This window comes from Polypterus senegalus, chromosome 11 (assembly GCF_016835505.1).
Source record: "Polypterus senegalus isolate Bchr_013 chromosome 11, ASM1683550v1, whole genome shotgun sequence".
NCBI lineage: Eukaryota > Metazoa > Chordata > Cladistia > Polypteriformes > Polypteridae > Polypterus > Polypterus senegalus.
This window is the reverse complement of record NC_053164.1, coordinates 30,612,053-30,756,231: the sequence shown is the minus strand read 5'-3', so window position 1 is coordinate 30,756,231 and position 144,179 is coordinate 30,612,053. Positions and strand designations below refer to the sequence as shown.

Sequence of the window (144,179 nt, the reverse complement as noted above, 5' to 3'; positions counted from 1 at the left end):
AACGTTAACGAACAGGCTCTCATTACAAGTCGTGAAAAGAAAAATGTGTTTGTGGTGTCTGAGCACAGAACCCCAGAATGCAAACATTCATTTTGTGATTGGGCTGAAAAGTGGGATGGGAACTTTGTTTTTTTTTTTGTTTTTTTTTTATGTACAAGGCATCCTGGGTGCTTATGGTAGAGAACAAAAGAGAAAGCATCTCTGAGGTCTGAGAGAAATAAAAGTTTGTTTGTTACCTGAATGGTCTTTGGCATAAAACCGTGACAGCCACAGCCCCCTCAGTGAGTGAAGAAGGACAGAAGAGTGTTCAACAAAACTGAATCAACAGGGGACACGGGTTTTTAGACAACGGCGCTTCAAATACCTTCATCTGCTTTAGCCCTACACGATTCTGCTTTCGTGACAGTCGCCGTTACAAAGGCTCCACCAGCACAGGATTTCCTTGGTCTTCCCCGAGTTTGTTTGCCCAGAGCAGAAGGAAGCCGGCGCATTCTCAAACCTTCTGCTCTCAAGATTCTGGAACGGCCCTTTGTTTCCCTGCCCGCTGTCTAAGCACCAGGGTGTGAAATAGGCCATTAGTAGCATTTGCCGGACTTTTGATAAGTTATTAGCCCATCGGTGGGAGATGTGATGCTTTCTGCGTGCAGCAGAGAAAATAAAAACAGAATTAGTCAGGAGTGTTTATTTGGGAGGTTTCAATGGGACGCTGTTATTAACTCGGGTCAAGCTATTGGACTTCGATAGTTCACATATGACCGCGTTGGCCGAACTTTCTTCGATCCTCGGGCCGAATTTTATAAACACAAGCCTTTTATCAAAGGAGCTGGCACGTTTCTTGACACGATTTTTGAGGTGGGGGGCTGTCTTATCAAAAAATAAATAAGTAGTAAGTGATGGTCGCAATCAGCTATATGGCACTTAAAGTCGTACGAGAATTTCTGTCGAGCCATACACGCTTAATAATCCTGGTTCTTTACTGGCACTTTACTGGGTTATGTGGTTCCTCATAGCCCCATTGCTTGACAAAGAACTGTTTTCATTCTGGGAATAGTTCTTGGGGTATGAACCTGGTACTTTGTAAAGCTCCCTGTGGACAGAAATCTTTAATGTATAGTAGGCTACATATTAGAATTTGAGCAAATGAAGGCAACCTGAACTGATCCTGTGTTGTTGTGCATCAGGAGTCCTTTACAAATCAGGAAGCCATTGGCATTTTACAAAAGTTATTATCTCCGATCCATCCACTAATCCAGGGCAGGCTCGCGCGAAAGTCTAACCCGAATGCAGGAAGAGTCCTTTTAAAATAAGGAGTCCATTGCTATCTGTTCATGGGGGAAGCCTGCAACACATCTAAATAAACGTTCTTTCTGGAAAATTCGTCTGGATGGTTGTTTTAAGAACCAAAAATGGTTCCCCTATGGCATCGCCCTGGAGAACCGCTTTGGCACCCTGATTTGAGTGATGGGCGGGCCACCCAGACGGGTGATGTATGATGAGCATAAATAGAACACATTTATTTAGAATAATGCAATAATGTAAGATAAACAAGGATTGGTGTATACGTAGAGGTGTTGTAAAACTCAAGAGCAGGTATAGTGCAAACAACATTACAGTAAGTGATTTCTCCGTCACGCTTCTCGTTATCTTTACGCCGTTATTACCTTTACTGCAGTGGTAGTCACTGCCAGTTAATACACTTCCTTGACTATCGAATATCCGTTTTCAGCATTTCTGTTCGAAACTATTCATATGAGCACAAAGTTGAATCTTGGCTAATTCTTATTTGTGATCTGTTTGAATGGAGGAATTTAGAGCGACCTCGTTAATCGCGCTTGTGTTTAGAATGGACTAACAGGCCAAAGAATTGACTTGCAACCTGATGACTGTCTCGTCACCGTCACGGTGTGCTGAGAAGCGACCACTGCGGTCAAAGAAGCGACCACAGGCAATGCAAACGCTTCCTCCCGATGTACTCTTTAAGTTCATTTTGAAATATCTGCACAGTATTTATTTATTTACTTTTATTCTATGTTAATGTGTTCTCTGATTTTAATTCTTACTTTGTCTTTTTTCTCTTTCTTCATCATGTAAAGCACTTTGAGCTACATTATTTGTATGAAAATGCGCTATAGAAATAAATGCTGTGGTTGTTGCTTATTTAATTATTTATTTATTTATTTATCGCTGTATGGGGCATTGGCTCCAGCAGACCCCCGTGACCCTGTAGTTAGGATATCGGGTTGGATAATGGATGGATGGATGTATGGGAGTTGATTTGATTGACTGACCCATTGGTTCTGTTATTTGTCCTGTGAGTGTATATCATGTTGTATATGCTCAGCTGCTGTATGCGTCTGAATTTCCCCCTTCTGATTAATAACTTTTGCCAAATGTAATGTCCAAGTTCAGTATTAAAGGGTTATTTTAAGTTATAAAGGTGAAGTGGCAGTGTTCAACGACACTTAAAAGTCCCGGTTACTATAATGGCACTTTTGTGGTCCCTCACTAAACCTTTGCTTGACAAAGAACCATTTCATTCTGGGCAAGATTCTTTGAAGGTGATAACTGTTGTTTGGATATGTGGACAAAACAGATACTTGCAATGTATAGTAGGCGCCCAATTAATTGATAATAACAGACTTGTGAAATATAGTTCCCGTTTTTAAAAGGACCCATTTCTGCAAATTATAACAATAAGCTTAGGTTTCATGATCTGATCCATTCTGTTAGGTTGCCACCCATAAATGAAAGGTTTTTTGCTTTGTCCACATATTAGGAACCTTGTCAAACTCTAAAGGACAATCATCATTGGAAAGAACCCTTCCCAGAATGAAGTGGCTCTTTGTCAAGCAAAGGGTCTTCAGGGAACCATACAACCCAGTAAAGTGGCCCAATGTTTTAATTATTATTATTATTATTATTATTATTATTATTATTATTATTATTAGGAAGAAGAAGAAGAAGAATCATAATACATTTTATTTATATTGCGCCTTTCCCATTAATGAACATAATGGAAGATTCTGAGTTATCTCTTGCAAGGTGACTTGTTAATGGAATACTCTTATTGCTCGGCTATATGTGATAAAAATGATTTTAAATTGTTAGACTAATCTGTTTGATAGATTAGCTTGAATGGTGTGGAGACTTGTGCTTTACTGGCCGCATGTCCTGCAGTAAGGCATTGTGTATCTGATAACATGCAGAAATTTCAAGAAACGTAACGAAGATATTTAAGCCTAAACAAAAACATCACAGACAACAAGTGTTTCTTCTTTTAACGTGTGCATTATCCAATTATCCATTATTTTTACTTAATCATTTACCTTTTTATTTGTTTATTTGGTACCTGTTTTACTTAACTTTCACTAACTCTTTTAAAACGTACATTTTGACTGTGGATTTTTACGCATCATCCCACTTAATAATCGGACCTTTCCAGCTGCTGTACTGTATTTGGAGACCGTCGACAAACGCAGCTACACTGAGATTAACGGGGGTATTTTTTCTTCCAATTTGAGTAAATAAGAGAAGTTGAAATAGAAATCTTGAAAACTTTCAAAACTTAGCTTAAGTAGATACTGGGAGAGCTTATAACTTTTAGTTAAACAAACGAACTGCAACTGGACTGAATGGTCTCCTCCCGGTTGTCAAATTTGTTATGTTGTTTTATAAATGCCATATTATATACATTTAATCTGTTATTTAAAATAACAGTCGGCTTTATTAGTTAGTTAGTTAGTTAGTTAGTTAGTTAGTTAGTTAGTTAGTTAGTTAGAATGTGCACCGCAAAATCTTCAGTGTGAAATTAACTCTTACAAGTAAAAGTAAACTAAACACTCTAAGAGTTAAACTTCACACTCGCGATTCTGGTGTGTGATATTACAATATTTATTAAATATCTGAACGTCGCAAAAAAATAGTGAAATCAGTATTTGAATTCACTTTAAATCTTCAGCTTCAAATTAAAAATGACCTGCTAAGATATAAAACATGACATTTTATAACACTTGGTGAATAAAATATTTAAAGGCATCTATTAAAAGCAGACAAGCCAACAAGACCGTGATTTAGGAAGTCTTGGCTAACGAGTTCCAAAGACTTTGAACTTTAAACGACGAAGTCTCCTTTACAGTCCTTGACAGTGACAGTGTGTGACCCTGAACGTGAAGTGTCACCTCTCCTAACGCTCCGTATTCGGATGGCCTTAACTGTCGGATGTGCGTTTATATGATTTATTCACGTGAAAACCGTTAAATACTCATAAAAATCATATCTTTAATGGCATTTATGGTAGAACTATTGCTTGACAATGCATCATTTCATTCTGGGAAGGGTTTTCTGAATATGAAGTTAGTTCTTTGTGTTCTTTGTGTTTGAAAAATCAGATAAAAAATTTAAAAAAATACATACTGTATGATAGACAAGCCAGCAAGCCACTAACAGATTAAGAAAACCTGGATTTGCATGTGTAATTGTATGCAGCGACAGTCCTTTTAAAATCCAAGACCCGTTAGTATTTTACCAGTGCCAGACGAAGCCCATTTGGGGCTCTAGGCAGGGTTGACAGATGTCGCCCCTCATTGTCCTAGCACCCATCAATAGCACAAACTGTGCCCCTTTATACATAGAAGACATACTTTTAAAGAGTGTGCACCCCTTACCTTTCAAAAATGCCTCACAGAATTGCATCTCTAACTCCTGGCCTCCTTATTAAGTTAAATGGTGTCTCTAAATTAGGTCAATCAGAATGATTGTGAGAGTCGCCCGAATGAATTCTCTTCCTTACGGGTCGGATGTTCAATTGTGTCCAATGACAACAGGGGTGTCAAATTCAGATCCTGGGGGCCTCAGTGCACTCTTAAAATCAAGGTGCCAGAGCGATGCCATAAGGAAATCATTTTTGATTACCAAAACAACTATCCATAAGAAAGTTCCTGAAGAACCTTATTCATTTAGATCAGTAAAGGCTCTATAATTAATCACAAATAGATAAGGACAGATTTATAAAAGACCAATGGGTTCCTTATATTAAATGATTCGTACTGCATATAAACACATGGGCTAAGTTCAAGTTTTATTGGTCTGTTCACATCCTGCTAGGGAAACCATTTTTGGACCCAAATGAACCACCAACAAGAACTTTCCAGAATTAACTTTTCTTTATTTAGATTAGTAAAGGCTGCTTTAACTAATCATGAATAGATGATTTATAAAAGAGCAAAGGTTTCCTGATTTTAAAAGATTCTTAGTGCATTCAAACACACAGACTGAATTCAGGTTTTCTCATATCTGGGCACCTATAATTGTACATTAAAAATGTCTGTTTTGTCCACAAATCAGAAACTTTTTACAAAGGCCAAACACCCAATAACTTATGCAAAGAACCCCTCCTAGAACAAAATGGTTACTTGGGGCTCCATTGCTTGACAAGGAATGATTTAATTCTAGGAGGTGTTCTTTGCGTATGAAGTTGGTTCTATAAACTTTAAAAAAGGCTCCAAATGTGGGGACAAAACACATCCTTATTATATAGATGATGACGCAGAAGGTTCAAACAAATCAAGGAAACCTGAACTGAGCCTGTGCTGAGCCTTTGAAAATCAGGAACCCACTTGTATTTCACAAATCTCCTATTTACGGAACCTGTTACAGGTCTAAGTACACTAAATGGACAAAAGCATTGGGACGCCTGACCATTATACCAACAGGGACTTTAATGACATTGCATTCAAATACTTAGACTTTATTATGGAGGTGTTCCCCCCTTTGCAGCTCAAGCAGCCTTCTTGAGAGACTTTCTACAAGATTTTGGAGTGTTTCTGTGGAATTTGTGGGAAGGCCTGGCTCATAATTTCCATTCCAGTTCATACAATAGGTGTTTGATGGGGTTGAGGTCAGGGTTCTGTGTGGGCCGGTGAAGTTCTTCACACTGAGCTCATCCAGCTTTGTCTTGATGGACCATGCTTTGTGCACTGCAGCAGAGTCATGCAGGAATAGAAAAGGGACTTCCCCATACTGTTTCCTCAAACTTGGAAGTATAGCATTGTCCAGAATGTCTTGGTATGTTGAAACATTAAGATTACCCTTCACTGGAAGTAAGGGGCCTAGCCCAAACCCTGAAAAACAGCTCCACACCATTATCCCTCCTCCACCAAACTTCACAGTTGGCACAATGCAGCCAGGCAGGTTACGTTCTCATGGCATCTGCCAAACCCACAGTCACCCACCTGACTTCCAAACAGAGAAGCATGATTCCGCACTCCATAGAACAAGTTTCCACCACTCCATCTTATTCTTGGCATTGGACTTGGTGGCTTGCATGCAGCTGGTCAACCATGGAAACCCATTTCTTGAAGCTCCCACCACACAGTTTTTTTTGCTGGCATTAATACCTGTGGAAGTTTGGAACTCTTCAGCTATTGAATCCACAGAGCGTTGGTGATGCACCATGCACCTTAGCAGTTATTGACCCTGTTTTGTGACTTTACATAGTCATCTCTTTTATGGCTGAGTTGCTCTTGTTCCTAAATGCTTCCACTTTGCAATAATACCACTTGCAGTATACCATGGAAAGTCCAGCAGGGATGACATTTCACAAACCATCTTATTGCAAAGGTGACATCATATCACAGCATTATGCTTGGAGTCACTGAGCACTTCAGAACGACCCATTTTGTTTCACAAATGTTTGTAAATGGAGACTGCATGGCTAGGTCCTTGATTCTATTCCCCTGTGGCAAAGGGTTTGATTGAAACACCTGAATTCAATAATTAAGAGGTGTGTCCCAATATGTTTGCCCATAGAGTATATATAAAGTCTCTTTCTGGAACCTTCATGTGGATGGTTCTTTTGAACATAAAAACAGTTCCTCTATGGCATCACTCTGAAGAACCTCTGATGGCACCTTGATTGTTAAGAGTGTTGGTGCCCTGTGCCTAATGTTAGTAGAGTTTCTCTCCCAGTATCCCTATTGGCCCCTCTTCCTCCCTTTTGGAACTCGTATGTTTTCCTAAGTTGATGGATGATTGTAACTGGTCTTTAGCAGCAGTGTATATGTTAGCATGTGTGCAAGGGGCATAACAAAACTGGTAGATGCTTTTTTAATTAGCAACCAATTACTCCTGCTAGTGACACAGACCTGTTGTGGCTTCATCTTAGTTGACCTATTTTTCAAGACTTCTTAATGGCTTCTTTTTTTCCTTAATTAGGATCCAAACAAAAACGAGATGTGAAGAGATCCAGCAGATGACCACCTAAGCCAGGAGACCCAAACTCAAACCAATATCTCAATGAGAAGCCAATTTTTGTTGTATGAATGAAGAACAATTACTGAATTCCATGGCTTGTTGGGGCTTCTATTCCGTCATACCAATTTCCAAACCTGTTAAGTTTCCTTATTTGTTTTTTTTTTCTGAGGGAACCATCAAAGTATTTTATGATTTGAGGGCAGATCACTGCTTCTTAGATCTCCAATCTTTTATTTCTTTTCCAATACATTACTGATGGACACAAATGTGAAAACCAGAACAGGTTATCTCATTACTGCATGTCTTGGCTTGCTTTGCATCTGACTGATAATTATGGAAAAATAAAACATCATTCTGGGGATTAAAAAGCAAATCAGTTATTTATAAAGCAAAGTAACTACGTTTCGTTAGCAGGGGTACTGGGGTCTGATGAAGAAAGTGGCTGGAAAAAGAACCTGCATTGACTGTGGGCCTACAGGAGCTAAAGTCGCTTTTCCACTGCATTGTACGGCACGACACGGTTCAGTTCAGCTCACTTTTGGGGGGTTTTCCACTGGGAACAGTACCTGGTACCTGGTCCTTTTTTTAGTACCACCTCAGCCGAGGTTCCAAGCGCCGAACCATTACCAAAACGTGACGTGTAAACTCTGCTGGTCACTGATTGGCCGGAGGAAATCGTCATTACTGCGTCACTGAACTTGCGATATGAGACACAACAGACCCGCTAGATTTTTAGCACAGCCAGTGAAGGTTCGGACGCACCATTTTGTTTTAAAAAAAATGGCTGTTTCGTGGTCTATTGAGGAAGTACAGACGTTCCTCTCGTTGGTAGCCGAGGAGCTGATCCAGCGAGTGCTGGATGGGGCGACACGGAATGAAAACGTTTTTCAGGAGGTCGCTAAGCTCTTGGGCGCACATGGCTACCATCGGACTTACAAACAGTGTAGGGACAAGTTAAAAAAAATGAAGAGCGAGCAGTAGAGGCGGCGCAACTATAACGACATGTAAATAATCCCGCCCACTCTAAAGCGGTACTAAACTGCAGTCGAAACGCAAACCGAGCCGAACTGAGCCGAACCAAGGTGAGCTGTACTGAACCGTGCTGTGCCGTACTATGCAGTGGAAAAGCGCCATTAGTGTGGCATTCAGGCTGTAGACAGGCTCTTAAGCAGGGGTCTTCATTCTTACCCTTTTCTTAATTAGTGACCTGTTTTTGCTGCTAATTAACTTCTTTTGAATTCATTTTATTTGACTTGCTCTTGAGCACTCAGACCCCTCAATTGTTTCTTTTTCGTTCCTTAGCAGCCAAACAAAAATGAGCCAAAACACGACCAGCAAACTATGTCCATCATATAATATCTGAAAATAAAGAAAGGCGAAGGACTCAGGAATGTTGATCTGCTCAGGTCCACAAAACATTTTAACAGTGCTTTTAAAAAAGAGAAAATTAACAATTTTGGAAATGAGAGCAGCAACAAGCCGTGGAATTAAAGAACTGGTTAAAATAACAAAAAGAATCAGAGCCAAATTAAGCAACTGGTTGGAGTTTGAGGCCTTGAGTTGGTTGGTCTTCTGTTGTGTTCTCATTCACTTCACACTGTAAAAAGCAATTCAAGGGACCTCTAACCATCACTTAATCAATGCTATTAGGTTAAAAATTCGATGATTTTATTAAATATTTTAATGTGAAAACATTATTTAATGTGTTGACGTGAAAGAATTATATTAGTACATACTTTAGCTTAGACTTGCAAGTAATCTAAACTCAAATTCCTTTTTTCATTTATTGAAAAACAAAATTTAAGTTCATCTAAGCTAATCTAACGCTATGGCTACTTCATTTCTCTGCTTCATGAGTGTCAAACTCCTCCCACTTAACATGCTGTGACGAGATCAGCACGCCATACTGCAAGTGAAAAAAACAACTACGGTGAGTGATAGAGCGGATATTTTAATGATAGAGGAGCAATTTCAAGCTAATAATTATTTACATTGCTCTATCATTTACTTATTTGGCATAACAGGTTGAATAGCTCTCGTGAAATTTAGCGCTGTCCATCTTACCATCTAATCTCAACATTACTTTTTTGTTCCTGCCGCTAATGATTTCTCACATGCGTTTGTATGTTGGTTAAGGATTTTAGATGCAATATTGCTTTACCTGATGTAAGCCTGATGGCATATTGAGAAGATACTTCATTAATTGTAATAATCTTTCTTTGACTTTACTTATTTTCCAGTTGTAAGGTTTAGAGTTTACTCCGAAGCTGTAATGTAAAATGTTTTTCATCTTGCAATAGAAGTCAAGTTTGACATATCTGGCAATTGAATATTACATTGAGGCCTATTGCTGCCGTAGTATGGCTATTTGTTAGACAAAGTTTTTGAAAGATGTTGAAAAATGTAAGTAAAAAAAGTAATTTTTTGTAGTTTTAATAATTTAATAAGTAATTAAACTTGATAAAGCTTAAAATTATAGGCAGAAAACACAAATTACACCAACTTCATTTTTTACATCATCACAACTTTAAAATATATTAATGATTAAGTATTTAGAACTTAAAAGTGTCTTTAAAAATGTAACATAAATTAGTTGGGACAACTTAATTTTTATGTGCAGTGAATTTAAAAAGTTGTGTGTACACTATGTTTTTTAAAGTAGATGGTACTTAAAAGTAATTTAAGATCTGAAGGAAAAACCTTTTTGCAGTTCGACGTAATTTTAACCAGAAGTTGTAGTAACTCAGAAAGCTTGATGCAGAGCGTCAATTGTTTTTAGAGTGCACATTTCATTTCAGTTTGGGTGCCATTTAAGGGAAGAAATGAAGCAACTCCGAGGAATGATGAAGAAATTCAGGGGAAGAAATCTTAAAAAGCAAGCAAATTAAAATGAAAGGAGAAGGAGTCAAAGGTCACAAATTAAGAAAAGGGTTAGAATGACAACGTGCAGCCACTGCAGTCCTTCAGGACTGGAGTTGGGGACCCCCGCTCTAAAGTCTACAGACTTTATTTCAAAATCATCAGACTTTATGTCACCTTTAGAGATCACAAAGAAGCATGAGATAAAGTAGAAGGTATACATTCAAAAAAAATGGTGCTGTAATGGCATGCTTCCTCATTGACCCATTGGTTGATGAAGAATGAATTTATTCTGGGAAGAGTTGTTTGCTGATGAAATAGGGTTTTCGTGCTTTGATAAAGTGTCTAATATATGAACAAAACAGAAATCTTTAATGCATAGTAGACTACCTATCAGAGCAAAGTTAGATCAAGAAAACCTGAACGTGGCCCTTATAATCAGTAAGCCATTGGTATTTCTCAAATCTGTTATCATCTCTTCATGGCTAATACGTTACATATCTAAATAAAAAGTTCTTTCTGGAGCCGTCAGAAATTTGTTCAATGAGCTTTGAAAAAGCACCTAATGTGTGGACAAAACAAATCTTTAATGCATAGCCTGACGACATGGTCGTGACTAATCTGTGCAACCTGACAGTCAATGGAGGTTCGTCTTACAGCACACGTATCCCATTCCATTCTCTTGAATGGCCTTAACGATGTTTTAATGTTCAGACTTTACAATTCATGGCCCAAAAACACGGTCTAATCTGCGTGTTTATTTGTGTCTTTTAAAGTGAGCAGGCGACGCTTGTCCATTTGTGACTCTCCCGCTGACGCTGTCATGTCTGCGCTTTCAGCTGCGGCTTTTTGTCATTGAGACCGAAGTCATTAAGAAGTCTTTAATGTTAATTAGCGACTTGTTGGCGCATTCATAAACAAGCAGAGAAAAGTGATTGCTCTTAAAGGACAGAGAAAAAAAAAAAAGTCCAGCTAAGGTGCTGATATTTCCCGACAGCGAGTCAATTTAAATAAACATTTTAAAGACCCAAAGTGCTTTTGAGACGCACACTTCTGTAAATGTCCATGTTAGAGTTTAATCGACAAGGAGGCACTAACGTCGATCCCCACTTTGTGTCGGGTATAGCAGAATAGCAATCCCGACGAGACGTAATAAGAGATTTGGATTTGTACACCAGATATTTATTTTATATGTTTGTGAATTTAAGGAAGGCAGTTTCCGCAAAAAACATATGGCATATATATGACTTATGATCTCATTATTATAATTTAGTATAGCAGAATTTCGAATTAGCATGTCATTATTACGAGCTTATCTCACAATCTGGGCTATGCGTAAACTCCATTATATCAAGGTGCGACGCTGAAGATCATCAATGATAATTGGTGCACTTTCTCCCGTAATATAAAAACGAAACTATACTTCTCAAAACTACTAGTCCGTTTATTTTATTCACTAAGAAAATTGGGCTTCTAGAAAAAGTGATCTTAAAATTGTCAAAAATAAAAATGTACAATTATTTAAAGTGCCTTCAGAAAATGTTCAGACCCCTTCACTTTCACACATTCTGTTATACTGCAGCCTTGTGCTACATTCATTTTCCCCCAACAAACAACACTAGATACCCCAGAAAGACAAAGTATAAACAGGATATTAGAATTTTCTTGCAAATTAAATAATCTAATAATCTATCCAATTAACACTAGTAGTAAGCCTGAAGCTTATTTAGCAGCCATTCCATCCTGGAGACTTCTTGAATCTGACACAACAAGCTTCACACACCAGTTTGAGGTCCACAGCTCTCTGAAGTATGGGTTTTATTAAGGATATCGCTTAACGGTTTTTACAAACTTGGTGAAAAAAAATTAATGAAATATCACATTGATAGAAGTTTTTAGAGCTTTTGTTAGAAATGACTGCGGTGGGCTGGCGCCCTGCCCGGGGTTTATTTCCTGCCTTGTGACCTGTGTTGGCTGGGATTGGCTCTAGCAGACCCCCGTGACCCTGTAGTTAGGATGTAGTGGGTTGGATAATGGATGGATTAGAAATGAGTACATTAGGGGGTCAGCTCAAGTTGGACGGTTGGAAGACAAAGTCAGAGAGGCGAGATTGCATTGGTTTGGACATGTGCAGAGGAGAGATGCTGGGTATATTGGGAGAAGGATGTTAAGGATAGAGCTGCCAGGGAAGAGAAAAAGAGGAAGGTCTAAGAGAAGGTTTATGGATGTGGTGAGAGAGGACATGCAGGTGATGGGTGTAACAGAACAAGATGCAGAGGACAGAAAGATATTGAAGAAGATGATCTGCTGTGGCGACCCCTAACTCCAAAAGAAGAAGAAGAAGAAGCTATGACATCCATTCTCATCCCATTCTATTGATCATCATTGCAATGTTTCTGCATCTTCATTGGGGTCCACCTGTGGTCAGTTCATTTGATGGCACACCTGTCTATAAAAGGCTGCAGAGTTGAGCTAAACCAAGCCACGAGGTCTTAAGAATTGCATACAGAGCTTAGGGATGGGATTGTGCTGTGGCACAGATCTAGGGAAGACTAGAAAAAAATATTCCTGCAGCATTGAAGGTTCCCAAAAGCACAATGGCCTCCATATTTCTTAAAAAAATAATAATTATCGGAACAAGTACAACACTACATAGAGCTGGTTGAACAGCCAAACAGCAATCATGGGAGAAGAGAAATGATTAAGAATCCAATGATCTCTGTGGATGATCTCCAGAGAACGTGTGTGGAGATAGGAGAAACTTCCAGAAAGACAATCAGCATTGCAAAACTCCACTAATCTGGGTTTTATGACAGAATGCCCAGAATATACATGAAGATCGCACAAAGGCACCTAAAGGACTCTTGGACTATAAAAAACAAGATTGACTGGTTTGATGAAACCAGCATTGGATATTTTCTTCTTCTTTTGGCTGCTCCTGTTAGGGGTTGCCACAGTGGATCATCTTGTTCCATATCTTGCTGTCCTCTGCATCTTGTTCTGTTACACCCATCGTCTGCATGTCCTCTCTCACCACATCCACAAACCTTCTCTTAGACCTTACTTACTATTTTCCTCTTACCTGGCAGCTCTATCCCTAACATCATTTTCCCAATTTTATCCTCTGCACTTGTCCAAACCAACACCTCACCTTTCTGACTTTGTCTCCAAACTGTCCAACCTGAGTCGACCCTCTAATGTCCTCATTTCTAATCCTGTCCATCCTCGTTACACCCAATGAAAATCTTAGCATCTTTAATTCTTCTACTTCTGGCTCTGTCTCCTGCTTTCTGGTCAGTGCCGCCATCTCCAACCCATATAACATAGCTGGTCTCACTACTGTTCTGTAGACCTTCCCTTTCACTGTTGCTGATATCCGTCTGTCACAAATCACTCCTGACACTCCTTTCCACCCATTCCACCCTGTCTGCACTCTCTTTTTCACCTCTCTTACACAATCCCCCATTACTCTGTACTGTTGATCCCAAGTATTTAAACTCATCCACCTTCTCCAGCTCTACTCCCTGCATCCTCACCATTCCACTGACCTCCATCTTATTTACACACATGTATTCTGTCTTGTTCCTACTGACCTTCAATCCTCTCTTCTCCAGAGCATATCTCCACCTCTCCAGGGTCTCCTCAATCTGCAACCTACTATTGCTACAGATCACAATGTCATCAGCAAACATCACAATCCACGGGGACTCCTGTCGAATCTCATCTGTCAACCTGTCCATCACCATTGCAAGTAAGAAAGGGCTCAGAGCCGATCCCTGATGTAATCCCACCTCCACCTTGAATGCATCCGTCATTCCTACCGCAGACCTCACCACTGTCATACTCCCCTCGTACATATCCTATACAACTCTTACGTACTTCTCATCCACTCCCGACTTCCTCATATAATACCATAACTCCTCTCAAGGCATCCTGTCATATGCTTTCTCCAGGTCCACAAAGACGTAATGCAACTCCTTCTGGCCTTCTCTAAACTTCTCCATCAACATCCTCAGAGCAAACATCGCATCTGTGGTGCTCTTTCTTGGCATGAAACCATACTGCTGCTCACTAATCATCACCTCACTTCTTAACTGAGCTTCCACTACTCTTCTTAGAACTTCATGCTGTGGCTCATCAATTTTATCCCCCTGTAGTTACTACAAATCTGCACATCCCCCTTATTCTTAAAAATCGGTACCAGTATACTGCTTCTCCACTCATCAGGTACCCTCTCACTTACCAACAATCTGGTTAAAAACTCCACTGCCATCTCTGCCGAACACCTCCATGCTTCTACAGGTATTTCATCTGGACCAACGGTCTTTTCATTCTTCATCCTCTTCACAGCTGTCCGTACTTACTCCTTGCTAATCCATTGCACTTCCTGGTTCACTATCACCACATCATCAATCTCTCCATTCATCAGCCTCTCATAAAGTACTCTTTCCATCTGCTCCACACACTCTCCTTTCTTTTGAGTACATTTCCATCTTTATCCTTCATCACCCTAACCTACTGCACATCTTTCCCAGTTCAGTCCCTCTGTTTGGCTTCAATTCTTAGTACCACGTCTGGAAGAAATTGTGTACCACCCGTCACATGCACAATACCATTTAAATGATAAACCATGGTGGTGGCAGCTTTGGGCTTACAGACAGGGAGACTAGACAGGGTTCAAGGAGCTGAGCAAAGTACAGAGGAGTCTTTAATGAAAACCTGCAAGATGTTAACAGATTTGTGAAATACCAGTGGGTCCTGATTTTAAGAGAAATCTTGCTGCATACAATAACTTTGGCCAAGTCCTGGTTTTCTCAGTCTATTAGTGTCCTGCTAGGTAGCCTACCATACATTAAAGATTTCAGCTTTGTTTCTACATATTAGGAAGTTTTTCAAAGAACAAAGAACCAACTTCACCTGCAAAAACCCTTCCCAGAATTTAAACAGTGCTTTGTCAAATAATAGTTCTACAAGGAACCACACAACCCAGTAAAGAATATAAAGTGCCATTAAAGAACCAGTATTTTTAACAGTGTAGTGCGACAGGATGCCGTGGTGCACTGGAGAGGCCAACAATTCGGTGGTGCACCAGGAAGGCTGGAGTAAGGTGGGAGATTTTTGACTTATCTATTTTATGACCTCTGAACTGTTTTGGTACTGAGGTCTGAAAGCTGGTATTGATACCAAAGACTAAATGTTAATACGATCCAAGAATATTCTATGAAACATCCTTATAAAAGATACATTGTGTAGCTCAAATTGCTAAGTTAAATAAAAACATTTCAACAAAATTAAATATAAAAAATAAAATGCATAAATACAAACTCACATAATACAACTGCATGTTTTGATTCTGGTAAACTTACATAATTATACTGCATCACTCTTTTCATTCAGTTTTAATGGTCTGTGTTAGTGGAATCAGGAACAGTTACAGTATGATTCAAAATGTTTACTCTAGAAGTCCACAAACAAATCTGTCCCACAGTGCTCAGTTAAGTATAGGATGGTACAGACCACCCTGTCACCTGGACCTGAGACAACCTGTTGCAAGGTTCCCGAGACTCAGCGCGGAAAGTCTTGGAGCAACATTAAGTATTTTTTGCATTGCTTTATTATCTACGGTAGCCTTTTTTGGTTAAAAAAACATTTGTTATACTGAGATTTATGTTTTATTAAAATGAGATTTTGTTGAACATGATGTTCTATAGATGTTTGTCTAAGCCCACAAAAAGTATTTGGTGTTCTGAAAATTTTGCTACTTTGGTATTCGCTATAGTAGGATTTAACCTGTAGTTAGGTAGATGTAAGTGGTGCTACGTAATAGATAGCCAGATGGATAGAAATGAACGACATTATGTCAAATAAGGAAAGACGGACAGTACGATAGCTGTGAAAGGCACTATAATAATAGGTAGACAGATATGAAAGGAACTATATAAGATAGACTTATATGAAAGGCAATATATATGATATTAATATGTAAATACAAATGTAAGGCAGGATAAGATAGATAGATAGATAGATAGATAGATAGATAGATAGATAGATAGATAGATAGATAGATAGATAGATAGATAGATAGATAAAGGAGAGGAACAACATAAGATAGCCATATATGAAAGGCAATATATATGATATTGATATGTAGATACAACTTTAAGGCAGAATAAGATAGATAAATAGATTAGTGTTTTGATATTCAAAATGAATTTGGACCACTTTGCAGAGATCTGTTTTTAATTTGACATTAATGAGACTTCCTGTTGATCAATGTCAAAAAACACCAAATTAAATTAACTGTGATTCAAGATCTGTCTATCTATCTATCTTACAATGGAGTGGTCTGTTACTTCGGTTCACCGTTAGGCTAATTTAATTCTCACTGTATTGTATTGTATTGTATTGCACACTCTAGAGCTGCCACCTTCTTCATGTAACTTTCTCATCAAATTCAAACCTCTAAAGAAATCAATAATCATTAGTTCCCCCACACATGGAGCCCACTGACATTTCGAAAACACAGCATCCAGCACCCCTCAAGATGACTGATTTGGCACTCAATTTGCGCCAGTGAGCAGTCAAAGTGACTCCTTCAGCTCTCTAGATTGCCATTTGCTCAGTATTTAGGATGGCAGGGTAGATGAGTGTGCCAATCAGCAGGTTGCCCATTGCTGTAGATACCCGCTAAATATTCTGATTTCTTAAGCCATGTTAAGGTCTACGTGCACAATTCACTCAAATTTTATGAAGTGTAGTAAATAGGAGCCTTTTCATATTAACAGTTTTTTTTTTTCATATTCAGTACTCTAATGAATGAAACTTTTATAACCAGGTTGATATTTTTATTGACAGTGGCACGTGCCTCCCTTTCCCCCAGGAAATTCTTTCTGTTACATATCTGATTGCAACTTGAAAAAGCTGCAAATACACTCGACTAAGTTAGTTACACTGGAAAAGATTCAAATCAAATATGGCATCCCCAGAGCTGCTCGGGGTTAAATGAGCAGCCACCATGAGGTCCAATTGTTTGTTTAGGCAACAGCATCTCCATTTCAATTAAAATGTTGGGTTACTTTTTTCACCTTTTTTTTGCTGCAGAGTGTGCTACAGCAGGGGCACTCAGACAGGCCACGAAGAGCCAACATGTCTGCAGGTTTAATTCAGCCCCCTCTTCTTTGTTCAATAATTACTCATTAGCATTTTAAATATACCAATTAACAGCTCTTCCTATTTGAGGTGCTTTCGGTCATTACTAGGAGACGTACGATAAAAACTTGAGGCATTGTGGCTCCTTAGTGACTGACTTGAGCACTGCTGCTCTAAACCACATTTTCACAAGGCTTATTTAACATCTTATGTACGAGTATGTAAAGGTTTTTAAATGATTTCTTGAGCAGAGGATAAACCAGGTATAAGCTATAAAAAACAACAAAACATCCGTTATATACAACACACATACCTAGAGTATGTACCGTAAGAGGGAATGTTTAAATAATGATTTAGCATCCTGGACTCTTAGGCTCAAAGGGATTTTCTAAGGGAGTTAAATATTTAAGCAATTTTTAAAGAGGTGCAACTGCATTAAACTTAATAAAGGTGTAAGTAATAAAGGAGCTTTACATCGACTTGCGTCTAACTGCTTTGAAGTATGCGGACACTTCTGTGGGAAGCAGCATCTGACCCCGAGTCTCGGCAATAAGAATATATTTCATTGTTCACGTTAGTTCATCCTTTTTTAACTTTGGAAACTTGCATGTTATCAAGTGTATGCTAAAGATGCTCACATATATTCATATCTATAAAAGCTTTGAGCACATCTATGATTCCAATGCAAGAATAATATCTTATGTGGTGTGCTCTAGAGGCGTCTTTGCTGTGTACTTGCTGGAGTCGAGAGCTTTTGTGTCCTACCAGCAAAGTGAACTGGGGATTAGGCAGAATTTGAGGTCAAGAATTGTTCCCTGTCAGTACATACTGTATGCCTTTGCTCATCTACTTGCACTAAGTACACCTGTATAATGGTGTGTTGTGCTTCAATTGGCTTTCAGGACAGCATGAATTTATCTGGGCATGGGTTCCACAAGCCGCTGGATACGTTGTCCTGGAATGTTCTACCATGCAGATTATACTGTGAGGTTGCTGCAAACTGAACAAACATCCTTTTCTACCTGATTTCAAAATCATTTGAAACTGTTGGGCTCATGTGATGAAGCAATGAAATCTCACAGTACCTGGAAAAATTTGATGACCATACATGTTTTATGACAGGGTGCTGTTTAATATTGGAGGTGTCCATCTGACTGTGGAAAAACTGTAGCCATGAACGAGTGAACTTGGTCAGCAATGATGTTCAGATTCTCAGTGACATTCAGACATTTTCCAAGGACTTTAATTTGTGCCGTGAACACATTCTTAACACCATCACACTGCTGCCACCGACCTGGACTGTTGACATCATGCAGAAAGAGTTTCTGCTTCTGTCACATTCAAATCCTTCTATCAGCATGCTAGAAAAGAAATTTGGTTTTGTCTGCTCAAGCAGGGTGTATCTAATAAACTGGTAACTCAATGTATTCAGCCATTTACTTACCTCGTAGGATTCAACTCATGACAGCACCAATCGCAGGCAATGCCAGGTCAGTTTAACTCAAGATACATCCTTGGGGTAAAAGAATCGGTGGCTTCTGAAGAGAACTGAACCTACCTGTCTATCTATGATATAGTGCCTTTCATATCTATCTATCAGAGAGTGCCTTTCATACAGTATCTATCTATCATAGAGTGCCTTTCATATCTATATGTGATATAGTGCCTTTCATATCTATCTATCATAGAGTGCCTTTCATACAGTATCTATCTATCATAGAGTGCCTTTCATATCTATATGTGATATAGTGCCTTTCATATCTATCTATGATATAGTGCCTTTCATATCTATCTATGATATAGTGCCTTTCATATCTATCTATCATAGAGTGCCTTTCATATCTATCTATCATATAGTGCCTTTCATATCTATTTATGATATAGTGCCTTTAATATCTATCTATCTATTATAGAGTGCCTTTCATATCTATTTATGATATAGTGCCTTTAATATCTATCTATCTATTATAGAGTGCCTTTCATATCTATCTATCATATAGTGCCTTTCATATCTATCTATGATATCTATCTATTATAGAGTGCCTTTCATATCTATCTATCATAGAGTGCCTTTCATATCTATGCCTTTCATATGATATAGTGCCTTTCATATCTATCTATCATAGAGTGCCTTTCATATCTATCTATCATATAGTGCCTTTCATATCTATCTATTATAGAGTGCCTTTCATATCTATCTATCATATAGTGCCTTTCATATCTATTTATGATATAGTGCCTTTAATATCTATCTATCTATTATAGAGTGCCTTTCATATCTATCTATGATATAGTGCCTTTCATATCTATCTATGATATAGTGCCTTTCATATCTATCTATCCTTTCATATCTATCTATGATATAGTGCCTTTCATATCTATCTATCATAGAGTGCCTTTCATATCTATCTATGATATAGTGCCTTTCATATCTATCTATGATATAGTGCCTTTCATATCTATCTATCATAGAGTGCCTTTCATATCTATCTATCATAGAGTGCCTTTCATATCTATCTATCATATAGTGCCTTTCATATCTATCTATCAATATAGTGCCTTTCATATCTATTTATGATATAGTGCCTTTAATATCTATCTATCTATTATAGAGTGCCTTTCATATCTATCTATCTGTCATAGAGTGCCTTTCATATCTATCTATCATATAGTGCCTTGATTTTCTTATTAATGTGCGGAGTAGGAGGAGTGTAAAGGGGGAGTAGTGGCGGTTTTTGTACTATAATGAACTGTCAATTTTTTTTGATTTTCTTATTAATGTGCGGAGTGGGAGGAGTGTAAAAGGGGATTACTGGTAGTTGTCTGATATATACCTTTTTGTTTATCTTGAATATTGGGATTGTTTGTCTTATGACTGTGTATATTGTTAATGTTCATAATTAAGGTCATTTAAAAAAAAATATCATATAGTGCCTTTTATATCTATCGTACTGTCTGTCTTTCCTTATTTGATATAATGTCATTCGTTTCTATCCATCTGACTATCTATTATATAGCACCCGTTACATTTAACTAACTACAAGTTAAATCCTGTTATAGCGAATACTAATAATTTCAAAATAACAAATACTTTTTGTGGGCTCAGACAAACGTTCCTAGTAAATCATGTTAAATGAATCTCGTTTTAACAAATTGTAAATCTCAGTATGATGAACGTTTTTTTGACCAGAAATGGCTACTGAAGATGGTAATGCAATGCAAAAAATACTTAATGTCGCTGCTACACTTTCTGTGCTGAGTCTCGGGAACCCTGCAACAGGTTGTCTCAGGTCTAGGTGACAGGGTGGTCTGCATCATTACATACAGCACAGATTTCTTTGTGGACTTCTAGAGAAAATGTTTTGAATCATACTGTAACTACTCCTGATTCCGCTAACACAGACCATTAAAACTGAATGAAAAGAGTGATGTAGTATAATTATTAAAGGTTACCGGAATCAAAACATGCACTTGCATCATGTGAGCTTGTATTTATGCATTTTATTTTTTATATTTAATTTTGTTTACATGTTTTTATTTAACTTCTTTCAAAGCAATTTGAACTACATGATGTATCTTGTATGAAGATGTATTCTAGAATATTCTTGGATCGGTATTAACATTTAGTCTTTGGTGTCAATACCAGCTTTCTGACCTCCGTACCAAAACAGTTCAGAGGTCAAATAAGAGATAAGTCCAAAACCTCCCACCTTACTCCAGCCTTCCTTGTGCACCACAGAATTGTTGGCCTCTCTGGTGCGCCATGGCATCCTGTTGCACTAATCTTTTAAAAACACTGGTCCTTTAATGGCACTTCATGATTCTTTACTGGGTTGTCTGTCTATCTACGCACTGTTTGCCCTTTTTCTTGTGCAATGTGAGACAGGAGCACAGAAGAAAGCACTACAAGGGTATAAGAGCTCTTGCGCTCTCAATGTCTATTCTGCTTTCCTTTTAGAAAAATGATGGAAGTGATGGCTACCAATAAGACTAAATGTTTTGGTCATATGTGTCCTAATAGGTATAAAAAATGTTGGGAGCAGCAAAGGGTTCGTTTGCCTCAGACCGCGCCAATCAGTTATTTCGGAATAAGGTTTTTCCCACTTTGTTAAGCAAGAACACTCTTTGTTCAAATAGGTGCATTAGGGGATGTTTATTACTGTAGCATTGTAAAGTTATCACTGGCTTTTAGGCGTCTAACTACTTAACAAGAGGGACTTGTCTTCTGTTAGGCATCAGAGAGATGGTTTTGTGAACAGAATGACTTTGATTAAAGGCTTCATAGAATCCTGATGTTCGTGTCGCTTGGTGCTCGGGGTTCCCCAGTGGTCAATGTTGTAACAGTCTGCACTGCACATGGAGCGAGGCTGACAGAATCTCTTCACAAGCCAAAAGTCACATCTGAACTGGACACTTTGCTTTCAAAGGTCAGAAGTTTGCATCCCAGTGATGATATTTCCAGGGGGACAGCAGCTGGGAGAGGCAAATTGCAAAAAGAAATGTTCTCCTGATTTTAGCTTCCTAAAAGCTTTGGCTTTAAATAGGCAGCGTGTGGGCTAAAAGGAAGTGATGTCAGGGTGGCCCCGCCTCTTATGGCTCCACCCACCACACATAAGGAATGGTAGCACAATTAAACAGACAATACACAATTAATAACAGAAAAAAAACATAAAAATGACAATAAAACTTACGGTAAAACATACAATACACATAAATACAGACCCTTACATGACAACTGTGAAGACAGAATGGAGGAAGGTGACATGTTTTTATTTAGTTGTGTGATGATAGATTCAAGTGCTTGTACAAGTTTCCTGATCTCTGTCTGTCATTTCCTGGGAATTTCTAAATGCCTGATTCTTTTGTTATGACTCTGGTCTGTTGGAGAATTATATTGGAATATAATTCCCCATTTTTGTTGAATTTTAACTTATCAAATTATTTTAAATTTATGTTCACAGGACAGTAATCACTTCTTCCCATTTGCTATCAGATATGGTGTCTCAGTGGATTAAGTGCCTTGACTAATTTCAGTCGTTTCATTACCTGTTGCCATTAGGAGATAACATTCCAAAATATATTTATTCTCACTCATTCCCATACATAAAGCTGTACGTCCTAATAAACCTTTGCATTATTTTAATGGTGTCATTAATTGTTTCAAAGCTATAAAATGATGGATAATGAAAAACTATTCATTCGTAAACTTAGACAGAATAAATGTTTTCTTAGTCTGCAGAAATTCTGGTATTAGGAATTAGACCATCTTTGCTCTGAATATGAACTTTAGCTTTGCTAAATCCACTCAGAATTGGGTTATAATTATGTTTTAGCCAAGTTTGTTCTTTATAATGTCATTTGTATTTTTTTTATTTATATTTCAGATGTTATTTGGCATTATGTAATTTCTGTTGACATTGTTATGTTGGTTTACTGTATTTAGTAATTACATATGTATTGTGTATTTATGTTTGTCTATATTCCTTGCACTCTTTGGGTTCAGCGCAGAAAGGCAGGTCACTTTTTAGGATCATAGTAGCCAGAACACACAGAACCCCTAGCAGAGATTCATTGATTTTTTCGGAAAGCAAATTATTTTTTGTAAGGACTGCTAGGATTATTTTTTTTAAATATGTATTCTTGTTTCAGTTTGGTGGATTTTGCCTTGTGTTTTGTACTTTTGTAGGTAAACCCTCTTTTTACCTTATTTTCCTTTTTTGTGCCATTTTTGCTATTGAGATTCTTCAATATGATTTGTTATTTGATACCAGAGGTTTATGGTTGTCCTCTCCTTTGAAAAGCATTTTTGTGCTATTTTGAGTATTTTGAGAGTTTGTGCTTTCAACAGCCTGAGTCTCATTTTGAGTGAAGCATGCCTTTAGAGTTTGGGTCCAGGCTGTCTGGGGTAAGGCCTCTTCCTGAGGATGACAGAGAAGTCCTGTTCAGGTTTTTATTTATTTAGAGGTATGTTCACACTCCTTTTATCAGTTCTGTTGCAGAATTCATAATGATATTTGAGACTGCTCTGTGCAGTATCACATATCTAATGTCAGCTTTTGTCAGCGTAGTGAAATGGTAATGATGGTGTGTAGAATACAAAGACATAAGTTGAATTGTAGCATTAAGGTTGTCTCTCTACTGCAAGACGGCCTCTAGATAAGAATACTCATGATAATGCCAAACTCAGCTCCAGTTCCTCTAAATCTACATTTTATATATATATATAAATATTATATATATATATATATATATATATATATATATATATATATATATATATATATATATATATATATATATATATATATATATATATATATATATAAAACATTATATTGGAACAACACAAAAAAACAGAGAAAAAAAGCCAAATCTGACATCAAGTCACACAGAACTCCAAAAATGGGCCAGACAAAATTATCAGCACCTTTTCAGAATTGCGGGTAAGTCGTTTCATTTCAAGCATATGATGCTCGTTTGAACTCACCAGTGGCAAGAAACGGGTGCTGGCACTATAGCAATCACACCTGTAGCCAGTTAAAATGGAGAAAAGTTGACTCAGCCTTCCTGTTGTGTGTCTGAGTGTGCCACACTAAGCATGGAGAACAGAAAGAAGAGCAGAGAATTGTCTGAGGACTTGAGAACAGAAATTGTGGAAAAATATCAACAATCTCAAGGCTATAAGTTCATCTCCAGCGATCTCCATGTTCCTTTGTCCACTGTGTGCAACATAATTAAGAAGTTCACAACACATAGCACTGTACCTAATCTCCATAGACGTGGACGGAAGAGAAAAATTAATAAAAGACAGCAATGAAGGATAGTCCGAATGGTGAATAAACAGCTACAATCAACTTCAAAACATATTCAAGCTGTTCTGCAGACTCAGGGTGTAAAAGTGTCGGCTCGAACTATCTGTCGACATCTGAACAAAATGAAACGCTATGGCAGGAGAACCAGGAGGACCCCACTGCTGACAAAGAAACACAAAAAAGCCAAACTGGAGTTTACCAAAATGTCCTTGAGGAATCCAAAGTCCTTCTGGGTGAACGTCTTGTGGACAGATGAGACCAAAGTAGAGGTTTTTGGTAAAGCTCATCATTCTACTGTTTACAGAAAACGGAATGAGGCCTACGAAGAAAAGAACACAGTACCTACAGTCAAACATGGTGGAGGTTCTAAGATGTTTCGGGGATGTTTTGCTGTCTCTGGCACTGAATGTCTTGACTGTGTGCAAGGCATCATGAAATCTGAAGACTACCAAAAGATACTGGGGCGCAATGTAGGGCCCAGTGTCAGAAAGCTGGGTCTGCGTCAGAGTTCATGGGTGTTCCAGCAGGACAATGACCCCAAACATACTTCTAAAAGCACCCAGAAATGGTTGAAGACAAAGCGCTGGAGAGTTCTGAAGTGGCCAGTAATGAGTCTGGATCTAAATCCAATTGAACACTTATGGAGAGATCTCAAAATTGCTGTTGGGAGAAGGCGACCTTCAAATCTGAGAGACCTTGAGCAGTTTGCAAAAGAAGAGTGCTCGGAAATTCCAGTTGAGAGGTGTAACAAGCTTGTTGATGGTTACAGGAAGTGCTGGATTTCAGTTATTTTTTCCAAAGGGTGTGCAACCAAATATTAAGTTGAGGGTGCCAATAATTTTGTCCAGCCCTGTTTTTGAGTTCTGTGTGACATGATGTCAGATTTGGCTTTTTTTCTCTGTTTTTTTGTGTTGTTCCAATGGACATAAAGGAAATAATCACGTGTATACCAAAACATTTGTAATTGCAACAGTTTTCTGTCAGAAATGGTGGATTTTCTGGGAAAATTCTAATGGTGCCAATAATTTCAGCCATGACTGTATATATATATATTATATATACATATATATTACAATGTTTGCATTAACTAACCTTATTACACAGACTTAATTTATAAGTTTGTTAAAGTAGGCTAGTTAATGTTACACAAATCTGCTGTTTGATTAGTTGAACTGAAAATTAATCCGGTGTGCCAAAACCACTGTAAATCTCACAAAGAGACTTAAATCACCAGGTAAATGTGGCTATGTAGGTAGGTAGGTGTAGATGCTATCAGGAGAGGATGACAGATTTAAGGAATGGCATATAGAGGTACATATTACATTCAAATCCCTGATGCTTGTCTAAAGAGTAGTCAAAGGGTCAGCACCTTTATATCTGGAGACACTAGTGAGGTCCTGTGCTCCTCCTCAATCGCTCTGGTCAGCTGATGAATGGCGTCTGGTGATGCCACCTCTGCGTGATATCAAATTTTAATCCAGACCCTTTTCATTCGCAGCTTCTAGCTTGTAAAATGAGACGCCCACCTCCACTGGAACTTCAGAGCCTTGAAAAAACATTTGAAGACTCCTGCTTGGTGAATTTATGACCAACTGATATCAGTTGTTAGATTTTGGTAACTAAGGAGGTGTCACTCACTTGTGTTTTGCTCTGAGCTCTTCACCTGCGATGATCTATTTTTTGTGGCCTAGTCCTGTCACACTTGTTCCCAAACAGCCCCTAGACTGAATTATGTTGACTTCATTTATAAGTCACTTTGGACAAAAGCATCTGTTAAACGAATAAATGTAAATGTAAAGAAACGGGAGTGACGAAGCATCAGATGAGGTTGAGAAGAGCGACAACTTCAACACGAGTGGCCTGCACAGAGTATGAACAGAGGAACAAGTCCAAATCACAAGATATCCAAATGAAACGCTAATTTTGGCATCTGATTTCATGACGTAAGTCAATGATAACACTGATGCGTTCTGGTGCCCAGATTACCACTCTGCTCCTGGGCAGTCACAAATTAAGAGCTGATGGGGTGCTTGCCCTCAATTCCCTTGGAGAAATGCTGCACCATTTTCTCTGTGTTGCTCTGTGCTTTAAAGTGCCAACACCGCACAGTTTGCCAACTATTATTATGACATTGTATAGCACTACCTTATCATTATAGTACTTTATATATGTACTCACTGTGCTACCAGCCTAAGATGGCTTGAAATCTGAGTTTATGGCCATACCAGTGTGAACACGCCCGATCTCGTCTGATATCTAAGTGATCAACGTAGACCTCAGTGTTAACCATGCAGTGCAAATGTGTCTCTTATATGCTGTTTGGTATGGGATTTATACAAACAGAGTTAATGTTTGTGGCACGGCATCTGTTGGAGTGACAGAGATGCTCAGGCAGACACACAGACACTTATCCCTTTATCAAGCTGGATATTATTTTCATGGTTTATTATGGGCAATTATGTACTTAAAGAACATAACAAACTTCAATGACAAACAAGGCAGGCGGTGTGGTGTAGTGGTTAAGGTTTTGGACTTTAAACCCTAAAGTTGGGGGTTCAAATGCTGGAACTGACACTGTGGGATCATAAGCGAGTCACTTGACCTTCCAGTGCTCCAATGGGAACACCAAAAGAAGTGTAACTAGTTCTATCATAAATGTTGTAAGCTGCCTTAGATAAAGGTGTCAGCCAAATAAGTGAATGAATGTAAACTTTTGAACAAGATCCACCTGGTTTTTTACATCAAAGACCACACATTTTAATTGCATTAAAATACAAAGTGTATATTTTCATTGAAATTGCTTGCTACATCTGCAGCATCTGGTACTCAGATAAAGAACTGATTTGCAGTGTTCAGCACCAGCACGATATGTTAAGTAATCTTTTGTCCATTTTTTTAAGTTGCCCAGAGGGGCCTGGGCGGTCTCTTGGTCTGGAACCCCTACAGATTTTATTTTTTTCTCCAGCTTTTGGAGTTTTTTTTTGTTTTTTCTGTCCACCCTGGCCATCGGACCTTACTCTTATTCTATGTTAATTAATGTTGACTTATGTTTATTTTTTATTGTGTCTTCTATTTTTCTATTCATTTTGTAAAGCACTTTGAGCTACATTTTTTGTATGAATATGTGCTATATAAATAAATGTTGATTGATTGATTGATTGAAGTCTCTTTTCGTTTTACTTGGTGTTTGGTTTTGTGTCAGTTAAACCTTATTTGGTAAAGCTACAGTTTCATAAAGGTCTCTCTCAAGGTAGCTAATTCTCTATGCACTACGACAATGAAACAGAAGCAACGTGGGAAAGCCCACACCCACATGGCAATAAGGGAAGCAAGCACAGTGTTACAGAGGAGGAGCGCAGCACATCTGAAATCAGGAAGCACACAGAAGGCCAGATCACTCGGCCTCACGATTAGCCTGGCTCCCTCTGTACATTGTAATGGGTGACCCGCTCTGTTCCTTTATAGCCAAGGAAGCTGCTGCTGCTCTTCATTCTTACCCTTAATTTGACTGGAGACTAAGGGTTCCCTTCAACTGGCACACACGTCATTACTTTTCTTGTCTGTCGGTTATTGCACTCAGTCTGTGGTTCTAAATACCTCAACATGTGCTGCTTTTCTAAAGGGCAAGACACAGATTTTATCACATGGACGAGGCTGCTGTCTAGTTCTCTCATTTTGTATTAAGCTGGTCCTTTTAGGGTGACTTAGTGGTACTGTGGGTAGCAGACTTCAATTATGAATAATGCTGCATATCCACTCTGAAACACTAACATTGAAGACTTTTTGTTAATTATTCTGCAGATGTGTGTCAAGAAAAGCTGCTGGAGCTCCGCCATACCAACGGCAAAATGCCTGTATAATATGCCACATATGCACACCTGAGGCTTGCCTTCCCAGCTCTCCAGAGGTAAGCACTACCATTCTGGGACATCAGTGGGTACTGTTGCTGACAGCATCATCTCTTCTTTCTCCCACAGCTCCAAAACCACCCAATAAGGGAAACTGACTCCAGCCCTTCTGATCTGGCCACTATAAGGTCATTCCAGAGAGAGAAGACCACAGAACAGACCTCCAGCCTGAATCCTGACCGCCATACAGAGCAGTGAATCACCCTAAGTTTACCTTGTCTTATCCTGCTTTTTGTGTTTTGTTATATTTATACACACCTGTTTATTTTGGGAGTCTGCAGATATTTCAAGGGGTGACCCGGCTGGTGGCCCAACATATCTATTATGGACAGTGTGTTCCTTTAGTCGACGATAAGTGCCACAATGTGACTGTAACTGCTCATGTGTTGTTAGCCAAGTCAGAATGTTTTCTTCCTTTCTAATAATTCTGGTGTGTTGGTTATGCTATTATTAATTTATTGAGCTTCAGTAAAAAATACCTATTTGCCCTGGGCACATCTATCTATCTATCTATCTATCTATCTATCTATCTATCTATCTATCTATCTATCTATTATAGGGTGCCTTTCCTATCTATCTATCTATCTATCTATCTATCTATCATCATATCTATCTATCTATCTATCTATCTATCTATCTATCTATCTATCTATCTATCTATCTATCTATCTATCTATCTATCTATCTATCTATCTATCGACTGGGTTCAAGTCCCAATTCCAGTTATCTTTGTGCAGTTTGGATGCTTTCCCAGTGTTAGTGTAAATTGTCCTCAGTGCTCTCTTGTTCTTAAACATGTGTGTACTTTTTAGTTATATTCACACATAGCTCAAAAAGCACCTACTGCAATAGTCATGTCTGTCTGTCCATATTAAACAACTTGACTCCCAGTTGACCCATTTTATTAAAATTTAAACACTTGTTTCTCAGGGAGAGTGACATTTTTGTTAAGATATCCTGAATACAGAACACTGTACACATTTTTGGAATTTTAAAATCTCCCGTTGAGAATTTGCAAGCTCATCTACTTTAAAACAGACCAAACATTCTGTACGACTTCAACCCTGATTTAATTTAACGTGTCACTTTTACTGTGAGAGCAGTTACCACAGTCTGTATAGTTGTTGTACTTTTTCCATTTACTTGTTTAACCGCCACTGTTGATGGCTAAATAGTGAAATCCCTACAGTTACGTACACTGAGGCATGAGATGTGCTGGGGGTCAAATGTGGGCAGAGTGGCATTGCCATACAAGAAAGGGATGACATTAGATGTATATTTGTTTATACAATTGACTAATAATTATATTATGTATTTAGTATGGTAGTAAACGGTATTATTTATTTATTCATATACAGTACAAGGTAAGCACCTTCCCTACCTGTACAAATGCAGAGGTGGGTCACATTACATGGTAGCAGTACGTGCTTCTGCAGCTGCAACATCCTGAGCTCATCTCTGCAGTTTCACGCCATCTTATGTGAACCTCAGACACAGCAGCTCACGTCTCCTGGTCCTTGAATCGATGATGATGTTCATATTCGTAAAAGTGGAAAATAAAATCGGCCCAACATATTTAGAAATATATAAAAGATGGTTTCACTATGGCGGCACAGTGGCGCAGTGGTAGCGCTGCTACCTCGCAGTTAGGAGAGCCGGGTTCGCTTCCTGGGTTCTCCCTTTGTGGAGTTTGCATGTTCTCCCCGTGTCTGCGTGGGTTTTCTCCGGGCGCTCTGGTTTCCTCCCACAATCCAAAGACATGCAGGTTAGGTGGATTGGTGTTTCTAAATTGGCCCTAGTGTGCTTGGTGTTTGTGTGTGTCCTGCGGTGGGTTGGCACCCTGCCCAGGATTGGTTCCTGCCTTGTGCCCGGTGTTGGCTGGGATTGGCTCCAGCAGACCCCTGTGACCCTGTGTTCGGATTCAGCGGGTTAGAAAGTGGATGAATGGTTTCACTATAGTGATTAAATATGCATTCAGTGTTTTTACACTTACGCTAACAACAAGCACACGGCTGCATTATCTGAGGATTATTGTAATTCAATGTGTTTCTCTGGCACTGTCACTTATAAGCAAAGTGCCACTGGTCCACTATCTACATGCTTACATGCTGCTAACAATTTTAGCTTGAGAAGGCAGCACAAATTTTAAATATCCAACCATTACTCCTTGGAAAAAAATGTATGTTTAAGGAATTTAAAATACAATCCACATCCAACAACAACTAACAACAGCACAGATGAAAGTCCTCATCACTTGAGTTGGAATCTGCGGTCTATGAAAGCAATGTCAGCCACATTATATTGTGAAATGGTATTAAAAAACATATTTTATGTACACTACTAGCATATGTAGTTGCACTGCTCAAAAATGAAGGGAACATTTAATCATTTCAGTCTAACACCAAGTCAATGAAGCTTCATGGAGATCACTCTGTCCAGTTAGGCACCCTAAGCTATTGTGGTGCAAATGAAGGTGACTGCAGGTGCACTGGAGAGGCAACAGCAAGACACCCCGCAAAAAGGGAATGATGACCACAGACAACTGCTCCCTCCTGACTGAGTCTTCTCCAGTTTATCATTTATTAGGCTATTATTGTTGTTCAAATAAATGATGATCAGTTCAGTGTTTCCTACAATAATCATGAAGAGCACAGATGGCTTTACCGAGAAAGATAGATAGATAGATAGATAGATAGATAGATAGATAGATAGATAGATAGATAGATAGATAGATAGATAGATAGATAGAGTGAAAGGCCCTATATAATAGATAGATAGATAGATAGATAGATAGATAGATAGATAGATAGATAGATAGATAGATAGATAGATAGATAGATAGAGTGAAAGGCCCTATATAATAGATAGATAGATATAGATAGATAGATAGATGAAAGGCACTATATGATAGATAGATAGATAGATAGATAGATAGATAGATAGATAGATAGATAGATAAATCTTGAATCACAGTTAATTTAATTTGGCTTTTTTTTTACATTGATCAACAGGAAAATTATCTTTAATGTCAAATTAAAAACAGATCTCTGCCAAGTGGTCTAAATTCATTTTGAATATCAAAACACTAATCTATCTATCTATCTATCTATCTATCTATCTATCATATAGTGCCTTTCCTATCTATCTATCTATCTATCTCTATCTATCTATCTATCTATCTATCTATCATATAGTGCTATCTATCTATCTATCTATCTATCTATCTATCTATCTATCTATCTATCTATCTTATCCTGCCTTACATTTACATATTAATATCGTATATATTGCCTTTCATATATGTCTATCTTATATAGTGCCTTTCATATCTGTCTACCTATTATTATAAAGTAAATGAAATTAAATTGTCACTCATCATAAGGGGGGCTAACTATTATGTAAACTTACTGATGTGGCACCCTGCAGGACTTAACTTTGCACCAGTGCCGGCCCTAGCCATTTACTGCCCTTGGTAAAAGTGAAAATCTCAAGTCCAAACCACTGGCTGTCAGATCGCAGAGCCGAAGGGGGGATCCCACTTGGGGTTTAGCGTGAATCATATGTGTTCTCCATTAGGGTCTCACAGATATGTGTATGTCTGACAAAATGCAGCCTCCAAAAAGCTTTGGCACCCTAGGTGACTGCCTAGTTCACCTACGCGGTAGAGCCAGCCCTGTTGGTACCCATGAACCAACCCAAGCTGCCACCCGGGTGAAACTGTCTGTCTATCAAGATCAGGGCTGAATTTTAGGGTCTTACTGCTTTTTCTTATTAGACGGTATTTTGTGTAACCACTGCTAGGGTCGTATCCCAGGGTTTAGGGGCATGGTCTCCAGTTTTGTGACCTCGAGTTCACCGGCATGATGGGATGAAAGGCCAGTGCTTGCACCAAACCTTATCTGATCTGCAGATAATCCTTTAAACATAAATAGAAACTTTCTCTTTGTTATTGATACTCATGCCTTACCCAGTTTTGACTTCTTGCCTGATTAATAAATTTTGATTCTTGCCACTCGTCTGGGTTTTGGTCGCTTTGTATATATTTTATTTGTTTTGTTTTGCCTTTTATACGCATCTCCCAGTTCATCTCTCAAAACTGGTTATTGGGTTCCTGCCAGTCAGGATAAAAAATTGGATCAAAATGACTGACCCCAGAAACCACAGCCATAGAAACATGGAACACAACCCTAACAATGGTTTCTCAAATTGCGTCTAATAAGAAACAAACAATAAGACCCTGAAATACGTCCTCATCATGGCATTCTGCTTATCTATACATGGTATAGTTTGACTAAAATCAATTTCTGTACAGTTTATTTGATATTCTTTATTAATCCCAGACTGGAAATTGCCTTTTCACGTGACCTTTGGGGGTCAGAGTGTAGGGTCAGCCATTGTACATCACTCCAGAGACATTTTCAAGTTAAGAGACTTGCTCAAGGGCCCAACAGATACCCGCGCAGATCCTTCCCCTTACTTCAGAATTGCTTATTTGCATAATTGCCAGGACAAGAGCCTATCCTGAAAAGCTCGCTGATAAGGCAGGGTACAAATTAGGCAGGTGCCAGTCTGGCGATAAAAGAAATGAATGTGGATTCCATGAGCGGGACATCTTTCATTCAGGCTTTATTAGCACTTCATAAATCACACTACAGAGCAGAAGTCACAAACTTGGCACCTTGCAGGTCACAGAGGTTTCTTTGTGTTTTTTGTTCAAACTCACCTTTGAATTATAAGCTAACCTGCTTTCAAACTGAAACCATTTCTGCCATTTCTTGGCAGATGTGTTTACAAAATGACTACAATGTCTTGCTTAACCAAGATGTATTTAGAAGGTACTTTTTGCTGTACAGATTTATGTTCTTTTCCTCCAAGGCACTTGTTAAGTCACATATTTCACCATTGTTGTCTTCTTATAATACGGCCCAGTTTTCAATATGAAGCTATGGCTTACCTTTGACATACAGACCATCAGCTGCTGACATGGCGTAATCTGCACTTGCGTCATCTGTTTTGAAATGTATTGTTTCTAGAAGTACCCCAGTGTATATAAGGAAACTGTGTTTGGGAAAGACGTCTCGGGACACTTTGCTTATCTCTCCCTGTTTTACTGCATTTATAACATCTACAGTAAGTTTCTGCATTTTGAGGTGAACTATTCCAAACAGTGGCACAGCTCCAACATGAAAACAAGCATCACGGGACCTTTATCACTCTCGGTCAACATTGGGAAAGAGCAAACTCTTCGGTTCATATTTACATTTATTTTTTTTAGCTTGTGCCTTTATTCAAATCCCAGTTGTAATGTTACACATTTCTCTGGATTTCGGAAGTTGAAATACTGAAGTGAGTCACTTAAACTACCAAATGGACTGAGTGGTAGGACTGGGCCGGCAGTCTTCTGCCTTACATATGAATACCTTAGCGACTCAGCCAGCCGGCTCTGTGCATCTGCAGTGTGCCACAAACTACCAGGAGCACCGCTGAGAGCAGACACTTACTACAGTAGAGACTGCATCTCAGGAAGCTTTACAGTTCAAGTAGAGCAGAGAAATAAGACATCGTTGAACGGAAATAACACTGTTTAATGTTCAAAAATGTCTGCAACTTATCCAGGTTTGACTGCTTTGTGCCCAAGGACAACTGCTGGCTCCCATGACCCTGACCTAAATTATCCATCCATCCATTTTCCAACCCGCTGAATCCGAACACAGGGTCACAGGGGTCTGCTGGAGCCAACCCCAGCCAACACAGGGCGCAAGGCAGGAATGAATCCCGGGCAGGGTGCCAACCCACCGCAGGGCACACACACACACACACCAAGCACACACTAGGGACAATTTAGAAACGCCAGTCCACCTAACCTGCATGTCTTTGGACTGTGGGAGGAAACCAGAGTGCCAGGAGGAAACCCATGTAGACACGGGGAGAACATGCAAACTCCACACAGGGAGGACTGACCTAAATTAACTGGTTTTAATTACAGACAGATAGATAGATAGGAAAGGCACCCTATAATAGATAGATAGATAGATAGATAAGACACTATATAATAGATAGATAGATAGATAGATAGATAGATAGATAGATAGATAGATAGATAGATAGATAGATAGATAGATAGATAGATAGATTAGAAAGGCACTATATGATAGATAGATAGATAGATAGATAGATAGATAGATAGATAGATGATAGATAGATAGATAGATAGATAGAAAGGCACTATATGATAGATAGATAGATAGATAGCACCCTAGATAGATAGATAGATAGATAGATAGATAGATAGATCTTGAATCACAGTTAATTTAATTTGGCTTTTTTTTTACATTGATCAACAGGAAAATTCTCTTTAATGTCAAATTAAAAACAGATCTCTGCCAAGTGGTCTAAATTCATTTTGAATATCAAAACACTAATCTATCTAACTATCTATCTATCTATCAATCTATCTATTTATCTATCCATCTATCTATATTATCCTGCCTTACATTTATATTTACATATTAATATCGTATATATTGCCTTTCATATAAGTCTATCTTATATAGTGCCTTTCATATATGTCTACCTATTATTATAGTGCCTTTCACAGCTATTTTACTGTCTGTCTTTCCTTATTTGACATAATGTCGTTCATTTCTATCCATCTGGCTATCTATTACGTAGCACCATTTACATCTACCTAACTGCAGGTTAAATCCTACTATAGCGAATACCAAAGTAGCAAAATTTTCAGAACACCAAATACTTTTTGTGGGCTCAGACAAACATCTATAGAACATCATGTTCAACAAAATCTCATTTTAATAAAACATAAATCTCAGTATAACAAATGTTTTTTCAACCAACAATGGCTACCGTAGATAATAAAGCAATGCAAAAAATACTTAATGTTGCTCCAACACTTTCCGCGCTGAGTCTCGGGAACCTTGCAACAGGTTGTCTCAGGTCCAGGTGACAGGGTGGTCTGTACCATCCTATACTTAACTGAGCACTGTGGGACAGATTTGTTTGTGGACTTCTAGAATAAACGTTTTGAATCATACTGTAACTGTTCCTGATTCCACTAACACAGACCATTAAAACTGAATGAAAAGAGTGGTGCAGTATAATTATGTAAGTTTACCAGAATCAAAACATGCAGTTGTATTATGTGAGTTTGTATTTATGCATTGTATTATTTTATTTGTTATTTTTTGTATTTCATTTTGTTGAAATGTTTTTATCTAACTTCTTTCAAAGCAATTTGAGCTACATAATGTATCTTGTATGAAGATGTATTATAGAATATTCTTGGACAGACATTTATGATTATTATATAGTCACTGAACTAGTGCTGTTGTTGGGTCAGGCAGATGGCCGCTCTCACTTCATACTCTATTTACTGTGTGTATATTCTGGAAGTCATGAGCTTCAGGGCCCCATGTGGCTCACTACTGAAGAATTTCCAGGCACATTTGGAGCCGAAGTCATTTCCAATTTAACAGCACAATCCAAATTGCAGAACAATACTAATGAAAACAGCCAGCTGTTTTTTTTCATTCTATTTGAGTTAGTACCTTGCACAATTTTGAGAGTTTATGTAATTATCAGCGTAGCTTTGCTTTCAGATACATTTGAAGCTTCTGTAAGAAGTCAAATCAGTTCAAATATGATAAACCAGGGTGAGTTTCAGTTATCCACGTTTGTTTGCAGTGGCTGGCGTCCCACCCCAGCAGGCTACTGCCTTACACCTGCCATTTTTGCTTCCTGATCAGGAGAACTCTAGAATAGAAAAAGCAGCAAATAAAAGGTGAGGGAGGGCACTAGCAGGAATGCTCTTAGAAATAAAAGTGAAAGAGTGGTACTTCAGAGCAATGCCATAGAGGAACCATTTCGGGTTTCCAAAAGAGGCATTTAAGTGAAGGTTCCAAAAAGAACCATTTATTTAGATCAGTAACAGGCTCCATAAACATCCATTGTCATGCATGCACACATGTTTGATTGCATAAACATTATGAATATTTTTTTTTTGTTTGTTTTACCTAGAGAATCATAGACAGATAGAATATGTTACCACGTAGTGTGACAGACAGTCGACTTGATGTTATTTTGGAAGAATTAAGTGGACAGGACTGGCAAGCTTTGTTGGGCTGAATGGCCTGTTCTCGTCTAAATCAGTACATAATACCTCACCGAGTTGCGGGACAGTGCTGTCTCTGACAGTCTCATCTTTTCTCCCCTCTGCTGCAGTGAGAAGATGTCCTTCAGGACTACTGACTTCACCACTTCCAGCCCAAACCTGACACATTTAGGTGTCGGCATCTCATTTGGACCCAGACTTGTCAAAGGAACAGAGCTCCCTGTGAAAGACCGGCTCTCAAACGACAGCAACCTTAAGAAGCCAAGAAGACTGCATTGTTGTTTTGTGCTCTTGTACACCAATTTTGATTTGCAACTCTTTGGAATTAAAAAAGGCTGTCCCAGCTGGAACCCTAACACTTTTTCGACCCATCCACGCCATAAATACATGGTAACAGATTAGTATTAATGGGATCCTGATTTTAAAAGGATACAATAACAGAGGCTAGGTTTGGGCTTTCTAGATCTGTTAGGTAACCTTCCATACTTTATAAACTTCTGTCTTGTCCACATATTAAGAACATTTTCCAAGCCCAAAGGACCAGCTTCACATGCAAAACATCTTCCTCAGAATTAAATTATATTTTTGTCAAGCAACAGCTCAACGAGGAATCACACAACCCACTAAAGTGCCATTAAAGAACCAGAGTGTAACTGATTTTCTAAGAATTACAATTCTAGTAGTAATTTTACTGAACTGCACAACACAACAGTCAATGACTATGAAAGTATTAAAAGTGACAATTGCTTATATGAACTGCAGTCTTATACCAGGGCAGCTCATACCTCCTTCAAAAACGCTATAAGCCATCTTCACATAGTAACTTTAATTTAATTTTGGGCACTGGAGGATTTCAATTTGTACATTCAGCCAGTAAAGATGTCAATATATTTTGTCTTCATTGCTTTGTTTTCTTTTCAAGCCCTCTTCACAAACGTATCCATAGATGAGCAAACCTTAAAGATGGGTGGTTAGGAGTTCAGCATTGTTATGGGGATATCGTCCGCTACCTCAGGGCACGGGACAATACAATGGCATTCTAGACTGGGAGACAACAGCCTTTTATCTACACGACTTCATACACTCTTCTCATTTCATGTGATTATGCAGACCACCTGTTTCAAAGCCTGGCAATCAGACCCCCCTGTTTCAAAACAGATCCTGGGAAAGAAATAACACGTGAAATCTGCTTTGTAAAAGCCAAAAGGGAGTCTGCTGTTAGGGTAGACTACATGGGCAAAAATCAAGCAGAGGATTTGAAGCCCCGTTTCTCTTAATGTTTTAAAATGTCACACTCCGGTACCCTCGGCCAGCCCAGCGACACTAGAGGTACAAGCGCTTTCTGGCTCTTTGTAATTAGGTCAGACAATGACACAGCCGCATTTATCTCCAGTAGTCTGGCATGTTTTAAAATGCATATATGCAGTCTTGAGCAGAAACAGCGACAGGTGCCCATGTGTGTGTGTGTGTTTGGGGAGGGCTATGCTGACCTGGGGGAAAGGGTGACGGTATGAAAATGATCTACGAGTAATCAGCCTGCTAGCATGCCATGATCTGTCTCTGGGGGTCTCCATCCTGAACAGGGCAATTGTGCCGGACAGAGTCACAGCTGCTGTTTCTTGCTTCCTCTGATATAATCTACAAAGAGGCCGCTGCACATCTTTTATTTTTTTCTGTTTTCCATGCGAGTTTTGGGGGGAGTGACGGGGATAGGGGAATGGTCCACGTATGATTTTCAGCAAGACTAAAACCTTCTTAATAAGTCTGCTATTTTAATGAAACTATCAGTCGGTAAAGGGTAAGGCATATTCCATTGTCCTTTCCAGATTCCAGCACCTTTCCTTTCCTGTTTCTCATGAAAGCAGCCCCCTGCTTCATCTGAGATGTCTTCCAGTTTTCTGCACTCTGTGATGTATGTAAAAGTTGAATTTACTAACTTTATCGTGAATACGTTGTGTTGTCAATCTTTAGTTTACTTAGAATCTTTGAAAGTGTGCACCATAGTTTCTATTCTCTTTTTAATATACATTGTGGATGTGTGGAAGGAGTACAGGTTGGGGGGGCATGCACTGGTACAGCACGTTGCTGCACTCACTACGCAACTAAACAGCTTGGGATCCCAGTTGGTGGTTCAGACCCACCCTCTTGAAATTACCACGTATCTGCTGCAGGCAGGTGTTATGTGAGCGACCCCTTGGCCTGTTCCAGCTGCTCGAGTCCTCAGCAATGAGGATCCTATGAGCTGGATCACCCTCAGGGAATCACAACACTTGGCCGTAGTGCCATAACTGACGCTCCTTCACAATGCAGGAAATGTGCCTCATTCGGGACTCTGTGAGCAACCACTCATTTGACCCAAAGCCTCTCTGAAGAGGCACAGCACCAAAGGAGTCCAATCTTCATCTCAGGTCACTGGATAGCTCCAATGTGTTGCAACCATGTAGCAAAACAGGAAGCATCAGGGCTGTAAAGAGTCGGACTTTCATCCTTTTGCATAGATATTGGGAACGCCACACACCCCTTTCCAGAGACCTCATGTCCCCCCCCCCTCAAGATCTCCCAATCCATCTTCTGACTTCATAGAAAGAGTCACCAGAGACAACCTCTCGACAAGGGCAACACTCTCTCTGCAGACAGACACACTGCTGATGGCTGTGCCCAAGAGGTCATTAAAGGCCTGGAGCTTGGTTTTTATCCAGGACGCTTGCAAGCCTAAACCCTCAGACTCTTCGCTCAATCTATCGAGAGCCCAGATCTGAACCTCCATTGACTTCGTGAAGATCACAGCAACATTGGCAAAGTCAAGATCAGTGAATCTTTCTTCACCAACAGATGGGCCAGAGCCGCTGGACCCCACGACCCTACCCAACACCCAGTTCATGCAAGCACTGAACAGAGTAGGAGCAGAACACATCTCTGATGAACCAATGCAAAGGTTCTGCCTCCACTCTGCAAAGCACAGAAAGAGTACAGGAGCCCATAGATAGTGTTGGGGTGGCAGCAGGGTTGCCCCTTTTCATTTTGTGTCAGTAAACTATAAAATAGGCACTCATGGGCACGAAACAGAACATAAAGTAGCCTTCACAGCTTTTCAAAGCAATGGCTCTTCTGAGCAGGTAAGGATCTCAGTGCACCATCATTTTGGTTTGGCTGGGTCCAAATGAGATGCCCTCCTTTGGAAGCGTCAGACTTTTACAGCAGTCTGGGTGGAAGGGTTGGGGTTAATTGCCCTCAATTGACGTCTTCTTACTGTTGAGGAAGACAACAAGGTCAACACTGTTGGCAGAGGCTCCTCCTCTTGTCCCAGTGGGGTATTAATACCTTGGCTGAGCTCTGAAGTTGTCCCTCAGACACATATGTGTGACAGCTAAACAATCTCAACAACAATATAATAAATAAAATGGTTAAGTTTTCAGATGGTACCAAAGTATGCTGAAGGGCAGATGATGCAGAATCATCAACATTGCTACGGAAGAACCAGGACAGAATGCAGGCTTAGGCAGATTAAATTTAAGGAAAGTAATTGTACATGTAAAAAGTAGAAATGTTAGATATGAATGCATAAGGGCACGTCTGAACCTAAAGTACCTCTAATGAGAAGGATTTAGGAGTCATAGTGGACTGGTCACTATTGACCTCCAGGTAAATGTTAGGCTGTATATCACGATCTGTGGAGTACAAGTCAAAGAAGATTATAGTTAAGGTATATAATGGACTAATGAGGCCTTGCCTGGAGTTGTGTGTGCACATTTGGTCTTCATGTTACAACAAAGACATAGCAGCACTAGAGAAAGTCTGAAGTGTTATGCTCAGTGCACAGCAGATTTTAGGGGGTGATTAGAAAAAAAGGAAGTAGTCAACAAAAAAAAAAAAAACAAAGAGAGGACTCCAGAGAGTTCAAGAACCAGAGAACCAAAGCAAAGAACATTTTTCAAAATGATTGAAGGATATTGGAATCCATGTAATCGGATGAAGATGTATACCCTTCAAGGACCTTTTATTCAGCCGAGTCATGATTGTCAATAGCACAACCTGTGCGGACAGGACCACTCCAGGACGGTCCTAGCAATAAGGATCAACAATAGTGGTGTAAAAATGGCAGCGATAAAACAATCCGGATAAAAAATCAATCATAACCCGAAGTGTTATACAAGAACAAATTGATTCCTGTGAAATCAGAGGTTTTTAAAAAGTTAAAAATAAATAAATAAATAGTGTGCTCAGATTCAGAGGGGTGGCAGGTGCCCATGGCAGAGTATCTCCGGAGGCTGATGGGGGCAATTGGCAGATCGTGCATTCCTGTGCAGTTCAGTAGATTGTTTTGTTAGTGCTCCGGAGGCTATAATCAGTGCCAGCGCATCTGCGTGGTTATAAAAAGAGTGGGATAGAATGAAGGAAGGTTCAAACCTCTTAAGAGACTCTTGGTGCTCAGACTGGAAGTAGGAGTAGGAGTGCATGGTTGGCGCTCAAGGTGGGGGAGTGGGATTACTTCTTCTTAGCACTCCAAGGAGTAAGAAAGACTGCTTGGAGTAAGCTCCCACAGAAACCCAAGGGACTGTGGTTCATGGAAGCCAACATGGTATGCATTTTGCATTAAGATGCACCAAAATGTACAATCATACCCATTACTCTGCAGGAAAATGCACTAAAACGGTAACACAACACTTGTTACCAAGCAACCATCCTTTCCTATTTCCTGATTCCCGCAGATGAAGCTGAGGATATGCAAACTCCAGTGACTGTGCAGGAATGTTTTGAGTATCACCTCATCATACAGTATGTCATTATAATTTACTGAGTGCAGATTGACGGGCAAAAATGACAAATGTACCCATGTAAAATCAAATCTACAGGACAATAAAGTGTGCAGAAAGTGAAGGGCTCTGAATGCCCTATATATATATATATATATATATATATATATATATATATATATATATATATATATATATATATATATCTCCATCCATTGTCCAACTCGGTATATCCTAACTACAGGGTCATGGGGGTCTGCTGGAGCCAATCTCAGCCAACACAGGGCAGGGTGCAAGGCAGGAAACAAACCCTGGGCAGGGCGCCAGCCCACCGCAGATATATAGCCCCTGCAGAACTCCCTTGTGGCACCCATGGAACCCAACAAGGCTGTACCAAACTCCATCTCCAGTGAAGCCTTGTGGGAGGTGGCTGCCTTCTAGCTTTCTAGAGAGGCTAATGCTCTGTGAACGCTCTCTCCCCCAGTCCTTCTTTATGAAGATGTCCTAGCCAGGTAAGGGCCCTGGCCTTCCACCACTATATATGTATATACACACATACAGTTCTTAAACATTATTTGAGCAGTTTACCATGTACTTCTGTGTGCATCCATCATTGTGTATTTTATCCCCCCAATGTTAGTTTTCTTGCACAACATTTTCTGATGAATTCCAACAAGGGGTAGTATACTTTATAAGAACCCATTAAAATATCATGCTTAAAATCTCCTATGCTAACATAAAAATGTGCCAGTGAGTATCCTGCCCTTCGGCTCATGCCCAGGTCACTTAGGGAGGGGACATTCCCAATATTCTTTCCCTATGTGTGAGGTAATTGCTTTTGCAGGAAGTTAGGCTCAATTCACCACCGGCAAACAGGAACTAATGAGGCAAGACATGGATTCCTCCTGAGGGACTCTTTAAGGAGCATTGTGAAACGGAGAATGTGTCATAACACAATCCAATAGAAGCCCATTCTCCAGTTCCACAGGCAGCGTGGGAAAACAAGTGTATGAAGTTCTACACACAATATGGTGAGCAATATTATGTGAGACAGCAGCTGCACTTCCCGCTTTAGTGAAGGGCTCAGCAGTTGGACAGCAGTTGAAAAGTTATGTGTGCCCTGCTGTAGAGCCTAACTTTTTTTAAGAGGTCAAAATAGACAAATTGGGAGTTTCCTCTATACAGGTGTGGTTCTAGTGCTAATGAAGCAATTTACACTGCACACTCAGTTAAAACAAAACATATAGGTGTTTTACATTGGACAGAGTATACTGTAAGCTGGTGTAAGCATAGTAGAGGTTGATTCATACAATCACAATACCTCATCCCAATGTGGAAGAGCAAAGCCTATTACCAGATAAGCTTAAAAAAAAAACCCCTCAAATAACATATTAGACAGCAAACGGTGGCATCACGTGGACATTCTCATATACATGACTGAAGCCCAGAGAACAGGATCTCCATACATTTCTCACAGGCCTTGACGATCACATGTTATTTCACATCAGTTCTGGCCATACATAAGAAGTCTAATCAAGAACAATTTGCTCTGCATAGCATTATATTATAATCAGTGTTTAGGCTCCAATATACACAGGGCACATTATACATTAGGTATCGCACATGTGGACCAGTGTCATTGAGGAAAGACACAAAACATGGTCAGAGAAATAATTTTCTTCCTAGTCCTTACACATGCGGCCCAAAATCTCCAAAATAGGCACTTAGTTCCATAGTGATATAGGATGACCAGCATCAGAGAATTAATCTCTTTAGACGTCAGAATTTATTTCCATGAGATGATTCTGAGAAGTCACATTGACATTAGACACTTAGCAAGTTAAGTTTTCAGGTACTGTACTCTCTTTTTATCACAAATCACTACAGTTGATCTCTTTCCACTTGAATTCCTTTTTCTACTTCTTTACCACATCCACCATTTTCTTTCAGGATTGACCCAAGTTTGTTGCTTTAGTTGGTTTTCTCATCTGTCAATGATCTGTAAGAGGCACCATCACTTCAGTTACGTCAGCAGTTACATTTAAGACTTCACCTTCCAGATAATTCAAACCTGAAGTTACTACGTCATCTGCATTTTGTCATCCAATTGTAGGTCTTCTTAAACAGTTTGTCTGAAGGCAGTCATCATTTTTATGAAGCGTAGGTGACCAAGTTGGGACCTACTTTGATTCCGAACTGACTCTCATGTGACACAAGCTGTGGTGTTATGGTACATGGCATTGATTATTTGTATTTTCGTTAGCTACTGCTTTCTTTCTCAAGCTGTGTTATATCACCTAGGTATGTGATCAATGGGCTTTTCTATGTCAACAAAAGCCCAGAGGTTCTTTTTATGACCTCCCAATATCTTCTCTTGTAACTGCCTTTCAATAAAGATGACATTAACTGTTCTTCTCCCTAGCATGAAATCAAACTATACATGTGCTGTTTTGGTTCTTTAGTAGCCTCTGGTCCATAAATATTTGGACAAAGACAACTTCTTTATAATTTTGGTTCTGTACATTACCACAATAAATTTTAAATGAAACAACTTTCAGCTTTAATTCAGTGGGTTGAACAAAAAAATGTGAGGCAACTAAAGTATTTTTTTTAACACAATCCCTTTATTTTAGGGACTCAAAAGTAATTGGACAATTGCCTCAAAGGCTATTTCATGGTTAGGTGTGTCCAAGTCCGTCATTATGTCATTATCAATCAAGCAGATAAAAGGCCTGGAGTTGATTTGAGGTGTGGTGCTTGCATGTGGAAGATGTTGCTGTGAACAGACAACATGCGGTCAAAGGAGCTCTCCATGCAGGTGAAAGAAGCCATCCTTAAGCTGCGAAAACAGAAAAAAAAAAAAACATCCGAGAAATTGCTACAATATTACGAGTGGCAAAATCTACAGTTTGGTATATCCTGAGAAAGAAAGCAAACACTGTTGAACTCAGCAACGGAAAAAGACCTGGACGTCCATGGAAGACAACAGTGGTGGATGATCACAGAATCATTTCCATGGTGAAGAGAAACCCCTTCACAACAGCCAACCAAGTGAACAACACTCTCCAGGGGTCGGCGTATCGATATCCAAGTCTACCATAAAGAGAAGACTGCATGAAAGTAAATACAGAGGGTGCACTGCAAGGTGCAAGCCACTCATAAGCCTCAAGAATAGAAAGGCTAGATTGGACTTTGCTAAAGAACATCTAAAAAAGCCAGCACAGTTCTGGAAAAACATTCTTTGGACAGATGAAACCAAGATCAACCTCTACCAGAATGATGGCAAGAAAAAAGTATGGAGAAGGCATGGAACAGCTCATTATCCAAAGCATACCACATCATCTGTAAAACACGGTGGAGGCAGTGTGATGGCTTGGGCGTGCATGGCTGCCAGTGGCACTGGGACACTAGTGTTTATTGATGATGTGACACAGGACAGAAGCAGCCGAATGAATTCTGAGGTGTTCAGAGACATACTGTCTGCTCAAATCCAGCTAAATGCAGTCAAATTGATTGGGCAGCGTTTCATGATACAGATGGACAATGACCCAAAACATACAGCCAAAGCAACCCAGGAGTTAATTAAAGCAAAGAAGTGGAAAATTCTTGAATGGCCAAGTCAGTCACCTGATCTTAACCACATTGAGCAGGCATTTCACTTGTTGAAGACTAAACTTCAGACAGAAAGGCCCACAAACAAACAGCAACTGAAAGCCGCTGCAGTAAAGGCCTGGAAGAGCAATAAAAAGGAGGAAACCCAGCATCTGGTGATGTCCATGAGTTCAAGACTTCAGGCTGTCATTGCCAGCAAAGGGTTTTCAACCAAGTATTAGAAATGAACATTTTATTTCCAGTTATTTCATTTGTCCAATTACTTTTGGGCCCCTGAAATAAATGGATTGTGTTAAAAAATGCTTTAGTTGCCTCACATTTTATGCAATCTTTTTGTTCAACCCACTGAATTAAAGCTGAAAGTCTGCACTTCAACTGCATCTGAGTTGTTTCATTTAAAATTCATTGTGGTAATGTACAGAACCAAAATCCGAAAAAAGTTGTCTCTGTCTGGTTTCACCAGAGGTAGGCCACAAACAAGAAGAGAAACTTGGTGGTGGAACAATGAAGTGCAGGCTCCAATAACTAGAAAGAAGCTTGTGTTTATGGAATTGCAATAAATAATAAAGAAAAGGTACAACTACAAAATTGACTGTAAACATGTCAATACAGCTGTAGGAAAGGCAAACAACAGGGTAGCAAGGATAAAAATCCCCCCTTAATGTTAAAGTCAAGGATCAAGTTTTACAATTTAAGGATCCTTAAAAGGTCAGAAGCATTACATTTTCTTGGAGTTATAATAAGTGATAACCAGAAATAGGTAAAACATTTTGGCTATTGTCAAAAAAAGCTTTCACTTCAATAAGCACCCAAGTAGGTCTCCATCTATGCTCACCAATTTCAAAAGGTGCAGAATGAAGTCCATTTTAATGCGGTCCTTAACATCCTGGTACGGCACCTGCTCAGATTGAGATCTCATCAGACTGATGAGTGTGGTGAAGTTGGTATGGAATATTTCATCCACACAGGTGACTTTGCTTCAGGGAATATGCATCACAGACAACGGAATTATTTAAAACATCACAGAAAAACACAAGCAGCTTAGTATCAAGCATTACAGGATGAGACTATTAACAAAATTACACAAGACTATATATTACATCATAAAATAATGCAACCAACCAAACAAGTGAGATGTAAAACAAAGACAGTAGAGTGTTTTTTTATGATAATGGTTTCCAAATCAGGGAACCCCGCCTTGATGACTGATAGCAAACTACGTGTAGAAAACATAGCTTTGGAAAAGTGATGGAAGACTGAAGTTTAACTTGACACTTTTCTCCTCCAGCACCTTCAAGACAGACTTGTGAAACAGCAATGCCTCCACAACATTTTGTTCATTTATGTTGCATAATAGAGCTACCTGTCCTTGCAGACCTTTTAATTAACTTTTCTGAGCCAGCCTTCTCCATTTTAGCTTTGCAAGGAGCCAAGGCCAATTCTAGCAATTGGTGCAAGACAGAAAACAGTCCATCAAAGGGCCCACTCACAAGTTAAAATTATTCCTTAAATCACACATGTAAACTTTTTAAGATGTGAGAAGAGGACATATTGGCTGTATATGAAAAGGCTCAGCATTTGTATAGGCAAGTCTTTCACTATCACCATTATTGAAAATTAGCAGTGACTCGTCCAAATTGATTACTTGATGTTGTAACTGTGAGCTGTGGTTCAACCAAGTACTGAAAACAGCAGAAGGACTACTTAGAAATTGATGACATTTCAGTTTATAAAATTCCACTTTTAATGGTTTATAATTTTCATTTTTAGGCTCAGCTGTGAAAAAGATTGATTGATTACAAATAAAAATTCCCAGACCATCTAATCAAAATTGCTTACGTAATATAAGCTTCTACCATAATGATAACTGATTTTATACCTGTGTATCATTTGATGATGAGATAAAAACAAAACAAAACAAAAAAAAAACAAAAAAACAAACAAACTGTGATCTTGTTTCATTAACAAAAAAAGTTTTGGTTCCAAATAGGTTCAGACTGATGTTTGCAAATTCCACCAAAAGTCTGTTACAAAAAACAAGCAAGGAAAAATAAATATGAGATGATTATTGAGGAGCATCTAAAAGCAATGGCAGTGTATAAATCTACAAATCTTAATATTTAAAAATGATTGAATCCATTATACCAGAAGACTAATAAAATTTGATAACATCAGTACGTACCAATCAGAGTCCAAAACCATTTAGAAAGGAACAAGATTACATTTTTTTAACAGACGGATATAAAGCTATTAAAATCAATTTGCATTATTTCTGAAGACAATGAGACAAAAATATTCATAAACTGCAAATCTACATACCAAGCAACTTATGTGACAAACTGTCCAAGAAAAGTCAACATCAAGGTCTATAAAACACAATCCACACAGAGGTTCTATGTTTGCACATTTCTTATAATTTACTTATTTGGTTTATGTCTTTACCAGAGTACCCAACTTAACAATATTTGAGGTAGAGTTACATTTCTTTTGATTTTCCTACTGGAGCCCAGGCAGATAAAGTGACTTGCTCATGGTCACACAGGGTCAGAAGCGGGATCTGAATTTGCAACTTCAAAACCCGAAGTCTAAAGCCTTAATCACCATGTCAGACTGTCTTTCATTAAAGTATACTACCTGCTTCATAAGCGACTACAGTTAATGGCATTTCAACAAGTATTCTGCCTTATGAAGTAAAAAAACAATCTTTCTTAAGCATTAGAAACATTTGTTTGAATTTAAATATACTCTTAAATTACTTGGTTGTGGTTGTCACAAATGTATTTTATCTTGGTGAAATGGAATCTGAAGGAAAAAAAAACAAAAAAAAAACCAAAAACAGCCTGTGTGGTTTAATCTCCATCGCTCAATCAATATGCAACCTTGAAGTCACTTTGCCTGTATTTTGAATGTCCCAAAACATACATATATTTCTGTTAAAAAATACCTAACCTTGCAAGCCAGTTATATCCATCATTCCAACACTGACTAGAGGGCCTTCATACTGCTGCTTTTGTTTTATGGTTCAAGAACATATCTGCATTTATGAATTACCCTAAATAAACAACGCAAAGAGAATGCATTATGTCAAGCTATAAAAAAGCTTGAAGTGAAGAGAATAATTTAGAAATATTTAACAGTTACATATATGATTAGCACAAGGAATAATATAAGAAAATATCCAAACTAAAATAGTAACATCAAAAATGTGAGAGACTCATTTTATAAGGCAATAACTGAGACAAATGAAGACAGACAAAATAATAGAAGTGGTTGACATATAAAAATTATTAAAAAATCTTCAGATGTCCCCATGATTGCAAGTTGTTAAACATAACAGCTCTATCAGTGCTTATCTCCAAGAGGTGTGCAACAATATTGCCTATTGTTGACAAAACTGGTTTCCACCAGCAAACCATAACATAACTGCTGAATTTTCTGGATTAAAAAAATCCAAGTTAAGGGATTATAAATCAAATTATGAATGTGAAAGTCAGCTCTGCAAATGAAAACTAGTGAACATTACAGGTTACAGTCAGGTAAAATACAAATGCATAAATTACGAAAAGAGTACAAAACAATATCCAAATATATGGATCTTCCATTGTTCATTATTAGTTCTATTATCACAAAGTGGAAGCTACAAGAACTGCTGGATATAAAATGTCCCTTAAATATTTCTGTGCAAAAAAGGAGATTTGTGAGGGGCCATCAATCACTGTGATGGAGTCAGAAATGTTCTGTAGCACAGAATGGATCAAAAGTACACAAGTCAACCATAGCAAGATCTGTACGTAACAAAGACTTGTAAGAGAAGATGGCAAAAAAGAAATTGTTAAAGAACTATGAATAAGCACATGTTATGGTTTTCAAAAAGCATGCCATTGGCATCAGTGATGTAAGAAAAGGATTTGTGGTCGGGGTGACCAAGGTAGAGCTTTTTTGGCCAAAGTTCAGAGATATACTGTATGTGTAGTAGAAATAAAACACTGCATACACTTCAAAAAACACTAAATTTCTGTGAAGTACAATGGTGGCAGCTTTATGCTGTGTGGGTGCTTTTCATCAGAGGGGACTAGTTATCTAGTTGTTGTGTAAAATGCAGTAACTGCAAGAGAACTTGTTTCAATCTGCTAAAAAAACTGAAACTTTGTCACATGTTTCTTTCAGCAAGACATTGATTTTGAATGCAAGGCCAAAGCAATCTTGTAATGGCTCAGAGACAAAAAGGTGAATGTCCAACAATGACAAAACCCAATCTCAATTTGACTGTGAAGACGGAGGCACTCATACAAGTAACCTGAACAACTGGGAACAAATCTGTCTGGATGAAAAGGCCAAAATAACTACTGAATAGTGAGAAAAAGCAAGTACAAACCTACCCCCAAAAGATATTCATTGTTGCAAAAGGTGTCTTTAAAACAAATATAGGTGTGGGAGTGAAATTTTCACAGCATATTTTTTTCCTTTCATTTTTTTTTGTGTAATAGAAAACAATGTGACATTAGAAAATATATTTCAGTGCTTTGAAATAAAAAGTAAAACTAGAGCAGTATTTCAGCATTGTTATTTATATTCAGTTAAAGTTGTAGTAGTCCTCACTATCATCTCTGTTAAATTGATTGTACAGCATAATGTCTTTAGAATGAAATCAAAAACATACACAATATGGCTAATGTGTGTGTGTGCTCAACAAGGATGCCCAGCACAGGACTTAATTCAGTACAACTTAATGTGGCTTGTCTTTATGCAAAAAGGGCATTCTTAGCGGGGCTTACATTCTACACATGTCTCCTTACAGCTGTGAGTTGGGAAAATGTCCTAAGGATTGTTTTTATAAAGCCCAGATCTTCAGTGTCATTATCTTTTTAACATTCATCTCTAACAATCTGTTTTTAATTATTTTCCTTTTTTTTTTGTAAAGTAACAGCAATAAATGTTTTTGTATGCAGGGGCCTAAGCATCTGTCATGCAAGAAACAAAACAAATTAGCCATAGAGCGTCACTAGGTCTTTATTTAAAGAGCGATGCAAAAAAAAAAAAAAAAATTAGATTCTGATATTGTACTAATTATGTTTAAATACTGCTTTACTTGAAATAAATACAAAAATAATGGGGTTCACAGGTTGTGTATTTCAGGAGAAACATGTGCCTTCTTTTACATAATTCTGCTACAACCTGTCTTTAAAACAGACCTGTATTTATTACGCAGAGCACCAAAACAGAGCATGAAGTCCTTTTACAAACAGCAGAGGAATGGTAAAAAGAAGACACTGCACTCTGTTTTTCTTTTACTTTTAAAAAGCTCCCACTGAACAAATCAAAGTTTATTTGCCTTTCAGTTAGGTTAGGATATAACTCAATTTCCATCTTATTTTAGCCAGGGCCCAATTTTTTTTTTACTTAAAAAGTAACAAATGTGACAAGGATGATAATTTCCAGAATGGATACTAAATTATTTGTTCAAGGAAGTTGCCCACAACAGCCATTCCATTTGTAAACTGTCCATGAAAATGGAGATTGAAAATGTGTCACTGTTGTTTTGATCTAGGCCAGAAACGTCCCGTAATAGTACTTAGTGACAAGCCTTGTTGTTTATGTCGAGAAATTTCAGAAATTCTGTGCTCTTCTTCCTATAAAAAATAATAATAATAAAAAAAGATAAGACAGCACGCTCATTACATGAAACGAGTGTTTTTTTAACAGCATTAAAATATCATCTACCAAAAAGACAGCAGGATTGCTTCACAAATTCAGCACAGATACAAACATTTTACTGGATGTTTTATTGAGCAAAGATTCAAAAACTTTGTGAAACATTTGGTATTTTTGGGTTCCTGCATTAGTGGTTAAGTAAAATGCAATATAACTTTAATCTAGTAGTTAAATATAAATAAAACTTATTGCCTTTATTGTGACCAATGGCTGCAGCAATCTGTTCAAAAAAGCAGTTCGCCCTTTTTAAACTGTTATTTTCAGAAACAGTTTTTTATCCAATCATTGCAAACTTCATTTTAAAAATGGTTGGTAATTTGTGAGTGCTTCTTTAAAAAATCATTATACTTGAAGTAGCAAGGTAAATCCCTCATAATGTATGTGCTCCCCAATCTAATTGATAATTGGCAAGTTCTTCTTAAACTGGCTGTCCCTTGAGGAGACCACAACAGACAGTGGTTGCCACACAAAATGCAATACATTAAGGTCAAAACATTTATTACACCACAGCCTATGATAATAACCTAAACTGTTTTTTATCCCTTGGCTACAAAAATAGAGAATTTAAAAGGCTTTAGACACTCCCTGCTCATCACAGAAATCCATTAAATGGCAGTTAATTTAGCTTGAATGAACATAAATTAAATAAAACTGAAAACAGCATTTTCCAAATAATCTCCTAAATGCTCAACTGATCTGGGGTGTGTTTCCCGAAAGCAGCATAACACTAAGAACATCGTAAACTTCATTTTAAGATTCAATCATTAATATACGATTGTTTCTCAAAACCATTTACAAAACATAATTTACAGGAGATGATGTGAAAATATATTAGAGGTGATACCCAAGGGTTTTGAGCTATATAGGATTGGGGAATCTTAGAGAGACAGGAGGTGAATAATGATTTATTAAAAAAGGTGCAGCCAAAATAAAAATGAATTTTGTGAAATTCTTATCAACCCTATAAATAAAAGAGAAAAACAAAATCCATGTTGCCAAGCATGCAAGCCAATACAATCAAATCAAAATCATTCTACGTTTTGAATTACAGTATTACTGAATGCTCACAACATAGTTGTCTGTAATGAAGGTGACCAAATTCAAATTATTCAGATTAATATGTCTACAACTTTAGTGCATGATGGCATCCAAACTGATTGCACCCCAGCATTTTTCTTTAAAAATTTGCTATTTATTCTGTGAAGAAAAGTACAGAACTCAGAATCTGGTCATTTATCAACACAGACACACTGTTGCGATCATTAGCATTAACATCAACAGGATCTTTGATAACAAGACTGATAGGAGAGATACTTGATTCATGAGATTACTGATGCTCCTGACTATCAGCTTGTGTTTGTGTGTTTTGACTCTTCTGCCTTGGATCCTATTCTCATGTTGCCTTTTTGTAACTAGGCTAACATTGTTACAGATGTTCTTACCCTATTTACCAGCAGGATAGGAGAGTAGTAGGAAAAAGCACAATAATGAAATGTAATCTGACTTGTGTAACTTAGTGCAACCTGAGTAATGAAGCTTAGTAAGTAATAAATACATTTCCATCATTTTGGTCCCTAGAGATAGTGGCAAGCCAGCACATCTAGCATAATAGTACTAGGAGGTTCTAAGAAGTCCTGGTATGAAAGGAAAAAGGGACGATACTCTGAAGAGTAAAACGAAGAAGTGCTGGTACTGCATACTGATGAGTACTGGTCCACTTCAAGCACTGATCTTAACTAAAGTAGCATGTTAAATCCTTTGCAATCTGTGTGCTCTTATTTGTTAACTGCCAAGTACTTCTTAAACTGGCTACCCCTTGTACTAACTACTATGACAGTCAGTAGTTGGCACACAGGATAAATTTAATGTAACACATTTAGAATACAGAGATTTCTTCATGAGAAATCGTTCATTGCTGATGAAGCATTCATTGCTCAAATGCCATTTTTCTGCTTCATTTTAGTTGTCTCTCTTGTTAAGATTTTGGTCCCTTAATTGCTTAATTTAATCTTAAACAGCTATATTTAATTGTTTTAGCTACTCCTTATTAACAATAAAATGCAAATGACAAAGGAACCAGCAGTTCTAGCTTGTCTCCATTTTCACCTGTGTGTAATCATCATTCACTATTTGGTTTAATTTGGTTTCGGAAGGAAACTCAAGACAAAGTGAAGAACTGAAAATTACTCATCCATTGCATGTTTCAAATCACTTGGATGATGTGTATCATTAGAAGGGGAAAAAATCTATGATTTAAGAATGAACTAACATGGTAGAGTTAAAACACTATCAAGCCATGAAATTAAATAAGATCCATTATTGGTAAGGATTGGCTTCTAATTTAGCAACTTTGTTGGAAGAAAAAAATACATACAGGGCTACTAGCATCACTTCAAGAGAAAACCACCAAATCAACAAACTAATTAAAAAGGTAGGCTCAGTAATGAGATGCAGTCTTAATTCCCTCAAAGTAGCATTAGAGGATAAAATGAAACCAAAACAGTGCAATTATGAAAAATGCTGCACAACCCCAGTCTCACAAACTGAGTTCTTTAGAAGTGTGTAAAGAAACTCTACTAGGACTTCTTTATATAAATGGCAATACATCTTTATAGTGCCTCACCGTGACTGCTCTTTTTAGCGAAGTCAGATATTTTCTTTCTCTTCATTCATACTATTGTGTACTTAAAAGGGGTTTGTTTACCATTATATAATAATATTTATTTATTGAGTGTTATTGAAAAGCCTCAGGGGATTTAAAAAACAAAAAAACAAAAAAAAAAACGAAAGAACATCTATCTAGTTACTTTACAGAGAGAGATAATCTAAATGATCATATACTGTAGTCATTTTTATTACTGTATATTGCTGAAACATTTGGTTAATATTTAACCTCTTGTTCAATATACGTTTATTAAGTCAAATTATAAAAGAAAAGAACTTACTAAAGTAACCCAACAGAACCTATTGAAAGCAGCATTGAATGACTTCTGTGGTCAGTGAAGGAAAAGTAATTCTGAACTATGTAAAATAGTATAGATCAGAAGTATGATCTTAACATGCATATAGTCTCAAGCAAAAATAAATAAATAAATAAATGAAAGCTTTTCCTTAAGTTATGAAATAGCTGATATTGTGCACCAGTTTGTTTACCTGAGCAAGCTGTGCCTGTCTCTTTTTGAATGCTTCTATTGGATCCTTTTCCAATGCATAATTCTCCAACACCATTCTTACATCTTCTACACCACTAATGGCAATTGCTGCAAGAGTATGGTAAATTTATATTAAAACACACACAAGAAAGTGAATGAATAATTTTCAGAATGGATTAAAGTTACTGTAAAGTCTAAAAAGCTCTAGATAATCTTTTGTCTACATCAGGGGATCTCAACATGTATTAAACCGGAGACCACAACTCTTCTTGTCAAAAAATTAAGCTAAGTGGACCACACAATACAATATCAAAAAGTATCCTTGAAAAGAACACTAAATGTTAGTCTGATACATAAACCAGATCACAGATGCTTACTTGGTAATGACATCAATATTTATTTATATTTTTGTTAGATAAAGTTTTCACAATACATCCCAATAAAAAATAGAAATGAAGAAAGAAACTAGAATAACAATAGCTTTCTAAATAAAATCATTAACTTTTTATAAATAAAAAATGCTTATGTTAATGAAATTTCTATTGTGGACTAAAGGTGATCAGATCTTTACAATCAAAAGACAAGTGAGTGATAGCACATCAAACGTCTGACTGCAGATAACTGTTCAGGAGTGCTAATGGAGAAGTTTAGAGAAGGCCAGAAGGAGATGCATTGTGTCTTTGTGGACCTGGAGAAAGCACATGAGAGGGTGCCTTGAGAGGAGCTGTGGTATTGTATGAAGAAGTCGAGAGTGGCACAGAAGTACGTAAGACTTGTACAAGATATGTACGAGGGATGTGTGACAGTGGTAAGGTCTGCGGTAGGACAGACAGATGCATTCAAAGTGGAGGTGGGATTACATCAGGGATCGGCTCTAAGCCCTTTCTTATTTGCAATGGTGATGGACAGGTTGCCAGATGAGATTAGACAGGAGTCCCTGTGGATTATGATGTTTGTGGATGACATTGTGATCTGTAGCAATAGTAGGGAGCAGGTTAAGGAGACCCTGGAGAGGTGGAAATATGCTCTGGAGAGGAGAGGAATGAAGGTCAGTAGGAAGAAGACAGAATACATATATGTAAATGAGAGGGAAGTCAGTGGAATGGTGAGGATGCAAGGAGTAGAGTTGGTGAAGGTGTTCGAGTTTAAATATTTGGGATCAACAGTACAGTGTAATGGGTATTGTGCAGGCAGGGTGAAATGGGTAGAGAAGAGTGTCAGGAGTAATTTGTGACAGACGGGTATCAGCAAGAGTGAAAGGGAAGGTCTACAGGATGGTAGCGAGACCAGCTATATTATATGGGTTGGAGACAGAGGCACTGACCAAAAAGCAGGAGACAGAGCTGGAATAGCAGAGTTAAAGATGCCAAGATTAGCACTGGGTGTGATGAGGATGGATAGGATTAGAAATGAGTACGTTAAAGGGTCAGCTCAAGTTGGATGGTTGGGAGACAAAGTCAGAGAGGTGAAATTGCATTGGTTAGATCATGTGCAGAGGAGAGATGCCAAGTATATTGGGAGAAGGATGCTAAGGGTAGAGGTGCCAGGAAAGAGGAAGGCCTAAGAGAAGGTTTTTGGATGTGGTGAGAGAGGGCATGCAGGTAATGGATGTAACAGAACAAGATGCAGAGGACTGAAAGATATGGAAGAAAATGATCCGCTGTGGCAACCCCTAACGGGAGTAGCCGAAAGAAGAAGAAGAAGAACAAGAACAAATGCACACACATAAAATCAGGGTTGTGTTTAGCAGTGTCATCAAATATAAGGCACAAACACAAATGCCATCTCCAAGCCATAAACACTTGTTTTAGGTGCAGTTCGCCTCATCTTTTAATATTTTGACTCTCAGACGTGGAATGCACCATCACTTGAATCCTGTGACACCCGCCTCTTTTGCATTTTTCCTCCTACCTGTCTGTGAGTTGCATTTTATGGTCATGGTACAGCAGTTTAAAAAAAATAAAATAAAGCCACACACCAAAGACACCTGTGGGGTAAGTACTTTAATAAAAGAAGTTGAAAGACACACAAATTACAACATTATAATGAACTTTTATGTATAAAAGCCCAGTGTGATACTGAGGTTGGTGATTTTAGAGAATTTTCTTTGATTACTATGGACTGGCTAAATTTCTATATTATTTACACATATATTTACACACACACACACACACACGCGCATACACACATACATACACACACACACACATACATACACACAGCCAACCGATATTTTATTGACAAAAATATTTTTTGCTCCTTATATAATCAGGGCTACTTTTATTGACAATTAAGCCTTGGATGACATGTATGACATGATTAATGTCTAAAAGTTGGTACACTTTATAATCAGTTCGCAAGTGACTGAGTGATTGATTTATAGAACAAATGTGCAGTATGCTTTATATTAAGCTTAAGCACTCATACTCACTTTTAAGAAATGCTGCAAGATCATAGAGAGTGCGGTCTTCTGAACTACCATCCCATTTCTGAAGAGCTAGACCATTGAAGGGTTGTAGGCTGAATGCTTCCTTCTTACAATCAATCACAATAACCTTCGAAGCATCTCTGTTCAAACAGGACACATCCTACAAATATAAATATTCAAAACAAAACATGAAATATTCAATATTATCCTCTAGTAAAAAGCACCAGTCCAGGAGGATCACAGTAGATGAAGGCATTTGGTCCAACCAGTTTCTTAATTTAAGTTAATCACTGCTGTTAAATGAACATCTTGTTTAATAAGATACTTTACTGGAACTGTATGCAGCCTCACAAACAAAAACTTGTGCAGTTTATTGAAGCACTAAATTCTGCTTTTCTATTTTTTCACCAAATAAATAAAACATGTAGCACTAGGACTCACAGCCTCTATATACCTTCATAGTACCTCAAACTTGATCCAAACGCAATGCATGCAAAAAAAGTATTGCTACATCCCCAGATTCTGTTTAATTATAGCTTATTTTTTAATGCACTTTTTGATATTCATGTGTCAGGTGTGACCAAATTTGAAAGGGAAACTGAATAAATATTACTTATTTTCCCCAATATGTTCATTTGTGTTGGTTTAAAATTTCTTACTATCTGCTGCTTACTGGCAACTGAAAATGTCTGGCCTAGCTACATTTCTTGGTTTGAAAATATGGCCCAACTGAATTTATAATTGAATATCTCTTCCCTTCATCATTTATATGAATAAACAAGCACATTAGATTGAACATACAATATAGTAAAACACATTTGGTCTCTTAATATCAACCTAAAACACTGCTACTGACCAGGTGCTTCCCTTTATGGCAACAATCTACTCATTTTCAAATGGATACTTCCAGCTGGACAATTCCACCGTCTTACAAAGGGCTCATAATCTCAAGATGATTCCAAGATGATGACACTAATTTCAGTTTACTCCAGTGGCCTAAACAGTCTTCAGATCTCAATCCAATATTGGAAAGTGGTTAATCTTGAGGTGTGCAAAAGCAGTGTGTGGCCAAAGACTCATGATGCTCCCATACCAGCTCGGAGTAAAACCTCAGTACCTTGTTGAGTCCATATGTCAAATAATTCAGGTTGTACTAGAAACAAAACAGGATCCTACCAGATACTACATAGGAATGCGTAGTAAAGTCACATCTTGGAATCTCAAAAGTAATCTTTTTCTCACACTTAATCACTTTCACAAATGGAGCAGACCTTTAGTGTTTAACCAGTTTGGCTTATTTATCATCACTTCTGTTAGTTTGGCAAAGTAAACATGTTGGTATCAGATATGTACAAATGCTGTGGTTTTGTTCTATAATCACACATAGAACATAACCTAGATATTTCTACCCTCCTTTGAGTTCAGGTGACGTGAAGTTATTCAAAAAGGCTACTCTGATAATTCACTCTAACTTTAAAAACAAGGGTCATGAGTACTTTTGCAGTGAGGAAATCTGTGCATTTCTGAGATGCACATCAACAATCATTTAAAGTACTCTATCACAAGACAACCATCGCAAAGCCTACACAAGAGGCAATGCATAAAAAATTCATTACTCTTCAAGCCACCCACTACTAAAACAGCTGCAATAGATATTTTCTAATTATCCAAACAAAACCAATTAATATACAACTACTCTAGCTAATTAGAATATTCTATCAAACTAAATCCTAAAACACTAAAATGAACACCATAAAGGCGCTATACTAAAATGTAAGCTTTTGTTCATGACATATTTTATATATAGGGTGGTCCAGATCTAATTATGCAATTTTCATTACACTGTAATTTAAGTTTATTACATAGAAAATCACCCGAAAAATCCCAGACCAACGAAAAGTGTGCAAACTGACGACATGCAGTATCGCCTTTGCACCGATCTGTAATTGTCCCCGCATAAATCAAAGTCATCCAGATGATCTGGATCTGCATTACACACACACACACATATATATATATATATATATATATATATATATATATATATATATATATATATATATATATATATATATATATATATATATATATATATACATATATATATATATATATATATACATATATATATATACATATATATATATATATATATATATATATACATATACATATATATATATATATATATATACACATATATATACATACATATATATATATATATATATATATATACATATATACACATATATACATATATATATATATATATACATATATATATATATATATATATATATATATATATATATACATATATACATACATACATATATATATATATATATATATATACATATATATATATATATATATACATATATATATACATACATACATACATACATACATATATATATATATATATATATATATATATATATATAATATACGTCAATAAAACAAGTCAAACTCTACACTGCAAAAATGAATCAACAAAAAAAAAAAAAAAACAAAAAAAACTTTAAATTGAAGTTAGGATATTGGATCTTACCCAATGGGATAAGAAAAATTTATTTGACAAGATTTCTTAAAGTAAGCTAAAAAAATCATAAATACATTTTTTTTTTTTTGATTAGTAAGTAATTAATAAATACTTTTCCCTTGCTCAGATTTCATTTTTTGCAGTGTAAATAACGTGGATGGCATATTTTGTGCTGAAGTAAGAAAGACAGAAGTAATGCGTGTGGCTGATATAAGAGATACACATAGGCTTTTGCCTTTTATTAACCTATGTGAAACTTACGGTTTTTAAGCGATTTGTTATTCAGTCAATAATATAGCCACCATTTGTCTGCATGTAATTATTATTATTCAATATTTTGTTTGGCACATTTATTCTCAGAGATTTTCAAGATTAGAAAATAACTACACAGGCAGATTAAGTAACTTGCTCAGAATTCCACAGTTAGCAGGCTATGTGCATGACTTGGACCAACAACCTTGTAGTTGAAAATCCAGTGCCTCAGTCACTTACCTATATAGCCTAATAATGTTTTTACTCGTGTACGATGCACATCTGACGCTTGTCTTGAATGTAATTAGCGAGAGCAACTTCAATTTGTGGGAACTGGGCACGATTCCCTGAAATGCCCTTCTATTATTGTTGCATGACGAAAGTTTTTCTTTCTTTTGTCGCCAATCTCGAACACATAACTCTGGAACACCGTACTTGTGACCTGCTTCTCTGCTTCCAAAATCACTTTTAGTTTCTCTCCCGCCATGAAGGAGTGTAAACGCTTGCTACATCCACGCTGAATGACGATGCCAAACTCATTAAAAAACAAAGAAAACCCTACCCTAAACCCAGATTTTATTTTTGGAAGAGCACCGTTTAGCGATATGGTCAGGTACCATTATCTGATGAGACATTTTAGGTTGGACCCGCATGTGGTGTTGGTTCAGTACCCGAATCTCAGCTTTGCACACATCCTCGTGTATGACGCGCACCTGATTTTCTAATGCTAATTTTCAGGAAAAAATGTGTGCGTGGTACACGCGTAAATACGATAATTACATTGTTATTAACAAAGACAGTTTGCGAGGATGTGGTTGGGGATAAAGGCAAATGATCATTTGCAGCCTGTTTGTCAAAAGTGACGATATTAAGCGTTGTTAATATGTAAACCACTTTCCTATAATGTAGCAGCTTAAAAGAATCATCTGTATTTCATTGTCATGCTAAAGTACCCTTTCAGAAAGAATTATGTAAAAAAAAAAAAAAAAAAAAAAATGTGGAGCTGTTTTTTGAAAATACTGTTTACCCATTTGTCATTAGATTCATACGCAAAATAATTTCTCAGAAAATTTTTAATTTTGCAATTTTTACCAATGCTGGAAATTTTTGTTCCTGTCAAACTCAACCGCTCACTTTTTTTTTTTTTTAAAAAAAAACCATGCTTGGTACCACTTAATAGTACTGAACTTGCAATTAAGTTTGATATATATTTTTTTTAGTGGTATCAATACATATGAAAGTACACAACTCCATTCCTATAAGCAAAAAATCTATAGTGTTCTCCAACTTTCTTGTATTTGTAGAGATTATACTGTACATTAATTATATGAATATATCAACTTGCAAAACATGTACCTATTCACATTTCAAGCTTGTTTGATAGTTCTTTTACCTGATTAGATCAATTTCCAATCTGTGTTTGAACCATGTAATTTCTTTGCATTGTTGATAAGTTAAACAACAGTTAAAAATAATATGTGCAAAGTAGTTAATAAACTGTTACTAAATAAGATGAATAATGTTTTCTTGGTATGTGTATTAATGCTGCAGCATATTCTTACCTATTTGGTTCATTCTTTAACTGTAGTACTGTACTGAACTGTGAAGGAAATTTTTCAGGAGGATAACACTACAAGTCCATGAAATTGTGGAAGTGCACTAGGAGCAGGACGGTGAATTAATCTAATGGAGTAAACATTGTCTGTCATCAAACCACAACCTACCTAGGCACTTGTGGTATAGACTCATAAATAAATTATTGTCATCCCTAATGTATCCCATGATTGTTGCCAAGGACTAGTATTCATGTTCTGCACTTTTAATACTGTATCGACTCCATATACTGAAAAAAATTATACCTGTGTGTGGACCAACAAAAGGGTGTGCACATCCTGAACTTCATTTTTATTTTGAGTCAACTCTTTATATTGATTAAGCTCATAACTGGTTATGTGAAAAATCACAATAATCTTCCATACTATTATAAGCACTAAAGTTAGTTCTATCTGAATATCTATGTCCTAACACAGAGGTACACATGATTGGTCTCATGCCTCTGTCTTGTTATTCAATGAAGCTGCAGAAAGAGAAGTGGAATAAAAATGTCACGGAGCACAAAAAAAAGTTTAATTAATGGAACATAAATGTAAGGCTAATACAATACTGTGTCTACAGGATGATCATGGCTGGTCCAGTTTGTTTGGAAGAGGGGTGGTTGTGGATGGGGGAGGGAAAAGTTCCTCAGGGCACACGGCTGCTGCTGTTAATTGACACACGAATCATAGATGCTTTGTGTCCAGCTGCCCACACTAAACATCATCCTCCTACACAGTCATGCATGAGCTTAGCATGCACCAGATGGACTGGGACGCTAGGAAAGGTCAGTCCAGTCCCTCAAGGTATATCAACAAGCCGTATTGAGGGCATGGGAACCAAGGAGGGGTAAAATAAAAAAAAAATAAAAAAAATTGTGACACTCTTCCAGCATCCCAATAAATTAGTGGCATCTGCTCACTTAAGACCCCCTTGTTCATCATAACAGAGCAAATCACTGCAATCCCTAGAGAACTAAGGGGGCATGCTTCATTTAGGAACCTTCACTCTCAGTACACAAAATGATTTCAAACATTTCAAGTCTCTTGTATACTGTGCCAGACACATGAAAAATGACTATTTTAAATTTATAGACAACAGAAGCTAGAGATAGGTAAAAAAAAAAAAAAAATGAACAAGTTATATAATAGAGGCATATGTAAATACATCAAATGTCACATTAATGATACAAAACAAACACCACAAAAAGGTATCAGAAAAAAAGAATACAATTTAAACAAATACACATTAGGACATGCTTTACATTTATTGAATCCCGCCCCCCCACCCAAATTTCAAGTCAACAACCTCAACAAGAAAATAAATAATTATATCAGGCAACGTGTTGCATATTGATCAGCACATGCAATTAAGAATTTGACTATATCCTATAGAAATGACAAAAAAATGATACTATGTACATATTCTAAAAAGATACAATCATATGAAACCATTCTTCCACTTGTCGTCTTTAACACTCTTTTTACTGCTTTCTTGAATTGTGTACATCATAGAACATAAGAAATTTAACAAAAAAGTCGAGAGCACAATTGAAGACCTTCATGTTAATTTGTTCTTTTAACACCACTTAAAATAAAAAAAATTGGGAGTGGTCCCCCCTAAACTTTCTGGTATACTCAGATATGGAGATGGATATTTGAGGAGTAAACCGCAAAAGAATGATTATATCTTGTACATTAAAGAACCATCAACAACAAATCACACAAAATTAACAATATATTGAACAATTATAAAACCAAGTTGAATAAATCGGACTCTGCAACTGCATGAATAAAAAAGTACCATTTCTTGTTAGCGGAAATAGCTCAAAAGTTGATAGAAATCTATGTTTGGGACCTAATACTTGAATGAAAAATAACGTTCAAAGTGTACTCAAGTTATCATGTTTACATACACACAGATAAAATTCCAAAAACGGTATTTTCGGACTCTGGGAGGTCTAAAACATTGAGATTCATCAAAATTTCGACATCAAATTTTTGGACGATTATAGTACTTTCCCTACGAGAAAGTAAATCGGACTCAGGGGGTCTAAAACGTTGAGATTCATCAAAATACTACACAGTTCTTATTTTATAACTCAAATAATTTCTTGTTAATAAAGAACAAGACAACTTCCATATGATCCTGAAGTAACAGAACATATCATGTCCTGTCATAAAACAACACACATACATACATAGTAAAGATCTGTCAGCATCCTAAAATGTTAAAAAGTGTACATACTTGTGAAAATAATGCACATGCATGGCTCAGATCGGGAGATCACAACCATTCCTAGGCCCAGTGGAGGAAAGTCCCATGCTGTCTACTAAGATAGAGCTCTCTTTCTCTTGAATTCCCTTGAACAAATGAATGGCAAACGTAGTGGGCTTTCATAAACTTGTTTACGTAACCATATGTGCAGACATTTATGTGGGCAGTCGGAGTTAATGTATGTATTCAATAATGGCTCGGTCTCCAAAAGTTTGTCAGGACAGCAAGCAAAGTGACTATCATCATAATAGGTAGAACACCAAAACACATGACACATGGTTTCAACAAAACATGTCCATGTGACAGAGAATTACGCGAGTGATTTTTTCCCCCCTTGAGAGTTTTATTTAACGACAAATATAAGGCAGATGTACACTAAATAGCTCATGAAAATGGATAATCCTACATACGTCATTGTGAAAAATGCAGACAGCCAACTGGTAAATGCATTAGCACATGTTTTAGCATACTAACGAGTGTAAATATAGCCAAATGCCTTTAAACTGTAGTTGCTATTGCAGATAAATATTAAATTCATGGTGCCAGGGAGTAGGAAGATGTTGATTGTTGGTACTTGTTGGTAGATTTTGTGTGGTTTATGGTATATAAACGTTTGTGCCGTTTACTTCCACAGGTACTATGCTGATTGCCTAACATTTTTAAACATCATTGCAAGTATTATATATACACACACACAGGTGCCGGTCATAAAATTAGAATATCATGACAAAGTTGATTTATTTCAGTAATCCCATTCAAAAAGTGAAACTTGTATATTAGATTCATTCATTACACACAGACTGATGTAATTCAAATATTTATTTCTTTAATTTTGATGATTATAACTGACAGCTAATGAAAGTCCCAAATTCAGTATCTCGGAAAATTAGAATATCAAATAAGACCAATGCAAAAAATGATTTTTAGAAATGTTGGCCAACTGAAAGGTATGAACATGAAAAATATGAGCATGTGCAACACTCAATATTTAGTTGGGGCTCCTTTGACCTGGATTACTGCAGCAATGCGGCGTGGCATGGAGTCGATCAGTCTGTGGCACTGCTCAGGTGTTATGAGAGCCCATGTTGCTCTGATAGTGGCCTTCAGCTCTTCTGAATTGTTGGGTCTGGCGTATTGCATCTTCCTCTTCACAATACCCCATAGATTTTCTATGGGGTTAAGGTCAGGCAAGTTTGCTGGCCAATCAAGAACAGGGATACCATGGTCCTTAAACCAGGTACTGGTAGTTTTGGCACTTTGTGCAGGTGCCAGGTCCTGTTGGAAATTGAAATCTGCATCTCCATAAAGTTAGTCAGCAGCAGGAAGCATTAAGGGCACTAAAACTTCCTGGTAGATGGCTGCGTTGACCTTGGACCTCAGAAAACGCAATGCATCAACACCAGCAGATGACATGGCACCCCAAACCATCACTGACTGTGGAAACTTTACCTTGGACCTCAAGCAACGTGGATTCTGTGTCTCTTCTCTCTTCCTCCAGACTCTGGGACATTGATTTCCAAAGGAAATGCAAAATTTACTTCCATCAGAGAACATAACTTTGGACCACTCAGTAGCAGTTTTGTCTTTAGCCCAGGTAAGACACTTCTGATGCTGTCTCCTGTTCAATAGTGGCTTGACACAAGGAATGCGACAGCTGAAACCCATGTCTTGCATACGTCTGTGCATGGTGGTTCTTGAAGCACTGACTCCAGCTGCAGTCCACTCTTTGTGAATCTCCCCCACAGTTTTGAATGGGTTTTGTTTCACAATCCACTCCAGGGTGCGGTTATCCCTATTGCTTGAACACTTTTTTCTACCACATCTTGTCCTTCCCTTTGCCTCTCTATTAATGTGCTTGGACACAGAGCTCTGTGAACAGCCAGCCTCTTTAGCAATGACCTTTTGTGTCTTGCCCTCCTTGTGCAAGGTGTCAATGGTCGTCTTTTGGACAACTGTCAAGTCAGCAGTCTTCCCCATGATTGTGTAGCCTACAGAACTAGACAGAGATCATTTAAAGGCTTTTGCAGGTATTGTGAGTTAATTAGCTGATTAATTAGAGTGTGGCACCAGGTTTCTTCAATATTGAGCCTTATATTCTAATTTTCCGAGATACTAAATTTGGGACTTTCATTAGTTGTCAGTTATAATCATAAAAAATTAAAAGAAATAAACATTTGAAATACATCAGTCTGTGTGTAATGAATGAATCTAATATACAAGTTTCACTTTTTGAATGGAATTGCTGAAATAAATCAACTTTGTCCTGATATTCTAATTTTATGACCGGCACCTGTATACATGACTGAAGTGCAAGAAAAAGCTCAGAATTGTTTAGATTCTGTAAAGTTGGTACACATTTTTGAATTTCTCATAAGAACAAGATCTCTGTGACCATTGTAATCAAATAAATCAAAAGCAATCTGCATAAATAAACTGGTGCTCACAAGTGACATCTGAAATTTGCCTACTGCATTTCAGGATTCATTCTTCTCTATTTCTGCAGATGACACAAGGACGACATTTAAACAAGTTAATCGCCACAAAGAAACTGGCCCTGAGAATGTTTCAAAAAGACAACAATCTTTGCCCCATTAACAACAAAACTGGACTGTCACTGTAACTATAAACCGACAACACTAATTGCCATTATGAAATTCTTTGAAAGTCTGGTGCTATGACATATTAAATCAAATATTTCAGATAGCATGGACTACCTTCAGTTTGCATATCATCATAACCAATCCACAGAAGATACCATACACCTTGTACTTCATACCTCCCTGGCACACTCTTTATACAGTGCAGCTCAATATTATAATCGTCAATGGTCACCAAGGTCATAAACTTGCGACCTTATACTACCCTCTACTAGCTAGTTCAAACTCACTAGCTATAAGACATCCAGGTATGACATCTGCTCAGCCCAAGATTGTAAAGGACTACACAGTGTGGTAAATATAGTGCAGATGTTCAATAATTTACTTTACATTTCTATGCATCAGTAAAGACCTCAGAGATCCTGCACAGTCACTATTCTCCTTCTTCTAATTTATTTTTGTCTATCGGTCAGAATATTACCAGGAAACCTAAAAACCACATGATTGTTTGTGTGTATGCATATTATACACATCTCTGACTTAAAGTTCAACACACCTTTCCATTATTTGAATTGCATGTTCTCTTATCTTTCCAATGTTGCTGAATGAATAAGGGAATTTGCCCTCTGTGTTACATTATATTTATACCCCAATAAAACAGGAAATCATGGATTACTACTTGAAAGTTCATTAACTTCTGATCAATTTAACTCAATAATCATGGCAAATGTGGTTTTGGTTAAAAATAATTTCTTAAGGAAGGATGTTTTTTTCCTCAGAAAAAAAAGTTTAAGTAAAGGTTGGATTTCTCTCATTTTGTTTCAGTGTGAGATTTAGGAAATTCACCAAAAACATCAAATTTTAATCCCTTCTTTCCCAATGGTGCTAATAACTGCATTTACATATACACATGGGTTCACACACTATAGTAATGACAAACAACACATAGCTTCTTTGAACAAAACAAACAAGGTCAAACCATAAAGCAAACTACTGCATTAAACATTTTGATATCCAATAATTAACAAAAAACAACAAAGACATACACATCTCAGCATTGTTTATGGTTATCAGAAAGAAAAAGAAAGAAAGAAAACACACACACTATTACTAGAAACTTTAAAATAAGCTTAAACTGAACTCTAATGAACCAAAACTTTACTAAAATTTATTTAGTAAATGCTTGGAAAAATGAGCATGTGGGCATGCGTGAAAGGAAGAACTGATTTTAGTTCAAAACGAAAAATGATCATAAATACAAATTCTAATACAAAAAAAAGAGAGCTTTAAACACAAGTGTGTTAAACTGGCCTGAAACAGGGAAAATGATTTATAATTTCCTTAGGATTTAAAAAAATAAAAATAAATAAAACATTCCAAAGTATGAAGTACATTTAACATTACTACACAAGTAGCATTTGCAGCTCCTCTGGTCTTCTACTCTCCCATTAACAGCCACTCATAATCTTCACGCCCTTTAAAGCATCGTTATCCTGCTTGCACAGAATGGTTGGCCCAAGGGACTCTCCCTTTCATTGGACCATGCATTGCACTGCTTTTCCTTCTCTCTCTCTAAGCCAGGGAATCACCAACCCAGAACCACCCCCACCCTACCCAAGTCTCCAGCAGATGGAGAGTAAGCAACAGTACCCAAAAAAAAAAAAAAAAAAAAAAGGGAGGGGTGTATTATGGAAAGCAGAAGGTCAGCAGGGAAGTAGAAAATAGAATGGCCAAACACTCACACTATTGTAATGTCCAGGTCAGACAAAAGGAGAAGGGGCTGAACAGACCAGCTGTGGGCAAGTGCTCAAATTACAGTACACAAGCACTCATTCTGGTCGATTTGCCTGTTCCTTTGGTGAACAAGATCACCTGGTTATAAACTGCTGCCATAATACAAATGACAACTTTTGCTGTACTTACAAGGGAGCCACAGTTTGATATTTCATGCAAAGTTCTAATTATGAAAGCTGGTCAGTATCATTTAACATACAGTCAAGACTTACAAATTTTCATGCTGACCTACTGACAGACTTACAGTACCTTTACATGATGACCTTCTACATAACGTGTGGCATCTCGAAAAAGCCTGTACATCACAAAGCCATGTGGGTCAATACTGTCAATCAGAGGAAATGCAGTCTGGGTTAAAAAAAATTATGAAATACAATTACAAAAATAAAGTTAGAGTATAAATACAAAAATAGCTTTCTACACACAGATTCTTGCAGTATTGATAATTTTTATTTGGTTTAAGAGAAATGAAATGGAAAATGAGAATATGAATATGAAAACGTCTTCTTAATAATATTACAGCAGCACCCTTGGCTTGAATCCTGCCCATTTGAAGTTATACTTATATTTCGTATTCATTGATAACTTGAGGAAAAAAAAGAATATTGCTTAACCAATAATCAAAAATGATATTTAATCACATCTTACAGCTTTAAAAAAAAATCTTGACCAAGTAATTTTTTTTCTAACAAAGAATTACTTATTACTATGCCTGAGGTAAAATATCAATTAAAAATAAATACATTATAAAGGTTAAAGTCTTTAACATATGCAACAACTGTTCAAAGTGGTTAAGGTTTTGGACTTGCTACTAACACTGTGTGATCATAAGCCTTTTCACCTGCCTGTATTCCAAAAGAAAGAACAAAATAAATGTAACCAATTGTATCTCAAATGATGTACTTTACCATGGATAAAGGCATCAGCCAAATAACAACAGCAGCAGCAGCAGCAGCAGTATGACGGTAAACACATTTATCTTGGATAAAATGTAATCTAATATTATTTTGGACACCTCTAATATTACCAACATATAACTGATGTTAATTGTTAATTTCAACCATTTGCTTTCAAACCACAATACACTGGTCTACTAAGACTACACATATAGTTAACTTGCATACATAACTGTACACGTATGTTAAGAGCCATATGGACAATACATAATCTATTTGAACTACTCAAGGACCTACCACTAGAAACCTGGTTTTCAATCTTTGAAAAGACTCTTTGGTCCTAATGCATGAATTAACACAAAAAGTAACTTTAAACAATTAAATAATGATGTTCTGACATTTAATAATGCAAAAGCCTGTGTGCCCCTTCCACATGTTTTAGAAGAAAAATTACATACCATTGCTAAGTACATTTATGGATTAAACTTTTACACAACTAATCACAACTAAATTCCTGTTAAAACTTTGCTGGACATTTCTTGTTGCTAAATGATTTAAATGTCACACCATGTTTATCCAGTCCCGATTTCTGTAACTCTATTCTTAACTTTCTGCCAAATGTGGATATACTGTATTGCCTGTAGATAGTAAAAAATAAATAAAAAGATTGTGTTTATGGTAAAACAAAAATCTAATTATTTTGACTAATCTATAAAGAACTAGACAGCAAAAATAAATAAATAAATAAAAAACAGAATCTTGTTTTGAAATTATTGGTTAAGCAAATTAAAATAACCATCGTCAATTCAGTTAAAAGCAACATTAACCAAAACATACATAAGATAAATACTTCTACACATTACTCAAGAAACATTTAAAACAGTTACTATTAAATAACTGAGAGATGAGTCCCACAAAAGAAATTTAACTAGTGACATGTTTTCACTGTTGTCTAAGTGCAATTAGTATTGTAATTACTAATTTACAGTAAACCCTGTGAAATGGTTCCTTTGCATTTGAGTCATTGGTAGAAAACAGAGGAGATATGCAGGATAAATATTACTAGAGGAGTTCAAGTTTGTCCTTTTTATTTAAATTTACAGTCATTACATTCATTCAGAATTTACACTGGTGCCCCAAAATTGTTTCCCACCTTGCGCCTGATGCTAAAAGAATATGTCCAAGCCCCTGCTATAAAAAACTGAATTGTGGATTTTAGAGTACATGAAGGCAAGTATGAAATGAAAAAATTTTTATTTTGCATTGTATGAATTAGAAAAAAAAAATATTTCAAGCTATTGATCCTGACCCTGGTTTTTAAAGCAGTCACCACTGTACTCTGAACAGTCTTGATCTAACATAGTTTAAAAAAAATCCCCCTTTAGCCCACCAGATGTCCTCAGGCAGAATAGCACAAAAGACTACCCCCCATGCAGACACCCCCTTCACAAAAAAGGGGGGCAGCATAGCACATTAAAATGCTACAGATTATGGTAGCAGACATCTGTTGGCAATAAAAAAAAAAAAAACACTGGAAAACCATCAATGTGTTTGAAGTACAAATAGTACTAGTACAAGTAAAAGATGAACAAATCAATATTTCAATCAAACAGGTGTAAGAACCTCCTTAGTTCACTAAACAATAGTATATACTAATTTGGAGAAAAGTGATCTTCATAAATTAGAAAATAACAGAAACACAAGCTTTGAATGAGTATGTTTTTGATTCACACTACAAAAATCAATTAATTATTACCATCTCTAAACTTCCATGTAAACCATATTTAACTAGGGGTGTCATTTTGACAACTGATTCAAGTTTTATTGGCTGCTTATGTCAAATATTTTACAGGGTTTAACTGGTTAAATTTATTGTAACTATTATTTATATTTTTGCTAGCAGCTGACCAGCTGTTGCTTCAACAGCCAAAATGCAATTTCTGAGAGAAAAAAGTGGCACAGAAGGTTGCTGTTTCAAAGCAGTGTACTTGTCAGATGTCTGCCCAGTGAAATGCAAGTAATTAGCTACAGCAATAGAAAACAAATCTGCTTTTGTTTATCAATACTACAGCTAAAGTGTCTTAATTTGTTTATGCTAAAGCAAATTCTCTTAAACATTATGAATAGTTACACCCCCCCTTCATTAAAATAAAAGCACTCTATGGTATTTAAATAGTCTTTGCTAAGCAGACAAACTATTACAATTCTTAATATTTTAGGAAGGAACAAAACACATCCATATGAATTTAACAGTCTACCAAATTTCTTACAAAAATGGCAAAGATGGAAGCAGTTTTGATCAGAGACCATGCAGTTTTATTAGTTTTCCTATACCAGAAAAATTAGTCATACGTGTAATTTACATAATATTAAATTACTTAAATAAAACCAGATGTTTCATATTTCTGAATTATACTTAAGAATTTAACAAACATTTGTTGAGCAAATGTATCCTGTGGTGAAAGCAATATGTTGTTTACAAGTTATTTATCTTTTACATTTTAATATTTTAATTTTGTCAAGTAATGTGCTTGTGTTTTTCTAATTTTAGGTAGTAATATAAAATAATTTTGAAACTAATATTAATAGAATTTTCATTTTGCTATCTCTCAGATGCGCTGATTTAATGCTTTGTTTATAATAGCTTCACATGAAAAAATATTTCTATTTCAGAGACTTACTACCTTGCTTGAAGGACATCATAAACAGGCCAGTGGATGATGCAGTCAATATGTGTCTGCACTACATCCTGCAACATCTTGGCAACCCAGGAACCTATGTAACAGTGTGAGGACTGCAGCTTACAGTTTAACACAATCATCCCTTAACTTCTCCACTCTAAAAATCGCTCAGCTTTCTATCCCTGCCTCCACTTGTCACTTACTCTAAACTCACTTTTAGCCCGCATGCAATTGGCACCGGTGCCCCCAAGGATGTGTGCTTTCTCACACTACTCTTCTCCATCTATTCTAAAAGACTGCACCTCTAAGGACCTCTTTGTCAAACTCTTCAAACATGCGAATGACACAATCATTACTGGACTCATCAGGAATGGTGACAAGTCTGCATACAGAAGGGAGGTTGAGCAGCTGGTCCTTTGATGTGCGGAGAACAATCTGGAGCTAAACATGGTCAAAACTGTGGAGATGACAGTGGATGTCTGGACAGGCCCCTCAATATTACCTCCCCATACTTAAAAATAAGGTAACGGCTGTGGAAACCTTCACATTTTTGGTCTCAATAATCACCCATACTTGACATGAAAAAACAATATAAACTCTTAATAAAAAAGACACAACATCAGATGTACTTCCTGTGATGGCTGAGGGAGTTAATTCATCACAGGAGGTGCTACTTCAGTTCTACATAGCAACCATTGATTCAGTTCTAATGTTATCTATCACAGTGAGGTTTGGACCAGCAACTAAATAAAACAAGAACAGGTACAGTGAATAGTGAAAACTATCACTGGCACAAATCTTCCCTCCTTACAGGACCTGTAGTATTCCAGAGTAATGATGCGGGCAGGGAAAATCATCACTGGCCCCTCACATCCAGGCCACAATTTTTTTTTTAACTTCTCCCATCTGCTGATAGTTACAGGCTAAACTACACCAAAATAAGCAGATATAACAGCAGTCTCTTACCACAGGTCCTCAAGCTCAGAAACGGTTAGTTCGGCTGTCCATGTTCAGTATGGACACCCCCAGTCTTGGTAACAGGACTATATTGTTGCTACATAGCTAACAGATGGGTGCATTTAGGTTTTGTATGTAATTACAGGTGTTAATAGGTGATAACAGTGGGCTATAAAAACGCACTGTGTCTAGCGAACTGATTAAAATCCAATTATTAATAAAGGAGTGATATGGACAAGAATAAAAAAAAAATATGAAAAAAATGATATGCTGTGAAAACTGATATTAGCAAACAAGTAACAGGAATAAAGGTGCATGTTGCCACTTAAAATGTAAAAGTTTAAACAAATAAAACCATATTGCCGTGAGTTTCCTATTAGAATCAAAAGACATGCTGTAAGGTAGATAATATGAGTTGCAATAAGAGTCAGAGTAGGTATGTGAATAAATGGGTTCAGCGGTGCTCTTCCAAGTAACTGTTCTTCCAATGTGTATGTTTCTGCTGCAATAGGGTCCAGGCTCTTGTGATTCTGTAGTAGAGGAAACAGGTACAGAAACCAGATGGATGAAATGAATTGGGAACCATGGTAATATAGAGACCGATAAGCAATTCTAGAAATGTTAAGTATAGTGCAGGGAAAGTGCAGGGGTAGTGTCAGCTCATTTTAAAGCACAATGACAAATGTAACATACAGGTCTGTTCAACAAAATGCTAATGCACAATTATGTTTGATGGGTTACTAAACATAACCTAAACAAGTAGCATCTCACTGCAGTACAACAATATCGAGTTTAAGGCGTATTTGAGTACTTCATTTTCTTTTTCACTTTTTTTGAACACTGTACAAATATAAAGCTAGAAATTGTGGACTAGCAATGTAGTTATTGAAAAAAAGGACAACACAAAGTATTTATTTAGTTTCTGATGTAATTTGTACAATGGTCAATTCAACACATTTTATAATGTATCACCTGCCCTTTAGGTTTGACAGTCATACAGTATATGGGCAAAGGTGGTTAGCTGAGGGTAGATGGGTAGAAAACATCTGTTTTCACAAGTTAGCTAGGCACTCTAAGCACACTTAGAATGACAACCCAATTCTGTGGAATGCTCTTCTATGGAGTACTCAATGACAGACTACACACAGGTTAAATTATTTACTAACTCCAATTATGTGACTTGCTTTGTGTTGCTGATGTCAATGTTTTCATCTTCCCAACGTGCACATCAGTCATACTTCTGCATTTTTAAAGCATCAGGACTGATAAAGGTATTAGTTATTTTCAACTGGAACCATACTATCTATGTGTGTTCCAGTTGTGAGAAAGTAGGGACTGCAGAGCAACTGGCATAGTACTAAATGTTTGGTTAGATTCATGAGAATGTCATTATGAGGAGTCTGAATATAATCATCACAAAAAATATAAATCAAAGTAAAAATACCTTAATCTGCTCAAATAAAAATGAAAGCAGAACCATACATATAAGTGTTGTGCCAAACGCTTGGGATAGCAATGTACCTGTGTGTTAGTTAATGTGCTAGAGGCATTTAAAACTATTGTTCTTGATTTCACTTGCTAAAAAGAAGCAAGCATTTTGCTAATGGTCACTTTGTCAACAAATACAGTTAAGTGATTATTAATCCTAATTATATGGTGTAGTGAACGCAGGAACAAATTGCAAACAAGTTCATTGTTTGGGCTGAGGACGAAGCTAATACTAGAAGCTTTTGTCACATTTTACAAACTTTAAAAGCTTTTGTTTTCATTTAAAAATGAAAAGGTTGTTTTCTGAAATTGTGTTATGCATAGGACTTACCACTTACAGTATTTTAAGGAGCAACCACCTACAGTAAAGCAATTCAATTAATGCAAAAAAAGTTTTATGAAATTGGAGAAAAAAAAAAAAATCAGGATACATTATAATGCAGATATATTCATAAATATGCAGATTCATGATGGAGTACAGATAACTCATCTATTAAAAAAAAAAGGCATAGGTTGTTGGAAAATTATACTTTTTCCCCTTTTGTTAATTTACTTGCTAATTCAGATTGTCTTCAATAACATTTACATTTCCAAAGGAATGATCATTGCTTTCTAAAATGAAGACAAAACGATATTGAATTTACACTTGGAGATATACAGAATTAAAACACACTTTAAAGAAAATATACATATATTAACAAAGATATAGTGAATGTACCTGTATTTGTATATAGCTATCAGAATCTGTGTCATTATCTTTATTATATTATCTCTCTCTCTATTATATCTATATATATATATCTATATCTCTATATATATATATATATATATATCTCTATATATATATATATATATATAATATTTATATCTATATATCTATATATCTATATCTATTATCTATTTATATCTATTTATATCTATTTATATCTATATCTATATCTATATCTATATCTATATATATATATATATATATATATAGATATATATATATCTATCTATATCTATACATATATATATCTATATATCTATCTATATATATATATACATACACACACACTGCTCAAAAAGAATTAAAGGAACACTTTTTAATCAGAGTATAGCATAAAGTCAATGAAACTTATGGGATATTAATCTGGTCAGTTAAGTAGCAGAGGGGGTTGTTAATCAGTTTCAGCTGCTGTGGTGTTATTGAAATTAACAACAGATGCACTAGAGGGGCAACAATGAGATGACCCCCAAAACAGGAATGGTTTAACAGGTGGAGGCCACTGACATTTTTCCCTCCTCATCTTTTCTGACTGTTTCTTTACTAGTTTTGCATTTGGCTACAGTCAGTGTCACTACTGGTAGTATGAGGCGATACCTGGACCCTACAGAGGTTGCACAGGTAGTCCCAACTTCTCCAGGATGGCACATCAATACGAATCATTGCCAGAAGGTTTGCTGTGTCTCCCTGCACAGTCTCAAGGGCATGGAGGAGATTCTAGGAGACAAGCAGTTACTCTAGGAGAGCTGGAGAGGGCCATAGAAGGTCCATAACCCATCAGCAGGACCAGTATCTGCTCCTTTGGGCAAGGAGGAACAGGATGAGCACTGCCAGAGCTCTACAAAATGACCTCCAGCAGGCCACTGGTGTGAATGTCTCTGACCAAACAACCAGAAAGACTTCATGAGGGTGACCCAAGGGCCCCATGTCCTCTAATGGGCCCTGAGCTCACTGCCCAGCAGCATGCAGCTCGATTGGCATTCGCCATAGAATACCAGAATTGGCAGATGCACCACTGGTGCCCTGTGCTTTTTACAGATGAGAGCAGGTTCACCCTGAGCACGTGACAGAAGTGAAAGGGTCTGGAGAAGCCATAGAAAACATTATGCTGCCTGTAACATCATTCAGCATGAGCAGTTTGGTGGTGGGTTAATGATTGTCTGGGGAGGCATATCCATGGAGGGTCACACAGACCGCTACAGGCTTGACAAAGGCACCTTGGCTGCCATTAGGTATCAGGATGAAATCCTTGGACCCATTGTCAGACCCTGTGCTGGTACAGTGGCTCCTGGTGCACGACAATTCCTGGCCTCATGTGGTGAGAGTATGCAGGCAGTTCCTGGAGGATGAAGGAATTGATACCATTGACTGGCCACCACACTTTCCTGACCTAAATCCAATAGAACACCTCTGGGACATTATGTTTTGGTCCATCCAATGCCACCAGGTTGCACCTCAGACTGTCCAGGAGCTCAGGGATGCCCTGGTCCAGATCTGGGAGGAGATCCCCCACAACACCATCTGTCATCTCATTAGAAGCATGCACCGATGTTGTCAGGCATGTATACAAGAACATAGGGGCCATACAAAGTGCTGTGTACAATTTTGAGTTGCTGCAATTAAATTTTGGCAAAATGGACTAGCCTGCCACAATTTTTTCACTCTGATTTTTGGGGCATCTTTGAATTCAGGGCTCTGTAGGTTGATCATTTTCATTTCCATCAAACGATGTGGCATCCTTTCGTTCCTAACACATTACCCAGTCTATATCAGTATAGATATCCAGGAGGATTTCTTTTTCCCATTGAGATCTGATGTGTTTTCAAAAAGTGTTCCTTTAATTTTTTTGGCATCAATGTTTCCTGGATATTATAATAGTTACTGTGGACTTTCATCTATAGTAACGTGGAAGAATAACTTCAATAAAGGGGACTTTAGAATATTTTGGAGGCCCTACTCCTTAGCATGTGTGATCCTAGGTTAATAAATTGTGGCGAGAATAACATGGCAGTTTTTTCTGGGATTAAACTTAATCCCTTAAAAATGTAATTAAATTTATTTAACACAGAATTGTGGAATTAATTTGTTACAATGGAGCTGTGTTTTGGGTATACAGATTTTGTTTTTGTCATTATAAATGTTTATGATGTCTTGTTCATGTAATAACTATCATGGAATGTTATTTTGGCAGATCGTGTTTCAACATTGGACAGAGGGTGGTGACTGGCCAGGATTGTACAAAATTACTTCAGTTCCATATCTATACTAAGAGTAATTTCCAAACTATAGTCAGATATATAGTCAGAGCATAAACTAGGAACAATTAGTTTATTTTGCCTTTAAAGCTCTATTCATATACTATAGTAAACAGTCATTGTGTCTTTCACAGTTGTGTGCACTAATGTATATGCTGATCAATTTAGAAGTCCTTGGTAAAAATCCTAAGCATTAAAGATAACATTTTTTCAATGCTGTCATTCGACACAGCATTAAATGAAGTTCAACACAGACATGAAACACTATCGCTTACAACAGATTTTTTTTATATTTGATCCTTTGGACAGAGTTTTAAATTTTGATCACAGTGATAGACAGAAATAGGACAAACTATTGAGGACTATGCACATCAAATCTGGAAGGACTGTGGAAAAAACATACTTATATACATGAAACATAGAAAAGAGGATGAAACTGTCTTCATTGCATATTACTTTGAATATGTAAAAATATTCAAGCATTTTGTATTTAATTTTTATAAGTTCAAATTTTTTTAATATTACTTAAATAACAGTATATTTAACATCTAGCAAATTACATCACTACTTAAAAGGCAAGTTTGAAATGGATGGTTTTAATCCTGAGAATATACAAAATACTTCACAATATGAATTTAGTTAATATTGTACAAAATGTGTATTCTGAAAGGTTTCCTTTACAAACTCTTAGCAAAAAGGTGGTCACTGTAAAAACTGCACAATTATAATATGAAATGCATAAATAATATCTGGATTAACATGGGGTTAACTGAAACTACATACTAGTTTACCAAAGGACTACAAGTTTGAAGTGACAAAAAAATAGCACTATAATATAAATAAATAAATAAATAAATAAATAAAAAAACAACACATTTAATACCACTAGAAAGAGGAAGAAAATACCTACAAACAAATGAATATATATTAGATTAGAAAACTACTTACCATTCCAGTTTCTGCTGTAAAAATTACAATCTCATAAAGTGGTGCAAGCTGTTGGAATAAATACTCAATTCCAGGTCTCTTTTTAAATCGCCATCCAGTTACCAACTAGCACAGAAAATGAGATAGATTAGCAACTGTCTGTCTTAAAGTTAAAAACATTTGAAAGGATGCTTAGTATACCAGACTGAACTAAGTACAGTATATTCAAGTCAAAACTGAGAACCTGAAGATAAAACATTGGGGGTAAAATTACACAACATACAGTTTAATTGTGATGACTTATGATGGTCCAGGTCAGCTAAACACTCTTTGGCTGCTTCTGGGAACCACTTGAACCCGGAAACACTGATTACATAAACAAGGATGAGTCAGACAAATGAGGACACGTGCCGTCAGCAAGAGGTAGTGCAAGTGCATTGTGCTTTTATTCACAAAAACAAAAAAAGTGTCCAAAGTGCACTGCAGTCAATAAATATATAATCCCTAAAATTAAGTGAGCAGTGAAGGTTAAAAAAGTTCAAAATCAAAAAATAAATAATCCTTTAAGACCTCAGTGAAAATTAAGATCAAAAATATCCTTCATTTAAAACCTTAAAAAAAACAAAAACTCTGTGCTCCCTTTAAAATGTCAATTAAATTCTGCTTGGGTCCTTGCTGCTACCATTTACTTTAAATATAAATTCACAAACCAAGCAAAACATTTGATCATGCCTAATGACCTTGCAGTTCATTTTATATAAACATGTCACTATGAGTCCTACCCAAGGAAAGTTTTTTTAATATTAGTACTTTTTTTTTTTATAAACATACCATACCCTGAAAATCCAATGCAGCACCCTGACTCAAATTAGAACACACTTCAAGTAATGTATTAGGTACATTTGGCCAAAAAAGATTTAGATTGAGTGTTTTTGGACATCAACCCCAAATAAAATGTACAAAAGCAACACTGAAATTTTGTTTTTTCTGTGATGTTTATTTCAAAGCACTGGAATTAAAAAAAAAATAAATAAATAAAAAAAATTTTTTACACTAACATTATGTTAAAACGTTTCCAAGAAAAAAAAATGTAAAGACGTTTGCATAAGAATTCATTATCTGTTCTGTGGAACAAATTATTTAGGAAGACAAAAAATAATTGCCTATCAAAGACACTGCTGTCACTACAGAATCATTAAAACAACAACCAACACAATTTCTGGATAAAAATACAGTTAAGGACAGCTGTAAAAATATAGACCAGGGGTAGCGAACTCCAGGCCTGGAGTGCCACAGTGGCTACAGGTTTTCATTCTAACCCTTTTCCTAATCAGTGACCAGTTTTCACTGCTTCCTTTCTTCATTACATGGCAGCCAAGAAGTAATGAGTTTTGAACCGAGCTAACAGATGAACAGCTAAACTGGGGCTTTAAACTCCAACCAATTTCTTAATGAGAAGCCAATTCTTGCTGTTAATTAAACCCTCTATTTAATTCCATGGCTTGTTGCTGCTCTCATTCTGCCACAGCACATATTTCGAAAACTGTTGTTTTTCTGTTCTTTCTAAGAGCACCGTCAAAGTGTTTTGGTGACCAGAGAGATCAACCTTACCAGATATTGTGTGATGGGCACAGGGGAGCTGGTCATGTGGTGGCTTGTTTTGTGTCTCATTATTGTTTGGCTGCTAATTTAAAACAAAATAATAAACAACTATGGGGCCTGAGTCAAGTTAATTTAAAGAAGTAATCAGCAGCAAAAACTGGTCAATAATTAAGAAGATGATAAGAATGAAAATCTGCAGCCACTGTTGCACTCTAGGCCTGGAGTTTGACACCCCGATACAGACTAAAGAGCATTTAAAATAAAATAATCTAAATGCATACATTTGGAAAGGGGTAGAAAGTAATATTAAAACATTTGGTTGTCCCACTGGTTACTGTTTGTTTTATTATCAGAAAGCAGATTTACATCAAACCTCCCAGACACTGCCTAAAAAATGTCATCCTTTAAAAAACTCTGTGGCCAATAACTATTTTGAAGGAGCTAATAGGGTTCAGTAGCTGAAAATGGAGTAAAGGAACCCCAGTTAACCAGATCAAGAGCTCTGCATAATAAACGCCTCCACGGATTTCAGGGACAAAAGAAGCCTTTAATCAAAAAGAAATTTGTAAATGCTGGAGCCTGAGCAACAGAGTTTGTTCATTACAATACGTAACAGTGTTTTGTGGTCAAGTGAGACCATGATAAATCTTTTTCCCAAAGCTCATATAAAGATGTTTTACAAATAGAACTCTGCCCATAGCTCCAAAAACACCATACCTACAGTGAACAATAGTGCTGGTAACATTATGCTTGTCATCACCAGACACTGGGCATCTGGTCAAAAGAGAAAAAAGAATGGGCTGTGGAAAAAACTAGCAAATATTGCAAGCAAACCTATTTCAGTAACTTAAAAAAATTTAAGATTGAGCAAAAATTTCACATAATGGTCTCATGTGTGATCATTAAAAAAAATTATATTCTGAAAACATTTTTTTTTTTTTTAAATTGGTCTGTTTTAAGTATTTTATAAATGCCTTTTTATTTTTAACAAGTAAATAATTTAGTGTTATGTTTTTCAAAGATTTAACTGAAAACCTGCTTCAGGATTCTTAAATTATATTGAACAAGGTTAAAACTCACAACTTCTGATCAAAAGGCATGTAAATGTTTTTCTAGGATGGTGTCTATGCTGTCCTAATATGTGACTGAAAAATCAAAGCAGGTTAAGAGTGGACACACAACCTTTAGGGTGACAGTCTTTTTCAATTCTCAATATCTGAAAATGGTTTCTGGTTACCATGCGAGTTAAAGCACACCTGTCGATGTATCAAGGTACCTAGGTTGAGTGTGCATAGAGATGGGACATGACAGGTGGTGGAGCCCAAAGCAGAAAAGTACAGATGGCTGTCTGACAAGGGTGAGGGGATTAAAGGGACCCTTTCTGGAAGAAGAAAAAAAAAAAAAAAAAAAACACCTGTACGCCTGAAGCATTTAATGGTCAGTATTATATTATTTATGATTCAACAACTTTGAAAAATCTTCATAAACTAATGCTTAATATTTTACAACTGCCTGGCGGTCTCCTTTAAACAAATGAAAATGTGCAATCCACAAAGGAAGTGTATATTTACAGTCCAGTAATACTTGATCAATAGACCAAAAAAAAATGTACTGACATTTAAGTGGAGCTGAAGATGAGCACCCGGCAGACATCAAAAAAGTTCACTATGTAGACATTAATTCAGATTATGGAATGTTGTATAGTAGGCTTTTGAGATTAACCTCTCTTCAAGACTAAACACACACACAAGTTACCTTCCAACATTACCACTGTGATTAATGGCAGTTGTTTACTTCTTCTAGTTTTTCACCAAATGCTTTCTTTTCCTAAATAAGCAGACTTACAAAACAACCACAAGATTTCACCTTGTTTACAAAAAGTCCACAATAAACATCTGTACACTAATCTGGATTTTCACATCCCTATGAGTGAAAGTCTTAATGTGGAAAGCTAAACCCTTCAAAACATTATTCCAGCCATCTATAAATGGATGCATTTCCTTTAAGGCAACATTCACACCAAAACAATTATAATAATAAGAGACTGTTACTCTTTTACAGCTAGAACTTTTAGAGTTTAATCAGGTTCACTCACCGACCACTCTGGATGAAGTAGAACATCAGTCAGCTCTAGGACAAGTGTGTACGGTGGCTGATAGTATGGCTCCTTCAATGGGTCTGGGAGCAGTTTGGGACTAGTGGGTTCAATAATCATCTGCACAAATGAGGGGGAAAAAAAACATTTACTTACTTTGAATGTGTGCACACACATATATACTCACTTAACATACACTCATTTTATATACATATATCATAGATAAAATGTATACACACACAGGAAATAAATGCATTTTGTGTATAATGCAAAACTATAATCAATTATTTATATATACTGATTATTAGAGAATTTATTTTAAACATAACAGGAGCAAAAAGGTCAAAATGACACTGAAACAAGACTTTATAACATGAAACAGATAAAACAGCCATTTGAAATTTTAAAAGGATATACTTTTCCATTGGATAGTCGAACCCCGGATTCAAGGTTGGGAGAGAGATCCTGCCCCAAGTGGAGGACTTCAAGTATCTCGGGGTCTTGTTCATGAGTGAGGGAAGAATGGAGCGTGAGATCGACAGGTGGATCGGTGCGGCGTCCGCAGTGATGCAGGCTTTGCATCGGTCTGTCGTGGTGAAAAATGAGCTGAGCCGTAAGGCAAAGCTCTCAATTTACCAGTCGATCTACGTTTCTACCCTCACCTATGGTCATCAACTATGGGTAGTGACCGAAAGAACAAGATTGCGAATACAAGCGGCTGAAATGAGTTTCCTCCGCAGGGTGTCTGGGCTTTCCCTTAAAGATAGGGTGAGAAGCTCAGTCATCTGGGAGGAGCTCAGAGTAGAGCCGCTGCTCCTCCGCATCGAGAGGAGTCAGCTGAGGTGGCTCGGGCATCTGATCAGGATGCCTCCTGGACGCCTCCCTGGTGAGGTGTTTCCGGCACGTCCAACCGGGAGGAGGCACCAGGGAAGACCCAGGACACGCTGGAGGGACAACGTCTCCCGGCTGGCCTGGGAACGCCTTGGGATTCTCCCGGAAGAGCTGGAAGAAGTGGCCGGAGAGAGGGAAGTTTGGGCCTCTCTGCTTAAGCTGCTGCCCCCGCGACCCGACCCAGGATAAGCGGAAGAGGATGGATGGATGGATGGATATACTTTTGCAAATCTACAGCAGAAAACATTTAAAACATTTTAAATTAAGACATTAAAATTTAGCTTGAAATATTCAAAACACAAAGTAAGCCCCAGGGATGAGGATTATGCCCATGACACTAACCTGTCTGTAATCTTTAAAATATTTGCAAGTCCTTCTTATCTGTTGAAACACTGGTGGGTCTGGAATGAATACATTAAAATATATTTAAAAAAAAATCAAAAACAAAACAAACACAGACAATAGGAACGGCTCTCTTTATTAAAACTTCCATAAAACCAACAAAACAAAAAGCAGGTTCAAATATCCCAAAATGTCTACATTTTTTGTTTGGAGTTGGTGCAGTTTGCAAGGATTTTATAAATTAACTGAATTTTCCTAAGTGAAACGTTTAAGCATAACACTGTGATTTTTAAGATAATTTTTAACTGTTTATTCAAAGGCCATTAATGTAGTTATGCCGACTGTCCTACAAACAACCACAAATATAGTCAATTGTTAAATGTACTATAGACAACTGCCCCACTAAAAATTCATCACAACTAAAAAAAAAAAACTGTATATCTACAAACACCACTAGTTTATGAGCCTATGGAAACCTAGTCAGCTTTTAAAGACTTTACCAAGCTTCTGAACTAGTGTTGGACAAATGCATTTTACTTAAAACAATTTACAATTTTTTAGCTTCATTATTACACCGAGTACTTTGTGTTATAACTCAATTTTTTAACATTCTATTATAGGCATAGAAATACTACTTCTCAAACATCTACATTCCTTTGCTTTTCATTGAACTTGACACTCATTCTGACAAACTAGTAGGTGGTGCCCTATAACATCCATTGTACCTGGAGAACATAATGGTATATTTTTTGACAAGTGAAACTTAGTTTAAAGAGTTTAGCTTTAAAGAGAAGGATTACACACACACAAAAAAAAAAGTTTCAGATTCCAATAAAGCCACATTAACCAAAAATCTAAATCGGCATAGCTTGTGAAGTCAGGCCTAAGGGTAAGACTACAGTGCAGTCAGGTCTCACTCATTCAAATGGCATACCAATTATCATAACAAAAGGCAATGTAGCATAATGATGGCTTTTGCTTCAAACGTACCAAAAAAAAAAAAAACCCACACACTTTTTTTGGTTGGGAGGGGGAGTTGATTAAGTTCCCACCCTTGCCTGCCTGTGCCCTCAATAACCACAGTCAGGGAAATGTTAATGCAGTAATCTCCAGGGAACACTGTTTAGTGATGCGATCATTGTCACAAGCTCCAAACCAAACCTGTTCTCCTCTGAAAGAAATATATTTCTAAATGTCATCTGCTGCACCTCCAAATCTGCCAGCTCTCAAGGGAGAGTGTGGAAAGGGTATTGATGACAAAAACTGGTACAATATGGGGTCAGCAGAAAATATGGTGTTAAGTTATAGGAACTCAACAAATGTTACTTGACCAAGTCTATGTTAACTTCCTGAAGAAACGAACAGTTTACAATTGACACACATTTACTAAATTGAATCATAAACTATAACCACATTTTAAAATGTATGAATTTATAATAAATATGGGCAAATGGTTTTTCCTAACAACTTCCAAAAAAACAAATAAATACTCTATTAAAACAAACATGCAAATATTCTATGTAGCTTAGTAAAACTGTTATGAAATAACTTTGGCAGTTAAAAACTAACAGACTATTTTATCTCATCTTAAATATTTTTAAATAACCAGATAAACAGATAAAATTAAAGTCAAACTCTCCTTAAAATTTGCAACTTTAAAAATATTCTTAGCATTCTAAAATAAAGCACCAGAAAAGCTTGTAATAAACAGTTTACATATTTAAAATTGAAAACCTAAAGTGCAGTTAAATAGTTTAAACTGTTTATGGCAGCACAGTGGATAACACTGCAGTCTCACACATAAAAAAACTGGGTTTGAATCCTAACCCTATTAAATGTGTGGAAATGTCAACATATTCTATAGTCCGTGTACATTTTTCTCTAGGTATTCCCATTTTTCTCTTACATCCAATTACTGGGAGGTAATGAAAAATTCAACTTTAACTTGTTACGAGTGAATGTAGATCTAAGCCAGAAAGTGCCTACCAAAAGCCTGATGATTCTTACTATGATTCTTATGCTGCTGAACGAATTTTTCCTGAAGTTGGATTAAGTGTGTTTAGGAAATGGATAATTTCCCATTGAACTTATATTTTTAAAATAAATAATTAGGTTCCATGAGCTATTACAAATGGAATTTAAAATGGAAATAAAATAAAAAACAGTCTGATACAATAACATTTACACTTACACTGTATATTCAAAGACAGATTGCTTTATAGTAGTATGTAAATACAACACAACCAGTAATCTTTACAAAGTAATAAAAAAAATAAAATTTTAAATAGCAATGCATTATTAAATAAACAAAGTTGTTTCACATAATACCTACAAAAAAAAAAAAAAAAAAAGTAACATATGTAGGACATATTTCTACCAAATTTACATTTCTGCACTAAAGAAAGTTATTGATGCTTAAGTGGCAGCTAGAAACCAAGCCTGACAAACATTTCTTTTTATATTCCAACTGAAGACTTGCCCGAAATCAATGTTGATTTTACAGTACTTCTGTTGGCTTTTTTCTACAGAGTCACAACGGAGGAAAGGGGTTGTCTTTGTTAGGGTCACAATAACTGAGGAAGGAGTCTTAGAAAGGAACAGAGGCAATTGACTAATAATGACATATGCCACTTTGGTCAAGATGAAAGCTGCCATTGTTCGATCCTCCAAAAGCCTGTTCATTCCCCCCTGGTTCAGCTGGTTGTTTTAAATAAACATCATTTTAAACTTCAGCAGCTTTCTGCCTCTCAATCTTCCCTGGTAGATTTGCCAGGATTGCTGGGCAATAGGGTAGGAGATGCCTGCAGAAGGCAAGGGATTACAGATCCATAAATTAAGTATATTTTATTTAATGTGTTAAGAAATTATGGTGGCTAGACAATCCACATGTATATTTGATAACATGTTAGATTTTGCAACATGACAAAATCCTGTGTGGCAATAAGCCATAAAAAAATCCAAGCAACTGTCAAAAATCAGGAAAATAATGTGCCCGTAAAGATAACTTTTTTTTATTTTAATAAAATAAAGTAGTATTTTAACAGAATTGATTCCCCCCTGCTGCAAAATGCACTGCTGAAATATGGCAACACAAAAAAACAAAGTGGAGAAAAAACCCTGCTTTAAAAAAAGGATACCTAGAAACGTCAAGGGCATTTGTATCTACAAGTAGTTGAGGGCTACATTTATAAGCCATTCAAGTTTGGAGTAAATAAATACCTGCTGCCAACAATGCTATAGTGAGATGATGACACAGAACTAAGTGGAGACAATTATATTATTAACCACTGTTATTTTTGTTATGATGAGTGAAAAACATATTGTGCCTGGTGTAACCTCTTCTATATTTTTATAAAATGAGACTGGAATGCATAAACATGTATTACCACACAAATATGTGCACATTTACAAAATCAACTAAATAGAAAATCTGCCATTATCAAGTACATCCCCATCTGGCTTTATGCCTATCCAATCTGCCACCTACCGCCTATCTTTAACTTCAATTTAGATGCCATTAGTTTCTCTGGATACCCATTTTTTGTTCCTTTTAGATGCATGCTGGTCTTCATTCCCATTCAGTTCCATATCTCTTGGGAGAAGTATCTCTAAATTTTGTTTAAGTTTTTACTGCAAAGAAATCTGTCTGCTTAGGGAGCAAGAAACCTGGCCAGCTGTAGGCTCTGAGACACTTCTTTTTACCCCCTGGGACTGGCCATTTAATTCATTGGCCCCCCGGTCATTATTAGACTTCATTACAATATCAGGCAGTATTAGCACATAACCCGACTTAGTCCCCAGGCACCACAGTCAAAGAGAGAAGAATTAATTAGATGATGACTACATCACATCCCTATTGTTCTGGCATCCTATTTCAAACAAGGACATGGACAAAGTTAGACTACTTGTTTCTGGATTTTTAGGCAGTAAATTTAATTAAAATTCATAAACAACAAAGTAGTCAGGGTATTTGAATAAAGCGGTTTACTACATGAAAATTTTAAAAGTATTCTAGCAGGATATACATAATAAGAAGTTTCATCCACAAAAAGACTACCTACCACACACAACACACAGTTTTAAAAATATAAGTGCACATAATTATCAGCACAAAAGAAGTTTGTCATCAGTAAACCCTGAGAGCAAACACCAATCGCGTTTCTGTAAATGTGATGGCAAAGTAGTACTCATGTGTCCAAACTCGGGTGTCAAACTCTAGAATGCTAAAGGTACCAAAAAAAGATTATACGGCAGTGTTGCGGGGTCTTTCTAACCTTTCTTCCTTACTATTACAAGATTTCTTCAACCAGTCAGCAGCAGATTTTCTGACCTGCTGAGAGGCTATCCGTTGTAACTACTTACACCAGCTGGCCTCAGAGCTACCATAAATGGCACTGTAAAGCAGATGAAGTAAAAAATTTAATAAGATTAAAGAAACAACAAAACTAAACAAACTTACCATTATCAAACTCGTCAGGAATCTAGAGAGAATACAAAAAAGAAAGAATAAGTGAATGAACAAAGATATTTAATTTACCCAACTGCACATGGTGAGGAGGGGGTGTTCCTGTTTAGTTACACACTACAGAGCACCAGGTCTTCAATTACGAGTCAAATTAATCTCCAAACAGATGAATATTCAGATACATCTGCTATAGGCCTTTATCGCAGCTGGGGTCTCGGGCTACAGCCTAGGGGGGGCTTCAAAAGAACAGATCGCTGCATCCCCCCATAGAATGACGCAGTGGGGTAGCGTGGGAAACTTAGACTTGGGGCTTGAATTATAGGCTTGCTCTTCGAGGGCATGTGTGAGCATATGTAGTCCAGCAGACATGCATATTTTTACCTGTGAAAGCACACATGCACAGATTTTTGAAAAAATAATGGAAGCAAAATTGCAACACAGCACAAAGCACACATACAAGGTCTGTCATTAAATAAATGACAAAGACCAAAAACCTTTAAAGACCAATAATCAATGTATTGATGGATCTCTCATAATAAAATTAACAATTGTTTCCAAGTTGGATCACCATAAAATAATGTATTTACCCTAAAAATTCCCTTAATACTCACATCAATCTCTTTAATTTCATGACAGACAAGCATTACCATTTTAACTTTACAAATTCAAAATTTCATCCTTTGTTCTCTCCAATTTAACTCTGTAAACTACATAATTCTATGACTTACATAATTACTTTGACTGGGACGGTTGTTACTGAATGAATTTTTGGTTAAAATGTAAGATTTATGAATATATCAATGAAAAATAATTCTGCTTTAAATTTTTTATATTAAAACATTTATAACATAAAACATTACATTACAATATTAACACTTTGGACCCTTATTTGCTAGTCTGCCTGTTCTGCCAAAGCGAACAAGCCTGTGATAAAAAAAAAAAAAAAAATCAGCTTTAGAGAAGATAATACTGTAACATATGTAATACGAGAATAATACACTATAATATTTACTGCTAACAGATTGAAGTGAAGTTCATTATGACTGAGGAGAAAAAAATACATTTATCTTTACTAGTAAATGAATAAATGCATACATATTTTGCAGAACATCCTCTAGTTTTAAAGTTTCAATTCAACAAGGTCATAGAACTCCCTCCTGTGGTTACAGAGATTCATTACATTTATGACAGCCAGAGATCTCTGTCATTTGACAAAATTAACTCACTACCAAAAATTGCTAATTGTATTCTAATTTATAAAAAAACAAACCGAATGCAAAAGGAGCTTTGCTGGTGAATTTCTTCTTAAAACATATTACAGTTATTTTATAGCCAGAAAAATATGTATCACACACACACACATACACACACACACACACACACACACACACACACACACACACATACACACACACACACACACACACGTCGGACAAAAGTAGGTTTATAGTTGTTTGTATGGAAAAAGACATGATGGTTATGATTATTACAATAGCTATATCAATTTTATTAACTCAAAAGAATCTCATAATGGCACAGTGCACTTAGGTGCAATCTTGTAAGTTTTACATACACACACACACACATATACATATATATACAGTGGTGTGAAAAACTATTTGCCCCCTTCCTGATTTCTTATTCTTTTGCATGTTTGTCACACAAAATGTTTCTGATCATCAAACACATTTAACCATTAGTCAAATATAACACAAGTAAACACAAAATGCAGTTTTTAAATGATGGTTTTTATTATTTAGGGAGAAAAAATCCAAAACCTACATGGCCCTGTGTGAAAAAGTAATTGCCCCTTGTTAAAAAATAACCTAACTGTGGTGTATCACACCCGAGTTCAATTTCCGTAGCCACCCCCAGGCCTGGTTACTGCCACACCTGTTTCAATCAAGAAATCACTTAAATAGGAGCTGCCTGACACAGAGAAGTAGACCAAAAGCACCTCAAAAGCTAGACATCATGCCAAGATCCAAAGAAATACAGGAACAAATGAGAACAGAAGTAATCGAGATCTATCAGTCTGGTAAAGGTTATAAAGCCATTTCTAAAGCTTTGGGACTCCAGCGAACCACAGTGAGAGCCATTATCCACAAATGGCAAAACATGGAACAGTGGTGAACCTTCCCAGGAGTGGCCGGCCAACCAAAATTACCCCAAGAGCGCAGACACGACTCATCCGAGAGGTCACAAAAGACCCCAGGACAACGTCTAAAGAACTGCAGGCCTCACTTGCCTCAATTAAGGTCAGTGTTCACGACTCCACCATAAGAAAGAGACTGGGCAAAAACGGCCTGCATGGCAGATTTCCAAGACGCAAACCACTGTTAAGCAAAAAGAACATTAGGGCTCGTCTCAATGATTGCCAAGACTTTTGGGAAAATACCTTGTGGACTGATGAGACAAAAGTTGAACTTTTTGGAAGGCTAATGTCCCGTTACATCTGGTGTAAAAGGAACACAGCATTTCAGAAAAAGAACATCATACCAACAGTAAAATATGGTGGTGGTAGTGTGATGGTCTGGGGTTGTTTTGCTGCTTCAAGAACTGGAAGGCTTGCTGTGATAGATGGAACCATGAATTCTACCGTCTACGAAAAAATCCTGAAGGAGAATGTCCGGCCATCTGTTCGTCAACTCAAGCTGAAGCGATCTTGGGTGCTGCAACAGGATAATGACCCAAAACACACCAGCATATCCACCTCTGAATGGCTGAAGAAAAACAAAATGAAGACTTTGGAGTGGCCTAGTCAAAGTCCTGACCTGAATCCAATTGAGATGCTATGGCATGACCTTAAAAAGGCGGTCCATGCTAGAAAACCCTCAAATAAAGCTGAATTACAACAATTCTGCAAAGATGAGTGGGCCAAAATTCCTCCAGAGCTGTAAAAGACTCATTGCAAGTTATCGCAAACGCTTGATTGCAGTTATTGCTGCTAAGGGTGGCCCAACCAGTTATTAGGTTCAGGGGGCAATTACTTTTTCACACAGGGCCATGTAAGTTTGGATTTTTTTTCTCCCTAAATAATAAAAACCATCATTTAAAAACTGCATTTTGCGTTTACTTGTGTTATATTTGACAAATTGGCGGCACGGTGGCGCAGTGGTAGCGCTGCTGCCTCGCAGTTAGGAGACCCAGGTTCGCTTCCCGGGTCCTCTCTGCGTGGAGTTTGCATGTTCTCCCCGTGTCTGCGTGGGTTTCCTCCGGGCGCTCCGGTTTCCTCCCACAATCCAAAGACATGCAGGTTAGGTGGATTGGCAATTCTAAATTGGCCCTAGTGTGTGCTTGGTGTGTGGGTGTGTTTGTGTGTGTGTCCTGCAGTGGGTTGGCACCCTGCCCAGGATTGGTTCCTGCCTTCTGCCCTGTGTTGGCTGGGATTGGCTCCAGCAGACCCCCGTGACCCTGTATTCGGATTCAGCGGGTTAGGAAATGGATGGATGGATGGATATTTGACTAATGGTAAAATGTGTTTGATGATCAGAAACATTTTGTGTGACAAACATGCAAAAGAATAAGAAATCAGGAAGGGGGCAAATATTAATTACATACATGCAGTGGTGTGAAAAACTAATATATATATATATATATATATATATATATATATATATATATATATATATATATATATATATATATATATATATATATATATATATATATATATATATACACACACACATATATATACACACACACACACCTATAAATACATATATACACATACATACTATCTGAATATCCAAACTTTAATCCTAAAATTCCTGTGCCCCACTTAAAAAGACAAGCTTGGTAGGTTTAAGCTCCCTTTCCCATCCATATTAAAACAGATATTGCTATTGAATTCAGTTAAGGATCCTACAACATATATTTTTACATTTCTTGATTCTTGAAAATTCTGCAAGCAAAGGTATGATAAGCCATTTGCTCAACTCAAGATTTCTAATTCACCCAATATTTCCACAATAATTTCAAATAAAAATTTGAGTATCAACTTAGAAAGACTCAAATATCATTGCTTTGTAGCTTGCACCATTCACCGTCAGTTTACTGACTGAAGAAATCTTGTACGATCTTGTTTGTACGATTATCCAGTTTCTCCATATCTGAATTCTTACTGAAGAACTTATTTAAATAAGCACATGGTATCCACCCAACTTATTTAGCTATCACTCACAAAGCAATCTTGACATATAATGCACAGTGCTGTGAAAACAGTTTTGTCCCTTCTTAATTGTTTGTTTTTGTACAGTGAATGGCCTCAGACCTATGGACAAAAACACAGAGTACAGTGTTTAAATCTGTATTTTAATAATTCAAGGAACAAAGTTATCCAACATGCCTACCAACCACGTGAAAAAAAAAATTGCCTCTACTGTCTCAATACTTGGTTTCAGCACATTTAGTAACATAATGTCAAATTATAGGAATCATTTAGTTGAGATCAGTCTTTCACTTGGGAGTTGAGAAATTTTAGCCCACTGTTTTCTATATGACTGCTTTAATTTAGACACATTAGTAAGTTCATTTCCAGTATTACTACAGCATCTCCTTTAGGTTCAAGTTATGACTTTAAATAGGACACTAAAAAACATATCTTTTATGTCTTCTAAACCATTCAGTTTTAGACACCCCTTCCTGGTATGCATCATTGTTCTGCTGCAAAACCAATTACATTCAGGTCATGGAGAGATGACTAGATAGAAATTCTCCTTAAGAATACTCTGGTAAAATGTAGAATTCATGGTTTCTTCAAAAATGACAAGACATCCAGGTCCTGAGTAATTGTACCGCTAAACACATGCTCTGTTGTAGGTATGATTATCCTATTGTCAAATACTGCATTAGGTTTACACTGAGCATAGTGAGACCTATGTCATCCAGAGAGATCTATTTTGAGTCATCTATCAATAGAAAATTATTTCAAAAGGCCTGGAGGTTATCCAGGTGTTTCTTTGCAAATGTGAGATAAATGCTATTACTCCCATGAGTCCTATTTTTACTCAGTCTTTTTCTTAAAAGATAGTTATAAGTACTGACCTTAGCTGAAGTTAGAGAGGCCTGCAGTTCTTTAGATGTTCTCCTGGGATACTTTGTGACTTCTTGGAGAAGTCATCATTGTGCTCAGGAGGTAATTTTGGCAGGTTAGTCATTCCTGTCAAGATTAACTACTGTTCCAAACACTCTTCATTTGCAGATAATGGCTGTAGTGGTGCAGTGGTGTTCCAGAACCTTAGATACTGCTTTGTAACCTTTTCCGGATTGGTAAGTTTCAACATCTTTTTTCCTGGTCTCTTTTGGACTTTCCTTTGATCAAGGCAGTGTGATCTTCTACAAACTTAATGGTGAATACTTCACTCACATTAAGGGTCAATATATGGCAAGGTTAAAATTTAACGGGGCTGGGTGCAATCAGGTCTGACTGTGTTTGGTTAACCAAGTCCAGTTAACTCTGGTCAGCTGCTTCAGTTGGCAACTATTGGGGCAATTCCCCTTTTAAAACAGGCAATACTGGTGTTGGATAATTTTATTACTGAAGTATGTTAAGTAGCAATTTGGAAAGGATATTATATATGTGTACTCTGGTTCCGTTTATCTAATATTACATTTTGCCTAAATATCTGAAGCTATTAGTATACAGTAACAGAGGATATCTGGGGAATGGAAGGTTCAGCAAATATTAAATTATTGCCTTCCCCAGCAGCTTTATGCATAAGGTGAGAACCAATTCCCAGAAAGGCCACCAGTATACTGCAAGATAAACTCATGCAACAAAATGCACAGAGCCAATTTAGTGTTCTCGATTAGCCTGATAGTCACATCTATGGGATGTGGGAGGAATCCAGGAGTACAAGAAGAAAACCTTTAAAGAAACAAGAAGAACATACAAGTTTCCTAGAGGCAGTGCCAAAATATTGCCCTGTCTCTTATCTTTTGTATAATTTTGTGAAAAACCACACTTTGATGTGTACTTAATTTACAATGCTGTGGAAACGAAGTATTTACCTGCTCACAATAAAAAAAATAAGCCATGCAACCAATAAAACTCTTTTTTCACCACCCATTCTGAAATGCTACAACTTCAATAATATGGTATATCTGAACACAAAGAGGTGGGAGCGGGGTTTAGAAAATAAAGGACTTTCAAAAACAAGACAACATTTTATTTCTGGAAATCAAGGTGTATATGTATTCATTAAATATATGTGTTATATATACATATTTTCTGACCTTGTTTATTCTAGTGTCTGGCAACAGAAAGCTGGAGCTTATTCAGGCAAAATTAGAAGCAAAGAGGACAAAAACAGCCCTGGAAGGGGCACTCAACTCTTGCACAACACACTCACACATACATTCTCTTCTTTGTTCCATGGGTTAATTTAAAATTGCCAATACAGGTTAAACTTTCTGGCCATTTGGAGGTGGTTAATGTAATACCCACAGAAAATATCATAGGCATAAACTCCACACAGATAGTCATCAAGCCAAGATTCAAAATGAAGAATCCAGAACTGTGAGTGAATACACAAAACAGTGAAGAAGCCATTCTGCCCCCTTTAGGGTAAAGGGTTTTTAATAGACACAGGTATGACTGATAATTTAGTTATCTTGTATTCATTTCAAAAATTAAGCACCATTTTTGAAAGCAGTTCTGTAGAAAGATCATTGATAGCTTTATAAATTATACAAATAGAACTTAGTTTTCATTACTCACACTATTTGTGAAAAACACACATGGAAGGAATGCATAAACCAGCAAATGAAGAGAATTAAACTGAAAGTTAAATTTAAAGGCAAGGTTTACAGATGTATTAGTTCTGACTTATGTCCACACTACTGTAGGTTTCCTTTTCAATTTATGTAAACTGTTTATACATAGATTAATAACAGTGACAACAGGCTGCAGAGTATATCAATTCAAAAAAACATACCACAGACAAGTTTAACTTTGTTAAACTGATTTTGATTAAGGGCAAGATAGGATCAAACAAATGCAAAATTAAAGAAGCATTTAAAGGGCTTCTGGAGAAGAGAAAAAAAAAAAGTAAAAGACAAATTGATAGCAAATCAGGCATGTACAGCCAGTATGTATTGTACTTCTCACACACACAGCAAAATCATGGATTATAATCACAATTAGGTACAGTACATCACCACCACAGGAGTAGCCATGTATGATAAAATCCATTTTCATAAAGTGAGGAGGGGTCAAACACCCAAATAAACGAACCACGATCAGTCTGTAGTCATACCCTTCTGCTTCCAGTGCTCTTTAGCTTTTCATCCCTGCCTATCAGCACATTTCAGTTACAAAGAAGATTGCGTTGATGCTGTCTTATTTTGTATGGTGGCAGTAACACCTCATACAAGGGAGAAATCCTGTGACATGCCAACAAACATTTTGTACTGAGTGAATACAGATTCCACTCTAGGGATTTTAGAGAATGTTCACAGCAAATGTAAAAATAAACTACAGCAGAATACCACCATCTCTGTAAGTAGTATGGTGCTATTGATTTTTATGATCAAATTATAGGAAAGGAATGAGGAAATAATAATGGTTTTAAAATATAAAAACAAGTTCTTCAAAGACGACCCAGGATAGATGTTTCCAATGAGGCATTGTCCTTGAGTTAAAAGCCTTAATGTGTTACACCAACATTAAAGCAATGAAACAATGATTTGACTGAAGGAAAGTTTATACACAAAAACATACCATAATAATGGGATTCTAATTGTTGGCATGTGTCAAAGGTTATTGAGTTAGGATATGGAAGGAAAACCCAAGGGTATGGGAAGCAGAGAGAGAGTTTAAATCCAGTTTCATGAAGCTATAAGACAGCAATTAACCACTGCAAAAAGACAACATATTATTCTCTGGCTAAAGTGCAGAAAGAAAGAAAAAAAAAAAAAAAAAAAAATCTCTTTCCTCTGCTTATACAGCAGACTTCTTCCATAGAATGTAACTTTCTTTAATTCATGACTGTGTTTATTTTTCCTTAATGTGTCTTTGCAAATGCCAAATACAATTACTGAAGAGTAAAAATGTAACTATTTGTGTATCAGTAATCGCTACACCATGTATCTAGTGGAACACTATAAAAATGTAAGTAAGTGAAATGCCACATAATAAAAAGGGAACGATAAAAGAATACAGTAAGTATTCTGAGTAATGCAGAATAAAAACGGTCCATGTTCTTTAACTAATAAAGGACATTTTAGGACTAAACTACTTAGAGAATGTTATGTTAATCTGATAAAATTCATGCTCAAAAAGTATGCAAGGTTGTTTCAAAAAGAAAAAAAATAAAAGAAAAATTATAGTTAATACAAAATAATTATTTTTCATCTTGGCTGTGCATAAATGAATAAATTAAACCAATACAGAACAAATTGGGCAACTACACTTCAAGCACAGATCCTTAATTACCATAACAAAACTTACAATACAGACCAACTGGGAACTAAAAAAACAAAAAAAGCAATTGAATACTTTTTAAATTACAAATTACTCAATTTTGTCATAAAGCGTATATAAAAATTCCTTGGCTATAAACAGTATTTTTGAAAAGGTGTTATATTAATATTGTTCCTGAAAGGCATCAAAAAAGATCTACCTCCCAAGTCACTCCCACCAACACCTTCTGTACTTGCAGTCTTCACACAGACTTGTAAGGCACACTTTCTATACAGGTAGGCTGTTGTGAAAGTGCAGGCATGGGGCTTAACAACAGCCAGATACATTTTATACTCTCTTTGATCCCTCAGAAACTTCCCGTGGGAGAATTCTTTCCCCTTCCTTTATTTCTACCAACATCTGTCACCTACTATGTAGCTGATAAAGTACTAAAATATCCTTTCTGTTATGTCAAGTGATTATGACGATTTGGAATTGTGGGTTGAAAACGAAATATTGTCCATAGGTTCCAAAATACTGACTTCATTTAAAGCTGTAATCTTCCCCCCCAAAAAAAAAAAAAAAAAAAAAAAAGCAACAAACCAAGGTAAACATGAACAATGAGCGACAATATTTTACTTTAATAAGGGGGGGGAAAGCTGACTTGATTTAAAAAAGAAAGCAACTTATTTTAAATGACCACATATCATCCATCTGACCAAGATACTCATAAATTAAGCCGTGCTGATACATTTCCTCTTTGAAAGAAATCATATGTCTTAAATTTTGTTTATTACAAGGAAAGAAACAGCTTTTACTAGAAAGAAAAAAATCACTTACTTAGATTAGGATATAGAGAAAAGCCAAGCAAAATGACACCTTTTATTGGCTAACTAAAAAGATTACAATATGTAAGCTTTCGAGGCAACTCAGGGCCCTTCTTCAGGCAAGATGTAATGATTACATCTTGCCTGAAGAAGGGGCCTGAGTTGCCTCGAAAGCTTGCATATTGTAATCTTTTTAGTTAGCCAATAAAAGGTGTCATTTTGCTTGGCTTTTCTCTACATTCATAATGGCTAACACGGTACAACAACCTAGTAGTTTAGATTAGGATAGTAAGTGTGGATTTAGCTTTGGCTACTGCAGTGCCTAAAAGACACTAAATTACAAAATAAAGGTTGAGTTAATTTCTTGTCGTCCGAGTTCATTTTACTTTGCAACAGAATCCTAAAATGACTTTGCTTATTGACGCTATTAGACAGCTAACTAATTTGATACTAGATGATTTAAAATTTAAAAAAATAAGTAAAAAGAACAGAAAGATTGCATACTTTTTAATATCATCAAAGCAAAAGACAGAAGAAAATTTAGAATAGCTATTCATGATGGGGAAAGTACAGAGTTGGAAGTCTTGCTTTGTTCTCCGGGAAACCTCTAATTGGCACATGTCAGCAAGACAAAACCTAACATCACCCTCTTCCTGAGATGTATCAGACATCAAAAGAAGGCATGGCAAGTAAGACTGGAGTGTGCCATGTGCTTTAACCTGCTAAATCTCACACACAACTTTCCCATCAGGAAACTAATTTGTTGGACCACAAGCCTTCAAAGTAAATAGCAGTGTGTGTAACAGGCCCTGTTGTAGTTTCACATGCAACTACTAGGACTACTTGTGTGAAACATTAATAACAACAATTCTTTAGGAACTGGATATGAATTTGATGATTTTTTTTAAAACTTAAATTGCAGATTAAATAAAAATTCAAATTATTTAAAATTCATGCAACGGACATTGGTAAAATATTTAATTGCTTGTTTTTATGCTTTGTATCCTATATTGAATTCCTTAACATTCTTTCTTAACATCATACCCATGTTTTCATACTGGACAAATCAAATTGGCAAGTCAGACTTTAATGTTAGAAATCACAAAAATCTTCAAATTTCCTCTCCTTGAAGTGCCATTAAGAAGTGGGTTATTGAGTAAGCAAATCCCATGAGAACATGTCTCACCCATAGATCCCGGGGTTGGGGGTAGTTGGACTGTTTTGAAGGAAAGGCGATAGCACACTCTTTAATTAGGAGATAAAAACTTGTTAACATTGTAATGTCGGCACACTCCGCATAACAAGACTGTCAATGCCACAACAGCTAATCACACTTCCAATCAATTCACAGAAACCAGAAAACTACAAAGTGTGTCTGGACTGGTGTCATAAAAAAAAATGTATCCATTCAGTATAGCTAGTAAAGCTTTTGTTGAATTATGTATAATTAAGAGTACTAACCTAAACAAATCAGAAGAAAAACACTTTCAAATGTTTTCATTAAAAATGTAATTGAGCAAACATTTAAAGCATGGCAAAAATTAAGCTACAGCTTGATATAAAAATATTTTATAAATTTCCTTTCAGCACTGAATTTTATAGGTACCAGCTCTTTTCTATTTCACATACATGTGGATTCACTAGCCTCAAGGGGCACTTAAAAGACCATAGCGCCATTCTGATCTACTCAAAACTAGTTCAGTTCCTCCTTCCCTATTGAATTCAATACATTATGCAGTGTTTTAAGAAGTTCCCAAACTTTCCATTCGTTGAAATCATGGCAAAGTGAACTCTATGTATGGGGTTTGCTCAACACTAGCAGTTATATATATTTTCTAACTTAAAATAAATAAAAAATACACATTAATTTGAATTATTTTTATACTTGTCATTTGGTGGACTGACTTGTGCTGCAAGATATATAATCCAGTTCAGGCTGCAGCCAAACTTTACACAAAAACACCAGTTATGAAACAACTGCATTTGTACTAATGCTAATAACAAAAACATTTATTATTTCTTATTTAAAATTTCTTTTTTATTTTCTTATTAAAAAAAAAAAAAATTGGATGCAAGTGTCAGTATGCTTTGCATCCTAGGAACCAAGTTACCCAAACTATTCTATAAAATTACAATAATTACCGCTCTGATGCTGATCTTTCTGATCATAAAATAGGTCATTATGATAGCAATTGATGAGAAGAATTCATAATTAATTGCAGAATTACGGTACTTGAGGGTTCCTTTGGAGTGCCTCTTTCTCTTGTATGATTTGGCTCAAAACTAATTAGCACATCTTCATCTCATAACAGGCTTAAGTTTCGAGTTTGGTATTTTTCTGTCTAGCCGTATTAGCTCTAGACCATCCTCAAGAAACTTGGACAGACACTGAAGTGCACGCACACACACACACACACACACACACACACACACGAGATATGGATGTTTTCAGTATCAGGGAACTCTAAAACACCGAGATCCATCAAAAAAATGGAAATCAAAAAATCTATATTTTTGACAAATCTAAAGCTTTTGCTCCTCCCTCACAGAATGACAGGTTATGGTGAGGAGGGCACACAGCAAATATTCACCAATTTGTTTATATGTGCATCAATAAACACAGTTATTCAGAGAAACCTGGTTTGTAAAATTCCATGTAAACCCAAATTGCAGTTACAGGTTAATGGCCGCTGAGAAATCAGGTTAGCAATAACCCAATTATGTGGCCATGTAAACTATTAACATGGTGAAGGATTTTGTAGTCTATAAAAATTAAAGTAAGCAATTTAGTACTGTAGATCTTTCTTCAAACGGAGCTTACAAAAAATTCAAATATTACACTCTTAATCCTGTAATTTGGGTAATCCAGTAGTTATCATAAATAAAGTATTTGAAGGACTGTTTAAAAAAGTTTCAATTGCATCCCTTAGATAACAGATTTTCGATTTCCAGTTCTCATTTTAAAGGCAGTAATACTAAACTAGAAAAGATAATTATTTGTTAAGAATGAATGTTATCTATCTTTTCTTTGAATGATTAATGTATGGATGTCATAATAGCTGAATTTTTGTACTCAATACCAATATCATTAAAAATGTTATGATATTTGATACCTTTCGATACGACAAAAACAAAAATCCCATTCAATGGCTTTTTATTAAAGTACTTCCATTTATTGAAGTGAATAAAATTGTGCCTTTTTCTGTAATACAGTATAAAATAAATAAATAATAACAGTAACAACAGCTTTAACATACTGCTTTATCTATAAAAGTAGTTACCCAACTAACTCTTAAGTAAAACAGTATTGGCATTCATAAATATCAAAATACAATATAAGGCTAATTTTTATTAGTGGCTGAGAAGACTATCCCCACAGTGTAACAACAAACGGGAGGTTTATAATCTTGGGGGGGATTTTAGTTCACAACTTATCATGAACTACCCAATTTATCTTAGTAACTGAAAACTACTATTTAAAATCCATACAAAATATAAAAATTAGAACATTATATATGTCCTGTTGAATTAGTTAATTTTAAGATTATTCCAGAAATTTTCATTAAACCAACTCTTTAAAAGCTTTCTGTTATATAAAAAAAACCTTTAAAGTCCAGTTTGTTAAGTGAACCAACCGTTTAGGTTTGATATATTTGCTATTGCAAGATTCAAATTTGCATAATTAACTGAAAGGTTGTATCATCAATATCATAAGACACTTTTAATGTAGTTTTTACACAGTTTTAATCATGTAGTATTGTGCCTTCTGGAGTATATAGTTTACTTGCAGTGAGTGTGGTATGGATTTGCTCAGTACTACCGATGCTGTATAAATGCTTGTACAGTAACATTTTTAAGACTTTAGCACCAAATTAATACCACAATATCAGTTCTTGTGATATCCCTAGTTTGACGCTATTATATAAACGAATTCCATTTTCATAAAATAAAACTCTCTCTGTTTAAGTTGTAATGATGTGCCAAATGTGTTGGCAAACATATTTTCAATTTAAGACAAATATGAAATCAGAATTGAGTTTACTGCTTAGCTGCATTTTAAATGGTGAAAATTTTAATTCAATATTTTGACTGTTTTTATAATGACAGCACAATATATTCTTGATGCTTTCCATTCTAAAATATCTAGAGTTCATTATAAAATTGTGGCTTGCCAACTAATACAAATGAAACTACAAGCAAAACAGAAGGCAAAGCAATTAGATTACAAGATACATAGATATGTGATGTTACTTAGTGGGGTCAGAATTAGACAGAAAACATAACCTGGAATATCAAAATCTCCCCCACCATTATACATTAGAAGGTAGTAATAAAAAGAACCAAGCACGTGCCTAGGAAGATTGTCCACTGGCATATGAAATTGATTATGCAAACTTAATCAAAACAAAAAACACAACAAAGCATGCGTTTGCTGGATAAGCAGTCTCTGTTTAAGAAGAGTACAAAATTACTGATTTGTTCTAATCCAACCTAAAAGTACATTTCATTTTTTAGCCCACAAGTTTCTTATAAATATGCCTAATAGTGCATTTATAAAGATATGAATAAAATGTTGTACAATTTCTAGTTCATAAATTAATGACACGAGGTGCTATATTTTCAGTCACCAAAATCATTTCACTGCTCATTGGCACTGACCCCTGACTCTCATCTAGTTAAAGGATGGCAGGATATCTGCTTTGAAGTGATGGCGCCTTTTCATTCCACATTCTAAAAGGAACCTCACTGTGAAGACATACTCAAACTTCTAGAGAGTCAGAGACCAAGTTATAATTACAAAAAGAATAAGGAGTGACTAAATACATATGGTTTTATTTCTTAATAACAAAAATACCTAACAAATTAAACTTACAGCAGGTAATTTGGCACCCGTTAGCATCTAACATATGTTGGAGAAACAGGAAACTATTGTATCAGATAACCTTTATAACTGAATTCATGAAGTAGAGAAATGCAGCGCACAGTGTTTATATATATATATAAAACATATATATATATATATATAAAATATATATATATATATATATATATATATATATATATAAATAAATAAAAATTGAATTAGTCCTGAAGTAACTTTTTGCGGGCATGAATCCACATATTGAAAATATTAACCCACATCTTTATATATATAAAAAAAAAAAAAAAAACTGTTAACCAATCAATAAATAAATACATACCCGGTTTCCTTGCTCATCAGTGGAACTGCTTCCTGCAAGAAAAGCAGAAGTTTTACCAAGGAGTAGGTTTAAAAAGATGTAATGAATACAGTTTCAAGTATCAGAATCATAGTATGATCATCCAATGTGCCTCAAAACTCAGAAAATACTCTTTTCTAAAACTCAGTTCATTATTTTTCTATATGAAGATTCAATAATTCTTTAAAACATGCCTCTATAAAAAATATGCCCAGTTGATTTAATTAAAACTTATTAGAAAGTATTATGTACTAGCAAAACACCCGTGGTTCACAGCGGAGAAGTAGTGTGATAAAGAAGTTATGAAAAAGAAAAGGAAAAATTAAAAAACTAACGTAATATGATTGTCAATGTAATTGTTGTAGGCTTATTTTAGTACTGAGATTGAATCTGATGATTATAAGGAGTTTAATTTATGATTGTAAATGTTGTGTGTGAGAAATGCACATTTTTAGGATGTAAGGATCTCTTTGTAAACAATGTTTGCAGTTCTGCCCTCGGGCTGTTAAATGACCAAGCTGTCTGCTGAGCTAACTCTTGAGCATGCAACGTACAGTTGGCCATGTGAAAAGCAATCTTGTGTCAAGTCAATGGCGACCTTTTTTAGAGTCTGGCCCTGTGACTTATTGTCATAGTGAAGCAGACCCTTACGGGAAATTGGAGGTGTTTGAATTGGAATGGGAGGTCAGAGTGTATGAAAGGGATGCGAGGAATAAATAGTCTCCCCTGACTCAGTTTCAGTGAAGACAGTTGCCTCAATAAGGTTCTTGTGCAGAGATTTGATGTGAAGCCTGGTGGCGTTACAAAGTTTTGGTGGTTGTAAGTTTTGTAGTAACATAATTGGTGTGCCGACCTTCAAAAGTAGAGAATGCAGAGGTATGCTCAGAGGATTAAGAGTGTGAAGAAACTCTATCGGATAGTGCCCCATGTCCCCTAGTTCTATAACAGAGTCGACAGACTTATAGGTTTTTGTTTTGGAAGTTAGTTGGTGAAGTAAAATGGTGTTTATATGTGAAGTCATGTAATTTTCTGGTGTTAGAATAGCTCTCTCCCTCAACCATGAAACGTCCTTTTGATGTAGATTTCGTAGTTTGGGGTAAACATTTTCAATTTGTAAGGTATTCATCAGGAGACAGATATTTTTAGGAACATTGATTTTACAGTTTTGTTCAATTAAATTGCCATCACCTATTTTGATGAGGAGAGCAGCGAACTCTCTGGCTTTTTTGTTGCAGTTCAAGTAAACCCCCATGTTTATTTTTAATGTAAGAACGTTAGTCTTAGGCAATAGGTATGAAGGCTTCAGACATGCTTTAACTTTGTCTGCGCATGTTCCTCTTGAGACAACTGGTAAGGTCTGCTGGAAGTCTCCAGCCAGCAAGATTGTCAAGCCTCCCATCATTTTTGTCGTGTTTCTGATGTCTTGTAGGGTCCCGTCTAAAGCCTCAACACCTGTTCTGTGTGCCATAGTACATTCCTCCCACACAATGAGCTTACAATCGTGCAGCACTTGCGCCATGGAGCTCTGCTTGGATATGTTACACATGGGGGAATCAGTATGGGTGAGGTTTAGAGGTAGCCTGAAAGAAGAATGAGCAGTCCTTCCACCCTTGAAGCAGTGGAGTAAATAGGAAGGGAGCAGTGAGCATGGAAAACAGCTGAGGAAAGTAAGGAAGCGAGTGAGGAGGCACATGAGCAGGGGATGTCATTAATGTATATAGGCAGGGAGCCAACCACGTAGCAGACATCGGCCGTGAGGAAAAAGGAAGGGGGACTGGGAGCAACCCTTGTGCGTTTCAGCCATGAAATAAATCCTCTGTTAACGGAAGTAGGGAAAGAAACTGCCAAAAGGAGAGGTCAGTTCCGAAAGTTCCTTATGGCAGAATGGTGAGAACTGCCAAAAATAAGAAATAATTATTTTCGAAGGTTCGTTATGGGGTATGGAGCGAAATGACACATATTTAACATTTGTAAGTACAGTGTAAAGGATGGGAAATTTGGGCTTCCTATGTATATTGGAAGTCGCAGAAATAGTGAGGACGGGTTTCCCTTATCTATATATACAATTTTGGGGGTTACACCCATTTCCCTCCCTTGGGTGTTACAATAGGACATGGAACATACCTAATTTTTGTAAGTATACTGCAAGGAATGAGCATGCGAAAAAAAAGAAAGCAAGTTTTCTTTGGTTATAGTCTTGAATAAAAGTGCACTTGTTTTGTTACACTTGTACATCAACATTTATATGTTACATAAAAGCCAGATCGAATGTTACTTATTTGGATTTAGTTAGTTACTTCCTACAGCCTAAAGTCACTAGTACAGTGCATCTTTATGTGAAAATAGCAGTGCAAGATGGGGGGTGGCAATTAGGATCGTGAACACGACTGAGAGAATGAATCTGAAAAAAAGAAACACCAAAAAACAAAGCTAACCTTTACAAGTATCATACATTTACACCGGCTGTTACACACTGAAATCAAATGTATGTTTTTATTCTAAAATAGTAAGAATAAAAGCAGCTCACTTCTCAAAACGGACCCGTCAGGGATCGAACCGTGAAGTTTTGATTACCAGTCAACAGTGGATACCGTTGCGCCACCGAAGCAGTCATAGTAAATGCGTGTCAATGTCGCACCCTACCGCGTGATCTTTTTCTGCAGTTATATTTTTGAATAAAAGCGCACTTGTTCCGTTAAATTTGTACCTTTTGTGAAAGTGTTTCTTTGATATTTGGAGTTCAGGCTTCACACATTATAAAACTTCATGTCTACATTTTGTCAATTATTATTATTATTACCAAAACATGAAAAACGTTTCTTTTTTTTTTTTAACAATGTGTTTACATAGATCGTTGTAGACACGGAACACACATGAAATGCATGTGTTCTAAATAGCGATATAGTATTTATAAAAGGTGTGATTTTGCTTGACTTCTCACTCTATACAGCTCCAAGCAACTGACACGCAGGTAAACAGACTGAGCCGAGAAAACTGTGCATTTATCTTTCTCTCTCTCTTTTTTTTTTTTAACATCTTTTAATTAATCAAATAAACTGTTACAGAACATTAACATTTTCATTAAAATGCCCTTGATTCTGTTTGCTTGCAGTCAAAGCTGCATTTCTTATTTTTTGGTTGGGTCGTCCAAACTTTTACTTAATGGCATTTAACAATATAAGGTGGTTAAAAACTGTGTACAAATAGGTTTACGGTAGCTGAAATAGCTTTTATAGACCCCTGACAACCAACTCAAGTTATGTACAAAGTGCATTAACCGATATACTGTTGTTGCTTGAGAATGGCAAATGGCATGTAAAAGCTATCACACATGTACTGTAGATGAGTAAAATATGCAGGTTGAAATAATCTCACTTAAGCTACAACTGAAAGAGTACACCAATCAGTAATTAAGATCACACAGGAACTCTCTTCGTTTTAAGACACAGATTTTAAAAATTAGCCAATTCTTTTTAAAAGAGAGCTTTTAAAAATCTCAAAAATTTGTGCAGCATAGTCTACCTGAGATATACTAATGAAAACTGAATTTTCTGAACACATTTCCTTAAAGAAGAAATGAGTTAAATTTTTATGAAATTAGTACACGAGGAACCAATTTATTTCACGTGAACAGGAGACAGGAGTTTAAAAAAAAATAAAAAATAAATAAATAAAAATAAAAAATTACCCCCACATTCTTGTAACATTGATTTGCACACACATACATATATAGTTCCACTGACAAATCACTTACAGCTGACAATTTGCATAACAAAGACAAAAGCACCATATGAATTTCTCCGACTTTCCCAATGGGATTAATAAAGTTTATCTAATCTAATGAAGTTGGTATCATACAAAAAGAACTTTGACGTTTCAGTCACATTGGTATCATATCCCTCCAGCCATATTTACCTTAACTATATGTACATAATTTATGAGTTTTGTTTCTTAAACCTCATTAAGCGCATTCCTAATCAAGCCTGTATTAAAGCAAGGCCCCAAAATACAACAGAACATGTTTCTATGCACTCATGTTAAGACTAATACTGTACTACATGAATTTCCAATGATATGTTGCTTTCTGTATTTTTTAAAAATGTCACAGTACTTACCAAATATATACACCACAGTAATAGTACTTCCAATACCAAAGAGACCTGCAAGCCTTAGGATAATTTTCTTAGCATAAGCAGAGTTCTCTTTTTGTTTTTTCTCCTCTTGCTTCTTCTGACCAGAATCTCCAGATGACCATGTGGTCTCTGGGCTGGCTGAGTTTTCCTAAAAAACAAAAAGAGAATGACGGGAATTTAAAATCACTCTAGCATAGTGAAATACCAGTTTATTAAAACAGGGCAAAATGTCAAGTCCATCTCTTTAGATCATATTGTGTATTTATCCTATGTTCACATGATAAGCTAGAACTTAAGTCCCTCTTTCTTTGTGCTTTTTGCTGCCTTTGTTCATCGAGAATTACTGCCCTCTTGTGATACAGGACATCATGTAAAATTGTTTTTTTACATGTAATGCAGGACATGTACATACCTAAACTTGGAATTAATAGGAAATTTTAAAAAACTCTGCAGAGGGTTAATAAAGAATTAAAGAGGAAGGCGCAAAGGAAGAAGCAGCTGTACAAGGAATACAAGACTAATAACTCCAAAGTGAATCGCTGGGCTTATGAGAACATGAGGGCAACCATAAAGTATGATACAGTATTAGGGAAGCTAAAAGACTGTTGTAGAGGAATATAGCAGATAAGACGAAAGATGACCCTACGAGATTCTTTCAGTATTTTAGTAGTAACAGAACAAACAGTCAAGGATGAGATGAGGTGCATCAGGAATAGTAAAGGGGAATTAAAAGATACAGATAATGAAATAGCGGACACATTTTTCTGAGGCCTTCACAAGTGAGGATATGGATAACCTCCCAGCAGTAAATGGGACTACTAAGGAGGTTCCGAGTGATTTAGAAATTGTAGTACTGCTCAGATTAAATAGGCTGAAATCAAACAAATCACCAGGACCAGATAATATTTACCCTTGAGTTCTTAAGGAGGCTAGCAAGTACATATATAAACCTTAGACACATATTTTTAGGAAGTAACTGAGCACTGGGGAGATTCCAAAGAACTAAAAAAGGGCAATTGTTATACAGATGTATAAAAAGGGTGACGGGGTAGATCCAAGCAACTATAGGCCAGTAAGCTTAACATGCATCACAGGAAAATTAATGGAAGGAATTATTAAGGATTGAGTAGCACAAGTACAGAAGTTTTTCTGAACAGTCAGCATGGGTTCAGAAGAGGGAGGTCGTGTTTTACTAACATGCTGGAATTCCATGAGGAAGCAAGAAAACGATATAATCAAAGTGGAGCATAGGATATTATTTATCTTGACTTTCACAAAGCATTTGATAAGGTGCCACATGTGAGGATGGGCATTAAACTAAATGAAGTGGGAGTCCAAGGTGATTTTTTCAGATGGATGCAGACTGGGCTCATACACAGGAAGCTAAGGGAGATGGTGCAAGGAACCTTATCAGAATTGGCTGATGTTAGGAGTAGTGTTCCACAGGGGACAGAGCTAGGGCCACTGCTATTTTTAATACATATATATGTTAACCTTCATAAATGTAATATTTAACAAAATATCAATGTGCAACTTCCAACATGTACAGATTCCAAATCTGATCAATTATTACCACGATCTAACTTAATTATAAATGTAAATGAAAATTCCATAAAACTGACATTATGGTAATAATGTTAATTACAATGCCAATATTGAATACATTTTTATTAACACTTTAAAACTGACATTCTACAGTAACTTAGGCAACTCAAAAAAAAGATATTTTGAAGCCAAATTATTTAAATTCTATCCAGCACAATAGTTTGGCATATGGACAGAAGCCCTTGCAAGTGATATAATAAAAGTCACAGTTTTGAAAAGGCAGAATATAAATAAGATTAATGCTTTACCTGTACAATGTGGTATATTACATAAAAAACAACTTAAGAGTTTAAGTCAGAAGTATTTGTGAGAAAGAACATTTACAGAAAATATTCAGTTGGGATATGCTTCAGATGAGAGAAGGACCTGCTGAATGAAAGGTTAAAATACATTGAAGATAAATTTATGGCAAGAAACCATTCCCACTTAATCCTGACATGTAACTGGCACTGCCCCCAACCCTGACCCTACACTTTACAGATAAATAGCCCACATGGCGAATGCACTCATCTTTTCTTGGGTTGGACTCAATGTGAATAAAGTGTTCCCTGGTAAATAACATGCTAGATCTGGTTGGTGAAGGTTATACCAGTGTCAGGTAACATACTAACAGATTTATTTTGACCTTTTGTAGGAATTGTATTTTTTGGATTAGAGTTTGTCTGGTTTTGCATTCAGCTGTACATGTCACACGGCTTTGTATTATAGTTGAACGTTTTTATATTTTTACTATGCAGCAGAGAGAGAAGTTGGTTTGTGATAATTTCTAGCTAAGATTGTGACAAATTCCCCAAACACCACCCCCAAAAAAGCCTGTAATGGCTGGCTGTGAAATATGTCCTTCCCATACATTTGTAAATGCTAAAATATTGTTAACATATTGCCTTACAGATTATCAGTCATACGTTGGTGAGTTGATCCAAAGGCCACTTCCACCTTGACTACTTCAGTCGTGGTGCTGGGCTGTCATAATCTGAATGTTCTTCCAGTTTATCCAAAGATGTCTAAAAGTCTGCACAACCGAACCAGCGTGCAGTGCTGCAAATTCACTGTCAAAAGAAAATGTGCAGAGGCTAGTGCGTTTTCTGGGAATGACTTTTGTACATTTTACAGTTCTTGTCCTCATGTTGAACAATGGCAACTACAGACTCCAAAAGGTAGTCTGTATGTAGAATCAAGCCTAGGCATCTTATGCCTGCACTAATGAAGCAATGACACACACCTGAGTAATCACAAACAGCAGTAATGGCAACTGTCCCAAACATTATGGTTCCATGGAATGGGGGACCATGTATTGAAAGTGCAATTTCTACAGGGTGTGACTGAAATGTATGCAAATACCCTTAGATTAAAGTCTGTAATGTGCACTTTAATGTTATCTGGATTGATTGATGTGTAATTTTAAACTGTAGAGCAGAAGAGTAAAACAATGAAAAATGTGCCTTTGTCCCAAACATTATGGAGGACACTTTATATCTGGTTAGACAGTGTTATTATGTTAGTTGTCCTACACAGTCCCGATAAATGAAAAGAAGCTTTGCATGGAGACCCACAATCGCTGAAACACACAGTCAGTAGGCACACTTAGTAAGCAAAGTAGCACACTTCATTGCTAAATACGAATTAGCAAACACTGAATAGGTCATTCATTTGGCTTTGAAGGCAAACTAATGTTAATTAGAATTTTCCATAAGAAGCAGCACACTATATATATTTTAAAGGCAAGTTGAAGAATGTAATGCTGTCTCAGAATTATAAATGTATTAAGCAAAGATGTATTAGTCAAAGTAATTTTCCAATTCTGGATTTGTACACTGTGATAAGCAATAAGGTATGATCTTTCATGAGAGATAAAGTATTTAGTATGGGTTTTAAGCAGTATTTTTCCGTAAATATAAAGAATAAAGATATCACAGAATAAATGTATAGATCATGATACAGTAGATCATAAACCCTGTGCTGAAACTCCACATTTGTTATATTACATATTCCCATCTCTGACACACATTAACATGCAAGCCTTACATTGTATTGTATTGCATTGTATTTATGAATACCAATACTAGTTTACTTAAATGATAGTTGGGTAACTACTTGATAGATATACCAGCATGTCAAATCTCATTACTGCTGGAATATTTACTTTGTATATTTTATACTGAATTACAGAAAAAGGTGAATTACAGAAAAAGGCACAATATTGCTCACTTCAATTAAGGACATCAAAAAAGTTGATGAATGGGATTTCTGTTTTTGCTGTGGTATCAAAAGGTACTGAGCATTATAAAATTTCACTGGTACGGGTATCAAATACAAAAATTCTGCTGTTGTGACTTCCCTAACATACAGTGGCTTGCAAAAGTATTCAGCCCCCTTGAACTTTTCCACATTTTGTCACATTACAGCCACAAACATGAATCAATTTCATTGGAATTCCACGTGAAAGACCAATACAAAGTGGTGTACATGTGAGAAGTGGAACGAAAATCATACATGATTCCAAACAATTTTTACAAATAAATAACTGAAAAGTGGGGTGTGCGTAATTATTCAGCCCCCTGAGTCAATACTTTGTAGAACCACCTTTTGCTGCAATTACAGCTGCCAGTCTTTTAGGGTATGTCTCTACCAGCTTTGCACATCTAGAGACTGAAATCCTTGCCCATTCTTCTTTGCAAAACAGCTCCAGCTCAGTCAGATTAGATGAACAGCGTTTGTGAACAGCAGTTTTCTTATCTTGCCACAGATTCTCGATTGGATTTAGATATGGACTTTGACTGGGCCATTCTAACACATGGATATGTTTTGTTTTAAACCATTCCATTGTTGCCCTTGCTTTATGTTTAGGGTTGTTGTCCTGCTGGAAGGTGAACCTCCGCCCCAGTCTCAAGTCTTTTGCAGACTCCAAGAGGTTTTCTTCCAAGATTGCCCTGTATTTGGCTCCATCCATCTTCCCATCAACTCTGACCAGCTTCCCTGTCCTGCTGAAGAGAAGCACCCCCAGAGCATGATGCTGCCACCACCATATTTGACAGTGGGAATGGTGTGTTCAGAGTGATGTGCAGTGTTAGTTTTCCACCACACATAGCGTTTTGCATTTTGGCCAAAAAGTTCCATTTTGGTCTCATCTGACCAGAGCACCTTCTTCCACATGTTTGCCGTGTCCCCCACATGGCTTGTGGCAAACTGCAAACGGGACTTCTTATGGTTTTCTGTTAACAATGGCTTTCTTCTTGCCACTCTTCCATAAAGGCCAACTTTGTGCAGTGCACGACTAATAGTTGTCCTATGGACAGATTCCCCCACCTGAGCTGTAGATCTCTGCAGCTCGTCCAGAGTCACCATGGGCCTCTTGGCTGCATTTCTGATCAGCGCTCTCCTTGTTCGGCCTGTGAGTTTAGGTGGACGGCCTTGTCTTGGTAGGTTTACAGTTGTGCCATACTCCTTCCATTTCTGAATGATCGCTTGAACAGTGCTCCGTGGGATGTTCAAGGCTTTGGAAATCTTTTTGTAGCCTAAGCCTGCTTTAAATGTCTCAATAACTTTATCCCTGACCTGTCTGGTGTGTTCTTTGGACTTCATGGTGTTGTTGCTCCCAATATTCTCTTAGACAACCTCTGAGGCCGTCACAGAGCAGCTGTATTTGTTCTGACATTAGATTACACACAGGTACACTCTATTTAGTCATTAGCACTCATCAGGCAATGTCTATGGGCAATTGACTGCACTCAGACCAAAGGGGGCTGAATAATTATGCAAACCCCCCTTTGCAGTTATTTATTTGTAAAAAATGTTTGGAATCATGTATGATTTTCGTTCCACTTCTCAAGTGTACACCACTTTGTATTGGTCTTTCACGTGGAATTCCAATGAAATTGATTCATGTTTGGGCTGTAATGTGACAAAATGTGGAAAAGTTCAAGGGGGCCGAATACTTTTGCAAGCCACTGTATACTGTATTACTAGAAGGGGTACCCTGCGCTGCCAGGAGTGGAATAATGTGTAATACATTCTGCAGAGTGGAAGTTTTGGCCCAAACCAAAACTTCACTCACTAAACCCACCACAACATACCTGTGCCAAGTCCCAAAAATGCCTACTATGGGCAGGTGCAATTTCAAAATAAAATTAGTCTAAAGGGAATATTTTTGTAACAAAAGACAGCTTGTGGTCTTCTTTATACAAATGAGTAATCTGTGAAAATGTTGGTGGAAATATATTCAATGATATGGATTGGCACACCAGACAAGCACACATTCAATTTTATATATTAGATCGGGGTATCCATCTACGGTCCTGGTGGGCAGCAGTGGCTGCAGGTCTTCATTCGAACTACACACGTGGACAAAATTGTTGGTACCCTTCAGTCGATGAAAGAAAAACTCAAAATGGTCACAGAAATAACTTTAATCTGACAAAAGTAATAATAAATAAAGATTCTATGAAAGTTAACCAATGAAAGTCAGACATTGATTTTCAACCATGCTTCAACAGAATTATTTAAAAAAATACACTCATGAAACAGGCCTGGACAAAAATGATGGTACCCCTAACTTAATATTTTGTTGCACAACCTTTTGAGGCAATCACTGCAATCAAACAATTCCTGTAACTGTCAATGAGACTTCTGCATTTCTCAGCAATTATTTTGGCCCACTCCTCATGAGCAGACTGCTCCAGTTGTCTCAGGTTTGAAGGGTGCCTTTTCCAGACGGCATGTTTCAGCTCTTTCCAAAGATGCTCAATAGGATTGAGGTCAGGGCTCATAGAAGGCCACTTTAGAATAGTCCAATGTTTTCCTCTTAGCCATTCTTGGGTGTTTTTAGATGTGTGTTTTGGGTCATTGTCCTGTTGCAAGACCCATGACCTGCAACTGAGACCAAGCTTTCTGACACTGGCCAGCACATTTCTCTCTAGAATCCCTTGATAGTCTTGAGATTTCATTGTACCCTGCACAGATTCAAGACACCCTGTGCCAGATGCAGCAAAGCAGCCCCAGAACATAACAGAGCCTCCTCCATGTTTCACAGAAGGGACAGTGTTCTTTTCTTGATATGCTTCATTTTTCCGTCTGTGAACATAGAGCTGATGTGCCTTGGCAAAAAGTTCAATTTTTGTCTCATCTGTCCATAGGACATTCTCCCAGAATCTTTGTGGCTTGTCCACATGTAGTTTGGCAAATTCCAGTCTGGTTTTTTTATGATTTGTTTTCAACAATGGTGTCCTCCTTGGTCGTCACCCATGAAGTCCACTTTGGCTCAAACAACGACGGATGGTGCGATCTGACACTGATGTTCCTTGAGCTTGAAGTTCACCTTGGATCTCTTTAGAAGTTTTTCTGGGCTCTTTTGTTACCATTCGTATTATCCATCTCTTTGATTTGTCATCAATTTTCCTCCTGCGGCCACGTCCAGGGAGGTTGGCTACAGTCCCATGGATCTTAAATTTCTGAATAATATGTGCAACTGTAGTCACAGGAACATCAAGCTGCTTCGAGATGGTCTTATAGCCTTTACCTTTGACATGCTTGTCTATAATTTTCTTTCTAATCTCCTGAGACAACTCTTTCCTTTGCTTCCTCTGGTCCATGTTGAGTGTGGTACACACCATGTCATCAAACAACACAGTGACTACCTGGAGCCCTATATATAGGTCCACTGACTGATTACAAGATTGTAGACACCTGTGATGCTAATTAGTGGACACACCTTGGATTAACATGTCCCTTTGGTCACATTATTTTCAGTCTTTTCTAGGGGTACCATCATTTTTGTCCAGGCCTGTTTCATGAGTTTATTTTTTTTAAATAATTCTGTTGAAGCATGGTTGAAAATCAATGTCTGACTTTCATTGGTTAAATTTCATAGAATTTTTATTTATTATTACTTTTGTCAGATTAAAGTTATTTCTGTGACCATTTTGAGTTTTTCTTTCATTGACTGAAGGGTACCAACAATTTTGTCCACGTGTGTATCTTCTTAATTAGTGAGCCATTTTTGCTGCAGATTAACTTGCTTTGCCTTACTTTTAATTGATGTGATTCGGACCCCTTAGTTGTTTCTTTTTTCCTTAATGAGCAACAAACAATAATGAGACACAAAACAAGCCTTCACATGACCAGCTAACCTGAAAATAAAAAAAGGTGAAGGTCATGTTAATCTGCTCAGGTCACTAAAACATCTTGATGGTGGTCTTAGAAAAAACAGAAAATCAACAGTCTACTGTGGCAGAATGAGAGCAGCAACAAGTCATAATATTCAATAATGGCTTTAATTAACAGAAAGAATTGGCTTCTCATTAAGAAACTGGTTGGAGTGAAATTGGCTGGAGTTTGACATTCCTGGTCATCTGTTGGGTAGTTTCATATCTCATTTCTGTTTGGCTGCCATTCAATGAAGAAACAAATCAATTCAGAGGACTGAATCCTTAAAAACACGGCTATTAAAAAAATAAGAGAAGGGAAAAAGGACTTAATTAGCAGTGAAAACTGCTTGCTGATTAGGAAAAGGGTTAAAATGAAAACTTGCAGCCACTGCGGCCCTCCAGGACTGGAGTTGGACACCTTTGCATTAGATAATCAACTAAAACTTCTCTAATTTATAGGTTTTAAATTTATTCTACAATTTTTCCTAATTACAAATAAAGTTTCTATATTCAAAACTAATGAAAATACATTGCCTGCGTAAGAAATATTATTTATACAAGTGTGACAATGTAATAATTGGCATTTTATTTACTTTCACACATTTTATGTACAGCAGAAGTCTGATTCTCTATTTCTGAATGTACTAATTTTTTAAATGTCAACTACAGTATAGATGTTTAGGTATATAATTATTTGTAAAGTTAAATATTAGTACTGCCTGATTTACAACAGTTCTGATCACAGTAAAGCAGAACAGTACATGCTCCTCCACCATGAATTTAAAAAGAAGCAGCCTCTTTCTTCCTTTTCAATACTCGACTACACTTTAAAACCTTGCACCAATTCAAATTACATAATTCATTTTCATTTAACTATACCCATTTTTTTTCTCTACACACAAAAGCAGGTTTACAATAATTCCTTAAAAAACTGGTACTTGAAACTAAGAAAACACTAAACCCTTTAACTTGATCGAGTTGATGCTTTAAGATCAACCTAAACCTTGCATAGTGTATGGCATACAATTGATTTACAATTTTTTAATATTACATCTAACTTTTGAATTGCCATTTTCATGACTGTGCACTCAGTTAGAACAGAGTGAACAGACAAGGACAACGAAAGAACAAAAGATATTTGACAAATAAGAGACCATTCAATACATCAGCGTTTCATTAAAAGCAAAGCTGTTGGTACACTGTCTCCAGTTCCTGTGTCTGTATGTGCGAGATGTGCTTCAAGATATAAACTAATTGCACTCCAGTACAAGATTAACCAAATGAAAGAACTCTGATGGACCAATTTTATTAGTATCTCAGGTCCCCAAGTAGCCTTCTCTGTAGAAGCCTGAAGGGGTTTAAATTTCTTTAGCTGGTCAGATTAAGACATTATCTTTAGTCCCTGGAGGCACTAAACTGTTACCTTGTTCAGTGCCCTTTATGCATTAATTTTATTTTAATTGAATAAATAAAATATATCATAAAAATACAGGCACTGAATAATGGTTGAAAATTAGGAATTTCTTTTTTCTTATTTTGAAGCTGCATGGCTTCCACTTAAAATGGAGTTTGAGATATATATATATATATATATATATATATATATATATATATATATATATATATATATATATATATATATATATATATATATATATATATATATATATATATATATATATATATATATATATATATATATATATATATATATATATATATATATATATATATATATATATATATAGTGTACATAGACTGTCATTTCAATAGAGGTTAACTTCTACTCTCCATGGTAACCTTTTTAGTTTTACTTTTGTTCAATAATAGATCAGGGGCTCATGTATAACATGGCATAAGCACAAAAGCCGAAATGTACTTACGCACAGAAAAATCTAGATGCAGGAATCTGTGCGTATTCCAACTTCCACATTCTTCCGCTACATAAATCCCGATTAGCGTGAAAAGTAACGCTCGTGTACGCGCTTTACGTAACGCCCCAACTCCTCCCAGTATTACGCCTCTTTGAATATGCAAATCAATATAAAACGCCCTTAAGCTCAGCCTTCAGTGAAAAGACAATGGGAAAAGCACGGGGGAAAATATAAGAATTTCAGCGAATACCAAGTGGAGGCAAAGGAATAACATACTATTTGTTCAAATAAACCGTGGTATAATCAACAAAATGAAGTTGATCGAGTGACATAGCATGTTGGAGAAACTTGAAAGCTCACGTTCACAAAATCGCACAGTGCCGGAAATAAAAAAGAAGACACATATCAAAGTTGCAGTGAAAAGGCGAGTTGTAGCCCACTGTCTGAGTGTCATATAAAAGCTTATTAGGGTACAGAGAAAAAAAAGGCACACAATGGGGAAAAAGCACAAAATGTCAACTTCAATCTCGACATTTCCACTTTAATCACATAGTTTATTCTGTCATTAAAGTAGAACATCATAAACTTCATCTTAAAATCGTTTAATTAACCAGTTTCTCAAATCACATTGTAATTAAAGTAGCATGTTAAATGCTTTGTTTTGTATTTGATCTTCTATGTGCTCTGTGTGTGTGAATCACTACTTGCTTCTTAAACAGGCTCTCTTCCTCCAACTGGACACAGAATCCATTACATTCGTGATGTTACAGTTCTCTGAATAACTAAAATACTGAGATGTATACGTGATATCATTTTTATGATGATAGGAGTTAAAGCATGTTATTAAACATGAGTTTCACGGAGCAGTGATTGTGTGCGACCTTCGATGAAATAATTTATTGCAGCAGTACTCAGGGGTGGCTCTAGGCTTGTGGTGGCACTGGGCAGAGGAAGAAACTGTGGCTCCTTCGCCCGCCAATGTCAGTAAGGTAGCTTATGCACGGTGGATGGCCACATCCGTTGCAGACACTACATAGCCGCCTCGTGCTCATGACACAAGTATTTAACTTTTGCCGAAATTTGTCACTGCGTTTTAGGCTGTGTTGTTATTTTCTCTTTCTGTTTTATATTCAACATATACTGGCGTAGCCGCCACTGCAGTCCTTGCTTTTCTTTCCCCAAATACCCAATCAGAATCGGGGAGCACCGATTCTTCAAAACGTTTAAGGAACATTGAAATATCTTCGTAGTACATGTTTAATTATTCTATCCTTCACGCCAGTCCCAGTGAAAAATATGGATTATTTAAATGAAGTTAAAGTTTTATCTGTATAATATAATAAACATATTTTGCTGCATTTCATCTTAAAAATGATATCGTCATCATATATAAATACGCTTTATAAAGTGGCGCAAGTTGTGCAATATTATAACTGTAGTGCAAGTTTACAGTGGGGTGATTGTACTTATACGTAAGTACAAAGAGTTCTACAAGGAGCAATTGATTGAGTGCGTTTATAGTTCTTGGGATGAAACTGTTTCTGAACCGCGAGGTCCGTACAAGAAAGGCTTTGAAACATTTTGCCGTGGCTGAGAAAGCGTGTACTTGAAGCTGTATACCGATAATTCTCTTTCCGATCAGCTGCTGCTGTGATTCACACTCAGATAGAGTGATATGAATACTCCGAGTGGTGCAGTGAGAGTAATATGGTAAAGATGATCCGCAGTGGCAACGCCTAACGGGAGCAGTTGAAAGAAGGTGCAGTTGGAGTAACAACGCTAAAGCAGTTATGGTATTTGGAATACTATGGCTATTCCCTGGACCATTATATTGTTACAAGTTAATTACAATCAGATGCATTACACTAATAAACAATATGCGGTTAGTTTCAGTGTATTTATAAAGCCGCGTCAGGAAAATAAGGAGTAACCACACAGGAACAGTAGCACTTCTTTGACGCTTGGTGCCGCCAGTTTGCAAAACCAAGCGGAGAACTTGCGTACGACAAGGTATGAAGTACCGTGGAAAAGTGCGTAGCTTTACACCAAGTGTAGGTTTTATACATCGCGATTTGAACGTGGAAAAGTTCTTACGCAACATTTCTGTGCGTACGCACCGTTTATACATGAGGCCCCAGATTATGATAACAGTACTATTCATTAATATCGGCCATGAATACCTATTCTAAATAAACACAAGATAATTTGACTTCTTCAGCACTCCTCATCTCATCACTTTACCTGGAGCTTTCTGCCTTTATGAGTCTCTTCCAACTTTTGTCCATCACAAACATTTTCCTACCTTCATCCCCATCTTCACACAGCCCTCTCACATGAGCTTCTGCTTCAGAATAAATCTGCATCCTGTGGCAAGTATTCTTCATGCTTTCTTAATCACCTTCCCTTCATTTCTCTATCCAGAGACTGCTACAATCTCAGTCTAGTTTATCTAATGTTCTCACAGATCTTTACCACTCCTCTCATTCTCCTAAACTTTTCATTCCTTGATCCCTCAATCAGACATCCATCTGAAGGCCATCCATGCATTCTAATTTCAGTTCTTTCAAGTTTCAATTCCTCTCTTTTTATTGAGTGTATAACTGCTCCATAAATCAATACTGGCCTTACCACTGTTAAAACTGTAAATTATTTTTAACCATTATTGGTTTTGGCATCCTTTTATTACAAGCCATTCCTGGTGTCTACTCCCATTATTTCTTCCAGGTTGCCTTTAATCTCTCACCTATTTCCAATTCTTGTGTCCCCTCTTGTGTTTGAACTTATCCAAAGTATTTAAACTCGTCTACCTTCTTAAGATCCAAGTCCATTCAATTTTGTATTCACATTTCGATACTAACCATAACCTCAGACTTTCCAATATTTACTCCACCACAATACGCTCCTCTGGAATTCATCATCTGACTATAATTACAAGGTCAGCAGAACATGGCAGTTTCTAAAACTTATCACCCGTGATATCCTCACTAAGCACATCTACCACAATGACAAAAAGGAATGTGCTAAGAGATTAACCCATATTGAAACTACTTGCTAATTACACATTTTTGTATCTCCATGTGCAGTCTATCCCTCATACATTACTTCTTTACCAGCTTAAACCTGATGTCAATCTGTGCATCAGTCCTGGTGAATGTAACGGAAGTAATGTTAAGTAATCTGAAATGCAACATTATCACTGAATAACAGTGAAACCTTTGGCAGACTTTGCATTTAACCGGGGACTAAAAATAAAAACAATAACCGTAAGAGATGAAGATAAATGCATGATTATCGCTGATATTACAACTAAATAAGAAAGATACAAAAAGGTTTTAAAGAACGACAGGTTGCACGAGTATTTTAAGCGTTCAGCAAGTCCCAACGCGCAAGCATCAACATTCTGGAGTTCAACCTCATATACTTGGAGATAAATTTATTACAATAATAATCAATACTCAAGATCTGTTGATGTATAGGTTTGGCAAGTGCTTCCATTATTTTAAACTTTTTTTCCTTTCACCCATTAGCATAATTGCTGTTTCTGTTTAATTCAGTTCATCCCGGAGACTGTTCAAGCGACATTGGTAGCAAGAAGGGAACCAAACCTGCACTTTTCTATCGCTCTCTCTTTCTCTCTCTCATACACACGTGAACCTGACCTTCACCTGCCTATAGAAAGCCCTTCACCTAACTTAGTGTTTAAACATTTATTACACACTCATAGTTGAGGGCTGCGAATACACATCAGTTGAGTCGTTAGGTTACATGACTTAAAGTCCTGAATGTGTAATTAACATAGAATGACAATTCAAAAGCTACTCGAACCACCTACCTGATTCCTCTGTTGCTGCAATCTGTCTTGAAGAATAGCTTGTGCCAATCCCCCGGTAGCATTGTTACCCTTCTCTGCAGAGAAGGCTCGGATGAAGGACTGAAGCAAGATGCCACGGTTACGGACCCGGCTCAGGCCCAAGCCTGTGCGAACACACATGGGAAGCATTGACACCGACATCTTGCTTATGGAAGGGACATCGCTAATAACAACTTCCTGTCTAAGCTACAATTGGACTAAAACAGAAACGTGACGGAAAATGAACCAATAGAATGCACAGAAAAAGAAACGGGTGTTTATTGACAGGCCCACTATCAAATCGTAATTAGGAAAAGGTAGGACGTCTAGGAAAACGTTAGTAGTTGACCTTCTGTGAAAGCCAGGCTATATAGATTGATAAGGTGACTTATGTTTGCTGTTGAATTATTTGGCAAACGATATACACATTATTGATTAGAAAGTAAAACGTTAACAAGGTACAGGGAACTAAACGGCTACGAGATCTGAAGAGCAGATATAGCATGGCATTTTAAAACCCGCCTAATCCAACTCAGGGGTACGGGTTTTCGGTTGAATTCAGTGCCGCATTTGTTTTAGCACGGGTGCATTAAATTGCAATTGGTTCTGATCTCACTGCGTTCGTAGACCCGATACGGCTTTGCGTGTTGTTGCCTCTTTCAGAGAAGAGTGAACTTTGTACAAGGAGCAGCGAAAAAATGCCAAATTTTAGAAAGTCTTCACTTTTATCTTCACCTACATCTAGTTTGAACCATCCGTACGGCACACTTTTTGTACCTACAAGTTCTTTACTGCTGGCTTCATTAGATATCTAATGTAGTCATTGTTAACGGGCAGGAAATCTGCAGCATGTCACTTTACATTCCTGGTCCTGTTTCTTCCCATATTGATTAACACCACTGGATCTTTTCCATCTTATGAAAAATGAATGAAAAATCTTTTGTATCATTATTTAATCTCAAAATTAGATAATTTAATGCTTCTAATATTGTTTTGTGTGATTACCCTGCTCAGGGCTTTTACATAGAATACTTTTGAACATTGCATTACTGATTAACTGGTGCCCGTCTAAGTTTAGCTTTTCCATTGTGCACCCAGTGCTTTTAGATTAAGCATATCCTTCCCACAACACAGAACAGGACAGACCAAAAGGAAAATGAAAGGATGGGTTTATGGATAGACATATTTTGCTTTTTTATCATTTTAAATACCTCAAAGTAAAATGTATCTATCCAATTTCTAACCAGCTTATCCTGTTCAAGAACAGGTTGGTATGAACTTATATGGAATTCAGGGTTTAATTTTGTTTTAGTTTCCCCTTAGTTGTCTTCACGCTCTAGTGGCGTCTTATTCACATTTGATAATGTAGTCACCTAAATATAATAATCCATTCTTTTATTTTCATACACAATCTAGTTCAGGGCTCTGTGTCAAATAAAGACAAAAATAAAATCATTTTTGTAAAACAATCATAAAGAACAAGTCAAAGCAAAAAAATAGCACATGTTATTCCTTCTCTTCTATCCATAGAAGCAATATTATAAACCTTTCGCAAAATGACTTTTAACAGGAACTTTGGGTTAATTGATGCAGCACTGGCACAAATAGCCACTCTCCTAATGTGACTGCTTTATTAATTAGAAACCCCCCCAAAAAAAATCAGATTTTGTTTTGTTTTTGTCTGCTATTTGAAATAGAATGAACTTTAATTTATTAATGTGTATTCTAATAGCAGAATGGTATCCTTGGGATTTCTCCAGAGTATGGCAAATAGCCCAGGGAATACTGCAATATAACATCCCTAGAATGTTATGTTGAAGGTTTCTCATAAAAGTAAGTATAACTTTGCAAACCATATACTAAAATCTTGTGGGCACTACACACAGTAGTCTCTAGAGATCTTTTGTAACATTTGCAGAATGTGCGAGTAATACTATCAGTAAAAAAAAATTGGTAGACCTTTCAGTGCTTGACACAATGCCTTAGCCAAGGCATGAACTTGGAGCATTGCTTAAGACTGGAATGCTACGGTCTTAGCAACTATGAACAACTTCAGCGATGGCCCAGGTTCCAAGGACATTATATTGCAACTTTACCAGGGCACATAGGTACCTTTTGAGTATGTCCTTCTTTTTTTCCTCTAAAGGGAGAATGTGCATGCACCTCTTATTTAAGCTCAGGTGTCATGGAAAACAAAACATGGGCAGGTGTTCCCATTTTATGCCTTTTGATCGTACTGATTGTAATGATGTTTAGTGATAATGTTAATCGTATTGAATTAAGTATATGGCAAGACAAAATACAATTTAGTGATATTTCATAATAAATTTCAGATATTGTAAAATGAAGTTTAGCTTTCTGGATATCTAAACGTTTTTTTTCGAAATATCTCAAAATAAGTTCCTCAATATATTTTAAGATTTCTGCAGAAAATTCTGAGATACAAAATCCCTAATATATTTCAAGATCTCAAATCAATATTCAGATATCTTAAAACAACCTCTTTTCCAGTTTATGATATCTGAAATTGATTTTAAGATAGCACACAACCTTGTCCTGTAAAATTTCCACTTTTTTCAATGAGATTTCTGGCCAATTCTAAGAGATCTGAAAATGAATTCAAGATACCTTAAAATAACAAGGAAGCCATTTTAAGTATCTTGAAATGCATTTCTTATACCAAAAGTGGTCTCCAATCTGTTTTTAGATAAATGAAAATGTATTTGAAATATCTTTAATAACACTTTGGATATCAAAAAATTACATTCAGGGATCTTGCAATAACAACACGTTTTTAAAATATATTTCTAGTTGAAGCTAATCTTACATACTTTGAAAAATTTCAAATGAAAGACAACCATACTTTAAGACAGGGGTCCTCAATCACGGTCCTGGAGAGCTGCAGTGGCTGCAGGTTTTTGCTTCAACCCAGTTGCTTAATAAAAATCACTTATTGCTAAAGTAACACTTCTGCTTCACTTTAGTGATTTTGAGCCCTTATTGCTTAATTTTGTCTTAAACAGCTATTTTAATTGCTCCTTATTATCAATAACATGCAAATGACAAGAGAGAGCAGCATTTCTCCATTTAGCTTATTTACATTTACACCTGTGTGTATTTATCTGCACTATTGGGTTTAATTAAATACTTGGAAGAAAAATGAAGAGAAAAAAGTGAAGGACTGAGAATTACTCATCCATTTTAGCCTTCAAATCATTTGCATGATAGAAAGGGAAAGAAAATCTAGGATATGAGAATGACCTGACATAGCAGAGTTAATTTAATTTCATAGCTTGTTAGTGCTTTATTGGCAAGAATTGCTTTCTAATTAAGCAACCAGGTCAGAACAAAAACCTGCAGCCACTGCGGCTCTCCAGGACTGGGATTGAGGACCCCTGCCCTATAGGATTCATATTGACCCACCGGCTTTAAGGGATTTTCCGCTGCATTTAGGGTGCTTTGTGTATTTACAGCCCATAAAAGCATGCTAAATGTCAGCTTTTCAGATCAGAAATGTGCACTTTTAGCAAAATGCCCAAACTTCACAACACAAAAACATCTTAAATATCATCTGTTCTAAAACTTAGGCTAAATGGTACTACAGGGTAAGATTGATAATCAATAGGTTTGGGTGAAGAATTTGATATCCAGGGCACCTAAAATGGGGGTGGGGGTGTGGATTAGGGGTCTGAAAAGACCTGGAAAACACAGCAATGAGTTAGCACTTGAAGATGTTGTGAGGGTTAGCATTAAGGGAATGGTGACCAAACACAATTTTTTCCAAATGTCCTATGAATGTTTTAGGAATACATCCATCAAAACTAAAAGTAGACTATCAAAAACAATGTTAAGCATTCTTTAATATGGGTTGAATATGGCACTGTCTCAATACTGAAAGTGGACCAAACTGGAACCTTTTGAAATTTTATTTTACAGTCTTTAACACAATGTTTTGATACAATCAAAAAAGTACCAAATACATATGTTTATGTGGATGTCCTCAATGTTACAGTGGAAGAGTGTATATTAAGAGCTGGCGTGCTGCCCTCTAGGCATCGTTGTAAAACTTACCCCCTTTGCTTATCTGTATATTGAAACCTGGACACAGCACTGGGAACAGCAAATTAATGTTAAGGGGCTGGCTGATTTCTCAACGTTTGTTTACAAGACTGTCCCAGAAAAATACAAACTTGAAAGGTGCCATTTCACGAAAAAGGAGGAGTTGGGCTATATTAGCGAATCTACTTACTTTGCATTTTTCACGTTATTGTTTAAACCGTAATTATACATGCATAGGTCTCTATTTAAACCTCCAGCCAAACGTGCCTATGATGATGGTGACTCTTGTAGCGTCATAGCAGAACCACAACATATTCAGCACATGTGATTTAAATTAATAAAGTAAATGGACAACTTAATAAAGTCATAATTAATTTGAATTGAAGTACTGTATAACGAAAATCTTTAAATATGAATCTTTGCCCACGATTTCCCTTGAATGAAAATAATGCAAATAAAATAAAATACAAACTATCCAATCAATGCATGAGCTAACAGATTTTTTTTTCAGCAAGTGATGAACTATGGAAAATTACTTTATCGTTCCAAGAATGAATTTCATAATTTGTGGTTATCAGCAGTGAACGATATATTTGCCGTGTCAAGTTTTAACACAATGTAAGGCCATTTAGGAGAAGATTATGGCTCGAGGTAAATTAACCTTGATCCATGCGTTCAGAGCTGCAGTCCTGTTTTAATTGTTTAAATTTATTTTGTCATGTCTGTGTCTTTTGTGCCACAGTTTAAGAATTATTATTATTATAATCCATCCATCCATTTCCTAACCCGCTGAATCCGAATACAGGGTCACGGGGGTCTGCTGGAGCCAATCCCAGCCAACACAGGGCACAAGGCAGGAACCAATCCCGGGCAGGGTGCCAACCCACCGCAGGACACACACAAACACACCCACACACCAAGCACACACCAGGGCCAATTCAGAATCGCCAATCCACCTAACCTGCATGTCTTTGGATAGTGGGAGGAAACCGGAGCGTCCGGAGGAAACCCACGCAGACACGGGGAGGACATGCAAACTCCACGCAGGGAGGACCCGGGAAGCGAACCCAGGTCTCCTAACTGCGAGGCAGCTACCACTGCGCCACCGTGCCGCCCTATTATTATAATTATTCTTCGAGTTATTGTTGAACTGCAGGTCGTCAGACGTTAAAACATTTCGAGTATGCTACAATAATATAAAACATTATAATCGGACAGTCGCATTTAGGCCAGTTAATATTATTGGTAGTGCCAGCCCTGCATATACTAACGTTACCAAATGTCCTACAAATATGGTAAGTGGTAAAAATAAGGAAACAAACACTTCGTTCCCTCATGTATTATGTAAATTTTCAATGCGGTGTTGGTCACAGTGCTTGACAGTTAAATGTGTATTGGTGTATACTCTCCAGCAAGCTTAAACATTAAAAAGATGGCTTTTTATTCCTGTTTTTTTTCTTCTTCTTCATCTGATCAGGGCTTCAATTGTTGATTAAATATGACGATAAAGCATACAATCAAAATGTAACCAGTTCCAAAAAGGAAAAAGGAAACCAAAGGAAAAAGGGCATATTCTCCCCACTTACCTTTTAAAAACCTGGCCAAACTGTCACCTAGACGAAAAGCGCTGAAGAGCGCCAAAACCTGTGAACTCCGCGGAAGTGTGCCTTTGATGTGTCTTAACAGTCCACGCGCAAGAGAATACGCGCTATGTGTTACTCCCGCCACTTTGGCAGACAAGCTGCACGCGCGTGCGCTCGCGCCCGCCCCTCCGCCCACCTTGGGCACTTTGTCGGCAGAGTACCATACGCGTGTCAAAACTACCGTTCTCATGACGGCTTTGGCTTTGAAGAGCACAGAGGAAAGGACGGGAGGAGAGCGGAGGTGTTTCATTTCACAACACATCTTCCATTGTGGTATCCTTTGGTCTTTGGGGAAGTAGGCCTACTCATCCTTTTCCCACGCTCAAATCCAGACACTTCTTCGTCCGCAACCTGACTGATAGGTGAGAGGAATAGACCTTTAAGCTCTTGAATTAAAATTATAATAAAAGTCTTATTTACACATTGGAAACGAAAATGAAACTTTACACTGTACTGCCAATTTCAAGGCTGAGACGTTTTTTAACTCGGTATGTGAGTTAATTAACAGCAATGAAGTAATTGACCAGTTATGAGTGGCTGTGGTTACGTGTAACAAAGTCCTGCACTGTAAAAAAAAAAAGTCAGTAAATTTAACGGTAAAAATACTGTAAATAGTGAAAGTAAAATACCTTTTCTGAAAAAAAGGAAAGTTAAACGGACGGCTACCCTTTCTATTGTTGGGCTCCGTTGGGAGAGGCGCCCCGGTTGCTTAATTTTTGGAGTTTAAATTATTAGACTGACCTACCCCAACCACAAATCCTAATCTTAAAGTTAGTGGGGGTGGAACATAGTTGCCTATAGGTCCCTAATGTTATTGCCCCCTTTGGGTGCCTAATGTTAAAAACGAAAATCTGATTTGCGTAACGATAATAGAAAAAGGGTACTGGCCGTCCGTTTAGTACACAAGTAGGCCTATCACAGCGCTTTACCGTTTTACATTTTACAGTTGTTTTACCTTAAATGTTGAACAGTTTCACACTGTAAAATCAACAGCGATTTTTTCAGTGTAACTGTAATGTATCAGTAAACGGTATGTAGCATATTTTGAAGGTAGAAAAATATTGATTTTACAGAACTTGGCTGTAAAAAATAATGAAATGTATTTAAGATATACATGTAATTTTCAGTATAACATAAGTAACTTGGTACTTATATTTAGTAAACAAGTAAATGCGCTGTTTCAGTAACACCGAAGTAACGATATTTGCATAAGGACACGCCGTCTTTACCATATTGTTCCTGGTGAATCGCATTTGAACAAGTGGGGGAAAACTTAAAACACAGCATATTTATTTTTGTAGGACACCATAGACCACAAAAGCAAACTTTATTTCTCCACCAGACGATCGGTGGCGGCAGGTCACAAAAAAGTTTGGCAGGGCCCAAGCAACGAAGCACACAGAACAAAGTAATAAATGCAAACACTGAAACATTATGCATAGTGCATGGTTTGGCATTTCAGCAGATCAGTACAGCAAGTTAACAAATTCCTGACTGATCATACTAGTCCAGTAGTCCGCAAGTGTACGTTCATTTTAGCATATTGCGACAGTTAGGAAATATTTGAATGAATTTGTCAATCACACGATCCAAATCTAATTTCTTGGCCCACTCAGAATGCATGGAAATTACTGTAATCTTTGACAAGCCCACGTCTGTCATTGTTGAGCGCCGATGTGTATTGATCAACGTAAGTTTGCTAAACGATCTCACGGAAAAATTTCAGCTGCTAACTTACAAGTGGCATTACCAACTTCACCGGCATTGCCGGTTTCCCACTTTTCTTGCAGGCCCGCCGCCAGAAATATTTGGGCCCCAGACAACTGGATACGTGTGGGCCCCTCTGCCTTCCCCCGGGTCCCCACATGCCAAAACCTTCAAATACATATTCAAAAAAAATCAAGCGTGAAGGGGCCCCCTTCCGTTAGGGCTCCGGACCAGAGTCCCGTTTGTCCCCCCCTGGCGGCGGGCCTGGTTCTTGCGTTTGTCCCATTGTCAACCACGAACTTAACGATTGCTGAGAGTGCAACATTTCTGCACAAGCAAAAATTACAATTTAGAAATATACCAACAGTTGAACGCGTGTAAAATTCCAGCAGCACGTGTTGTGAGCATGATGCATGAGGCCAATGCTTAAATGACGCACACGCACGCCTGGTTCTGTCAGGCTACAAGTATGTAGTATATCGGTCACTAGTCCAAGTCTGTGATAAACCGATAGCACTCGTTGACTTAATGCCAGCCTCTTGACTATTGCTGGGCTACCTGAGTGATCGAGCAAGGAGCTGCAGCTCGTAGTTGTTGATACGTACATCCATCCATCATAACTGCAAGGTCACGGAGGTCTGCTGGAGCCAATCCCTGCCAACACAGGGCGCAAGGCAAGAAACAAACCGCGCGCGCGCGCACACGCGCACACACACACACACACACACACACAAGGGACAATTTAGAATCACCAATGCACCGAACCTTCATGTCTTTGGACTGTGGGAGGAAACCGGAGTGCCCGGAGGAAACCCATGCAGACACGGGGAGAACATGCAAACTCCACGCAGGGAGGACCCGGGAACCTGGGTCTGATACGGACATACGTTACATTGCTTACCGTTTTTTGTTATATAGAAAGTGATACTATGACAGTGAAAGAACAGTAATAAGACATTTCATCAAATTTTTGAATTAGTCACCAAATTTTCACCTGGTCCTGGGACCTTGCTGGACCTGGAGTGGCGCTGCCACTGCAGACAATGTGCCATTCTTTTCAATACATATAATTAAATGATACATGTTTGTTATTAGTTGTTGTTACTTTAATGATGCAAACTGTGTATTGGTGTTTGATCCTGACAGTATTTTATAATAGTTTATTGATTGGCATATTTATTATAATGTATAGATATCCAGTTATGGTTAAATGTTCACTTCTATTTGGATGTGTTATAAAGAAAAAAAAATGATTATTTACTACAAAGTTGTACCGTATAACTAAAAATATAGTCACCTTTTTTTTACTGTAACATTCTGGCAACTGTACTTTACTGTTAACTTTTTTTTTCTACAGTGTGCACTCTAAAACTGGTAACAGTCTACCATGGCCCTAAACTGATTAAAGGGGTAAAAAGTGATGAATGGATTGATTATTTTTTTGTAGTTATTTTTTTATTCAGAGTAAATTTAAATTTGAGACATCACATTCGGTTTGCTGTTACATATTCATTGTGATCTAAGAAGTGTGCTGCAAAGTTTAAAAATACATTTAAAATTTCTTCATTCCTACATTTTTATGGTTAACTGAACCATAAAATAAACTTAAACCATTAAAAGATATTTTAATGACAACTTCAGAAATTTGACAGAAACACTATCCTGGCAGACAAACAAAATTCTAACAAAAAAAAAAAAGGAAAAATTTCAAGATTTCTGTACTTTAAAGAACACTGAGTGAGACCCCTATCATCTGTTCTGACTCCTAAATAAAGCAATGATGTTGCCTGCATTTATGGCTCTAACAAGGAGTTAGATGTGCACTGAACCCAACAGACACAGAATCATACATTGACTTTTATAATCCTCCTGGTCCAGCCACATGCTTTGTGCCATCAAATGATGAAAAGATATCAGCTTGGATCCCACATAGCAAAATTATAAAGATTGTTTCATCTTTCAAGTTTTTTTTCCTTTGTATATTTAAGGGCTAACATTGTTATTTTTTAACTTGTAAAGAAAAGCATGAAAATTGAATTTGTGATTAATATTTAAAACAGTGTTACGTATTTACTGAAAATCAATACTTTCTCAGAAGTATCAGGCCAGATTTTTTAAATACCAGGCTGAGCACAATAAACTTTTTTTTTTTTTTGGGTGGACTAATATCAAATATATAATGTTAACACAAAAAATTTTTTGCATCTTTTTTCAAAAGAGATAGAAGACCTCAAAAATTATTAAAATTTGACCCTTCTCAAATTTGAAGGGGCGAGAACCCATGAAGAAGTGACTATTTTCAGGAGTTGTTTTTGTAATGTTTGCATGTAACAATGTCATTAGAATATAAATAACATCGTTTATTGTTTACCTTTTCTGTGCTGCTTAACAACATCTAAAGTAAAGAATATGATAGATTTCAGATCATATGATAAGTGTGAAAGAATTCCTCACTTTATGCTGAGAAATCCAGTTTTTAAATAATTAAAAATATGACTATTGGTTCAGGAGATATGTGACATCTTGCAAATGCTAAAAATTTAGAATGAGCCACCACCTTTGAAATGGGCAACTGGGAGCAGGGGAGGAAAAAAATAGTATTATTGGCTGTTGCTCAACCATTGAAATTAATAAACAAAGTTTGACATTTTTTGAAAACTGTGCAGCAATAACTTTTTTTCCCCCATAATTGAGTAAATCTTAATGGAATGGCCCACTTATTATATGCAAAGATCAATGCTTAAACAATTACCCAGATTCTGTTCAGAAATCAGTTTCATTCTTTATCATTTTGTTAGCCTATCAAGAATCTTGTGATGTTTATTTGTATACTTACTGTCATCCTTTGTACTTGAATGTCTGTTAAAAAAAATGATCCAGGATATGAATTTTAACTCCCTTAATTATAAAATTCACTCTGCATATAATTGTTTCCTTTGTTGTAGATCAGTTATTATTCTATTAAACTTTAACTGACATTAGTACCAGTACATGACATAAAAAGTGAATGTTGATTCTTGTGTTTTTTTTTTTTTGTGATTTTATTGGTCTATTTTAACTCTCGTTTTTCTTAACAAAAATAATAATGATGGACTGAAACATGACACGTAGGCTAGAAAAATAGCACATCGATAAAGATCTCACAAAAGAATTGTGGCAGAAAACATTTGTTTGATAGGATTTAATAAAATAGATTGTGTTCTGTTTTCTGTCTGGTTTTAGTTGCCAGGAGCTGTTCTTAAGTACAATTTATTTTTGTGTAGCCCAAAACCACACAAGTCATGCTGCAATGGGCTTTAACAGGCCCTGCCTCTTGACAGCCCCCCAACCTTGATTCTCTAAGATGAAGGAAAAACCCCCCCCCCCCCAAAAAAAACCCTTGTAGGGAAAAAAATGGAAGAAACCTTGGGAATGGCAGTTCAAAAAGAGACCCCTTTCAAGGTAGGTTGGGTGTGCAGTGGGTGTCAAAAAGAAGGGGGTCAATACAATACAATAGTAGAACAGAACAAATCCTTGATAGAGTATAAAAAAAAATACGGACAAGAATTTAACTGTAGATGATATCACATAAGTAATTTCTTTCACTTTTCAGAAACAGCAGAGGAATATCGTTTTTTCACGAAAGCAGTTGAGAAGAAAGCAATACTGTTGGAGTGGATTTAATTCCTCTGGAGTTCCTGGATATTTCCTTGAATAATCCCATTCCAAACTCCATTTAAAAAAAAAAAAACAACCTTTGGACATCGATGTACTTCATTTTCTTTCAACTGCAAAGTGAGATATCTAATTGGAAAGATCCTTGTGGCTTGACCTAGAAGGGGTGTATAAACTGAAAACATTCGACAAAAGAAATCAAGTCAGGTTTGTCATTTGTACACTGTACAATAAAATTCTTATTTGCATGTCTCCTTGGAACAGAAGATAACAATTAAGTGCCAACAAAACATGCAAACACACAATATATACACAGCATGCAACACAGTTACATCAATATGTACAAACATTGAAGTTCAAGGGATATAAGATGTACGTCCGTGTGTTTGCTAACAAATGAAGAGCTCTGTAACCTCTCTCCTGAGGTGCTTGGTGCATATGGAAATATTGTATGCATATTATAGTCACCACCTTCTTCAGTGATATTAGCACGTGTATGTTTTTATAACTGTCATAAAACAAACAGCTAAACTGCTAATGATGGGGTCTCTAGCTCAGCTACATTATCACTAAACTTTAGATTTTAGCAAACTGCATATTCTCTGTTGTAGTCACCAGCCAATGAGTTGTAATTAATAGAAATTAATTATGAAAGTTGCCTCTTGGAAGCAAGCAGGAAATTCTTTGTGGAAATTAACAGTGTATTGCTTTAGTTCATGTTGTCATCTAATGTTCTTACATTAAAAAAAAAAAAAAGTTATGTCTATTACTTTTGAATAGCCTTCTTACTTGAACTACTTACAGCAGGATAACAAAGAGCACCTTTGGGATGTGGTGGAACAGGAGATTCTCATCATGGATATGCAGCCGAAAAATCTGGGTGTCCATAAATCCATGAGGAATGCTTCTAGTACCTTGTTGAATCTATACCGCAAATAATTACTAATTACAGTAGTTCTGATGGCAAAGGGGGGTCTAACCAAGTACTATCAAGGTATATCTAATAACGTTTTCTGTGAATGTATATAACAATATTTTCAAAGCCACTTCCTGTGATTCAAACTACCAGTGGGAAGAGCCAATCAGACAGCAACCCTGACTGGAACAACGTCGGAACTGTAAATTAATTTAACACAAACATCTTCACAACATGCAAGAAAAAAAAAAAAAAAAAAAAACAAACAAACACAGAAAAAACAAAATGTATAAACTCTGCATAAACACAGAGTTGGTGTGAGACACAACCCAAATATGGTAGACATATGCTAGCTATTGAGCCAGTCTGCTGTAAACAAGTATACACTAATAGGAATGCAAAACTGCAAGCTATACAGACCACGACCAACACAGATGCTATTTTATATGAGCATGTGTTACAGTATATTACATGGAATGAATGCAAGAGTGCATAGAAAGGTTTCTTGAGAAACACAAAACTACCACATTAATTTGGAATTCCTAAAGTTCAAATGTGACAGCTAATGGTTTGGTTTCAATAACAATATCAAACAATCTTCATAATAATTGCTTCTTAAACTAGGGGTCACAGAAAATGTAAAAAAAAAAATAAATAGATGCTTTCAGATGTTTTCACTTGCACTGCCAGTATAAAACTCATTTTGTAAGAAGGCAATAACTTGTAACAAAATTGAAATTTCTACATATTTGAAAAATTAAAAAAACATTTAAAATAACTTTTAATTATGGACAATTGGTTATATTGACTAAAGAAAGACAAACTGGAAAAGATGCTGATGCAATTGATCCTGGCGTACTAGGAAGAAGTAAACACATAAAAGAAATACGTAAAACTACACCTATATATGTCCAAACAAGATCTGCAGATCTAATCACAGTAACTATTACAAGATTCTGTAAAAGTAACTTAAACAATGCACTTAATAGCCATCTCTTCACAGACCAATGTAAGGATATGGGATCCAATTAAAATAAAATGCTGTTGCATGCAAAAGTAAGGTGGATGTCAAACTGAGATAAAGTCGAAAATGAAGCAATGCTATCTTAATATTTAAAAAAAAAATCAGAATTTCCATGTTATTTCACAAAAGTTGGTGCTGTAAATAATCATTTATTAGATATATTTGAAAAGCTGAAAGACCTGAATATGTCCCTGCAGCAAGAGAACACAAACATTTTTCCTGTTAAAGATAAAATCTAAGAGTTTATGGAAAAATAATAAACATATGGAGAACCAAAGTTTAAAATGGCTCATTTGGAATGTTTTTGCATTCAGATGATTTTATCAATGAAACAAATTTAAATAATAATAGGATAACAGGGATTACAAGTGATCATTTAGAATGCTTTAAAAACCTATTTTGTAAATATTTTCTTCTAGATATTAAAATGAACAGTTTGATTGGGTTCAAAGACTACTCATGATACAAATGGAGAAGGAATAACACGTCTAATTGCTGGCTCAAGAAGAAATTGCAGAGCTCTCCAGCGAAACAAACCTTTGTTAAAGAAGAAATTCTTGACAGCTTTATGGTAGGGGGATTAAACCTGAACTAACAGTTCTCTTGGAGATGGTTAGTGACAACTCTTCTACTGTTTTTCAGTAAATACTGCATTTATGTGAATCGCCACTTTCAACATTGACTCTAATAATTATAAAAAATAATAAAAAAAAAGGCTCAATTCTTAACAATGTTGCAGTTCCTAGGAGGCTTGCAAAGTTGAAAATTAGGCCAAGATTTGTATTTATTGTGCCAAAAAGGTCACGTATCATCCATCTCTTTTAAAGGCTTTTAAATTCAATATGTAGTATTAGCTCCATTAAATACTTCCAGTAACACTAATTCCAATGTTAATTTAAAATACAGAAGCAACTTAGCCAACTCTTACAAAACCAGGGGTAACTATAACACTTGTCTTGTGAATAAAGGTGGTGAGTGAAAAGTGTTAACAAGTAACAAGTCTTGCATATTCTAATCTTTGGCTAAACAACAACTAACATTTGTGTTTCTGAACAGCTGCTGCAAACAGAATGGACAGGAAGTGTATTTAATATATTACTGAAACAGCTATAAAATCCAGTATGACTAGCATAATCTTTACAGAACTTAAAAAATGTATTTCACTAAGTGGTCAACATTTCAATGACAGTAGTGGATTTTTATGATAAAGGAAGACTGACAAAAAGTTCAGACAATAGTCCTCTACCATTTTTTTATTGTTTTTTTTTTAAAAGACGTTTAACCAAAAAAAAAAAAAATCACATTAACAATGCACTAACTGCACAGCTGTTTGATAATATGAAGTCTTGATCCAATGGATTTAAAAGAAAAAAATGATACAACTCTGGAGGACACTAATTCTGCATATTTTATGAGATTTTTTTAATCAAAACAGTTATTTTGTTGTTTTAAGTTATACAGGAAAGTTGAGACATAATTACAAATTAACAGCTTGCGCTCTGCCACCTCTAAAAGGTTTTACAAAGCAGCTGCTCAAAGTTCATTCTAATTAAACTTCAAGCTTCCCAAGGAAGCGAAGATTCAAGATCTTAAGTTGCTCGTCCAGCTCCATTCGAACAATTCCATCCTCGCCATCAATACTCAATAGGACACCAGTAGCTTCACGGTCTTCTCCCAAAATAACCTTTACCTGTGATAAAACAATGATATTTTAGTTAAAATGTCAAAAACACCCATTTATTTTAGGCCTGTATTTGAAAACAGGAAAGGCACAGTTTTCAAATATTAAAAATACTGCTTAACTAGCAACTGTTCTTAACTAAATTTAAAACCATCAACTACAGGAAAATGGTCACTGTAATGAAGGGCTGCAACTTACTAGACACAACTTTGTCTCCAGGAGGAAAATCTGGCTTTTTATATTTTATACACACAATGGTCTGAATATATACCAGAATAGCTGAAGAGGAAGAATATTTAAAAACACAGACAACTTCTGACTTGGCCGTCACAGTCGGGTATTAGGCAGATGTATTGTTATTGGTATAAAGGAGCCTCAGTAGCATTTTTTTGAAACAAGAAACTAATCACTAATCATTGTTGTAAAAAATAACTGGTAATAAAAATAGCTGCCTACCTAAATATATAATCACTTGAGTTGTTACATATTACATTTGTAACCTAACTGAGCAGTGCTCACAGAGATACGGTGGTTATAGACCAAAGCACTGTCGAGTGGGGTGTCATTTCTGCGTCACATCTAGTAAAACATGGGGGTTTACAAGACCTGTACAAATGAGCTCACTCAGTGCAGCTGCACAATTGTGATGTGGAAGCAGCTGGAAAAAAATACATCAAAGTAATGGTGACGTTTCTCTCACTTGCCTTAGGGATAATCCAGCAGTGCATAATCAGAAACAATATGCAAAACTTCTACATAGTACTTATTTTGATGGATGGTACACTACCAGTACAAAAGTAGGCTTGAAGTGCACAGAATTCAGTGCACATCCAGTCTTTGCTGCCATCTAGTGGATACAATCAACCAATACATTCAAGGCAACCTTTGGCAATGCTTCATTCAGCCATCTACTACTTGAGGTTGACTCATCAGAACAGCCCTAAAAGCTTAATTTTAGAGCATACTTGTACTGCTGTTAGATTTTTGAATACTTGACACAAAGCCTTATTTTTTAAACCACCCAATTAACTCGTTATTTGAAGGTGTAATTGATTGACTAATTGATTAGCAAACACTCTCTTGTCATGGCCATAATGCAGTAGTAATAAAGATGTAAGCAAAACTTAGTGGCATGACATCTCAAAATCATTTATTCTGTACTTACTATTTTTATGCATTACACAGCTCACGGTTTCCTCTACTAACATCTAATCCAATCTTATGGTGGTGTTTTTTAAAGCAGAGAATACGAATTGATTCACTGCTTAGCTCATGGGCACAAATGTCATTATTTACCGCAGCCTCATTTACTTTAGGATGGGGGTGGTGTAGAAATTCGAATATATTTTTCCACCATACATCTCTCTCTCTATAAAAATCCAATGTCTGTCTACATGTATGTCTGTCGGCTTTTTATGAGAGAACCACTTAATGGATTTAGATTGTTTTTTTTTTCTATAATTTGCTTGAACATTCCGGTTGATTTTGCGACTTCTCTCATTGCGCCAAGTATCATAGTTTGCTTGCAAGAGCAATATATTCGCACTAATCTGAGACAGAGGCTGCAGGCCGAGGGGAGTGGGAAGCGTGACATCAGGAGTAGGGAGCCGAGCAGGGCCCTCCTCACTCACGTGTCAGCCTCTGTTCGAGTCAGTCTAGCTCTTGTGACGTGTTGGAGCGTATCTTGCCTTTGCTTAGCTAGCGAGATCTGTTTGTTTATTAATTTTTTAAGTTGTCCTGTTTCACTACTATGCAGGCGGAGCTGCGGGGGATAGCTAGTCATTAATACAAAAAGGACAAGTGGCAGGAGTTTTGTTTTTTTTTCTCAGTTTAAACTTCTGCATTTATTTTCATCTATTCTAGTACTTGCATAACATAATCCTTTAAATGTGAGATCAGTCTTCCCTCATCTGAAAACAGGACCAGCCTGTGAACAGTTTTTCTTTATTCATTTAAGACGAATGATGGCAACTGCTAATATTAGGATGATAACAGAGGTTCCTTAACAAAAAATGCTCTTAAAGTCAAGTTAATTTTTTTCCATGGAAGAAAGAGCTTGACGTGTTCATTAGATTCTTTTTGCCAATGACACACTTTAACGGCAATTTCCATCTTAAGCTGATGACCCACTACACAATGTTAAGTCAGAAGGATGTCAAACTCAACAACTAAGTTGCTGATCTTGTCACTTGAGCAGGTCGGATTACATAATTAGAAATCTCGATGTATGTCACATTGGTAAGACGTACAAAACACACGAAGAGACAAACAAGGCGCACACAAGCCTACACCAAAAAGTACATTTTATTTTCTGATGGGGTGAAGCACTCTGACACTGATTATTAGTAGTGCAACTATAACACCACATACTTATGGAATAACTCAGCGGTGGACAAATTGTAATTGGATATGGTAGTCTGTAGGCTTTGTAAACCAGGTAGTCCAGCCACACTTTATGTATGGGGTTGGCGAGTTAACTGAAACATTTTACAACAATATTGTTCTGTAAAGTTTGGTTGCACATGAGTGCATAGCTTTCTACCACAATATAAACACAATAGGCATCTTAGAAGAGAATATTTTAGAAAACAGATAATCCTTTAAAAATTGTCATGGTCTTTTTCTGGTGTACACAAAAATATATTAATCAAATGAACTGAACTAACGTATTAATGCTGCTTTCAGACATAATTTAGACCCCACCAATTGGTTTCTGTGTCAAAAACATCACTTTGACCTTCAGGGTTATTCTGAAGTGCAATATGTCCTTTACAGTGTCATATATCTTTGGTTGACCACAGCCAGTGATCTGTTTATACAGTTGCATTAAACTGTGTCACGGTGGGACCATTAAGAGGGTCCTCATACTTAAAAGTCATGTTCATACTCTGCAGTTTATGCACTAATATTTAGCAGCATTTTCAAAACCTCAGGTATACCAGTTAGGAACCCCACAGTACATATCAGTAAATGGTGAGCATCTTATTTTTTACGATATTCCACTAGTACCCTTTCTGTGACTTCATAAGGCAAGATCTGTTGGTGATGGAGTATGGTCCTCTGATTACAAAAGGTTAATGTCCAACCCCTAAGGCTGAAACACTGAAAAATAGTGACACAAACATTGTTTGAATATTCAAGCCATCACATGTGATCAACATTTTCTAGATCTTGCAGGCTCACTAGCGTAGTGAATAGTCTAATGTTCAGTGCTTTCTCAACTTTTCAGTCCTAAAATTAGTTTTACCTGAAAACAAAATCACTTTTACATGTGGTTTCCTGAAGTTCCCTGCTAACAATACAGTTCGTCGCTGCTTTGCCGAATCTCCTCTGTATTTTTTCAGCTGAAAACGTTTTTTCAGAAGATAAAAAGTTATATAATTTTCCATATATTGTTGTCAAAATGCTGCTTGTATTTAAAATTTCCTTCACTTGTAATTGGTAACATTTATATTGTGGTAAATGATGAGAGGATACAGTGAACTTTTCGCATTATTGTACTCACTGCTCCAGGAGCTTTACAGCTAACAATACTGCTTTGGTTGCTGACTTGCTGCACAATTTCACTATTTTCCCTATTTGTTAATAAATGTTGCTTCCATACTGGTCGTGAGGGCCGCAAAGCAAAAATGATGTCAGAAGCAGTGATGTGCACTGGGTTTTTGCTATGAACAGTGGTGAATTTCAAAAAGAAGCTATGTGTGTTCCAGAATGGTGAACAAAGGGCTGCTGAATATGATGCAACACGTCATCAAAGTGCACTGAAGACATGCAGAAATATCTGTAGTGCATCTGTTCATCATGTAGGTCCATCCACTTATGTGATTATTATACTCAAAATCTCGTTGACATTTTTGCTTAATGGGTCTGATACTCCACCTTCTTCTTTCTTTTCACTTAAAGCCAGCAATAATCGGAACAACTCTTCTTCCATTAGAAGAGTCTGGCGTTCTCTACTGTGAAATTCCTACACAAACATTACCACATACTGACTAGGAGAATATCCATGTGCAGATTGTATAAAAGCATTTTGGTCCCTGACAGCATGCGTTCTTTATGCTGTGGTCTGCACACAGGCTTCGTGCCATGAGCACAAACAGTGTGCTATAAGAAGCTGTCTTTAATAGTGTCAACAAAGTTAAGATTGCATTTGAAGAACTGGGTGATGTTTTTATTATTTTTGGCTTTGATTAGGAAACTACTGCATGGACTAAATATTCAAAACATCTGGCAGCTTGCCAGGCTTTGCAAGTCTGTAATTGAAAAATGGTAGTCACAGACATCTGCACAACTGATTTGTCCACTCCTGTAACTTATTCAATATAAAAAGTGAAATTACCATCAATTATATTTTGGAATAAGTATTCAAACTATTCACCCACTTTCTGAACCCACTTTACCATTTAAAGGATCGACAGAGGGCAGCATGGTGGCGAAGTGGGTAGCGCTGCTGCCTCGCAGGTAGGAGATCTGGGTTCGCTTCCCAGGTCCTTTCTGCGTGGAGTTTGCATGTTCACCCCATGTCTGCGTGGGTTTCCTCCGGGTGCTATGGTTTCTTCCCACAGTCCAAAGACATGCAGGTTAGGTGCATTGGTGATTGTAAATTGTCCCTAGTGTGTGCTTGGTGTGTGGGTGTGTGTGCGCGCTCTGCAGTGGGCTGGCGCCCTGCCCGGGTTTGTTTTCTGCCTTGTGCTCTGTGTTGGCTGGGATTGGCTCCAGCAGACCCCCGTGACCCTGTAGTTAGGATATAGTGGGTTGGATAATGGATGGATGGAGGGAGGACTGACAGACTTATTCTTCTCTGGGAATACTGTGTACAACCCTGAATAGGAAGGCAGTATACCAACACTCTCTTATATTGGGGCAGTACAGAACAGTCAACCAACCTAATGCAGAATGTGTCAGAATGCCATTCGAATTCAAACTCTAATCACTACACCACCAGAGCTCCCAGGTTTAACTACACAAATCCATATGTTTCACTGGTTGTTATTTTAATTTGATTATTAATTTTAATCGTGTTAATGTTGAGACATCAGGGTGACATTCACAGGTGGACAGACATGAGCAGATGAAGTAAGACATGCACTGGAGCCCAGAACAGGATGTGCAACCACAGGTCGCAGGCATCAAAATAGTCAGGCATGAAATAATCGTGACTGATCGAAAACAAAATTGAATAATTAGTCGACTACCAAAATAATCATTAGTTGCAGCCTTATAACCAAGTAATCTGGATTTAAAAAAAAAAACACAAGGGAGTTCTCCATAAAACACCAATGCAGGAGTGGAGGCAGAGTGGTGACCCTGAGGCTAGGGATCTGCACTGACAATCAGAAGGTTGCTGCTCTGAATCCCATAAATGCCAAAAAGGGACTCTGCTCTGTTGGGCCCTTGAGCAAGGCCCTTCACCTGCAATTGCTGAGCACTTTGAGTAGTGAGAAAAGCACTATATAAATGCAAAGAATTATTAAAGAATTATGATGCAATATTACAGTATTTCAATATATACTCCACAGATCATACCAGTGAAAATGCACAAAATTTACGTGTGGCGGTATGTGACATATGCACACCCACTAATGTCTTTGCATCATAAATAAAGATCACCCTTAAATATCTCAAGCTTAACAGCACCCAAAATTTTCAAATAGTTATTACATACATTGTGATATAAACATAATTAAAATGACAAATCGCTAAAAATTATACACATAATTCAATACAAATGACAACAATCTAAGCCATTTACCACACTTATTAAAAAAATGCATCCAGTGCATAATTCAAAGACTATTATAAGTTTCCCAAAAAGGTGCATGTTACAAAGGCAGTCTCGGTAAAGATGATCAGCATATGCATCAAAGCCCACATACCTGACAAACCCCCCCCATAAAAAAGTGAATTTAGTAATAAAAAATGAAAAATGAAAAACACTGGTATAAGACTTAAAAAAAATATCAAGTTCAGTTAAAATGCAAATTATAAACTATATGTGTAATAAAGTTAATTCTATAAAATGCCTTCAAATGCCTATAGTAACAGGAAGTTACTGTACTTAAGTAATATATCACAAGTATGCAATTTTTTTTTCCTTTATACAAAAGATCCTCAACAGGACAATCAAAAGAAGAACTTGTGAAAAACAATCTGTTTAGAACTAGCCAAAATCCTGATACATTTTATTTCTTCGACGCTTATGTTTTTGCAAAGATAATGAAAAATACTCCAGAGTACACATATTCCCCAAGTGATAATTAACCTATTAAAACTACCCCCCAAAAAAACACTAAACGTATTTTTCGTCACAAACATTTCCATATCCAACACGAAACCAGTGTTTTTTAATTTTTAAACATCAAATTTTGACGATTCTTAATATTTAGTCATACTGCTGCACTTATTCAAATCAATAGTTTTTTTTTATTATTGTTTCTTATTTTTATCCCTTTTGCAGATCTACCCTGAACACAGCCCTTCAGTAAATCCTCTTCTGTGTATGTATACTAATGAAGTGTAAGATACGTACCTTATTGTTCTTAGTGGGCGTCACTGGCTCCAAATGCTCACTAGAAATGCTAACGACCTTGTCTGTATCCACCAGGAACACTGAACACATTCCAGCCTGTATGTAAAGCAACAGGACTGAGGTGAGAAGGAGCAAAAACTTTGAGTAAAGTCTGTAACACTGAGAACATTTGATGTACGAGGGTGAAAATAGTAAAAGTTTTAAGTTTCTATTCTGTTTGTGCACTCACCGACAAACTGCGAATAACTCCAGTTTGACCAACAACCTGGCTGTCCAAAAAGGTATCCCTGACGCGCACCAAAATGTCTGTAGTGGCCCAGTCACAAGAAGACTGTTCAATGCTTGAGCCAGGAGTGTGAGGATTATAGCCACCAGGGGAAGGTGCTCCAGGTGTCATAGGACTGTAACCCACAGGACTGGGACTGGGACTGGCCTGCGAAAATATTAAAATAAAAAAAATTTAAATAACACAAATGTTTAATGAACCACACATTTTTTTGAACAAAGCAGGACTCTTGACCAGTGAATAAGAGGGAGAAGCAAAAATTCAATTCAAAAGCTTGATCCTGAGAGAATGCATTTCCCCTGCATGCACCGGTATGATTTTCTGCAAGTATTTATTTAAAAAAATGCATGCATTTTGCATTCTGTGAGAAAACAACTGGATTATTTGACATTTGGATTATGCAATTCAAGCAACAAGATTTTATTTTTGTGGAAGTTTTTATACTGTTTGATGTGGTCCAGTGTTGATCTCCATTGATGTCCATTCTATCACACAAATTGTTATCTCTGTCCTTTATGAAAAAATAATTTTTTTTTTCTGTCATCAGTACAAACTACATAAGGTCAATAGCATATTAAAAAAATATCTTTTTTGGGTGGAGTATTCCTTTATACATGCATACTTATTATGCCTAACCTTCTGTCTAAAGGGTAAACCTTTGTTTTATAAAAATTTAAATTAACACCATCAGATTTCAGCTAATGTTTGTGTTACAAAGCTGTGTTTTCTAGTGTTGCCAGCCATTATCAGAAAAATTTGTGGTACATTTATGGGGTTTGGGATTTTTTGCATTTAAACTAAATACAATTTAACCCAATTCATTATAAGATTTGGCTGAACCATGGTGTCACAATTACATGAAAGTCTTTAGCAGAGAACACCTTTAAAAAACCCAGTAATAAGCAGGTTGAGATGGTGATATAAGAGTGAAATATTCCACGTGACCCCAAATTGCAATTGAAAACTCCAAGGATAACATGGCAGTACTACAGTAGGTATGGGGTTGAATAAAAATAGTGAAATAAATCTTCAAATAAAGAAAAAGTACAACAGGCAAGTACTGAACCTAGACCAACTGCTTCGAAGAGAAGTATGCTAACAATTACAACACAACCATCACCATCTGTCTGTCATGGATTCTCCGTCAATTGATTAGTGTCGAATTTCACAACACTCCTTCGGTTGTCACTGAGCAATTAAAACACTGTATAGCCTATTATATTCTGAGTTGGACAATCTCCAAGCTACCCTCCAATTTTCATGAAAATTTCTGCTGCTGTTTTTAGGTGATGTCAAAAAAACACACAAGCATACATACTATACATAAGAAATTACAACTCAGCTTTCTTTCTATAGATGTAAAACAAAATTGTGTCTTCTGAAGAAACCGATACACTCATGATATGTCTCAAAAATGTCTCGATTTACTTCTGGCACATAAGAAATTCAGAAAGAATTTGGGAGTCAAACAGGTCAAATCTTTGATTAATCAACAGTTAAGTCCATTAGCATTTGGCCAGTGACTCAGTTTTCATAATTTTGGCTCTGTACACCACCACAATGGATTTAGATTGAAGCAATCATTATGTAATTGAAGTGTAGACTATGAGCTTTAATTTAAGGGGTATACCAAAAAATATCATATAAGCTACCTAAGAATGATAGCCATTTTTTGCATAGCCCACCAATTTCCAGGGGCTCTGAAGTGTATAGACATTTGACTGACAAGCTGCTCCATAGCCAGGTGGAAGCAGGTCCCTCATTATTTCATTAACTATTAAGCAGGTAAAAGGCCTGGAATTGAATCCATTGGTGAAATTTGCATTTGGAAGCAGTCACTGTGAACTCTCAATGACGTCAAAGAGCTGTCCATGCAAGTAAAAACAGCCCATCATTAAGCTGAGAAAACAAAACAAACCCTTTAGAGAGACAACAGAAACACCAGGAGTGGTCAAATCAAGCATACTGCAACACCAGAAGGTTTGGAAAAAACCACAGGAGACAACTGTGCTAGATGACTGAAGAATTCTGTCCTTGGTGAAGAACAAACCCTTCACAACATTTAGCCAAACCAAGAACACTCATTGGAAGGTTAGACCTATCATTGCCAAAGTTGACAATCATGAGAAGAATTAATAAAAGTCAAGACAAGAGAGTTTACCAAAAGCATATGAGGGACAGATTAGACTTTGACAGAAAACATTTTTAAAAGCCTGTCCATTTCTGGAATTGTCTTTAGACAAAGGAAACTAAGATAAATATATACCACAATGTTGGAAAAAGAAGAGTATGGAGAAGAGAAAAGACGACTGAATACCACATCATCTGTGAAAAGTGATGGAGGCCGATCTTAGGGCATGATCATGCATGCCTCTGCGAATGGAAGTCAGTCACTGGTGTTTATTGAATGTATAACTGTTGGCAGAAGAAGGAGGATGAATTCTGAAGTGTACAGGACTATACTAGCAGCTCAGATTCAGCCAAATGCTGCAAAAATAATAGGATGACACTTGGTTCATGGGTTCCAGACTTTAGATAGTCAGTTACCGTAAAGGATTTTCAACTAAATAATGAAAATGATCATTACATTTATGATTATATTAGTTTGTCCAAATACTTTTGAGCCCCAGGATTTGGGGGGTGGGATTACTGTACAGAAAAATGTCTGTCATTCCTAAATAGCTCATACAATATTTTTGGTAAACCCTTTAAATTAAAGCTGAAAGTCCACACTTCATTCACATAATGATAGCTTAATTTCAAATCCATTGTGGTGGCGTACAGAGTCAAAATTATGAAAATTGTGTCACTGTCCAAATACATATAGACCTAACTGTAAATGCGTTTTCATATATACAATAGCCACATTAAAACATGATTTTCCTATATATTGGGGCTATGCAACTTAACACATACTTCTTATAAACCAAATTAAGTAAACCAATAGACAGATAAAAATAGTTTTGTAAGAATAATTACATTAGAACTGCTCTTTTAAAAAAAAAAAAGACTAACTGCACAAATACTTAAAGTTTAATATTGGATCATTTTGCAATTTACAAAAAAATTATTTTACACAATTGCAAATTTGTGCATATACAGTATATTAATTGCTAAGAAAATACAACTAATTAGCATTTTACCAAGTGATTCTTATATGTACATCTTGAATTCCAGAACTCTGTTGGTTACCTGGTAAGCCATAGGAGAAGGAGTAGGATGATAACTGGCCGGTGAGTGCGTATTCTGGTAGCCAACCGGACTGGGAGCCACCTGATGGTAGCTCTGAGGACTAGGACTGGGTTGATAGGAGCCTTGGGGTGAAGGGGCCGCATATGGAGAGTACTGGTCTGTGTTGTACCTGAAATTAAGAGGGAACAAGAGGAATGCATTCATAAGAGGCACTAAGTAGAACCAGACATTATTATATCAAAACTAAACCAGAATTGTCAATATCACTGACAAGTTCAGTTTTTTTAATGCACTATTATCATGCTGTACATATTACATTAACAAGTGCATTTTCTTTTCTCTCTGAGTGAAGCCTTTTATTCTAGATGGTTTGGCCTCAACCTTATACTGAACAATGCAGTATAGGCACCTGGTAAAACTTCTGTACCTTCTTCACTATACATGCATAAGCATTAAAACAATCTGGTTTGCCTGGTTCAGTTTGGACCTCTAAACATAAAAATGCAGCATTTTATTTCAGGGCAAACGGTTACATTTTACAAAATGCATCATGTGTAAATATTAAACTCTCGACTTTAAAAATAAGACAAAAGCATGTAAACAATATTAGTGTACACTCACATAGCTGGCGTTCCAGGTGTTTGGGGATTGTACTGTGGATTTACTTGTGGAGATGGGACTTCGGGGTAACCTGGGGTCTGGGGGTTGGGAGTTCCACCATACCCTTGCGGGGAAGGAGAAGGCTCATCATCATAGTTATAGTCATACTCCTCATCGGCTCTGTCATACAGAAACAGAACATACTCTGAAATAATTTTGCTTATAGTTCACTCTAATAGTAACATGCACTATGCTACTGTATATAGGTCGAACAGAAATTCTGTGTTGAGAAAAAAATAGCTAGTCAGCTATATCACAGTACAGGACATTATATGAAATAACTGACATCAACACAAGCCTTACACATATATATTGAGACAGCAACAGGAACAATTCTGCGGGAGCCATTAACACACCACTTACCTAGATGGTGTATTAGGATTATTGGGGTCCCAAGCTCCACTTTGCCCAGGTGTTCGGCTACCATCATGCAGTGGAGTCTGGGATCCATAATGTGGTGTTCTATTCCCAGCTAAATTACATTAACACAAAATAATCAGACATTAGTGTTATATATTTTATACATAATGTCAACAGAATCAATGTCTGTTAATCTCAATCAACTTAAATATGACAAAT

At 36.7% G+C, this 144,179-nt stretch overlaps 2 protein-coding genes across 4 annotated transcripts in view; both read right to left on the bottom strand.

Moving 5' to 3' along the window:
• Window positions 1-49,861: 49,861 nt before the first annotated feature.
• Window positions 49,862-118,455, bottom strand: timm50 (translocase of inner mitochondrial membrane 50 homolog (S. cerevisiae)). The gene is made up of 11 exons (XM_039768274.1): window positions 118,232-118,455; window positions 104,760-104,925; window positions 100,627-100,658; window positions 86,186-86,207; window positions 81,727-81,785; window positions 80,494-80,613; window positions 76,818-76,922; window positions 67,076-67,174; window positions 55,769-55,925; window positions 53,339-53,445; window positions 49,862-50,103 (listed from the first exon to the last, which is right to left on the bottom strand). Exons 1-11 carry the CDS (start codon window positions 118,409-118,411, stop codon window positions 50,002-50,004), a joined length of 1,149 nt encoding a protein of 382 aa, XP_039624208.1. The 5' UTR covers window positions 118,412-118,455; the 3' UTR covers window positions 49,862-50,001.
• Window positions 118,456-132,490: 14,035 nt separating this feature from the next.
• supt5h (SPT5 homolog, DSIF elongation factor subunit) overlaps window positions 132,491-144,179 on the bottom strand; it is an 80,693-nt gene continuing 69,004 nt past the window's right edge. For all 3 annotated transcript variants that reach the window (XM_039768272.1, XM_039768271.1, XM_039768273.1), the window contains 6 exons: window positions 143,964-144,072; window positions 143,562-143,720; window positions 142,941-143,109; window positions 139,692-139,895; window positions 139,463-139,558; window positions 132,491-132,942 (listed from right to left, as the gene is read on the bottom strand). In XM_039768272.1, the coding sequence (XP_039624206.1) occupies window positions 132,802-132,942; window positions 139,463-139,558; window positions 139,692-139,895; window positions 142,941-143,109; window positions 143,562-143,720; window positions 143,964-144,072 (878 nt within the window). In that variant the 3' untranslated portion in view covers window positions 132,491-132,801. The remainder of the gene's footprint in view (window positions 132,943-139,462; window positions 139,559-139,691; window positions 139,896-142,940; window positions 143,110-143,561; window positions 143,721-143,963; window positions 144,073-144,179) is intronic.

Bases quoted from the DNA above. Each gene is read 5' to 3' on its own strand.
- timm50 (XM_039768274.1), bottom strand. From the start codon at position 118,411: ATGTCGGTGTCAATGCTTCCCATGTGTGTTCGCACAGGCTTGGGCCTG. The intron at 67,175-76,817 runs GTAAGTAGTTTT...TTTTTAACCCAG, and splicing joins TTACAGCAGAAACTGGAATG to ACTGCATTTCCTCTGATTGA. The intron at 50,104-53,338 runs GTAAACAAACTG...TATTTTTTATAG, and splicing joins GACAGGCACAGCTTGCTCAG to GAAGAAGAGCACAGAATTTC.